The 142234-nt window shown below is 44.3% G+C and overlaps 9 protein-coding genes, 1 long non-coding RNA gene and 2 pseudogenes across 13 annotated transcripts; 5 read left to right on the top strand and 7 right to left on the bottom strand.

Moving 5' to 3' along the window:
- Window positions 1-938: 938 nt before the first annotated feature.
- On the bottom strand, window positions 939-3108 carry LOC133893048 (ABSCISIC ACID-INSENSITIVE 5-like protein 5). Its single transcript, XM_062334020.1, has 4 exons — window positions 2877-3108; window positions 2003-2655; window positions 1839-1910; window positions 939-1381 (listed from the first exon to the last, which is right to left on the bottom strand). The coding sequence occupies exons 2-4, from the start codon at window positions 2606-2608 to the stop codon at window positions 1280-1282; spliced, it is 780 nt and encodes a 259-aa protein (XP_062190004.1). The 5' UTR covers window positions 2609-2655; window positions 2877-3108; the 3' UTR covers window positions 939-1279.
- Window positions 3109-16762: 13654 nt separating this feature from the next.
- LOC133893271 (transcription factor bHLH148-like) lies at window positions 16763-17919 on the bottom strand. The gene has a single exon (XM_062334259.1). It carries the CDS (start codon window positions 17753-17755, stop codon window positions 17246-17248), a length of 510 nt encoding a protein of 169 aa, XP_062190243.1. The 5' UTR covers window positions 17756-17919; the 3' UTR covers window positions 16763-17245.
- An 8385-nt stretch (window positions 17920-26304) lies between these two features.
- Window positions 26305-30659, bottom strand: LOC133892938 (aldehyde dehydrogenase 22A1-like; annotated as a pseudogene).
- A 9421-nt stretch (window positions 30660-40080) lies between these two features.
- LOC133891951 (nicotianamine synthase 3-like) lies at window positions 40081-41531 on the bottom strand. Its single transcript, XM_062332672.1, has one exon. It carries the CDS (start codon window positions 41447-41449, stop codon window positions 40490-40492), a length of 960 nt encoding a protein of 319 aa, XP_062188656.1. The 5' UTR covers window positions 41450-41531; the 3' UTR covers window positions 40081-40489.
- Window positions 41532-53197: 11666 nt separating this feature from the next.
- On the bottom strand, window positions 53198-59180 carry LOC133892336 (probable glutamyl endopeptidase, chloroplastic; annotated as a pseudogene).
- An 891-nt stretch (window positions 59181-60071) lies between these two features.
- On the top strand, window positions 60072-69506 carry LOC133892648 (lon protease homolog, mitochondrial). 2 transcript variants are annotated; one of them, XM_062333542.1, is made up of 21 exons: window positions 60347-60486; window positions 61084-61127; window positions 61354-61419; window positions 61537-61728; window positions 61825-61890; window positions 61972-62013; window positions 62566-62688; window positions 63182-63280; window positions 63748-63813; window positions 63894-63980; window positions 64278-64317; window positions 64413-64584; window positions 64662-64786; window positions 65042-65172; window positions 65270-65374; window positions 65519-65632; window positions 66187-66354; window positions 66626-66727; window positions 67231-67497; window positions 68026-68544; window positions 68751-69506. In XM_062333542.1, exons 3-21 carry the CDS (start codon window positions 61402-61404, stop codon window positions 68943-68945), a joined length of 2631 nt encoding a protein of 876 aa, XP_062189526.1. In that variant the 5' UTR covers window positions 60347-60486; window positions 61084-61127; window positions 61354-61401; the 3' UTR covers window positions 68946-69506. The 2 variants fall into 2 exon arrangements, with proteins under 2 accessions (XP_062189525.1, XP_062189526.1); XM_062333541.1 differs by lacking the exon at window positions 61084-61127 and having other exon boundaries at window positions 60072-60486.
- A 3197-nt stretch (window positions 69507-72703) lies between these two features.
- LOC133893344 (serine/threonine-protein kinase TIO-like) lies at window positions 72704-74270 on the bottom strand. Of its 2 annotated transcripts, none has more exons than XR_009904473.1 (4): window positions 74036-74267; window positions 73713-73854; window positions 73486-73560; window positions 72704-73077 (listed from the first exon to the last, which is right to left on the bottom strand). XR_009904473.1 is itself a non-coding variant. In XM_062334344.1 (4 exons), the coding sequence occupies exons 2-4, from the start codon at window positions 73777-73779 to the stop codon at window positions 73006-73008; spliced, it is 237 nt and encodes a 78-aa protein (XP_062190328.1). In that variant the 5' UTR covers window positions 73780-73854; window positions 74036-74270; the 3' UTR covers window positions 72704-73005. The 2 variants fall into 2 exon arrangements, 1 of the variants encoding a protein (XP_062190328.1); XM_062334344.1 differs by having other exon boundaries at window positions 73690-73854; window positions 74036-74270.
- A 3929-nt stretch (window positions 74271-78199) lies between these two features.
- Window positions 78200-81008, top strand: LOC133891949 (uncharacterized). Its single transcript, XM_062332670.1, has 7 exons — window positions 78200-78445; window positions 78598-78662; window positions 79931-79987; window positions 80180-80227; window positions 80332-80391; window positions 80515-80582; window positions 80696-81008. The coding sequence occupies exons 2-6, from the start codon at window positions 78612-78614 to the stop codon at window positions 80566-80568; spliced, it is 270 nt and encodes an 89-aa protein (XP_062188654.1). The 5' UTR covers window positions 78200-78445; window positions 78598-78611; the 3' UTR covers window positions 80569-80582; window positions 80696-81008.
- A 20552-nt stretch (window positions 81009-101560) lies between these two features.
- On the top strand, window positions 101561-104850 carry LOC133892042 (uncharacterized). The gene is made up of 3 exons (XM_062332782.1): window positions 101561-102047; window positions 102478-102941; window positions 103044-104850. The coding sequence occupies exons 1-3, from the start codon at window positions 101982-101984 to the stop codon at window positions 104374-104376; spliced, it is 1863 nt and encodes a 620-aa protein (XP_062188766.1). The 5' UTR covers window positions 101561-101981; the 3' UTR covers window positions 104377-104850.
- Window positions 104851-107919: 3069 nt separating this feature from the next.
- LOC133893053 (BRCT domain-containing protein At4g02110-like) lies at window positions 107920-118397 on the bottom strand. Of its 2 annotated transcripts, XM_062334024.1 has the most exons (10): window positions 118184-118397; window positions 118008-118100; window positions 117798-117902; window positions 117477-117578; window positions 112962-113046; window positions 112493-112559; window positions 112353-112397; window positions 109334-112192; window positions 108861-109077; window positions 107920-108704 (listed from the first exon to the last, which is right to left on the bottom strand). In XM_062334024.1, exons 1-10 carry the CDS (start codon window positions 118289-118291, stop codon window positions 108141-108143), a joined length of 4245 nt encoding a protein of 1414 aa, XP_062190008.1. In that variant the 5' UTR covers window positions 118292-118397; the 3' UTR covers window positions 107920-108140. The 2 variants fall into 2 exon arrangements, with proteins under 2 accessions (XP_062190008.1, XP_062190009.1); XM_062334025.1 differs by lacking the exons at window positions 117477-117578; window positions 117798-117902; window positions 118008-118100; window positions 118184-118397 and adding an exon at window positions 113147-113855.
- Window positions 118398-128391: 9994 nt separating this feature from the next.
- LOC133893447 (uncharacterized) lies at window positions 128392-129186 on the top strand. Its single transcript, XR_009904509.1, has 3 exons — window positions 128392-128592; window positions 128681-128779; window positions 128935-129186. It is a non-coding gene; the product is annotated as an uncharacterized LOC133893447 (long non-coding RNA).
- Window positions 129187-137864: 8678 nt separating this feature from the next.
- On the top strand, window positions 137865-141766 carry LOC133892663 (probable protein phosphatase 2C 33). The gene is made up of 7 exons (XM_062333558.1): window positions 137865-138273; window positions 138370-138541; window positions 138639-138856; window positions 138969-139076; window positions 139180-139305; window positions 139402-139634; window positions 141135-141766. The coding sequence occupies exons 1-7, from the start codon at window positions 138064-138066 to the stop codon at window positions 141355-141357; spliced, it is 1290 nt and encodes a 429-aa protein (XP_062189542.1). The 5' UTR covers window positions 137865-138063; the 3' UTR covers window positions 141358-141766.
- Window positions 141767-142234: the final 468 nt, after the last annotated feature.

Raw genomic sequence — 142234 nt, 5'->3', positions numbered from 1 at the left:
AAAAACAAGAACAAAGCTAAAACAAAAGAGAATATGTTTTGAATGAGTCGATTGTGGTGGCGGAGCATTAATGCGAAGATTAGAGCGTCACCCAAATCGGGTAAAAAGCGCCTTGGCCCATCACTCTAAGTGTGCACATCCAGATGTAATGAACCAACAATGTTCCTGTCGTTGCATCACCGTCCACGTACGGAGCAAATGCGTATAGGTAAAAATAACTTGCAAAGGAGAAGCATGTTTTCTTTTGATAAAGATAATATTGTTCTTGCATAACTATAGTAACCAACCAAAAAAGCCGCCCCCGTCAGAATAGTAACTTTCAATTTTTTACTAAGACCATATAACCAATTTCCAAACATGTTTGGTGCATTTTAATAGTTGGTAAAAAATTGTTGCCACCTGGACTATAAACTATACGGAATGAGTGAAACGATAGTCAAAGAAGAGATGCTTAATTATCTACACTTTGTGACAAAAATAACACTTTTGATTGATATTTTATTTTCTTTTAATTAGGTTATCCTTGTTAGTAATACACCTTTGCATAAGTACCCAAAGAAGATCCTAATGCTTAATGAAAATCTTAGTTTTCACATCTATTTGTACTGGATTGGTTGATCACTATGAACGAGAGCTCTACCGATAGAGTTGACAGAGAATCTTCCCGATTAGGTTATGCTCTATCGAAACTCATCTTGATCTTCGGTCAAGTTAATGTTTGTAAAGCGAGAAAGGAGATCATTCCACAAAATTTGTTTTAGGCCAATCATATCCTTATGAAGATGATTCTTGGCAAGAAAGCCTGTAAAACCGTAGCCACCGTATCTTGTTTGTTTCAAATTATACTATATAGCTATGGGTATTGAACTCTTAACTGTACTATATAGCTATGGGTATTGGTCTCTTAACTGTAGCCATCGTGTCTTGCACAATACACATAATGTGACAAGAATAAGGACCTTCCAACCTTTAGATAGAAGGTTTCAACCTGGCCCACCAGAACATTCTGTTCTACTCCGGGAAAGAAGGAGCTTAAGCTCCAGTGTGCAGCTGGGACCACACCACACCACAGCATGGAAGGCAAGTACTCCTATCCTGTTGCTGTGTTGCAGCACCAAACCACAGCACGATGCACTGCCTCGGCAACAACAATCACCAATAATAATATGCATGCAGATGCAGTGCAGATAGAGAGTTGCATTGGTTCCTTCACAGCATTCAAGTACAAGCCCAACCCTAGAGACAAGAGTTCCACTACCAACATGTGGCAGGTAGGTCATCAGAAACTGGCTGAATTAGTTCGCCGGAGCTGCTTCTTCGGCTCCGGCTGGGGCACTGGTCTGCGCTCATGCTCCGGCGGCGGCTCTAGTGGTTCCAACATCTGCATCAAACGCAAGGACGCATTAGCTCTACACTGACTTTTTACATATACCCTTCCATCCAAACAAGCATCACAGCCAAATGTTAACAACAATCACCATGCTAAAAGGAACTCAAATCAGGGGATACATGGTGGCAAACAGCTTCTTGAAGATGGAATTTTAGGTAAACCTATCCAAATCAATACAGTTGATTCATTGGGTGCCTTTCTTTTAAACGAAATTCATCAGGATTTAAATTGGAATGCTGTTGCAGCTTAACCGTCTTCGGTCTTCCCATTGACAGAGCGCATTAGACAGAGCAGCACGTTGCAGATGTTTACTAGTCTATCTCTATGTGATCGAAATAAGATGGGATATAGAAACTGTAGCTCAAAAGGAACTGAAAGCAAAGGGACCAGCGAAACAAAACAAGCATTTTTCTTTCTTTCTTTCTCTCTTTTGTTGCTTTGATTTTACCTGGAGCTTCCTGAGACGCTCGTTCTCCTCCTCCAGCCGCGCGATCTTGTTCTCCAGCTCGTTCGTGTACGCCTACGATGCCAACAAGACCTTAAAAATCCATGTAACTTGCACAATATTTCGATCATTCGATGCAAACATTGGGAAATATGGCGGAAGCCCACCTGCTTCCTGGCCCGGGACCTTGCCGCGGACTCGCGGTTCTTGATCATGCGCTTCTGCCGCCGCTCCACCGTCCTCTCCACCACGCCATCCTCAGCCCCCGCCGCCGCTGCCGCCGGCGCGCCGCGCTTCCGGCCGGCCATCTGCGAGAGGAAACCCCCAACCCCGTCGCGGTACACGGCGTCTAGCACCGGCGCAGCGCCCACCGCGTGCGGCCGCGCCCCCACGTACTGCAGCTGCGGCTGGTACTGGTGCAGCCAATGCAGGCCGGCGCAGCCCGCACCGCCGTCGAAGGCAACGCCAGCGCGGGAGAGGAAGTCCTCCAGCGTCATCTCGCCCATGGTCGGCTGCCGGCCGCTGCTGGAGCTCTGGATGTCGCGCCACACCTCGTCTACCGTCTTCTTGCTGGCCATCGCCGCGGCGCTCGGCTCGGCGGCGGGGGCGGCCGGGAGCACCGTGCGCAGGAGGTCGTCCAGGTTCATGCTCCGCAGCGGCTCGCCGAGCTGGCTCTCCACCTCGGTCAGCGTGAGGCTGCAGACCGACCCTTGCCACGAGAGCGCCCCGCCGCCGCCGCCGTTGCCGTGGGACGACATTGTCTGAACTCCCATCGACGCGCAACCACCGGAGTCAGCCACCCCTACGTGCGATCGATCAGCTGCAAAGAAACAAGAGAAATCAGTGCACACGAACACTACGTGTAGAAAATACGCGCGCACAATCAGATGTACAAAGATTGGAAATGGCAAGTACTGGCTCAACCGAACCAACGACAGTGGAAACAAAATCTTTGGGGCATGCCAAGAAAAGGAGAGAATCTTGAGAGCAAGAGCAGGGGGGAGAAGAGAGGGGTGGGGGTGCAGGTCTTGCTTCTTTTACCTCAGCAAGGGAAGGGACCAGAGCAGAGCAGAGCAGATCAGATCAGAGAGGCAGCTCAGGCAGGGGGGGGGGGGGGGGCGGGTGGGTGCATTAATTTTAGGATTGCCACAAGGGTGTTTGGCCACTGAAGACTAGAGCTGTGGGGGAAGGGAAGGGAAGGGAAGGGAAGGGGGTCCTGAAAGGGAAGGAGGCAGAGGCCAGAGGAGGGAGGAGAACCAAAAGAGGGGCTGCCTTTTTGCAAGGCCAATGCTCCAGCCTCCAGCCTCCAGGCATTGCTGCATTTTACTATATTTTTGTTTCACGGGTGAGATGAACAGTAGGAGGTGGGAGAGGAGAGAGTAGAGTACACACACTTGAGTGGCCCACCCAAGGGAGCTCATTAACTACAAAAAGAGGTTATTTGGGGCTTTCTGTCTCGCATTTTATTTCTGAGTTTTTGCAAAGCCGAAATACTTACATGGCAACGCAATGCATAAATAAATTCATTTTCATCGTCCAAGTGCAGCTCTTTTTACTCCTCCATCACTAAGTTGACCGGAAATACAACTTTGTAAGGTGTTACATAAGTAATCTCTATCTCGATCATCCATTCATTGATTCTCTCATACTCTATATATTTTTTAATCTAACTCTCTAATACGAATTTTAATATAAATATATGGCCAAGATAGACTGTTCGTGTGCATCTTGTTATGAAATTTTTCTTCCATAAGTTGTCTAGCACAGTGAATAGAAACTCAACATCAACAAGTTCTGAGTTCAGGAACTAGTTGACACAGACTTCACCTATTTGGGTCAGTCGAAGAAAAAATCTGAACAAGACATGGTATAATGTTAAACACAGCGACATGGTCACAGACCTAACATTGTGAAAGATATAGACTCTACGTCCACATATAATGGAAAAGGTGAGGCTTGCAGCGGGTCAGTGGTTGCCAATGGGCTAGGGAACCTATCTATGAGACTCAGCAATCACATGCAATTCATAGACACAAGCCTTGTGAAACAAAGTGATCGACTTTGCATGTTAGATTCGTTAGTCAACAGAAAAAAAAATGAAATGCTTAGTGTTAACCATTGTAGATCTAGCAACTGAAGCAAAACATGCACCATAGAAATATTTGCTTTTGCTGTTGGATAAGAGAAGACGCTCGGGTCGATCAATACAGACGTCCGGTAGCTCCTGGTTGGTCAAGGATATTACGGAGTTGACGCCCTATGCTGCTATGCATGCTCCTCCTGCCAGCAGGAGGAGCAGTTGAAGAACAGCAAAACGATCCACATATGCAGTCACTAACTGTTGTGAATAAGGTGATCTGACACAATCATGAGAAACTTCACAGTAAACTTTTTTGTGCAGAGACTGACCGGTTCAAGGGTAGATTTGTTTTGATGGGCACTCAAGCAAGGATCAATGGGTGCACTGTTGAATGGACATTGTCAAATTTCCCATGATAAAACTGGAATAATATTACTTGTTCTTTTTCCCAAAGGAGTTGCTCGTTTATCGAATCTTTTTATCTTTATCTTTTTACACAGTCCTCGTGCGATTCTTACTGAAATGCTGGGAATGGAATCATTATGATCAAAAAATGAAACTGGATTCCCTTAAAGAAAAGGAAAAAGAAATAGGATCGGAAGGGGAGCATTTCGTGATGATGGCTACGTCTTCCATTTCTATGAACAATGAAAATGAGACAAGGAATTTGTACCATATACATGAACAATTCCTTATGTTTCCATTAGCAAATTAAGCACCTGGCTACAGAGATATGCTAAATTGCTAGTGGATAATATTCATTATTGAGCTACTTTATTTAGTTTCAAAAAGAAATACTCAGCTACTAGCCCCTCAACATGCAATGATGAAGAGCATCACAGTTTCATGGGTGTAATTACACATCACCAAAAATCCATATCCATATTCATTATATTTATGTTTTCTTAGTTTATTCACCGGTTCCCGTTGTATGAAACATCACCACCTTTGCCTTGAAGAATCGATCACACATCTCAATCATCTGCTGGCCCAATCAGAGGCCAGCCAGGTGCACCAAAAAGATTAAGCATCACTTGTAAGCAAAATTCAGCGCAAGCTTATCTGCTAATGATGGTAATTATTACATATTTGCACCGAAGTGATCCCCAGTTGGACATCATCAAAATAACAAATGTTTTTTAAGGTGAATTTCCAATAGAATGGATGCATGAAGAGTTGAAGGCTAATGTTGCAAGCAAGTTGTGCCCTCATAACTGATGAAGTCCTGTTGGTACCTGATAGTTTTTTTTTCTCTCGAAAAAAGTACATGTTAGTTTTGTCATGGCTCCAAACCTTCAAGGACATCATCGTTGCTACGTAGTGTGAAATTCAGAGAGGAAAATTCTTTGGTTGGTCCATTCAAAAGGGCGCCTATTGCAGAGGTTGTAGCGATTATTGGTGCCTGCTGTGCTACAATCTTTTGTTTCTTCACGAGGAGTAACTCCTATTATTGACCTGTCGCTTTGGTCAGATTCTGATGGAACATCAGATTTACGAGCTGTTGTAGTAGTACAAGTTTACAGTGCCAATGAGCAGCTACCAGCAGCGCAAGTTGAAGGAACTCAATACAGTCTGCAAAAACTTGTTCACTTCAGGTTGCTTCTTCTGAAGACGATTATTCAGATTTCTTGTTTCTCAAACTATTCAGACTATGATGATGTTAAATATGTGAAACTGAAGATGAAGTTAAATCAAACCACCAGCATTGTAATTCACGATGCCCATTGAGCACAGCAACTCTGCAAGGCTGCAGCTCTGCAGCCATAAGCTTTTGCAGCAAGAAGACGTGTGAATCTGAAACGAGTGGCACATCGCTTGGCTGGAGCCCGAGGCAGTGTTGCCTTTGCTCGCAGTACGCCACGAGGCGCGTCCTCTTCCTCGCAGTCGCAGGAGGGCTCGGCTCGGCTCGGCTGTCGCGAAAGCAGAGCTGCACTGCACACTCCTCCTAGTACTCGGGACTGATTAAATAAGAGTACGCCAGCGACGATGCTTCACTAGCCGTGCCACTTGGCAGTTCCGCATTTGAGTCCATTTTCCTTTTCGGGAACTCCACCCGGGCAGATGCTCAACACTTTGGCAAAAAAGACAAGGAACCCATCTTTGGTGGAGTATTAGTAGTACACTTCATTAAGCACTAAGCAGGGGGACAGGGAAATCTGCTCAATCCCTAGAAAAATGGGAAGTCTCCATCTTCCCTGTCCGTCTCACTTTCATTCTGCATTTTTTCGTTGATTCTCAGTAGCACCATACTTTATTGAGAGTGTGAAGCATGCTTCTCACATCTCAGCAGACTAACTACTGGTGCTAATATTCGTAGAGGACTTTTACAGTACACCTAAATGAGTGTATGTCGTCTATTTTTTTCATCCGATGATTTAGATTAGTCCAATGATACTCTATCGCCCATCAGTATCATGGGTATCATCAAAGAGTATCATGGGTATCATAAGGGTAGGATTGGAAAAAAATTATGATAAACTTGTAAATTATATATTTAATTAGGGAAGGTCAAAATGTTAGTTTATTTTCAGATAAGCTTTCACTTATTCTGTTCATTTTATTTATTAGGATTTTCACCCTCCGTCAGTCGGTCGATGATGGGTGGCGAAGGTCCAAAGTCCGGTAGTCAATGACGTAATTACCCCTAAGGGTATCAAGATAATTACAATAATACCTACTAAAATGGACAGTTGGATTACAATAATGATACTCTTCACCATTTAGTATCATGGCGTACTGTAAAGGTTCTCTATTCGTAATAGCAGGCCAAGGGACATGGACTTTATTCATGTGGGAACCCTGTCTTTGCAAGGGCAAAGTCAGAGAAGAACATAGATCTGTATATGTGTGACCATGTAGCAAATTTGTATTGTGCGTGTGTTCCGTAGCAAAAACACTGTAGAGGTTGTACTGTGGTGATTTAGAGATGTTGCGTTTGATCTGGACCTCCTGTTTCAGATCGCACGGTTGAAAATTGCTCGAAGTTATGGTATTATTGCCCTCTGACGTTCTTTCTTGAAGTCAGAGGATCTCGTTCATTCACATGATAGCATGACCTCAAGTGCGAGAGTGTGAAGCATCAGCTTTGTAAGCACTCTAGTTTGCAGCTAGCTTTAGCTGCTGACAGTGGGCAAGATATGGATTTCAGCCATCCTCATGCGTTGTCGCAGGTCCAAGGGGAGGACATATCCAGTGTTACAACACATTTAGGTGTTACCGTGTTATCAACACACGGTTGCATGTGCAGGCCGAGTTTTGATTCCAAATTTTGCGGAGAGGTAGAAGCACATCACACCAATGTTGTGAAATTTTTGTGGTAACAACTAACACGGTAACACTAGAGATGCACTCGGTCCAAGGGGCATATGGATCGGATACTGTTCGTACGATGGCATGACAAAGAATAAAGTCTACATTCTTTCCCCAGCTTTCCTCAAAATCCTATTCTTTCAGTCTATGGCTCTAGGTTACGTTTTCTATTATTGAGATACAATGTAAGACAGCAAGAGTAGCATGCTCCTGTGCTGTTTTTTTGCAAACTTCAAATGTATATTCTCCTATATATATGGGAGTGCAATTTATTTGCAGCACATAGGAACCCGTTCTATCACAAAAGAATTTCGTTTTGGACATGAACAGAAGATACATATTTAAACTAATATTCTCTCGGACCGAGCAAATTTAGTCGACGTAGCAATCAACATGACTAAAAATCTTCCAAAATCCGTTGAGGGGTTAAATGCCCTGTTTTAATTTATTAGGAATGTAAATCAGATACTGCTAGAAATTAGGGTAAAAATTAAACCTAGCCAATAGTTTAGTGATGAAAATTAGACCATTTCCTATTACGAAGTTTTTTTAGGTGATATCTACTCCATCGTCTTCTAATACCAACTCTAAAAATTAAAAAAGATATTAATCGCCAAATATTAGATAGTTTGATTGCATATATGCTATAGGACTTAGGAGGGAGTAAGATTAGTATCTATAGTGTTTGGAAATCATGTTATTGGCCTAACCCAAAGGAAAGGAATATACCCTATTGCTGTCTCTGAGCACAGCTGCACATGCCCTTGGGGCTTTTCTCTATCTTGTTTCCATCAAAAGAATAGCAAGCTGAGTAAAGAAACGCTGGAGCAAAAGGCTCGCTGGCAGATACGCCCTCTGCCAATGACAACTTCAGCCACCACCTCGATGGGAGAGCAAAACTCCTTTCTAATTAAAACACCGGTACGAAACGAAAAATTTCAGTTTCTTTTTCACTCCGTACAGTGGCATTTACATTTCAAACTGCAAGATAGTACGAGTACAAAATTTCAGTTTCTTCAGCAACTTGAGTGACCCAGTTCATCTTGGAATTTCAGTAGCCTTTCTGCATGCCAACGACCGTACTCATTGCTGCCTCTCATTCCACAAAGGGTAAAACCCATGATGAATGGAGCGAGCCTGATTAAGTGTTCTGATTTCCCTTAACAGTACTAACAACTTGGCATAAAGGTCTCGTTGTCTGAGAGATTGTGTACTATTGAGAGGCTGATAGGCCAGTCAAAAATTCAAGTTCCAATGCATGCTGATCCCTCTGCCTGCCTGCCTGCCTAGGTAAGGTAGAAACAAATAGCTAACTTTTTTCCTTTTCTATTCTCAAATGGGCGTGCTGATTTTTTTAGAGGATCAAATGGCCTCATTGAGCAAGTGTTTATTCATTCATCAGATAATTCCTCATCAGTACAATCTCCACAAGCATTGTGCCTCCTTGCTGCAAAGTTCAGGCATGTCCATCTCGTGCTTGCTTACTCATCACAGATTCAGGTTAGTCGCTCTGCATATGTTGTATTAAGAACACTATACTCTAAGTTCTGAAAACACAACCGAACTGACATTTTCGAAGTAGTTAACAACTATCATCAAGTGAGATTGCTGGAGCATTAGCTATGTATAAGATGGTGGGTCCATGGACACATTTGGTAGAGTTTTTTTATCCACTTTCCAGGCTCTTGTTCGACAATTGCCAGACACTGTCGAGGGCTACGAGGAGGACGCGAATAGATTCAATCGCGGCTCATCAGGGAGCAGCTAGCACGCCCGGATTTGAGAGATCTAGTTATCATCATGATCGCACACCGCTGTATCATTAGCATATGCATGGCGATGCGAGGCGTACTAGGTACACCTAGCACATCCACGTATAAGTAGCAACCAATTTGTCACTTGAGCCCAGTTACACAGACTTAGCTTGATCACATATCAGCTTTAGCTGATAATTAACATTTGTTAAGAGTGATAAATCAATATTTTTTTCTCAAATGGTGTACCGGTAGGATATTTAAAACTGATATCGTTATTGATTCTTAGAATGTGTAGTGATATAATTTGAGGCTATCAAACGCTATTTCGTAATTGGATAATCATAAAGATAGTTTTTAGATTTGTCATGAAACATGTCATGAGGTGTGAGCGATCAAGATAAAATTTGTTCTTTCTTGATAACAGGAGAGATATCTCTGACCCCTCGAGATAGGTGAATTGAGAAAGTGTATAGTCATACCAATATGATTAAAGAGTTAATTATGATGAATTCACTATACGATCGAGTGAATGATCGAGCTATCACAAGAGTGACACGTATCTCGCCTTGAGTTTGACTGATATCGTGAGGCAAAGGGATCGGTGCATGTGTACTTCAAGGTTTGACCGATATAATTTTTTGTGTATACTCAGGAGTGAACATGTTCTGCTAGGGACTGTTATTGATTTCGGTTTGAAAAGAGTTCCGAGTCATAGCCACATGTACATGAATCTAACGGGTCACACACTTAATATGTTAGAATAAAATATTCGAATTAGATTTGTATATAGGTTTTATTGGATTATGATCCATGAAGTGTTATAGTACTAAAGGGTTTCCAACGTGGGAGCATATTAGCGAGCTCTATATAAGTAGAGGCGTGGGGTGGAGCGTGCAGAGGTTAAGACATTCAGAAACTCTAGCCGTAGTCTTTCACATAATCTCCCAAAACCTTAGCCGCATATGAGGTCCTAGCACATTGGCGCTCGGCGTTTCTACCCAGTATATGTGGATACCGTAGATACGCTGCTGCTATTGCGGCGCTAATCTTCTCAACGAGTTGATCGTGACGTGCTCGGATTTGGTCGGAGTGCACAACACAACCGCTCGGATCTAGTCGGATAGCATGACACGACCACTCAGAATTGGTCGAGGTCGCGACATACCTGATCAGGAGCTGGTCGAGGAACTAGTCGAGGAGCACGACCACCTACTCGGAGTTGGTCGAGGAGCACGACCACCTACTCGGAGTTGGTCGAGGAGCATGACCATCTGCGTGGAGCTGGTCGTGGTTCTGATCAAGAAGTTGTTCAAGGAGTTTGACGTGCATGACGTTGGATCGGTCTACTCCAACTCTTCTTCTGCTGTACTGCGTGTCGAGTGATAACGATCTATGATCTCTTACTGGCATGATTTCCTAGATGAATACAGTAATTTTTTTTTGTTTTAGGCTAGCGTAGCCTATCCGTTTACTAACATAACATGCAAAGGAGAAGAAATATATCTCTTATCAAACACCATATCATTCTTGCATAACTAAAACAATCAGCAAGTAGTAGCCGCCCTCAGCAATACTTTCAGTTTCAAGTCTTTCCTAATACCCCATAGCTAAGTATCAAACATACGTGATACACTATGAGATCAGAAAAACCCAAAAACCACTTGAACTATAGACCACATGACACGCAAGACGACAATCAAAGAACATTTGTTTAATTATCCCTTCTTGTTGATAGGAACAACATTTTGCACTCATTTGACAATTACATTTAGCCAAATTATCCTTTATCAGAACTACACCTTGACACAAATACCAAGAAAAATCTCAATTTTGAGTGGCACCTTCAATTCGTGCAAATACATATTTACATACGAATACCTCAGTTTTCAACTATCACTTGAATTCATGCAAGTTGCCACTGTCTTTTACTGATTTGTTTACTGAACCTACACATCGCTAGCTATCTATTCTAAGCACCACTGAAGATGGAGCTTGATGCAGCATCGTGGGTGGTTAGTGACAACACAACGGGCTTCTACATGGTACGGGCGTGACGTGGAAACGCATGCAGACAAGTATTGAAAACGTAGTGGAACCACACCACTTGCACGCTCGTCCGAATAATCCATCATCGTTGATGTTGCCATGGAAGTTTTCGCATTGTGATCGATCTCCTTTCACTGTTCGAGACTCTTGTTTACACCCTGAAAGTACACTCTAAAGCCAGATAAATAGTACGTAGAGTGAATGAAAAGAGAAAGCTGCTTTGTGCTTAGCAACGAACAGTAAAACCTGCGTACTGAAGCTGACATTGTTTATTGCTTAACGTGAGCGACATGAGCTCTTGCCTACAGCATCTTCCTGTAGCTAATTAGCAGTTAGCAGCAGGTGACTGGCTCATGCTGTTAAGACCCATCCATCAGTGAAGAAGCTCTTCAGCCACAAAGTATTAAGTGGACATGCTGCATCTCGGAAATGATTGTTACGAAGGTTTTGTCAAATATGGGTGGATGTTTACTACTCCATTCAACAATATAAGGTGTATTTTGTTGGAAAAAGATAATCAAAATTAACTTTAACCGTTAATTTCTCTTGTAATATGTTATCAATTGACATAATATCAACATCATATTAAAAATACTTTGAAATATAAATCTATTGAACCAAAGTTTGTATACTAAACATGTATATAATTTAACTAATTATCGATTAAAATTTATAAAGTTTAACTTTTTCAAAATAAAATAGCCTTATATTGTTGAACAGAGGGAGTAATAGTCTTTGTGTTTGAATTTCTTTCCATCATGTTTGTTTCAATAACTTTGAGCCATTTATTGGTACTTTGTTTACATCCTAAGGCTGAACTGTGTTAACGGATGGCTGAGCCTGAGTGCATATCTTATGCAGATGCCAGGATAAAGAAATGCCTTTATCTAAAAAAATAGAAAAGGTTGAAACAGAAATGCTGCTAGACAGGGCCGGTCTTGGAGGGGGGCAAGCATATATATGAGTCAACAAAGTACAATGAACAAAGTACCTTGGTTGTGTATGGGTTTTGGTCTTTGGCCGACCTAAAAGAAATTGATGAAACCAATTACAATGAAGAAAGTCTACAAACTAGTAAGCCTTTTGAAGTTAATTACTTTTTGGTTATGTTTGATATGGTAAACACTTTATTGAAAAATAGATTTGAAAAACTTTAAGCATTCAAAATTATATTTTGGTTTTTACTGAGCTCGACAATCTTAAAGTCATTCGATAATATTGAACTGAAAAATTGTACACTAAGTTTGCAAATACTTTCTCTCTAGATGGTTCATATGATGTTGAGTTAAATGATATAATGTTTGATTCAAGAGTTATACAATTGACTTTGCGAGATAAGCTAATGTCACCTATAAAGATTTTTTATATGTCAAAGAAGCATATTGTTATCAAAATATTTTTATTGCTTATCGAATCTTATTTATTGTGCTTGGGCCTGTGATGTCTATTGAAAGAAGCTTTCTAAAATTAAATTATTCAATAACTATTTAAGAACCACAATGTCTATGTCTCAAGAAAGATTAAAGGGTTTGATAACTTTATGCATTGCAAGGAAACTATTGGATGAGATCGATGTTGATATCATCATCAATGACTTTGCATCTAAAAATGTTAGAAGAAATAATTTAAGATGACTCTAGAAAGTGTTTGAAGTGAGCGTTCTTTTATTTTGATATGCTTTAAGTGTTTATCGGAAATAAATTTTTTAATGTTTCAATTCAATAGACTCTGTTTTTAGTTTTAATTCGAGCCACCAAAATTTCATGGGCCGAAGGGAGAAAGAATCCAAACCCGCCGTTAGGCCTTCTGAATTTTTTGAGCGGATTAGGCCTTCTGAAATTTTTTTGAGCTGATTAGGCCTTCCGATTTTTTTATTAGGCCTTCTGAAAGATGTACAGGTCCGTGAAGCTTCGATAAAAATGGAGCCCATTTTAGTTTGAAGAAGAAAATCGAGCCCATTTGATCCCCCGTCTCAAAGAAAAAGGCCCATGCAAGCAGCAACTCGTTATGGTACGCGACGACAGGGTTCGGCATGCAGCATGCTCCCCTGACCACCCAGCTCAGCCTCCACATTCCTCATCATCGTCGATCTGGTCGTTCAGCTGCAGGAACAGCCAGTTTCAGGCTTTCAGCGAGGTATTTCTTTCTGCTCCAGCTGTATGTAACTCCTCTTTCTCCCGGGTAGCTTCAGATGGTTATTCTATGGTACTTACACAGGAGCGCAGAAAATTGCGGGAAAAATATCATGGAGACAGGTAATACAACGCCTAACCATGACACAAAATTTCAGACTCTAAGACGACCTGTAAGAGGAGTAATGAAAAAGAGAAATTTCAGATGCCGAGCAGCGTAAATTTCAGGTGATTTTGCGGTGATTCAGACGCGCATAGATTCTGGGGAAATTCATGGAGAATGGAGATGATATAGCACCGCGTTGTCCTGCAAAATTTTAGAGCCTAACTAATAAGAGCTTGCTGGCGTTACCAGTTGGATGCATCCAGAGAGTGGAGTGGTGGTACAGTTTAGCACCGGCCGGACGATGGCGTCCTATCCTATGGCTGCGTCGCGGTCACCGACGCCGAGACTGAGTCTGCTTTGAGCAGGTAACATGCATGCACCCCGGGCACTACCATGCATCTCCGGCCGGCCGGCTGATTCGGCAGCGCACATGCATGCGCTCCCGCTATGGTACAGGAGCGCTGGGATCTCGACCCGCTCTTGCCTGCGCACCACACAATGAAACAAGCATACCCGGTCCCTCCGCAAATGCAAATCATGTACTGTACCTCTCATGCGGTGCTGCTGCGACAATGATACTCGCCCGACAAGATCGTATAACGCGGCCGCACGGCGCTCCATGACACTAACAAAATATTGCATCTTTTAATTTTTGTCATAAATATGTCCTGGAACTTCCAGCTCCAAAATTTTCTTTTTCTAAAAACTCATGACATCACAAACAAAATTATCAACTAGTTGTTATGTACCATCTCTCGAAATAACTAGGGCCCCATATCCAAAACTTACAACCTAGGTTAATCGTTACATATGTAAACTAATGCCGTTTGCTAGGTACACCTACGAAGATTATGAACATGTTCAAGGGGTTGCAAGCATTCCAATGCACTTTTGTCTAAAAATTATGGACGGGATGATCATTACTGGATTTTTTTTAGGGAAAGATTACTGGATTTTTAATGTATTATTGTGTAAATTAGAGAACCTATATTGCATTTTGTCGTAATGTGGCTTTGTTTGACATACAATGTGTTTGTTGGTTCAATCGAGGCTGCATGTTTTGAATTATAAGATTATTTTAGATGTTTCGAAATTGGTATATTTTTTGTGTTCGTAGACTGTAGGTGGTGTTAGTCTCTACTATAATCTGGTTAAGTTTGGATGGAAGGTATATGCATGGAATATAGAAACGAGATGAGAACTCTTCAATGTTTATGTTCGCTTGGCTTGGAGCGCTTTAGCCGTGGACATGCATGGTGGCTCATGCGTGTGTAGTCGTGCTTGAGCCAATAGTAAATGAGCTGAGATGGAGCAGGCTTACCCAACACTGAAGGATTGAGAGGAGAGCACTGGCCAAGTTACAAGTAATCACATCATATCTATTACGTACGTCTACTAACTGCACATGCCCCTGTGCTGGGTCAGCCCCCGGATGACGATGACCGGGAGCATATTAACTGATTGGCCGTGACGAGTCAGAAGCACTCACAATTGCTGGTACCTCGCACGTACAACAATATAATCCAAGTGCCCGGTGCATGCATGCTTGTGCAATTTGTGCGGCATCATAAGATTAAAAGGACACGTTGAAACACAGGCACTGGACTGGAGTCCGTGCATGCATCTGAGTCTGAGACCCAGATGGCCAGTGAGAGAGATCGATCAGCTGCAAAGTGAAGTTGACGGGGGCATCGGAGTCAGTGTCACGCACACATGCTGTTTCACTGTTTGCACGCACGAGTCTGCCCACTGCTAGTACAGTAGCAGTTTCTTCAGTGCATGCACCTGCAGGCTTGCTCGCGAGGGACTGGGACTGGCGTCTAAAGACTAGCTAACGCCTTTTTGATGCGACCCGAGTGCATGCATGCAATTATCGTAATCACACAGAGAAAAACATCATGATGGCGGTCGTGATCGAGTGTCGCGCGCGCTCATCCCTCGCAAGCATGCATACAACTACGTACGAGCAAGACACACGCATGAAACACGAGTCTTCATTTACTTAGATCCAACAATAGTGTGCATGCTGCAGCTGTACACGTCTTCATCACCGATAAACATCATAATTACACTACTAGCTTGTACTAGTGCTACTGTCCATGCTAAATTTGTGCCCTCACTGATACATGCATGCATGGTGGTGATAGCTACCTATAGGACTCTTGATATTTTCAAGTTTACTTGATAGCAGTACATATATAGTTGTATATATCATCCATCAAATCAAACATGTGCTAGTAATGGAGTACAGTATGGAGTATAATACTTGCATTGACCACATGTACCCGGCAAGTCGATCTCAAGTGTCATCTATGGTGATCGAGCAGGCTAAATGAAGATCGAGTACGGAGGAAAACTATGTGTAATTTCGTTGCTTCCTGGTAATGAAATTCGAGGAGGTCCTGTTCTGGAAAAATGAAGATGGAGTACGGAGGATGACAGGGGCGAACATCGATCGTTGGGATCGGCTCCATTATATTACATGACAGCACGAACTTTGCCTACGAATAGTGTTTTAGTAAAGGATTTACAAATTTCGTCGGTGTCGTATGACCGCGATAATATAAACAGGGCTGGCTCCGCCGCTGGTTATTCGATCTGACGGATGAATCGTGCATTCATGTGTGAGGAGCTGAGGCGGCTATTTCAACAACAAAAATGGCCCAAAGCACCAAGCATTTCAAATGGCTCCGGCCGGAAGTGGTGAGCTTTTACGGTTTCTGACTCTCCCTCTGTCTCTGTGTGTGTTCTTTTCTTTCTCGCGGTTGTTTGGCAGACTAGAACACCTCTAGCCCCACTTGCAGTGAGCACAAGAACACCAACGAAGAAAAAACAAAGCGCAGAGAGAGAGAGAGAGAGAGAGAGAGAGAGAGAGCATAACTTGGGGCCCATGTGCATGGGCATCTTCTTCTAACATGAAATAGACGACTTTTGTGGGGCCTGTTTTGACGATAATGGTGGGCAGAGAAATGGCTGAGATGCATCATCATGCATGGCCAAGTACGTCGGTACAAAAGGTAGGTCAGCCTCAGGCGCTTAGCTAGCGCAAGAGAAGAGTTATATTAGGTAGCCGGTGATTAACACAGCACACTTGATTAGCATTTGGTAATGACACTATTCTTCAGCACTACTAAGGTCCTGTTTGTTTCAACTTCGGATTCTGGCTTTCAGCTTTTATAATCCGAAGCTGAAACAAACAGTTAGCTTTTGGTTATAGCTTTTTAAAATCTGCTGGTTGGATTGTGAGAATCTGTGAAGCTGGTTTTCCTCAGCTTTTGATAGGCTGTGAAAGTCCATTTTACTAAACTGTCCATTAAATTTTTTTAGAATCTACAGTTTAAAAGCTTTTCACAATCCAGCTTTTTACAATCCAACTTTTATAAACTGTTTTTCAGAATCTCTAGCTGAAACAGGCCTAAATAAATCGCCTGTACCTAGCCACAGAAGATGCGAAACTCGATCTGTAGCCCCGGGGCCCAGTCCTGCCTGCCACGTCCGTACGTAATGCATGTGGACGGCAAGGCGCCAATGGCACCGCGACACCGTCCATCCCCTGCCTGCCACCCCACCAGTCATTACGCGCTCAGACGTGTTATTCAATCCTCTGCCGCGGAGGAACAGTGGCCGTGGCGCCGCCGAAGGAGATTGCCGGAGGAGGGGAAGCGAGTCAGCGTCGGGCTGGCAGAGGTTGAAGAAAGGCTCACAAGCACCAATATAATATAATGCACCCTTTGATTGCTGCAAGAACTCACTCTAAAAACCTATCAAGTTCTCATGCATTTACCTTCACCAACGCGGCAATGGCGAAACAAGAGGACAAAATCCCGAGGGAGTAACAGGCAACGAACAAGTGTTATGTCATGATCCTAGCGCGCGCGGGTTAAAGACCATCACCCACTTCACCACTCTAACAGGCAGCCCAACTAACACAAACACATGTACATGCACAGCAGATTTGATTGCAGGAATCATCACTCAGGCTAGCTGGATCGCGATGTCGACGGAGAGGAGCCGCCGGGGGCGGAGACGGACGAGAGGGCCTGCGCGATGTCGTTCATGGCGCGCACCTGCATCTCCAGCGCGGCAATGTAGTCGGACACCTCGGCGAGGAGCGCCGGGAACGCCAGCTTCCGGCACCCTGGCACCAGCCGGCCTAGCACTCTCGCTTTCCTCGCCAGCGCCGGCTGCGCGGACCTGGAGCTCGCGGCCGGGGGCGGAGGCGGGGGCGCGGCAGACGCGCGAGGGAGGCGCACGCGGCGGCGGGCGAGGATGGCGCGGCTCCACCGCGAGCTGCCGCGCGCCGGGGCGAGGCTGGTCCCGGTGCGCACGAGGCGCAGCGCGTCGTAGAGCTTGGACGAGTAGGTCTCGCGCGCGCGGCGCGTCCGCCACTTGGACGGAGGCTGAGACGACGGCCCCTGCTCGCCATCGGTGGCGGAGTCTCTCTTGCGCTTGCGGCCGCTCTCGTCCGCCGAGCTGGACGACGACGCCATCGTGGCGTGGGCGATGGGGTGCTCCCGCTCCCCTGTTTAGGTGGCGCGGCGCGGCGCAGGGACTGGATGCTTTCGGTGTAGACGTCGGAGAGTGTGGGAGGGTGGCAAATATATAAAGGAGAAGGTATTGCCTGATTAGTCTCGTAATTTCGGTGGATTCAATCAGAGTTGTAGTTCTTCACATCCTGTGTCTCAACTGAAAAATAAATATACTACTAATCCTTTAGATAGAGCCTAAATGACTGTAGACTAGCAAAGTGACCAGATACACTTGTTGGATCTACTAACACAGTGACAATGGGCACTTTTTAGGGTGAGGGCGTGAATGATCCAGCGCAACAATGGTCATCATTAGGCAGGCACTCGCTGCAACAGAGCTATGTGGAAATTGGAATTCGCTACAGAGCACAGACCATGTTGGTCGAGGGCGCTAGCTAGCTAGTAACATGCAGCCAGCCAGGCCGAGAAGCTCACATGGATTGTTGTAGCCATGCCAGGTTTCGCACCAGAAATCGCATTTGTTCCCGGTAATTCGTGTTCCCGGTATTTGGACCATCGGTGCTGCTATGGGATGACAGAAGTGGTTGGCAGTGCGGCTGTATAAACAGCGTATATGATTTTTTGGATGTTTACTGTTGATGTCAGATACTTTGCTTTGCGTGCGGTGCAAAGGATTCGCTGGTCGATTGGACAAGTCGACTAGCCTTGTTGGTCGTGCGCCTAACTGGTAGTACAGGACAGGTGGCAATGGAGTCCCACGGTTTCAGTTGGCACCCAGGGTTTGTGCTGACACGTGGTATTGTAGCACGTTCTACCTGTGTGACTCGCATGGTCCTTGATGAGGTTGGGTGGTGTACAACAGGTACATGACGAAGGGCCCAGAGCTGGGTGCATGTGTTCCAAGATTACCCCCAAGTGTTGTAACATGTATCAATGAATTATGCGTAGTACCTAACATAAAACTATTATAATATTTTACTTCACCACCAGCGTCCAGACAAAATATTCTCTCTTACTCTTAGCACAACCCTCCCACTGTAGCTCCTATGTCCTACAAAAATAGTGGAGAAACGACCAGATGATTGGATTCCGATTTTTCCTACTGATCCTCAGAGGCCAGCCTATGCAAGTTCCTCGGATCCTCTTGCTCGCGGTATAAGGGCGTCGTCATATACAAATTTCAATTGTTGCCACTAAACAAGAAGTTATTTACGCAGGTGACCATTCTAACCTGTTCGATGCATCATGATACAAGAACAGATGAAATAGGATCGGTGTTGTAACATGATGCTGACCACAAGGCATCGAGCTGTATATGAAAAATATTTTAAAATCTTCTCAGTACCACTCATGGAAAACCATTACAAAGCTAGCACCTTGAAGAGCAACAAGAAGGATCGTGAAGGTGTACCTCGATAAACCATCAGATGCATAAAGTACATCATGACTCAAGCTAGACTCCGTACACTCTGTTCTAGATCTGATGCAGCTGTCACCATCATTGACATGGAGAAAAATGGTTCTCAAACAATTGCATTAACAATGAACCGGAAAACCGCAGAACCTTACCAAAGAAACAAATTAGCATCATACTGACCTTCGCTCGACGAAAGTCTGGCCCTGCAAGCTTGTTCCGACATTTATACGAGGTCTGGGTGACCAAGCTTTGAAACTCATGCACTTTGTAGTTGCCGAACAAGAAGCAAGATGAAGAGGTACAACGCAGTCAGACGCCGTCGGAGAAGTACCAGTGATGTCTAGCTTCCGCAGAGCACACAAAGACTGTCCAATCCACTCGCTCCAGGATTCAGAGTCAATGAAGACTGTAGCAGATGGACGATGAGGCTTCACCGGAGTCCACCAAAGCCCAACCGGATCGAAGCCGAGTAGCCTCTCCGCGTCTTCATGGGTTGGAGCACGACCACCCATCCTCTACCTCCGGACTGTTTCTGGATTTTAAATTTCGAATTTGGTGTCCAGGATGAAGACGATTTGGGCAAGTTTTGTCGGATCAGAGCTATACTAAAGGCACGGGGATCGAGGCCACGATGACTCAGATGCACTTCCGGCTATCAAACCATATGTTATATGAGGTATTGTTCACTTGTACATGATAGGACATTATTTTTTAGCACCTAACCATGCTTTTGGAACCTATCTCGATGCAGCCCTGGACGATCAGGATAGGGGCATTTGCAAATATCTCCCTGCTTTTTTATTTTTCACAAGGATGTCACTCGAATGAAAGTTTTAATAATATTTTTACAATTTTTTAGTGATAAACTTGTATTAATACCAAAAATAATAGTTTCTTTGCAATTGTCTCATCAGAATAATGACAACCACCATAGCCAGAACTATATAATCCTTATTAAGGTTTGGCACCAACTTCCAAGTACCGCCCGATCTCCGTTTCCCCAACGAATCCTCCCGTCGCATCAGCATCATCTTTGAAATGCTGCTTATTTTTTTAAATCTTTTCTGTCGCGTTTGAGTTGAGAGTCTAATTTAACCAGCTGGTTTGCTTGGTTAGACCTACCAGGAGACTGACTGAAGGATAGGAGGCATCAGCGCCCGCCGACGCAGGAGCAACAGCATGTTGATCGATATCGCCATTGATTGTTGAAGAGCAGCGCTCACTAGTGTTCACCAGTTACTCAAGGGGACTCCTCAAACATGTGCACGGCAGTGCAGTGCAGTGCGCCATCTGAAAACGACATCACTCAATGTGAAATATTGAATTCAGGGGGTTTCTGCGAAGCTCATTCTTTTTTATTTCTTTTTTAATTTGAAAAAACGCATGAGTTGAGAATTGAGATGCTGAATAGGCAAGACAATGTGACATGACATGGCATGGCTATCTTTAGCTAAGAGAAAGCCTATTCTAACCAAGATAACGCTGCCCTGATCTCAATCATAGAGGCAGAGCGATAGGTAATGGCGATGCAGGAACTTTGTGGTGTACGTACGCATGAACGATTCATTCAAATGCAGGTAAAAGTCCTATAGATAGATGCAGGCAGGTTCAGGTCGTCGTTCAGGCAGGCAGGCGATGATGCACAGGAGCTGATGCGCCTTCTCTTGGTGGATGCCAGCGGTGCCACGCCAGGTGAACCCTGTACGGGCATTAACAAACGCTCCAGAGTTCTTCAGGCTTCTCACTATTCAGGTTTCAGTAGCAGCCTGCTTTGCTTAGCCTGCCGCCTGCTGGCTGCTGCTGCGATCCCCAGAATTTATAAACTGCTTTGAAATCTTCAGATTTTTACAGTCTCATGTCTCATCCAAACGAACAATCACACTGACCATTTCAACCGTGATTGATTAGCTTTGTCCATGCTATCCACATGCCAAGCGAGGGTGAGCAGCAGTAGTTGCAGTCAAGTTAATCTTACCGTGCGACTGAGATCGATCCCGGACGCTAACCATCGGCATCCACTGACGGTGGAGACAGCCTCACGACGCGCCTTGTCCCAGCTGCCGCCCTCACCTCACGCAGATATATGACAGAAGGCCTGAGCTAGCCTGACCTGAAACACTGGGCATTTTGCAAACAGGACAGGAGCTTTGTTATTGAGGCACATGGCCGATCCAGGCCTAATCCAGCCAGCGTAAACATGTGGATCCGGAACGATATCAGGATCTTGCAGTTGATTATGACATGTGACCCACAAAACATAACACAGCATTTGTATCCGTCGATCTGTCCACAAATGGAGGGAAAAGAACAGTAGTGGCTGTTGTAAAATAAGAGACCATGGTACCTAACCTTGGTCGCCTGGCTACCTTAACTGCATATGTCTGAAGAATTCAGCCTACAATATATTTATTCAGATTTTGATTGACATCTAACACCAGTCAATTATGAAATTAAGATGCAGAATGTCCCATGCATGTCCAGGGTTTACCTTTAAAAAACTAGTGACCAGATCTGAATGAGTGCAAACTGGATGCTAGTAATCAAACATTAATTGCTCAGTTACCTTCGAGGAGCAGGAAGAGCTCCTCTCACTCTGAAGGTGCATAAGGACAAGGCAGTCACTAACAGGCTAGCCAGCTTCCACTAAAACTCGATTGGACTTATGATATTTGTGATCATTTCTGTCATTTTCTCATAAAAAATGTACTAAAAGTCCAGCATAAATCATCCATAACCTTTTCATAACTAACCTACTTACCTTGGATTTGTACATGATATAGTGTTGTGGTTGATTTGATAAGCAAATAACTAATGGCAAACAAACATTAACCATGTCACGTCTGATTTTTCAAAAGAATAACCATGTGAATTCTACATGTATACTAAGATCAGTTTCATCATACATACGGTGACATAATAAATGATATCGAAAAGAGCAAGTGTAAGTACATAATGTACTTCGTAAGTATGAAAAAGCATGATATGAGACTTAAGTCAAGAAAAGATTAGACACTGTTTTACTGCACTTAAGCAATCTTAACTTATAACTCCAAGAATCAGGCATACTATTTACTAAGTATGAAGACACAACTAAAACAAGATAAACAGCTCATCGAGTTCCATCCGACTATCAAACTCACTAGATATTTCATATCCCGCTACCATAACTCACCAGGTAATCCCATTACGTAGCTACCCGACCATCCATACCAGAACCTTGATCTCAACTAATCAAGAAGAGGTCCAAGCCACTCTTGACCGTGAGCACGGCTGATCGATCAATTTTATATTCTGCAGAGTTTGCACACTTTATACACGAGTCGTGATTTCATCATCCGCATTACCATATGACAGTCTTCATGTTGTCGTGCCGGCCAAGCACTTACACACTTCCGAGGTATACGTCAGGAGATCACTACAATGCCTTTACAAAGCTCCCGCTGACATTCAAGCACCCACTGAGGTTTCACCGCTAACAGTGATTCCATCACTGCAGAAGCCCTTTCTTGTGTCACTCAACCGTCCAATGGTGCTCACAGAACTGAAGGGATGGCTAATTAATTGGCTAGACCGTACCCATATAGCCATCGTAGTTGCATTGTTTAACCGGGTTACATGCTTTAAGAACCAGTCCTTAGAACCCCACATAGGAACAAACATGTTCCCACCGTGCGGCATAACACATGCGCCTTCATGCACCATCCACATACCAACCATACTGTTAGAATCCCTATTCCATGTTGCTACGAAAAATTATCATACCCAATTCATATTGCACAAACATTAATCAAATTTAACATCTATCCCAACCAAGATAGTGACTAGCATATCTACCATTTATTTCCTATGACTCAATCAACGACGACAAGGATATTTAAACAATTGCTAGTAAACTCTAATCATGGGATTCCAATTTAGACAAGTATGTATGAATGATAAACAACTAGCATATAAATCCTAAAATATGTGCAAGATGTTCGAGGACACTTGCCTGACTGCTGCTCAGTTATCTTCGTAAACTCGGTTCTGGTTTATCTCGAAGTCTTGACCTTGTAGCTCATCGAATCTCTAGAAACGTTATACTCTGCTCACAAGATCTACCGACAAAAGAGAAAGCACAAAACAACTAAGACACAATACACCAAACAGAGGAAACACATCATAAAAACACTATGGTTGGATAGGATATGATTTTAGAAGAATTTGGGCACAAGAACCGCTCAAATCAGAGTTCCGATGGATGAGAACATGTTCTTAGAAGATTAAATTAGGGTTGAAGAAAAAAAGAGCCAGAATATTCCTTAAAAATATTCTCGACCAATTATTTATCGAAGGAAAACCCTAACTATGGTGATAGCATGATATTGGCAGGAAAAGAATGAAGGGCTCAGCGCATGCGACGATGATATGGTGATGGCATGTCGAAATTTTAGGGTCTTGCCGGATAGGACACAAAAAGGATATCCTATCAAAATGGTATGTGAGATCTTATTAAACCCTAACTCACAATTGGAACAAAGTGGAACAAGGCAATGGCTGGCGGTGGGCCCTCGGCGTCGCCGACGATAGAGGACATGGTGACGACGACAGTTGGTCCAGAACAGGTGGCCACATTGCCATGGACTTAGGAGGTGCTCTCCTTGGCTGCGACATGCGGAGGTGCACGCATGGCAGAGGGGATCGGGTTTCATCGGAGCCGACGATCAGGCGCGTGGCCACTGACATCGACGTTGGGCTTCGGTGGTGTTTCAGCGAAACAAGGAAAGCACGGCATATAACGCGAGAAGGAAAGCTCTGTGGTATGGTTGGTAAAGGCAAGGGTGTTTTGAGGTAGCGGCAAAACAACGACGAACACTGCTAGGTTTGGTGGTGATCGCGAACAGATGTAGCAACAAAGATAGTCGCGTTCCCAGAGACAGATTATGAATTCAATGAAAGTACTTGAACACAGAGCTTCATATATATCAGGATTCAATGAAAGTACTTGAACACAGAGCTTCATATATATCAGGAACACAATGCTAGGGTATAGGTTTGGATAGAACTTTACCTGAGAAGGAGATCGATTGGTTGGAACTTTGGTGAGATTGTGCAATGACATAGGAAGTTGGGATCATGTTCCTGGTGGCGTCTCTGTAGATCCTACCAAGATCTCCTGTGAACATGTTGGCTTGATGGAACACACCGTGACATAGTCGGTGTATCCATCCTACGTCTGGATCGATGGGGAACACGAACTAAACATGCGGTGCATGCGCATAGCTCATCCAGACAGGGGCAGCGGCAACGTCGACGTGGATTCTGATGGTGTCGGGACTCTAACAGCCGATCTCGTTGGTGAGGACATGGGGAACATCTAGAGGCATGTTCTGGTCAAAGGGCATGGCGATCCAACCTCCGATCGGCAGGGGAATGCTGATGCCATCCGCGACGACGCAGGTGTCCATGACGGCAACGACCATGGCAGCGTAGATCGGGCTTTGGTTGGGCTAGGGGTTCGGTTAAGGATCACAAATGGTGTCCATACAGGGGGAAGAGGAGGGGAAGGAACTGGTCTGAGTCCTCACCTTGCTGCGACGATCGGTGAAGAAGAATTCGCGGAGATTCTGGAATTCGGGCTCACGTTCCCATAGAGCCAATGAAGATATGATTGAGCCCTTCAGAGATCCTGATGTTCCCTCGACTTTCTGCATGGTGACATGGGTGGCTTGGACGGATCTTCGGAACACCGATGGATTCTTCGATGGCCAGACACAGAGCAGCGCGGACGTCGACGTAGATCCCGACGTCATCTGCCCTCTAACCAAACGGTTTTGGGACTTGGTGGGGGACGATCTGGGGCACATCTTGGTGAAAGATCAAGGTTTTTTTTTCTAGACGGATCATTGGGAACACGGATGGAAACCGGTGGCGACGTTGCTATTCAGAACGGCGAACAGCGCCTGGCAGGTCAGGGGCGACGGCTAGGGTTTGGTGGACGTGGGAAAGGGGTAGGGGAGGGTGTGTTGGTCCCTTTTTATTGGGCTAGGGACGTCTGGCCATAAGGTGGGGAGAGGAAACGGCCGGGGATGGAAGATGAAACGGTCGGGTGGAAGATGAAATAGAGAGCTTATGTTCGATGACGATACTCCACCGTTCATACTCCAAATTGGACGCTTCTAGACTCTATATTATAGTACTCGAAAAGATCTACAACTTTGGTATTCATTGAAATTTCTAGAAACGCCATCTTGATTTCCAAAAATACGTCACAAGATAAACTGTTTGAATTCAGCCTTATCTGCGTAGCACTGATCTCGGGGGCAATAACTTCTAGTTACGTTATCAATTCAAGCACTCGACGAGATTTACAACTTTGGTATTGTCAAGATTTGCATTTGAGACCGTCTTATATTCCGAAACTGAGTGAGAAGACGAGGCTGGCGACGATGAGTAACTGGCAGCCGGCTTCAATTGCCATTAGGGCCATTAGAGACATTTAGAGCAGCAGTTTTTGATCTTGAATTGAGGGGAATAAAGATTGGATTGATGTAGGGGATTGAATGAAGAAATGATAGGGGAGAGAGGGGAGGGCAAGTGCCATGGAGATGAGCAGTTGGGCGACCATGGCTGCCGGACGAATAGACGACATCGTTTGGAGGTGGATGGAAACGATCATGTACATGCATATGCAAGCGAGCTAATTTGGACCGGCTTTAGCATACATGTGGACCATACTGCTAGTAATATAACGTGATATAAGATTGATGGCATATTTCTGGTCTAGAGCCACATGCTAGAGAGAGAAATATTGAGGAAAGGCAGTGCGTATTAGGTTATATCAAAAAGGACGTAAGATAAGATCGTCCACGGAGAATTTTTAGATGATATGAAAAAAATAGAACAAGAATTTATCCAACTTTGAAATTCCTTAACCTATTCTAATATTTTATAAATACATTTTTCATCACACAAAATAAATTCTTTTTAAACTCTAAAATTTATTTGAAAAGCTTTCAAATTTTAGAAAAAATATTATTTTATTGTTTTAAATTACTCACAATCTAAAATCGGAATTTTGAGGTGTGACAAACCACCGGTTCTCTAGAACTATTCAAGCCTAGGTAGCTGGATAAGAATTTCAAGTGACATGTTAGCCCCGGTAATTGTAGAACTGATCAACCTTTTTTATTTTAATGAGCAGACCAAATGATCGGTCCAGTTCAGATTCTTGGTACATGCATGTGCAAGAATAATCTAGATTAGCTGTTGATATGACCCAATTTTTTAGTCCGGGAATGACATCTGGTGCAGCAAAGTCAAGAATGGATTGCAGAGCAGCTCTTACAGCAACTTGAGCAACCTTCAAATGGGAAAAGACAACATTTTAGTTTCAGTACACTGCTCGGACTAAATAGTGCATTGTTGAAGAAAATATGATGTTCGTGACATAGGCACCATAAACTACCCTTACATTGGGTAAATCTACATCTTCGCACACAATAAATGAATCTTTGCCACCAAGCTCAAGAGTTACAGGTATTAGAGTCTCTGATGCTCTTTGCATGATCTGTGATAAGCATAAAAGTGAAGACTTTAGAACAGAGGAAATGATATAGGGCAGGAACAACTTAAACAACAGATACAGAGGACTCCATTTTAATACCGGTCCCTAAAATCATAGAAAGGTATATGCTAATAGGTCCTGGCTACATGATTCCTATACAAAATAGATGCGCACTGACATTGCCCTGAAGACAAAATATTTAGCATACTTGTAGCCCTTACACCTGCCACTTTGTGGCGATTGGGTCAAAGTCTATCTGGGCACGGAACCCAAGAGAGTAACTGTTACGAGTTTGGTCCATGGTCTGGCTAGAGCACTAGCCCAGGATGGTGCCCCTGCCCCATAGGTGTGTCCATGGTCCATGGTAGGAATTTTCTTGTGTGCAAAGTTAGGATCTATTCAGATTAGATAAGTTAACTCCAAGAGTTAGGAAGGTCTAGATTGATCTATTAGGGAGCCTGGCTATAAATATAAGGCCCAGGACTCATTATTGATTAAGCAAAAGTAAAGAGAGGTTTAACCTCTAAGCCCTCCAGCTCCCAAGATCTCCTTGCTTAAAGAGAGGTTCAACCAAAGCCCTCCAGCTCCCAAGCTCTCCTTCTCCTCCCCTGCACCGAGCAGCAAGCCACCGGCTGCCCTAGCTGTGGCCAGCCCTTCCAGGGTGTTGTGCTCAAGTTCCCAAACCCAAAGCCCATAACAGTAACTATAAATAATCAATTGATTTAGCAAGCACAAAAGGTGTATTTAGAAAGAATTTATCATGCCATCTACTGGAATAAAGAATATTAGTTGAATGAGATTAAGAATAGACTACTTCAGATGTGAGTTATACCATCCTTCCAACACCAGGTGATCCCACAAATATTATTTTATCAACTGAAGATACAAGAGCTTGACCTGTCTCCGCAAAACTAAAAGCAAACAAAAAAAATAGAGGCCAGGTAAGTGATGTGTGCAATAAGCATGTAACCTAAGGAAATGTAAAGCTGCATTCATACCCAGTTATTATATGCACCAGATTATCGGGTGCACCAACAGCTGAAAGAGCTGCTTGTATGATACGAAAATAAAAGCAGCCTGACCAACTTGCATGTTCTGAAACCTACAAAAGACCATTTTACCAATCAGAATAATCTTGAATAATGTTTAGCGTGTATCAGAAATCAGATGAAAAGATATGTTTCATAGGTCACAATAAATCTTTACAAGCAGCATATATAACAGTCTACAAATATTTGACTCAGCAGAACACAAAAGAAAAAACTTAATGACAAAATCGTAGCACAGTGTTGCCATGCTAACATTCTATCAGCACTCAGCAGAAAAGAAAAGATGCATCAAAGAAAAGCCCAGAAGAGAATTGTTCAACATTTATTTGAGAATTATGGTGCTTTCTATGAGCCAACACATGTTTACTATGCAATTTACAATTCTCTACAAAAAATTACTAGGTTCACCTAAAAAGACAATAAAAGATACAGCATACAACTAATAGCCATCAGATTCTATGGTGATACATAGTACACGTGAGGTAGGGTACATTGGTACGATATGACAGCAGAAACGATAGGGGCAGATCGCCCTCTAATCGTTGGGCTTTTCCTGTTATAAAGAGGCTCTGATAGAAGCCCAGTTTGGTGGGCAAAGCCCTTTACTTTATTGAATTAATACTTGATTGACTCCTCAATAGGGCTTGATGGCTACCCTTTATCGAACCAGACTTAGAGACATGGTACTACCAAAGCGACTCTACTCTAATACTACTATCCAACTCTAATGTCTTTAGTACTTGCTAACTCTGTTACGAATAGATAACTAGGACTCTTTAACTAACACAGTAGCTAGGACTCTTTACTAACACTGACTCTTACTTAACCAGGCTTGCAGGCTCCCATACAATCTGAGTCTATGGCATGTCCACGACAATGATGTGTTAGAGAACAGATTAGTCAAGGTGGATTGGGGAATTTCAACCTTTTAGAGGAAATACTATAGGTTTCCTAGCTAGGGTCAAGCGCCACTTGTCAAGGCAGGGTAAAGATTATTAACAAATGAAAAATGTGCAAAAAAGGCTCGTTTTTGTGTTAGATCATGATGTTTACCTTTATAACTGCTGCATTACCAAAGAATACTGTGGCCAGCATTGGATTGAAAACACTACGGAGTGGGTAATTCCAAGATACAATCGCACCAATCACTCCAAGAGGGTAATATTCAACTTTTGCTCTCTTATGCAGCATTGATCTCCCTGCAGACCTGGACATCATAAAAAGCAAGTAGCCAAACATTTTATTAAGTCAGATACAGATAATAAGAAGAAATCAAATCACTGGTTCACCATAGTAAAAACATCTTTTAATGAATCCCCACTCTAGTCACGAAAGCATGACGTTTTGGACATGCTTCCGGTCAAACTTTTTAAAATTTTACTATCTATACTTTTAAAAAGATTTAGACTGGAAACATGAAAATTGTGTAGATTTGCCTTGAAAAGTAATTCCATAATATCAATATCATTATTTTATTGGATATAATAAATGTATTCCAATAGACAATAGTGTGCAAAGCTGTGTTTTGGAGACCATGTCTTTGTCTAAAACATCAAGTATTTGTGACCGGAGGTACTACTTCAGGTATTAAGAAAGGAACAAAAAGTTCCATTTTCTACGTAAGAATGAATAGAAGTTGCAGTGCACTAACTGTTCTCAGGTTGTTATGTGTTGGCCCATTAAGAATCCTAGACTTCATTTAGCTTTAAACTTCTTAATTCCAGTGTCCACATTCCACGCTTATCGACCTAATAAATAATGGTACAGCACCTGTCCCATTGCACACTTTACTGAGAATTAAAGTGTAATCCAACAAATATTGCACATTCTACACTTAGCTAAAGTGTTCCTATGTCTTAAATCTTAATAAAAGGTAATCATGATTTTATTACTTGAACATAAGCGGTGCAAACAAAAACAAATCTGACTAAAACAGTTAGTATTTAGTAACGATAATCCATACGGGCAGTTATTTATCTCCACAGGCAAGGCATATAAGGTCCTATGTTACTTTTCAATCAGGTTGGAATATCTTTGAGGATTCTAACCTGTATTCAGGTTTTAACCACTTTTCACCCTCATCCAAAAGCCATGTGATCTTCTCACATGTGGTCATTATCTCGCCTAATGAAGCATCAACCATAGTCTTTCCAGTGTCACGGGATGATACCCTGCACAAAATAAACAGAACTGAGCTCAGGTCATCCAGACGTCAGAACATGTGAGCAAGTGAAACAAAAAGTGGGGCCATTGAGCCCTTCATAAGATCTCAAGACCCTCCAAAAAGGCAAAACTAATTGGCATCTGGTATAAATATAAGGTACTTTTTTTAATTGTAACTGTGTCCTTACTCGCATATCAGATCCTGATGTTCAGTATATACTTCAGAAGGATATGAAGAAACTGACGCCTTGGCTTGACGCTGCTTTTTGCCCATACCTTTTGTGCTTTTCTGGCTTGTGCAACATGCTCCTTGACCTAATTAGTCGAACAATTGGCCACAACCAAACCCAGATGTAAAGCCACGTTAATGAAGTTCAAAATACTGCAAAACAATACACTATAGGCTTTACATGTTCCTCAACTATTTGCTGGTGAAAAATACTTCAGAAAACATCAAAATCGGTAAGGGGCACACCAAATTCTCTAGTTAACAGTGCAAAAGGGGATGACTGACTAAACCTATAGGGATCAATGTTGTACTTAAGAGACCCAAACTGTAGCAAACTAACAAGATACATCATCAGGAGTCAACGCAGGGAAGTAACCCAAGTATTTCATGGTTGCTGGCTCATAGCATCGGACCTTGTCAGTCTGAGCTGTTTTCCCCTTTCTCGGTGTGCAGCAGTGCATAAAATTAGAATGCACGACAACAGGAAATTTCAAACTTTTCGTTCGTTAGCACCCACTCAGATGTAAGCAAATCAGCATTAGTAAAAAAACACACTGCATAGTGCTATTCTGAAAGTTATATCAGCGCAACTAAGGGCATGCTTGGATCCTCAGCTTGCCTCACCTCGCCTCACTCGGCATGCCTTGCCAGGTAAGGAGAGGCGAAGCAAGGAAAAACAAGCCGTTTGGTCCCTTACCCTGCCATCTCCTTTCTTTCCCCTTCCTCTTCTCAGCCGAGCAGAGCGATACGCACACAACTACCAAGGTCCAAGGATATTTTTGGCAGTACTTGCGTTCGATTTTGCTTCGTGTGAGCTCAACTTGAGCAGCTGTGTGTTTGATTCATCCCGTGTGAGATCTATTTCAGTAGAGAGGGTTCGATTTTGCCAAAAAAAAAATGAGCTGAATTTTCAGAAGAATAAGAACATTGACACATCAAAACCACATGAAATCTGCTGATCTGAGGGGAAATCCAAGTATCCAACATGTTAGAGTTGGATTCATGCTGAATCCTCTCCATTTTGGCATTTTGCTAAAGTCTTGGCTCATTAGCTGAAGGGAACGGGGAGATCCAGGGAGAGCATCGATTTCTACCGCCAGGCCGGGCACCGATTTCTGCCGTTGGGTGTCGATTTCCACCGCCGGGTGTTGGTCTCAGCCGCCAACCTTTGATTTCCGCCGACGCCTGCTTCCAAAGTCTGCTGGGCTTCGCTTTCCGCGTGCGATACCGAGGTTGTCTTCTCCCCAAGGGAGTGAGCAACGAGAGCCAGCGCCACGCGACCTTGCTGGCGCAGGCTAGATTGCCTGGCAAAGCAAGGATTTTTGGAGGTACCAAACAGCTAGCCTTGCGGAGCGAGAGGCGAGGCGAGGGGGAGCAAGGGATCCAAGCACCCCCTAAGACTCAAGCTTACAAAAGCACCATCCTTTTACTGCATGGAACTACTTTGAGCCTGACATCCAAACCATATTACCGATGGATTATGGAACTGCATCGGATCATTGCTTTGACTCAAGAGCGACCACAAGTCGTAATACAAGTGTAGGGCCGTCGATTGGACTTGCACAGATGAAGCTGTCCTGCTTGGTCTTGGGCAAAGACGTTCAAATGATTTGAACGTGTCTACTAGGTCGGCTCGAGGCATGACACTGTAGGTACGGTCTAGGCACGGCACGGTCCAATTACCGACGGGCCGGGCCGGCACGGCACGAGGCCACAGGCCGTGCCTGGGCCGAGCGCGCGGCACGACGGGCCAGCAAGGCACGGCCCGGCCGAGTTATTTTTTATTTTTTTTTTATATTTTTAATTTTGTAGCTATTTTTATCTTTTTTATATATATTTTATTATATTTTATATTTTTATCTATTTTCTATATATTATATATATTTATTTATTTATTATATATATATATTTTATCTATTTCGGCCCGTCGGGCTGACGGGCTAAAATCGTGCCCGGGCCGACCCGGCACGGTACGATCACCGACGGGCCATGCCGTGGGCCGAGGGGAGGCACGCGGGCCGGCACGGCACGGCCCGCTACAGTATATGGGCCGTTCGGGCCGTGCCATAGCCGGGTCGTGCTAAGCCGGGCCCGTGCCGGGCCGGCCCGAATGGCCCATTTAGCCATGTCAGGTCTTGGGTCCTCCAACACTGCATCCAAACTCAACACACAATAAAATAAACCCTCATAAAACCTTAAAATCGGAGATAAGAAGAGAATCAAAATGTCAGAAAATGAGAGCTACCATCGGAGACATACAAGTATTATTTATAACAATAAATAGGAGAGAGTGACAGTAAAGGTTGCTTGAGGAGGAGAGGGATGAAGTGTGACGAGAAGGGAAAGGTGCCGTTGGCCTCGACCGCGATGACCAAGAGAGGCTCGCTGTCGGTGTGGGCTCATGATGCGAGGGGGGGGGGGCTCAGGTGAGCGGCCCCAATAGGGGGCCCTCCCTTCCCCCCGCCATCGCCGCCAGATCACTATCCCTTACTCTGTATGTATATGCGGTCGATCTGTGCCCGATCTGCTGCCCTTATGATGAGGACGGCGAGATCCTAGTTGGGATGGCGGGAGGCATGGAGATGGCAAGGATGACCACTGCTAGGCACCCTGTGCTGGTGCCCGAGGCTCGAATGGCCGCAGGATCGACAGGCCAAGGACCTCTTTTGCCCCATCGTTCGACATCGTCGTTCAAAGTGACGAGCGCGTCTCTGCAGCGTCCCTACTCTACTTGCCCGATCCAAGAAGATATTCTTTGGCGGTTGAGGGAGGGGTCTCTGGAGACTCCGGTGAAACCACGGTGGCTGACAGAGGAGGAGCGTGTGCATCTTGCTAAGGTAATTAAACATCATCTTTTTCATTCGCCGTCGCCCTCTAGGGAAAACATTGATTTGGGTTGTGTGCCGTGTGATTTAGATTTGGCGGAGGCGGAGGGGCAAGGGAGGCTCAGCCATTAACTATGGCCAGCGATCTCGCCGGCGGTCTCCGTGGCACCACTGCCATTAACTATGGTCGTCATCATTAACTAGATCCATATCCTTAACGCCACTTTTGAAGACGATGATGATCAACTTGTCGAAGATGTCTGGGATCATGGTGCGCCTGTCGCTAAACCTTCTAATGAAATCTCGAAGAGATTCATCTGTGCCTTGCTTCAGCTGATGGAGGTCGTCTTCCATTCCGGGGCGCTTGAATGTGACCTGGAGGTTGGCGATGAACTATGCCTTTAGCTCAGCCCACGATCTGATCAAGTTGGATGGTAGGTTCAATAACCAGGATCTCGTTGGTCCATTGAGCGCGGTCAATAGATAATTGGCCATTACCTTGTTATCACCGCTAGTTGCTCGAATAACGGTGGTATAAATCTGCAACCACTCGTTGGGATTGACCTTCCCGTCGTACTTCTAGATCGAACCTGTCCTCACGTCAGCTATTGATTACCCCTCGTAAGTCACGTCTGTTACGAGGGATGAGATTCCTCATGTCTTCCTGGTCTCTACGCCCGTGAAGGGGGCAGTTGCAGTTCGACCTGCAGGGTTGTACTCGGGGTCGATCTACCGAGCTTCCTGCTTGCAATCTCTCAACTCGAGAGTGCCCACGTCCTTGGCTCATCGAGTTAGCACTTTGCCGATTGGGGTGCCTAGAGTCACTAAGATTATTCACTCGAGTAGCTTGGATCTAGGCCCAATCGAGTAGAGTTTTGACTTGGTTACCACTGGAGTTAAGGGATTCGTCCGATCTAACTCAGTGAAGGATCTTAGGATCAGATGAGCCCCTTGGATGTTATCCTCCAGAGTACTAAAGACATCATTGCTGAGGCTTGGCTGCGATCAAGCCGATGTAGCCCCGTGATTACTGTCCTAAGGAGGTTTATTCCTCGATCTTGGGACCGGTGATGGTGGAGGTGTGTCCACCGGAAGTCACTGTTGAAGACCAAGAGGCACCTGACCTCCTACGGTCCGTCGATGATCGATGGTATTGGGAGCAGGCAAGGCTCCCGCTGTAGATGTCCTTGGCGGTATATTTCCAGCGACACCAGTACCGTGAGTGGTGGCTGCCACTACCGAGTCCTTGAGAATTTATGTGCCATTGTTCTCCATGGTGTTTTGATCTACTGCTATCGGGTCATCGAGTGGGGCCTCGACTCTTCTGGCCATGAACATGAATCGATCTGTTCGGCCGCTCTGGCTGTTAATGGAGTTTTCATCGCCACTCTCCTGATATTCACCGTCGTTGTTGGTGTCTATGTACTGGAGAACATTAGGCTCCTTGGGATCCCACTCGAGATGTCCCAGCTCACGGTATGCGTCCAATGGTTTGAACTCGAGAGTACCGGTGTGGATCAGTCCACCTTGATTATCCCAGTGGAAAACCATAATTCTGAAAGTGATCTCCGATCTGACGGGAGGCGATGAGCAGATGACTTCCGTCGACTCGAAGTGGTCGTAGAAACCGGCGTAAGAGAATCTGACACGAATGTGTCCTTGAGACATGATTTGTTTCCTAATCATAAGGTTGTAGGTTCGACCCCTACCTAACGTGCTAACTGTCAAAGATTCGAGCCTGACAATATATCCATAACCAAACAGGGGCACGTTCATGATCAGGAGTAGAGAATAAAATAAGACACACGATGTATACAGGTTCGGACCCCCGATTAGAGTAATACCCTACGTCTTGTGTGGATGATGATGTATATGTATTGTCTTAAGTACAAGCAATGTGCCTAGACCTATTACAGGGAATGGATCGGATCTAAACTAAACTAGAGATGAAGTCATCAAGTATCTCCTGATCTTGGTGCTTGCATCGAGTTGTGGATGTGTTGAGTTAAATTGTCTTCTAAGAGAGTTGTCTCCGTTGATTTGGGTCCCCGTCTTATATAGATTTGATGTACTACCTCCTATCTAGTCATAGTCAATAGGGAGTTATTTACCTTGTCGACTAAGGTAAAACAGATAAATTCAATCTAATACTAATCGTACTCAAGTTGGGTAACTAATTAAGACCTTCCTAGTATATGTTTTCTAGATTCCCTGGTATATTATGCTCCATAGATTCTGTTTCGTAATATTTGAAGTTTTTAAGTATGAGCACGATATATCATATCTATATATAGCATATTTCTTATGCGTATATACTTCATAGTTAGATATTTGACAGAGGTCTACATGATATCTCCTCATCTTGTAAACATCTTACAGACCCATGTTAGTATTATCCAACAAGTTGCTATCTGCACTTAATTTGAAGCTGCACTCAACAACAATTCTTGAGATTGGTAAAGTTCACTCAACAGTCTCTCTATTTTAACAACCCAAGTTTGATATATTGAAATTGCATAGATGTTGTCACAATTGAGAAGAAAACAACTGGCAGCATATGCAAATTTTTACAAGCAATTTATCTATAGCGATCTAACAAACATAATTAAAAAAATTATACTAAAATTTCATTTTGGATTTCTCTTGACAAGGGCTATGGTTTCTTACCAACAAAAGGACAAGAGTGCGTGTGGGAATCAGTTGCTAATGCATGAAGCATAGACAGAGGTGGCGAGCGCGACGGTCAGGAGAGACGGCGGTGGCGAGCGTGACAGTTAGGGCGCTTGGAGTGGAAAGATGGCGGCGAGAGCACGCCGAGTGGAGCTGGTGGTAGCGGCGGTGGTAGTGAGACGTGGAGAACGGACGCGGTGGTTATGGCGGTGGCAGGGCAGACACAAGATTGATGGAGTGGAGGCGGCGATGGTGGCCCAAGACAACACCGGTCAAACAGGAGATTGCTACCTGGCTTGAAAAGACACCGCTGGAAAATGAGGCCAGTCGAATCCTCATAAGCCAGCTAAGTTTGTACGGCTCTTATTTCCCTCGAAGCCAATCGAATGGTAGCTAACTAAAGTGCCGACGTGGACGTCTTCATTGGCTCCGAACACCTAGGACGGCGTTGATATGGAAGAGATGGGTATTAAACTATATATAAAAGAACAAAGAAAAGGCGACGTCCGGGACATGCCACAAAGGAAATGGCTTGCAAATACTATAGCATTGTACAGCCCAATTCAAAAGCAAATTTTATAGGATCAGATCTTACGAAAGATCTCTTTTCCCTACGATAATATGTGTCTTCTAACTCTCTCTCCTCCTCAGCCCAGCCGTTGGATAAGGAATGTGCTTCCGCCCAGCCCGGTCCAAAGTGCGATAAGGACATTCCTATTATATTCTATATTGACTGACTACTCCTCTCCGATCCAGATCGACCCTCCCATCCACGACGGAGCAGCGGCCATGATTGAGAACCCTTGCCCATCCTGGTGCACTTTCAAAAGCGCTACCCCATCATGGTCATGGGGATCGAGGAAGATCTCGTGTGTGGCGATGCCGCCGCCAAGGTCAGCGCCATGAAGCACGCCATCAAAATCCCCGTTAATGGCGACACCTACCACTTTTGGGACCTCTCCGTCACCAGCCTCCCCTGCGAGGACCACACACTCCAGAAGCTCCTCCTCCTCTACCTCGATATTGTCAGCAAGGACCACGACATCTTCGGCTGTGTCCCACCGGAGAGGACCCTTGTCCGTAGCTACCTCCGGAACAACCTCGAGCACCCCAACGAGTACATTCGCAGCATCACACTGTGCTTCCTGTGCCGCGTCAGAGACCAAGATCTGGTTGAGCGGCTCGTGCCTTCAGTCGTCGCCAATCTCGACCACCGACACCACTTCGTCCGCTGCCACGTGCTCTCCGCTGTCTTCACCATCTACCTACTGCCCAATCCCTACGGCAACCCGCTCCTCCCCTTCGAGCTCAACAAGATCGACCTCGTGGAGCGTGCGCTCGCCACAGAATAGGACACGGTCGCAAGGAGGAACACGATCCGCATGCTCTCCATCTTCACGTAGAAGCGGGTGGCCGCCTACCTGCTCGCCAACGCCGACCGCGTCGTCGCCAAGTGGCCCGACCTCCAAAAGATGATCGCCATCAACCTTATCCGCCAGATCTGTAGCTTGCCCAACCGTGACCAAGGCAGGTATATCAAGATCATGTTGTCCCTTCTCTCCACTCCCAGCAATTCCAATTCCGTCGTTTGCGAGTGTGCGGACGCCCTCTTGTTGTTTTCCCCTACGCCAACGGCGGTGTGCGCCATCGCTAAGGCCTACTGCGAGGTGCTCTCTTCGCAGAGTGACAACACAGTGAAGCTCATTGTCCTGGACCGCCTGCATGAGCTGTGCGTCTCGCATAGTGATGTCATGGTGGATCTGCTTGCCAGCCCCTACCCCAGCCTCGCTTCATCGGATGGTCTGGTGCTGAACACTAAAAAGCCAAAGAATGAAATAAAAACTTGTGTTTTTTTGGTAAAAAGCTCACGGGATGATTCGGTGCTATGAAGATGTAAACATCGGACTATTTCTTACAGAGAAGAAATTTTTTGAAGGAAAATAGAGCTTTGAACACCGGATAGTTCGTTGTTTGGGTTGTGAACACCAGAGGCTTTTATCAGACCTTATTTTTAGAGAAGTAAAAACTATTGATTTTTGATAAAATACTCACCGAATAGTCCGGTGTTAAGGAAATAAGAACACTGGAGCATTTTCCAGTGAAAATAAAAAATTGTTGACTTTTGGTAAAATGAGCTTGAACTTGGTAAAAAAGTGTTCTCGATTTTTCTAGATAAGCTTTGAACTATGCATTTAGATTTTGACTAATCTATAATGAATTTGGAGATGGTTTAGAGAAACATGTTTGTTTATCTCATAGTGTGCAGGTGATGAATGCAACTTAACGGTCGACAGGGTGATCGGGGTCAAGAGGGGTGCTTGGTGCCGGATGATCAAGGAGGTCGGGTGGAATCAAGGGTGATCCTAACGGTACACGTGGAGGTCAAACAATGCATGAGATGAAGTTTGATGAAGACGATGACGTGTTGACAAATTTAAGTGAAGGGGTGGCCGGTGCAAGTGACAAGACGGTCTGAGAGATCGGGAGCGGGAAAGACTTGTTGGCGGTCAAGATTGCAAGACGAAAGACAAACGTTAACATCGGAAGACTTGCTTGAGGCGAAGCAAGTGGTGACTAGTCACGCTTTGAGAAGCGTGCCAGGGTTTTGCGGTTTGGCCTCAAAACCGTGGGAGAACTGGAGGTCCACATGGTATCATCGTGAAGCCTGCATCAAGGCGAAGCTAAGTCATGAGAACGCCGCGGCCGTCCGATGAATAGAGAAGAAAATAGAGCAAAATATCATCGGTGGTAGGTAGGAGTATACTACAAGAGAGAGATATTTTTGAAAAAAAAAGCTAAGAAACTTAGGGATCAAGATTTTTAGGCCTATAAATAGAGGGGTGGGGACTATAGGAGGACTTGAACCAGCCATTTAAGCTTCTTATGTCACTTATATGAGAGTATTGTGCTAGGATTTTAGAGTAGAGCAGGATGAGTGCTTATCCTATATAATAGGTGAGAGTTTTGAGATAAAAATCTTTGTAATCCGTTTAAAATAGAGCTGACCTCATGAGTAATGAAATTTATTTTGTTACATATGCTTGAATTCCCCTCCTTCTAGTTTCCCTCTCTTGATTTGATCTTGTATGCAAGTTTTTTCTCTTCGGTTTTGATTTTTGTTTTTCTTTTTAAGCTAAAATTTTAACACTTTGGGAGGTTGTTCTTTTTATGCTAAAGGCATAAATTCACATACACATACATATGTTATAGAGTCTTAAATTCCTTTGCTTTTAGACCATCATTCTGGAGATCTTCTTCACCTGATGTTTATCTCTTGATCCTTGAGTGATCTTTTCTCAGGATTTAATCTTTGTGTGGGGATGAGACATGGATTGGTTTGCCGTGGAATCTAGTGTTCAATTCTAACCATGAGATCTACTTTTTGTTGAATCTTCAAGTTTGATTTTTAATCTTTCTCTGGAGTCTCCAGACTTTCTGAATAGGTGTAGTTTTTCCACTGCGTATTTGTATTATGTTCTATTGTGATTCTCTTATAGAGATGTGTTAGGTGATCGAATAGGAGAAGATCATCAATTTCATAAGAAATTTGTTAAGATGTCTAATTATCTCTCCTCTAATCGTCACTCTCGATCCTACATTGTTAGAGACTAATCCAAAGTTATGTGGCCTCTTCTGTGATGGAGAGTCTGAATATTGATGATTTTACTTAATTAGTTTCTTTCAGTGTATCTCTACTTGTCAGATCTAAGAAATGTGGTTGGAATATTGCATTCCTTAGTGGTGTTTGGATGATGAGTTTCCTTTGTATTAGGGTTTTACACCAAGAGCAAATCTTTTTCATTACTCATTAGGGCCTGAAAATAGATGGCTCGAGGGTCATATGATGTTCTGGGGTTGTTTGGTTCTCGCTCCTATGAAGGCATGCTAAAATTTTATCATATTAAGTAGTGTTTGGTTTGAGATAACTAAAATTTTAGTCGGCCAAAAATTGAGATGACTATTTTAGTGTCAAAATCTAGTATAATTTTGCTAAAAAAAATTTGCCGGCCAAATTTTTCAGAGTACGATCAAATTTTGGTCTTAAATTAAACGGAAGCCAAATTTTATAAGTGTCTAAATTTGCAAGAACCAAACATACTCTTAGTCCTAATCGGCGTGGACTTTTTTTAAGACTGTTTGATATTCATAAATATCCATGGCAAGAGTATCCCTTTAAAATGTCTGGCACACATTTCTAGCAGTCCAATCATTCTGGCAAGAGTATCCTGATTCCTGCATACTGCAGTCCAATCATTCATTCAGGAAATTATACTTTGTGGACACCACCTACAGTTTAACTGATGGCTGATAGAAATGGCAAGGCAAATGTCCTGATAACTCACCAGAGTGAACTGAGGAAAAAGAAAGCAAGCATGGAGAAGGCCAAGCTAGCCTTTGCCGGACAAAACAGCAATGCCATGGCATCAAAACAAACAATGGAGTAGCAAGGTTGTATTTATCCATCCATGACCATGATGCATGCATGCTTAGTTACTCTCAAATGCAGCAGCAGCAACAAGAAAACGATTACACTTGAGTGATCACTTATTACAACTGGACTCGACACACATTATATATTGCTCCTCTTCTTTGTTAAACCAAACCCGGAGACTGTCAGACATATTCAACTAGTAGTAGAAAGAAAATTAACCACTGACACGGAGACAATGAGTAATTAATTATGGTAATACACCAGTAATTCAATAGCGACGATATGCATGGATGCAGTCAACCAAATTATTACCATGCACGTAGATTTAGTACTAGTAAGAAGATTCCTCCAATCCTCCTCCCCTCCCTCGGCAACACAGAGCGCGTTCGAGCATGGTCGGTGCCTACGATGGCAGCTCCTCCATGGCCATCTCCTCCATCTTCTGGTGCGCCCTGGCCTCCATCTCGCAGCGCAGGCACGGCCGGCTCACCACTGCGCAGTGCGCATGCGCGTGCCCCTGCCCGTCCATCGGGACGGGCTTGCGCGCGATGATGACGGAGTTGATCACCTCGCCCTCGGGGTGGTGCACGGCCAGCACGTCGAACCCGCCGCGCCGGATCTCCTCGGGGTCCACCACCGGGTACAGGAACCCGCGCGCGCCGTGCGCACTCCGCACCACCAGCGCCGCGCCGGGTGCCATGTGCCGCCCGAGGTGCTCCACCACGCGGGCCTTCTCCTCGGCCGCCATGCCTACCAGCGCCGCCAGGAACACCACATCGTAGGTTGACATCTCCTGCGTCACGTCGGCCACGTCCGAGGTGCGGAACGCCATGCGCGCGCCCAGGTCCTCGTCGGCGCGCACCAGGCGCCGCGCCCGGTCGTTGGCCTCGCCGCAGATGTCGTAGTTGTCGAAGGACGCAGCCGGCAGGTGGCGAGCGGCGAGCACGAGCGAGCTGAGCGGGAGCGGGCCGGAGCCGACGAACGCCACGCGCGCCGGCGCCGGACCGGGAACGTGGCGCGCCAGGAGGCCGTACTCGAGCTGGCTGAGCATGATGTAGTTGTTGAAGTAGGGGAAGAGCTTGAGGTGGTCGAGCGGGTTGTCGAAGGCGGCGAGGAGGTCGGAGTAGTGCGCCTCGAGCAGGCCCTCGGCGTCGGCGCAGAGGCGGATGAGCCGCGCGCGCATGTCCTGCGCCTCCGGGCCGAGGTGCTCGACGTCGATGGTGCTCGGCGGGATGCAGGCCGTCACGAGCTCCGTGAACAGCGCGTTCACCTCCGGCGACGGGCTCAGCGACGGCAGCTTGCCGATGGCCGCGGCCAGCCCGGCGATCTTCTGCACGAGCGCCTCCTCCTCCTCCATGACCATGGCGTCAGTGACAGGTCACAGCGCTTGTAGCTAGCCCAAACCCAACCCAAGGGTGATCGTCGAGCCCGAGACCTCCTCTGTTTGTTGTGATTGGCTGCGTCGCCTTCGAGGCGGTTTTTATAGGTAGCAGGCGAGCCGTTTCAGTAGCTGGGGCCCAAGTGGCAGTGAGCATGGGATACCCCAGCTAAGAAGCATGGGGCCCACCAGGCGGACGGTGAGGATGCGGAGATTGGACGCCTGCTTCAATTCGTCGTGGACCGTTGGTTCTGTAGTCTGATGCTTTTCGCTTTTGGTTTCACACGCCTAATTTTCCGGTATGCATCCATCTCAATATAAATGAATAATCATGATAAATTTTAATAAGCCTTGTGTGGGCAATATCATATGAAAACTTCCTCTTGATTTAGATGAGCAATACAAAACCGTATGAATTTGTGTACATATGACTTATCTTAACTGTAAATCTCTCACATCTGATACTTATCTATTTTTTTATTTTTCTTATTTACCACATAATTTTTTTTCACTTACTTCTTTGGTAGGAATCTCAATGCAAATTAATGTATTTAATAAGTATTGTGTGTGGAAGGCCATGTAAAAATCTCCAGACCTGCATTGCATGCGATTGACTCTCCCTCCCAAGGCCGCCGGCGTTTTCTCTCGGTCTGCCCCCGACTGACCGACCATGCCTTTCCAAGTCAATCGATCATAGCTCATTAGCTTGCACACGAGCAACCGGATGGTGAACGAAGTTGTGTGTCTCATGGAGCTGATAGATGCACTGATCGATTCTTCATATTTGTGCCAATTATATATAGAGAGAGAGACTTATAATAATGTTGTACAATTCGAGGTCAAAGAGTTTACAGTGTTTAATTGATAGATGGTCCTAGCTTGCATGCTGGCCGGCTAGCTTTGTTCGATATACGATTCTGACTAGGTTTGTGGTCATAGATGCTATATCTAAGTGTGAGAATATATCAGATGAGATCGATGGCTAACTGACAAAAACCCAAAGGCACATACATACATCGGCAACAAGAAGAATATGTAAGTCAGGCCGTCGGTACGTACGTAAACGACGTATCGACACATCGCTGGAAATTTACTGCTAAGTACATTATTGTGCAATTCGATGTAAAAAAATGCTTATAGTTAATTTATAGTTTTTGGTCCTTGTACCTACCTATCTCTTGTTCAATCCTATCTGAATCACACAGGGTGAATTGACTTGTATTTTATCCGTTCACAGAAAAACACGTACTTAGTCATATATATTCCGTTACTGCCGATGACAATGATACATACAAATATAATACATCAAATTATCCCAACTTACTTTGCTGTACTTTATTCAAATAATTTCCAATAAGTAAATATCATCCTTTTTCTATATGGATAATCAAGGTAAATTCATGGTTGAAGGCAGTTCTCCAATTATCCCAAGTGGGTATTACTTCGTAGCGACTTATCGAAAATCATTTTGTTTCTTGTCATCCAAGGTGCTCTAACAGGCCAACATGTCACCAAGCATAAACACTATCTTGTGTTATAGGTTTATTAGGCTTACACATACACTATAATAGAAATGGTAATGGAAGATGCATATCAACTGCAAAATGTGTTGTTTAACTTATAACATGAGACTGGAGCTAGTATATATACGTATTCCAAATAATACTACCAGCAGGGCATGCATGTTGATGCGAGCTAACATGCATGGTTGGTTGGACTATTTTGTCCATATATATTTCATTTAACTTGTAAACAAAATATAGTAGTCTTCAAACTAAATCTAATTGATATGGCGGCTCATTTCATGCCATTTTTAAGGCATAGAAGCATATTTCGTGTTCACACGGAAATGTGTGTTGTGGAGAACTATCCAAATTGTATTCTAATTAATCATTAAGTTGATTATTTATATAATCACGATTGCGATGATTAACTAGAATATAATCTTGGTAGTCCTGTCATGTATTTTATGCTTAAGATCGAAACACATGTCTTTATAATAAGCACATCATCACAGGACATAATAAAGAATGGGTAATTGAAATAAGTTACAAGTCTTAGATAATATTACAAGTCTATGATTTTAAAGCTACAAACTAAAGTCAAAGGTTGAGAGCTAACATTACAATTTTCAGCTCTTAAAGGACATCAAAGCATGCTAGAGAGGATATTATAAGATAAGTTCATCCTCTAGCAACTAACGTGTGGAAAATAACTGAAATAGAAAAAGGTGATGGTGTCATTGCCTTTTGTTGTTTCAATTGTGCCATTGCCCTAAGGCACCACTGGTTAGCATCAAGTAAAGCACTGCTACTCCTGCCCTTCGCCGGCATCGATGGGCGTAAAGGAGCCGAACATTAGCTCTTCCTCACTTGAAAAATAAAGCAATATGAGTATGAAGGTACTTGCAAGATTGAATCCATAATGAGTACATATAAATAGCCCGACTTTAAGAAGAATACATTTGAGGATGCGTAGCAAGGAATCAGCCTCAAGGTTAAATGAATTTAATTGCAAAGGCAGAATTTGACTCTAGAGTGCGAGCATCTACACTTAATCAAATGTACACATAGGTCGACACAAGGGGTAGTCATGTCAACCTTTCCCAAATAAGCTCTAACTATTTGAACAGTGCCTTAGCGTGCGGAGGTCATTTAGGACTACTTCTCGAGCAAACTAGATACCACTTACAAGCCTATTATACCGACAACACCCGATACTAGCACGTCAAAAGAACACAGCTACATAAGGTATTCGACTCATCCATCCCATATACGGATATGTGGTAAGTACGGACAAATGCTAAAGTCAACTGCAACAACGGTCAATGCTTAATCGGTTCAAGCGGGCCTATAGAATCCGAGACTCCCTTATCGAGCCATCCCTATTGCCCGCCCGAACTTCGCCTCATCCTCACTAACTTACAGATCCCTCTATCATCATTATCCTTGAAAGTAATTAGCTCTATAGCTCGCGAACGATGGAACATTCCACCGCTTGACTTCTACCGAAGACCTAAGCTTGCTAAGCGCATCGTGTTCATTTTACGTTTAACAAACACATAACGATAACCTGAGTTACAATATATCAAGAGATAAACAACATCAAGGTAATGAACTACAACAATTAGGATCTACCCATCAAACCCGACAATGACTAACTACATGCATAACATAATAAAGCATAAATTATCAAATTAGACATCATATGATCCAAAATAATAGCTAGAGTATGCTTAGATACTTACCTTGCTGCTCAGCTTCACAATTAATAGCCACAAAATTCAGATCGTCCTCGATCATGCACGCGTCACACTCCGATCCTTCGTTCAATAAAAAAGAATACGTGTAATGTGATGAGCATGAATGAGCTGCAAAGATGCATGCTACAAGATTCATAACAAAAGATGATGTAGCACAACAACAAGTTAAAAGTATAAGACACACGAACGGATTAACGAATTCTAAGATCTAAACAACTTTGGAACCTCTGAATAGAAGTCGAAAGTTCTGGATTAAACTCGGAACTTCTAGGTTAACCTCCGGATAGGGGTCCTCAGGTTGCAACCTTTGATTAACTCAGAGGTTCCGGGTTGAGGTCGAAACTTTCAGGTTGGATAGGAACATCCGGGTGTTGCTGCGGGCAGGGGCTCTTGGTTTGGCTTTGCTTGGTTTAGTCCGGATCTTTCGGGCTATATCTGGGACTTCCAGGAGGAGGTTCTCGGTTAAAATTGCTTGGGTTAATCCAAAACTTCCGGGGTATACCCGGAACTTCCGAGTGGTAGTAGAACACAAGTTTTTTTGATGATTCTTCGGCCGATTCAACTTGCATATTAAAATTCAACCACCTAAACATGAATAGGCACTAAAGCATTGTTTCTAAACTTAAGTTACTCACTCCACAAGCTCAAATCACTAGCTCAAACTTATCTAAACCTTTCCTACTAGCTCCACTTCATCAAGAACGAACATGGTGCTTCGCCACTTCAAGAACACAACTCCTAGAAATGAATCCAACCAAACCAAATGTGCATTCCCTCCAAGGAAAAAGGACTTACCCAAGGTCTTGTGGAGGTTGGTGGCCGTTGGTTGAAGGAGAAAATCAATGGAAAAGAGTTCAGAAGAGAGGCCAAAGTGCTGCTAAAAATCAGTGAAGGAGAGGTGACGAATCTGATTTGCAAAACCTCCAAATCTTCATGCATGCACAAAAATCTTAGATCGATAGAGAACTAGAGAGGTGGGGAACTCAATGGGATAACATGCATATCTTGATTTTGCTTCTAGAAGGCAGATTTTATGTGGAGAGTGGAGAGTTTGAGGGAGGGAGAGGAGAGAGCAGCAGCAGCCCTTGGTGCTGCTCGGTTTGGGGAGGGGGAGAGGGCACGTGAATAAGAGTGAGGGAGTGAGGGTGGGGCTGCTAGGGTGGCAGTTGAGTGGGAGAAAAGGGAGAGGTGGTGAGGCCATCTAGTGGATCCCACGTGTTAGTGAAACAAGTCATTCAGCTCCAAAACCATTTCTTCCTCTCCCGATTTTAATATCCAAAAATGAGGTGCTCTAATGCTCCAAAAATTTCTAGGAATTTTTATGCCGTGATTACAAAATGAGATGAACCCATTTTAAATGGATTCACCCACAACGCAAGTGGAGGTTAAACTAAAAGAAAACTCGACAATAAGGTATTTTCATAACTCTAAACAAAAGTTAAAGCATAATTTAGAATAAAAAACACTCATCATATGCTTAACAAATAAACATGATGCTCATGATGCATGCATGAACATGCTTAATGGCATGCTTACAGAATTGGGATGCGACATGTGTATGGGCTGCCCCACCTTCTGACCTTAGCTAAGAAAGAAGATGTAAGAGCATATCCAAGAGAAGCCCTATCCAACTCCCAATAGCTATATTTTGAGAATTTGACTTAAAAAATCACTCCAACGGCTTTCCAATATGCCACCCTATCTTTACCAAGCCCTAAAATCACCCTCCAACCTTGCTACTTCTAGCGAACAACTCTTGCTCCCTATCCATCCCCATCCCCACCCACCTGCCTTGGCCCAGACTTGCGCTTGGATGGACTCCATCATGGCGTGGAGCTCCTCAACCGTGATGCGACTGTAGCCATTGGCATTGAACAACCTGAACGCTTCCATCAGCTCGTCCTCACCGCCAGGGGCTGGCGGCTACGTGGCCATGGCAGAAACGACGTCGAGCTCGTCATCAGAGGGCTCCCTGTGGCCGGGTCTCTAGCTCCCGTCGCAGGATCTCCATGGGGACCAGCACAGACAATGGCGTAGAGGACCGTGCCAGCGTGTCATCCGAGGAGGACAAAGACGCCGACGCCTCATTGCATGAGAGGGACCGCTTGTCGTTGCCGTCCTTCTTGCCGCCCCACGTCCGCTTCAGGGACAGGATGGAGAGCTTCTTGGCAAACGATTGGATGGAGAGCTTTATCTTTGCGGCCTGGTAGCTCAAAGATGGGGATGGAATCCGAGAGGCTGGAGCTTGGAGGAGAGGGTCTGGGAGGTGGTGGGAATAGAGAGGATGAGGCAGTAAGGGAGCTCTTTGTCGGTGATATATAAGAGAAAATATAGAGAATATGGTATTGAGAGTCTATTAGAGAGGAAGGAGATTTAAGGAGAAAATATTATTAGGAAAGCTCCCTATACGAGGATATAGGGGATGAATTTTAGAGATGCTCTAAGGCTTTCATTATAAAAGCTTCAACATCAATTTAGTTAGTTTATAGCAAATTACCAATCTATCAAAATTTGTTCAATTAGTTAGGCTTTTAAAATGGTATAAATAGTTTTGCAAACTCTTTGTGCAATTGAGGCTCGGCAAGTTCAGTTGATTAGTTTGTTGTCAAAGGATGAGCACGAGGAGTTAAATTGCTGGTGATTGTTTCCCTTTTCTGACAATATCTTTCTTGAAAAATCCTAATCTTTTAGAATTGTGTGAAGAATTTTACAGTATTATTATTTTTGTCTTTTTGCAAAATAATACTATTAATTATGTTCAACCATCCATATGTATTGCCAACAATCATCAATGGTATATACAAAAGCTTGAATCATCCTCATGTATATATACTAGAATTACGGAACTCCAAAAAAGTCAAAACATACAAAAAGTCAACCAATAATACAAAATATAAATAAGAAAACATACAAAAAGTCAATCAATAATACAAAATATAAATAAGAATTCAAACCTTATCGAAATAATATGTTACTACATATATTAGGTAATTTAACTTGTTCACTGGTTCCAATTACGTATATGCAATACAAGTTGTGTAGTGCATGACATAACATAGATGTATATGTGCATATTGGATAACTCTAAAAGAGGCCAATGGATGCAGCCATTGGGCTCACATGTTCATACAAATTTATTAATCTCTTGCTACTTTTCCCATCAGTTACTTTCCGTACCAGGTGTGTCTTGCATCACGTAGCACAGCTGTAAGCGCATATTAAACAACTTGAAAATAAGGGGCAATGAACTCAATCTTTCGGTTACCTATATATATACACCAATTATGTCTTGCATCACGTAACACAGTTGTAAGCGCATGTTAGACAACTCTAAAATAAAAGGGCGATGAACACTATCGTTCAATACATTGTTTTATAGTAAAATAAAACGAGATATAGATCTAGGAATCTTATACGGCTTATTTAATTACTCATAATATTATTTGTCAGTACCCATTTTCAACCACTAATAGGTGGGCCTCATGAATATAGGTCCACATTGTCAGTGGTTATCAGCACCCCTACATAGATATGTTTAGTAGTAAAAAAGGTCATGAGCATGTGTACCTAAAGAGTGAATCAGGAGGCCATAGCAACTTTGTTGTGCACAAACCATGGTGCGAGGGAGCCCCCCAGCTTCATCACCTTATGAGTTCATAGTGTCGTCATTTCAACCATCGAGGACAGATCTGCCTATACCCTAGCTAGCCAACTAGGGTTTGTGGTACCATATGCATACATGTTACATGAACACTTTTTTAATTATATAATGCTCCGTACTGTACATTTCCAAAGATTCGATTGGAGGGCAGTGGAGGTGTTGTTGGTATTGCTCGTGAGCAGTTTCTTATCGTCTCTTTTCTACCGACTTCTTTTTTTCTGAAAATATCTAACTCTAGGACATATTACTCCATACCATATTTATGAACACAGGCCATGCGGTAGTGGTCATATAGAAAAATGCTAGCGTTGTTGATATTGTTGCTCGAAAAAGTTATCTCAAATTTATTTTATTTTACAAAGGAAAAGAACAGCACTTAGCAATTAATCGATCAGTATATGCACGACACATTGTTCTGTTCAGCATATCAAACGGCACCTGTACTCCGGTGGAGAGATTACACACAATGGCAATATGATGACATTGGAATCTCTTGTTACCGACAAGACTAGTAAAGTGGTCCAGATTCCTCAATATGATATCTAATCAATAGCCTAACCACAACCCCATACTTGGAGAAGAGTTATCACCAATATGCATTAATGCATCACAGATGTTTTAGTTCGGCCATGTGCATCGTATAATGCAGACGCTATGATAAATTTTATTCTATCATCTAAAAATCACAAATGTTTTAGTTACTGCACAGATGTCCTTACTTTATCATGAAGAACATGCAAATGGAAATACTACATCATTTTGCAGTAAAAATTCTAGTAGATGATTGACTCGTCTGAAGATTTTTTTTGCTCCCTTTTTCTACAGGGAATATATGCATCTCTGCAACTTTATGGTTGCATGAACGGCTGAATGGTGACACACTTGCCACCTGAAAGGACTGCAATGTGGTCATGCTAGAAAGGATTGGGTGGTCTACATCCACAGTGATCAGAGTTGGACTTTAGTGAAAGGTAAACAACCTATTTGATTGACTGATTGACATTACATTTACATGTAGACCCAATGCAAATCAGCACTGACAAATTCTTTTCTTCTCATTCTCATAAGGTCAAACTTGTCTTACATACGTCCATGCAGAGAAACTTACCACAATTAGCAATAATTGTTCAGTGTTACCACAAAAAGGCAACTAAAGGACCTTCCAGAAGCACATAGTTGCTTGCAGAAATTTTATTCTCACTCTGATCAGAATTTCTTTTAGTCCTATATTCCGTTCAGCTCTAAAACCCCGTCTCGAATGTGGCAACTTTCACAAATTGCTGCAAAAAACAAACTTTTCCTGTGAAAATCGTGCCATTAAAACAGGCCCCTAAATCTCTGAAGCACACGAGCTCAACACTTTCTGCTTTAAGTTCAAGTTGAGTTTGATGCATGATGTACTGAAATATTCAGCCTCTGTCAGTACAAAATTCACAAGGAATCACGCAATTTCGGATTGCATTAGCTCTTCACTTTCTAAACTGTGAGCCCTTCCATATCAACAGGTCCGAATATCCAAATTTCATCAAACGCCGAAAGACTACGGACAGCGCAGACCAAAAGAAGATAGAGCGACAGAAACATGTCGAAACGTTTCAATTTCAGGCAACAGTCAATAATACAGTGGCTCTCTTTCTTTGTATAGTGCTCTCTTCTTCCTTGTCTCTTCAGTTTAGTTTAATTTTTTGCTTCTTCCTTGAGTTTCCGGCGTGCCGGGGTTTGTACAGTGCTACGGTTCCTGTCTTTTGCAGTTTTTTTAATAAAATTACAACAGTGGGGGCTTCCTCCACTGTAGTCCTTCAAAAAAATACAGTGCCAGTGAAGGCAACTACTACTATGGATATATAACCCAAAACGATCCCATGACAAATAGGAAATCAAGCCAAATCAATTACTTTTTCCTGGCAGTGATTGGTCTCGCCAAAGGGGAGCCTACAAATCGACACAAAATGCGACGACTCGACGCAAAATCGGTTCTGCCTTGGCGCTTTCTGAATTTCTAGCATATATCATCAGTTGCTGTTGCTTTCTCTCTTTGCTTGCAGCTGCGTTTCCGCTCTTCTCACAACCTCCTCCTCTCTTTTTGCTTGTCACTGTAAGGCAGTGAGAGCCATCAAACCTGCAAGTGCAAGAGGGTCATTACCTTCTTGGCCTTTGGAAATCATCGGAAGCCACCAAAAGAGGCAATTATTATTTTCTGTCTGAATGAGCTGCAGCGTAAAAGGTGTACATGAGAGCCTTTTCAGCTTCTCGACTTCCTGTACAACGAAGAAAAAAGATGAGATGCAAAAATGGAGAACCAACCAACCATTCTGATTGTCAGACTTGACGCAGCCGTTCGCTCGCATCGCTGACCGACAGCGTCGGGAATGGAACTTTTCGATAAAAAGGATCGAAACGCGGATAAATATTCTGAGTTGAGCTTGGCCAATTGATGCAGCTTTCGGTGTTCAATGGGGCGCATTGACAGCTAAAGCTCTTATGGAGCATGATTATTCTTGGTGTGTAAATTTTAATAATAAAGATAAAGATAAGGCAGCATGGAACCTGAATTATGGAGCTATGGTAGCTACTGTTCAGCTATATCCTGATAAAAATCTCCACTCGCCAAGTTGCAATACGTGTTGCGAGAATGACATGCATGTTGCGTGTGTGAGCAACGCAGAGGCTTGTGGCCTGCACGAGTCTTCTAAGATTTCAGGATAGAGATGCGATCCTTCAGACTGACGTAATGGATTTTAATTTACACCATTTGGCTTCTCAATTCTCGTTGACAAGAAGAATTGTACAAGGTCTAAAAATGCGTGCTTGAATTGATTTCTTGAAAACGACTCCATCTGTACTGCGTGATACTGCTGCTAGCCTGTAAAAGTACTGCAGTTTTGCAATTCTGTACTAACAGAGACGAATTCCTATCCAGCTGCGAGCATGAAGTGGTAAATCACTCATATGTCCCTGCGGATTATTCTGAGTTCCACTAAGATGATATCAAACGATATAATGCTGCCAAATAATAAGTTTTTTGAGACAAAAAAAATGAAATCCCCTTTCCTTGACCTGAACATTGATATCAGGCCATTCTCATGATTGAGTAGCAGTTTGTCCTAGTCTTCAGAATGAGTCCATGCTCAAAGTAGATAGATAAAATTATTTTTATATCCTTATTCTATTTTTTATTGAATTTCCAATTCCAGCTACATTTCTTGAATGCAAAGACGAGGGTTTTCTTGAATGAAGCAACACAATAAATCACCGATAGTGTTGGATTAGGATCGATGCTAGATCTGCTTTGGCAAGATGATCTATGCTGTGGACCACATCATATTCACAAAGCCAAACAAGAAACACCATATATTTGGTGTGTATGGGTAAGGTGTGGTGTGCGTTTGAACGTGCGTTTGGATACTACAGTTTGTATCCTAATACTAAGGCTAAAAAAACGCCATATATTCAGTAGACATCATCCAAAGTTCCAAACAAAGGCACATGGTACAACAGTTGATAACTATTTGCAGATGATAGGGACCATATAACTAGCCTTCTCATTGCTTTGTTTTGTTACACAACAGTGGCACACACACAAACGGTATCATGAAAAGTCCAAGGAAATATAAAATATGGCTTGAGGAAAACAAAGTCCTGGCATCCACTAGGCATTACCGCATTGGCCATAGGTCGAGGATTTTCAAATAAGAAAGAAGTATACAGCATTTCCAAGTTTCTCTGAGCTCAACAAATAAGATACCACTGACGTGAATCAAAGCCTGCACAGTAGCTGAAAGCCTTTGCTGGTGAAGGCAGTCAAAAGAACATATCAATAATTCTAAGAATTATTCGGTTCTAATTTTTTTAAAAGAATTATTCACATCTTGACAAGTCTATTTCCTTGAGTACTTTATGTGATCTGAAGAGAATACTTTGCAAACAGCCGATCAAAGCGTTTAATCTGCACGGGATCGGCAACAGAGCATCATCTTGTCTTCATGACCAAAGCTTACATGAAACGGATAGGTAGGCATCTAATACTCCATGTAGAAGAAGCAAAGAAGATGAAGCGGTGGTCATTATTCTACCGGCGTCATCAGATAAACCTAAAATATTTACCAAAGCAAATTCTCTACTTTCCCTTTTGCAATTTTGCCACGGTTCTGCTTAGTCTGGCAAACTCACCTTACACAACTTTTGACCGCTGAATGTTTAGCATTTGTAATTTTGTACCAAGAGCACATGTCAGAGTGAGATTCGGAAACTTTTGGTCATGCTGCTTATGCGAGGATTCATCAAGACGTCGGTAAAGCAAACCTTGTTAAAATATTCCTTGGCCATATCATATTTAACGGTTTTAAAATTATGGTGTGCCTTCTGGTCTTACATTTGTACATCCCTAGCCTAATGGTATAACAGTTTGTAAATAAGATCACATTAACATTAAATAGATGAGACTCCCAAGCTATACAGATATATCAATGATGTGTAACAGCATGTACAAGCACAACTACTGAATACTGACCCAGATCAGAGTTCCTTATTTTTTTGAGGGGAACCCAGAGTTACTTGTTACAAGAATGAAATGAAAAACCAAGAGCCATGAATGAAGCAGTACTCTTCTGGTGGAGTTACGCACCGATCTTGACTCTGAAGAAATCTTTACATGGAGCCAGAGGATGATTTTGTTATTTGCATGGAAATCCATCAATATCATTTCATAGAATTTTTTAACATCCCCAGGTAAATTTGGGCAAATGCCAGCTGCATCAACTTGATCTGCAAAAGGACATGTCACGGATTTCATTATTTAACCACAAATGTCTGAATGGCACATTAGAATTCATAACTTAACCATAAGTGGAAAATAACATGATATATCTGTATGACTGAATGGCACTCATTATGGCGTATTTCAGCCTAAAATTCAATAGCTCAGAATGGCCACATAAGGAATAACATGTCGCAAAAGACAAAGATGATTTTACAAAACATGCCATGTCCCAGTCGCAAATTTTTAATTTTACAATGTTACCAAAATGTATTCTATGCATATTAATCCAAACACAAATAAAAAAAAGTTTAAGGCCAGATGTGGAGAGGTCTTCGGCATGGTGGAGATGGGCAGCTATGTCTTCTGGTATTTCTGAGCTCCTGGTGGATCCCAAGTCTCCGGTATGGCTGCTTGTTCTTTCCAGGGGTGCAGTCCACCCTCCGGGACTTGTAGGTCGAAGTCTGATGGTGGTGCTTTTCCATTCGATTTCTTGTCTTGGTGGCTTACCTTAGCTTCTTGTTGTATGTGTTGGGTGTGTTTTCCTTTCTTTCTCTCTCCTTTTTGTGTTGTTTGTTTTGGACCAATTGTTTTGTTCCTTCTTAATATAATGACGGGCAGCTCTCCTGCCGGTTCGAGAAAAAAAGATGTGGACAGGTCACACAAAGAACCAGTAAAGGTTATGTTAATGGAAAAGGCGACTCTATGACACGAAAAGGCTTACCAAGGTAGATATCTTGGTGAAGTTTAAGGCCAAATCTTGACAAGCTAGAACACCATTAGTAGGTGATTGTGGTGTCTCAGTATTGGTCTCCGTAACCTGGATATTCCCAGAATTATTTGCACAATACTTCTGCAGCCACCTTTCTGTCTCCCAAATTATATGCATAATGCTCTCCCTTGCAGCATACTGGTGCCCCTGACATGGGAGAATCACAAGACGGCATGGCACTCCATGACCTTTCAAGGCATCATAAAATTGACTTGACTGCAAAAATATCCAAAGATTTTTAGTTTTGAATAACAAACTAAAGCCACAGGGTAAACAAAACGCTCAGAACTCAGATACACCATAAGCTACAGCTGCTTCCTGCATTGCTGTTGTTACTTTGCTGTCATCTTCTCCATGAATCAGTAGAACTGGTTTCCTGATTTTGTTTGCTGACATAAAAGGACTCATCTTAATATAGGTATCAGTGGCCTCCCAGAGCATCCTCACCTCTTTCTTCAATCGAAAAGGGAGACGAGTCAGAAGGCAACAAAACATGTTCAACTTAGAGGAAGGATATGTATTATACAGTCAGGCTGAACCTGAAAGCCGAATGGAGTCAGTGTCCTGTTGTAAGCTCCAGAGCGAGCAATTCCACAAAAGATGAGGAGCATGTGCTAAGAGGTTAGCAGCCATAAGTGCACCATATGAATGACCACCCACAGCGATTTTGTCAGGGTGAGCAACCTGAAGAAGAACACCATTTGCATGATTGGAGGCCCCCTGAGCAGTATGGTGCATATTATTTTAAATTCCTAATGGATCACATCATCGTTTTTCTGTGCTTAGTGCTTCCAAATGATCCAAGACCTTTATGAATGCAAGTTTTCTATTTATATTTCATACCTAACCCCTAAACAGGATAATATAGAAAGAGAGCACTGAAAGCACTCTAAGAAGGCAAATGGACCCATATATGGATATGCGAATCAGAAACTAGCTGCATAAAAATAAAGAAAGAGAAAATCTTACCCCTCTTCTTACAATTTCATTTACCGCTGCTTCCACACTAGCAATTAGCTGCTCTATGTACCTTGAGAAAAGCAAAAAATATTTCCACAACTCCATCTAAGTAGGAAGTAATAGCATTATATCTAGTACCTTCATGTTTTTCTAGAAAAAAGAGAGGATGCAAGTTCAACAAGACGGGTATGTGACTAATGGGTATTTGACAATTAATGTATTTTACAAAATTGAAGGTCCGGCTTCAAAGTACAGAGCAGTAGAAACACATTTTCTTTTATCATAACAAATATAACACTACCTATCGTTTGCCTCTTGGTTCCTTCACCAATTATAGGGATTGTTGGGTCAGCAAGAATAGCAAACCTGTAATATGCTTCAATATAAGGTAAATATATAATACAAAAAGAACATACCAATAAATCAATAAGATCAAGCAAGGCACACTGTACCCTTTAGCTAACCAAAGAAGAGGAGACTTGTTGCTAATGCGCGCAAATTTATTAGGTGAGCAACAGACTTGACCAGCAGCCTCTGTGCTTTTAAATTCTCCAGGATAAGACCAAATGAGGCATGGGAGAGGACCATCTTTTGATGGCTTATAGCCTGGAGGCAGATACAGTGTAGCAGTAAGTTTAACACCATCATTCCGCTGGTATCTGATTATTCCTTTCTGCAATAGTGCCAGTTGAGGATATGGATGGGGGTAGTTTGTAATCTGGACTTGCTTCTTGTTTGGCCGAATCTTAAGAAAGTATTGGGTGGGTTCTCTTCTTGACTCTTTAGATACAAGTAATTTTAGTTGATCAAGCTGCAGTTCACAACCAGGATGGTAAGACATAAGTGCAAGAACAGATTCATAGTACTTTTCTTTGCCACTTTCCCGTATCCGCTCTTTTTCTCCTGTATTTCTGCAACAAAATAGGTGGTGCTCCATGTTATGTTAATCGATTAAAAATAATATAACAAAGAGGACATCAGGGATGCAGCATAAATACTTGATAAAGGCATACATACACATTGAAAAGATCAAGGAATGGGACGTTTCCTTTTGGTGTGGCACCCCGACCCTTCAGTAAGATGTAAGTTCCTTCACAGTTTTTCTTAATTTTTGCAATAACTAGGGTGCCTGCAGGAGTTCTGCACATCATTGGAGAACCTGGATTTGAGTGGGCATCTTCTGAAGATCTATCAAATGATACCCGTGGTCTAAAATTTTTGCATTCAGGGGATATAGCCCATGTTCTTGTTCTCCGTGTCTTGTACCAATATTCATAGACCAGAGCATACAATCCGTAGCACCAAGAGATCTTTCTGTAGAGTTGACCACCAAAATAACAATTGTAGCATGCTAGGGCATGCATGAGCATCCCAAGAAAGTATATTCATGTGTTTCAAGTTCGAGGACACAAACAATTATCCTAAGACGTTCATAGTTCTCAACATACATATATCAAGTCAAATTTTAAATTTTCTGCAAAAGATATAAGCCAAGATAAACCAATGTTGCCATCATGACATCATGAAACGGAAGGGCTAGCCTGGCAGTAGATTGATACCTATAGTGAAGGTCAAGTTTAAGTAAGGCTTGACTGCTTGAGGCTTCTCGTCATTTAAAGGTTCAGCAGGTTCCATGTAAACTATATCACGTGGTGATACTTCAACGTTTGCATCTGCTCCATCTTGTGCCTCCGCCCTTTGACAATACGATATATGACTTTGAGAAAATAACACTGGTTCTCAGTAAGAGTTAGTATGTAATATATTAGGGATTATTAGTAGTATGATGACTGCTTCTGACATACAAAAGAAATGGCTAGGTTAGAATGTGTCAAGGCTATGGATGAAGTACTCAAGGAAAGGCCACTCATGAATGTATTCGTCCCTCAGGAAAGGCTCCTCATGGATGTATTTTTCCTCTTATTTCAAACTAATTTTGATGGTTAATCTAACAAAGGCATCACGATTGCATGGCAAACAGGCAATAAACAATATGCCTTAATTCATAAGCAACTGATTCCATTATCTATCAAGAGAATACAACAGCACAGTTAACCTTAGAACACCATGAAAGCAAAAGGATTCAAAACATAGCCACGAAATGCAGCAAAAATGTCTAAGTGCATTAGTTCTATCAAGTTTGCCTAGTATTTGCTCATCAAGATTGAAAACAGTAATAATATTTTTTTTTCACAGGCAGAGCATCATAAAGTGAAAGGTTAAGCTTACCAATGTAATGTTGAAGGCATGTCAGGCCTCCACCTGATTAAATGCTTTCCCTTACGGACACTGTTCGCTGCAATGGGAATATCTTCAGCAAGAGGCAAATCACAAACTTTACGGACAAATCTACCATCAACTGTCAACAACTTGACCTTTTTCGGGAACCTTTTATATAAGACAACAGAAGAATATGGCCAGTGGACATACGTGAGCATCAAATACTTCTCATCTGGTGAAGGATCTAGGATCAAGAGAAGTATATACACCAGGGAGGGCAATTGGCTTCACTGTTCCATCCACTGAGACAATTACTAACTGAGAGGTTGCATAGTAATCAAACAATTCTTCTTCATGCAAATCTTTCAACATTTCTTTTGTGGCTCTCATTTGAATGATGTTTTTCTGCTCATTAGAACGAATCCTTGGACCAAAAGGAACCAATGGCTTCATAGGTGAATCTCCACGTGATGAAGGAATAGTGCAAACCAACAGAGTAGAATCATTCACCCATACAAATCTGCAAAACATCACAAGATGAATTGAAAAGTGAAAGATGATCCATCTGGGAAAAAGAACTGAAAGATGATCCATCTGGGAATTGCTGGCACTCACAGCTCGAAAACAGCATTTAATCTTATGTCTGCAGATTTGAAAAGTGGTCGAGCTTCTTCAGATTCTGCATCAGCAATCCACAATGCTAAATTGCTGCCACAGTCCACCTACTCAGATGCATCAAGCAGACAATAGAATCATCAACCAATTAACCACCCAAGAAGTGCTCCCTTTCATACTCTAAAGCAACAGTTTATCACCTCATTTTCATAACGCACAGTGAATGCGACGTGCTGACCATCTGGTGACCTGAAATCCAGAATGATAGAAGAGGGACATGGTTGGGAAGAAAAAACAGCAAACCACAAACGTTTATATATTAAAGAGGCAAGTTAAAGAATAATAGGAACTTTACCATCCTACAAATTTAATCTTTGCATTATCACTGTATTCATTGACCACTTTCTCTGGACCCAAAGTTCCATCATCCATCAGTAAGTGGATACTAATCCCAGTATAAAAGGACCTAAAAAACAGCAGCGAATTAACTGCAGGAAAGTTACAAACACGTATTCTCAAAAAAGAAAAAATGTCCATTAGTTACATTCGACTCCTTGTATTAGAACTTGGATCAATCCATATGCCAGCAAGTATTTTATCAGGTTTAGCAAGCTCTGATAATGGAGGCAGGTCTACGTTTTAAGAACATGATCCTATCTCGGCGAGGGGAAATATGGTAACTGGGATTAGGTGGCACATCAACAATCTCTTGGATTTCCTTTGGAGGAAGACGATACCCGCAACCTGCAGATAGGCATTGCATGTTCAGACTGGAATACAGTTCTGCTAATTATGCCATAGAATCAACATTTCTTTGTCTGAACTTCTTAATTCTCTCGGGAAAGAAGTTGCAAGTGGATAGACAAAACCAAAGCAACTTCAATTAGAACAAGCGAAACACAAACCAAAAACGTTGCCAGGTTAGCACAAATTTGCATCCCGCTAATTATGCCGATTGGCCAACATTATAGCCCACTCCGAACTAATCAAGGGAAATTTGACTGAACTGAATATTACCCAAACGAACAGGTTCGACGACCAAAATTGTGCCCTTTCCAGCATGCGAATAAACCTAATGTCGCATCTCTACCTGAACAACCAGATAATCCAAGCCAAAGATGCCAATTTTTACCAGCATGGCCATATCGATCAACGAAAGCTCGGATCTTTTTCGCAGGACAAACACACACCCACCTCCATCGTCTTCCTCCAGGACAGGGCCGGAGACAACCGGTGGCGCACTCCGTCGCGAGGCCGATGCGCTTGGCATGGCTCCGACGAGGCAAGAGGCGCAGAAGCCTATGGGGCGGAGCCGAGGAAGATGATGCGGCGATGGAACTTGCACGGGATAAGCACGAGCGCCGGTCTAATCTCCGAGGAAGCATGGGAGAACCGATGTTTGAAGGTTGAGACTGCAACTGTAGGGTGTTCAGTGTTCTTGCTCTTCGTTGTGGATATACACCTTTTAATGTAAAAAAAACTACAGCAATTATTGTCACTTTGGAAGCCTGGCGATATTCTTGCTCCAATAAATTTTAAAAAGCAATTTCATATGTCTCGGTCTTTATCAAATCTATCCAGGGTAAACTTAAAAAAAAAACTTTAAGTGCTTAGGCATATGTATAAAATAGCTACACATTTTAAGCCCCATGTTTTAGATGTGTAATTTTTCATATTCATACGAAAGAATATATAATTTTATAAAATTTACTCATTTATCTAATATAAAGGTGCAAGAATAAGATCAAGTGTTAAGGCTATTTATGTTACGTGTAAATGATGACAGAAATAATAGTCCATAAAGCAAAACATGCGCAAATTCTCGTAAGAAATAAGTAAAACATGGAGATAAATTAGATACACATAGGTGTACGAGTAGTAGTTATTTTGGAATGTTAAATCTTAGCAGGTCTAGATAAGTGCTTAAGGATTGTAATTTTTAAATCACTTAAAATTAGATATATATATATATATATATATATATATATAACAATTAGCAGGTATGATAATTCGACGAACAAAAATTAACATTGTCTGGTAATAATATGATATATCAAATACGTTTTAAAAATATTAATTTATGTTATTGAAATTTATTGACAATAAAAAGATGACTAAAACTATACGAGATATAAGTTTTTTACTAAGCTAGATTTATAAAATTATACGATCAATAAGAGTGAATCGTGTATAAAAAATGTAAGTTTTTTTCTTTGACCGTGTTGTATTTATAGTCTTGATATTATGTTTTCAAAGCCGTATAAATGAACTGGTTTTCACATGGTTCTTGGAATCGTCTTGGCTTCAAAGATAAAAATAGAGGGTTTTAGAAGGGTTTCGTGGTTTGGTGCTTTCTTTCATTAACCCTTTCTTCCTCCCCAACCAAACCGAGGGAAAAAAAAAATCCGTAACTTCGCTTTGCTCCTCGTCGAAAACCCTAGAATCACGCCGCGGAACTCACGTATCCGCCATGCTGCGCGCCGCCACGGCTGCCGCAGCACTCTTCCCGGCGCGGTTCGCCGCCGCGCCGCCGGCGGCGGCGGCGGAGGTGAGGCCCCCGCTGCTCAGGGTCCTCGGGGCTCTGAGAGGCGGCCGCGGCTTGATGCTAGGGACGAGGGCGCGGTTCTGCTCCAACTCCTCCGCGAGCGACTCCGAGGCTGCGGCGGCGGAGGCGGAGGCGAAGGCCGAGGATGCCACCGTTGCGGACGGTGAGGCGGACGGCAAGGCGTCCTCCGCCATCGTGTCCACCAACCCCCGGCCTGAGGACTGCTTAACGGTGCGCGCTCTATTCGTTTGGATCAGAATCGCTTGTTTAGTTGCTTGCAGCAGCCATTCGCTTGGATTGTGTGATAAGTAGCAGCAGACTGCATTTTGGTTTCATCTCCGGAGTAGCTCAGACGCAAATGAACCGGTAACTCATTAGTGTGCTAGCGGCTCATTGGATTCGAAACTAAGTTCCATGGCCCAATCCGAGCATGGAAGTACTCTGGATTATAAGTTTGTGCAAAAATTTACAAAAATAAAGGCACCAGGATAAGTACCAGAGTTCCTTTTGTCTAAATTGAATAGGTTTTGTTCCATATATTTTCTAGTTAGTTCGGTAGAGCTGTGCAGAGAGCTTATTATGGAGACACCCTGACCCTGTGTAGAGGGCTCTTTTTGATGTGCCCATATGATGGATTTTGAAAACACACATCTAGTGACAAATCCGAAATTCCGAATTGCTAAAATGACTTGCATTTAGTTAGGATGCAAGTGTTTTATTTTGGGGCTGATGTGATCGATTTGCTTTAGTTGTATATCGGAGGTCTATAATAACTTCTTAAAGTATCTAAAGCTAATGCCATCATTATATGAAAAATGGGCTTTGTAGGGGCATTCCTGAAGCATAGAAGGGCCTTGCTCTCTCCCACCAAGGTTCATGTTGTGATCCTTTCACCTTTTAGATCTTTATCTCTCTTGGAGACCGTTCTTGTTCTCTTTTGAAGCGAACATATATTCATGACTTCATCTTAGCTTGATATCGAACTTTAAAGTGGTAGTAGAAGAATTTGTAGTGAACAGTTGATGTGTACATTTTAGTGGTGTGATTCTGCTAGCCATAACCTTCTCTCACTTTGTCATGGTCACCTTGTTAAAATAGGTTGTAGCATTGCCTCTTCCACATCGACCGCTCTTTCCTGGATTTTACATGCCGATCTATGTAAAGGTATGTTGCTCAGCAATCTGCAGTTGGTGAAATCAATTTCACATCTTCTCTAATGTATAATCTCATCATTTCCCTTCAAAATCATGTGTTTTTCCCTCTTCTTTGAAAATCCCTCAGGACCAAAAGCTGTTGCAAGCCCTAATAGAAAATCGCAAAAGATCAGTTCCGTATGCTGGTGCCTTTCTACTGAAGGATGAAGAAGGTACTGACCCTAATATTGTGACTGGTTCAGATTCAGAGAAAAGCATTGATGATCTCAAAGGGAAAGATCTGCTGAAGCGCCTTCATGAAGTTGGGACGCTTGCTCAGGTGATTTGACTATTTTCAAAATACTATTGGTAATGAATTATGTTTCCCCAGTCCCTCAAAGACGTGCTCTGTAATTAATGTTTGTTGTTTCTGTAGATTACTAGCATTCAAGGGGATCAGGTAGTGCTACTTGGTCACCGGCGTTTACGGATAACTGAGATGGTGAGATACTTCAGATTGCGTGCCATTTAATGCCTGCGGGTTTAAGTTGGTTTGTTTTCACTAAGATACCAAAAAATGCAGGTTGAAGAGGATCCACTCACAGTAAAAGTTGACCATCTAAAGGTAACTCCACTCACCAATTCTCGTGGTTTCTTCTGTATCTCCTACTTGCTATCATGGGCATCTAATTCCTACTTCCACCCACTGTCCCCCAACATGGAAAGGACGTGCTCACATTAAATAGAATCTGCAAGCTATAATTGTGTGTTTATAAAGCTGAAGGAAAGTGTTGTGTAATTCCGATTTCTGCTATAGCTGCACATTCCAGCTGCATCTAGAGTATAAGCATATCACATACCAAAGTTCAGAATATCTGTATTTTCTGTCTATCAATGGCATGACCTGGTTTTCTAAGGGCACTGTTTTTTTAAAAATCTCCTTTGTTTTGCATATCTTATCTTGTGTTTGCTGTTGCACCATTGTAGGTTTTTTAGTGATGTAAAAGTTGTCTTTCCTGCTATGTATTGTTTATTTTAGGAGGCATAAATGAGATTAATTGCATTTGTGGTGAAGTATTTTTTTAGTTAAACGTGATGTCACCATGAACCAATGTAAGATTTTTACGTTTTCTTTGGAATATGCTTTGCAACTTCTTATTTAACTTGCCCTTTGCAGGAAAAGCCCTACAACAAGGAGGATGATGTTATAAAAGCTACCACATTTGAAGTTATATCAACTTTAAGGGAAGTTCTAAAGACAAGTTCCCTTTGGAAAGATCATGTGCAAACCTATACACAGGTCTGACCTGCATAACCTTTTTTCCTTAATATGCATCTGATTTTTTTATAATTTACTTGAGGTTAGGAATTGATTTGACATGACAGCATTTTTTGAACTTGTGATGAAATCAGTGTTTTGGTTGTTGGTATACTGTTTAATCATCCAACATAGGCAGAGTGAGCATAATATAACTTTCTGATAAATCATTCCATCCTATTTAGTTGCTGAGAATGGATTAAAGACAGGGAACTCAGTACCAGGCTGAGTACTGGGATATGACTAGTATAGGTATACCCTTTGTTGCCTGCCTTTTACCTATACCTACCAGTAATGGCGGGCGGTAACCTTGATAGAATAGAGTCAACAACATGTGTCCATGTAAGTGTTGCCGTAGAAATCCCCGATCGTACAACCAATATGTTAATTTTAATTGCTTTGATGATATAAGTTTTTGTTTTTCTGGATGCCATTGGATTTACTCTTAACAATTGAGTGGCTTCTCTTGGTTCAGCACATGGGTGATTTTAACTACCCGAGGTTAGCAGACTTTGGTGCTGCTATCTCTGGTGCCAACAAGTTGCTTTGCCAGGAGGTGCTTGAGGAATTAGATGTAAGAAGCTTTCTTAAACTCCTCTTTATAACTGTTTCATCATGTGTGCTTTGTCCGCTGAGCCATTGCCCTTTTACAATTTGAATTGCAACATAGTTGAGCAGAATCATCAATTTATCAGTGTAATAAAATTTAGCAGAAGATTATTGTATTTTGTGTCTTGTTCACTCATTGCCTTCTTTAAATTAAACATCCAGAGGACAGTAATAGTTATTGGTTGCTTGACTAGAAAATTCTTGTTTCAAACCCACCAAAAAAAAAACATGAGTACTATTGTGGAAAATTGATTTTGGAATACATCAGTACAGCTTCTTTTCACCAGCATTACATTTTCTTGAAGGTCATATTTCATTTTGATTGCATCCTAGCTTTCTTATTCTAAGTTTGTACACACAGAAATGTGGAATTACTGATCTATCATTGGAATTTGGTTCTTCTTACACTCATATTTTACGTTTCTGGAACAGGTATATAAGCGTTTGAAGTTAACTCTTGAGTTAGTAAAGAAGGAGATGGAGATTAGTAAGTTGCAGGTACGTCATTGTCTTATCTTCCAGTATTAGATATCATGTTTTGTCCAACCTTCTTAATATTTAATATACTTCTGTTTCAGCAATCCATAGCAAAAGCTATCGAAGAAAAAATTAGTGGAGATCAGCGACGCTATTTATTGAATGAGCAACTTAAGGCGATCAAGAAGGTACTTCATTATTTGCTGCTTCTCCTATCAGGCTACCTATGTTCCGTGTGTTATGATAGTCGTATTATTACTATTGTAGAATCTGCCACGAAAGTTTCATGCCACTGTTTTTATTGAAAAGCCTGATGGTCAATGATCCCTTCCCATGCTAGATATACAATCGACAAATGCTAACATCTGGTTTCTGCTTCTTGAACCAGATGAGCATACGAAATGCAAAATTTAATCATTCGTGCTTCTAGGTTGATCTGATTTTGTTTGCTCTTCATAATTACTCTGCATATGTCGTGTATGCAGGAGCTTGGTTTGGAGACTGATGACAAAACAGCATTGTCTGGTTTGTTCTTGAACTATAACACTTCTTATTATCTTTGGGTATGCTTTATCACCCATGGGATTGCACAGAAATGACTTATTAGTTATGTGTTGCAGCAAAGTTTAAGGAACGGATTGAATCAAAGAAGGACAAGTGTCCTACTCATGTTTTACAAGTCATTGAAGAAGAGCTTACCAAGCTTCAGCTGTTAGAAGCCAGTTCTAGTGAGTTCAATGTAACTCGCAATTATTTGGACTGGCTGACAGTATTGCCGTGGGGAAATTATAGGTTTGTATATCCACCTTTCTTTGAGATAAGTCCATCATATGTCTGTGCCTTATTTAGTGTTTACTTTTCTATTGCAGTGATGAAAACTTTGATGTCCACCACGCTCAACAAATCCTTGATGAAGACCATTATGGTTTGAGTGATGTTAAAGAGAGAATATTGGAGTTCATAGCAGTTGGGAAGTTAAGAGGGACTTCACAAGGTTTGATTAACCGTCGTCATTTCCTGGTTTATCGATTGGGTTCAGCCTGTAGACAAGTTTAAGTGTTGTTCTGTTTGCATTAATGCATCCTCAGCTGTGTCATATACATGAAAAGAAATGACATTGAGTATTCACAATTCCATTTCTCTTAGCATAGCTACAATGCTCACTACATTTTATTGCTTGCTTCGTTCCTCACTGTCCGTCCATAGTTATTCTACCAATGACTTCGTTCATCATCATCATCTACAACAGGAAAAATCATATGTCTTTCTGGGCCGCCAGGAGTTGGTAAAACCAGTATTGGTCGCTCAATTGCACGTGCATTGAACCGCAAGTTCTACAGATTCTCTGTCGGAGGTTTGGCTGATGTGGCTGAAATCAAGGTACTAAACAAATATTCATGATGTCTTGTACAGTTGCAGTGGTTCATATCTTTCTACAGACACGTTGGTTGTATAAATAACATTTCAACAACCTTAGGGGCATCGGCGCACGTATGTTGGTGCAATGCCAGGGAAGATGGTGCAATGTCTTAAATCTGTTGGGACAGCAAATCCTCTAGTATTGATAGATGAGATTGACAAGGTACTCTAACAACTGGTATTCATTTGAGATGCTAATGTGCCCTGCACTTTACTTGCATAATGGCCTGTGATGCACTCGGACACTAAATACACTTTCAACAGCAATTATTTTGTTGGCCAACTGGTTACCTTTTCTGGCTGGCAGCTTGGGAGGGGGCATTCTGGTGATCCTGCTAGTGCATTGTTGGAACTTCTCGACCCGGAGCAGAATGTTAATTTCCTAGATCACTACCTTGATGTTCCTATTGACCTATCCAAGGTTAGTCCCTTGCTCCCTTGAGAGTTCTGCCTGTTTGACTGTATACATGTGTTTGACTCAGCAATTTAACCTGTTGCCACGTTAAAATCTTTTCTTCCAAATTACTGAATTGAATTTGTCTTTTTCAACAACCTTATCAATAGATTAATAATTGTAATCACCATCTCATAATTTTGCGTTCTCTTGGCACATTGATGCATCTGGCTCGTATCATTAGGTGTGTACATTTGCTGGTTATTGTGCTATCACATGCAATGGTTATGCTACTGTAAGTTGTAATTCATAGGTTGTGTATTTTGGTTTATTTTATGCGATGAGAATATGAGATTACATAATAGTATGATGGTCTTTGGTACAGTTTGAGTGCATGGCTTGCTCATTATGCTCTTCCTTTCCATCTTCTTGTAATGCTGTTGTTTGGACCATTTGTGTTTGGTTCTGCTTCACTACCTCTGTCATGCTACTTTCTGTTTATGATATTCTTATTCTAATGATTAGGCTATTCAACTTAATTATTGTAAGTCATCCTCTGACACTCTGTTTATGAAAATTAGGTTCTGTTTGTTTGCACAGCAAATGTTATTGAGATGATACCAAATCCATTACTGGATAGGATGGAGAACATTGCAATAGCTGGTTATATAACTGATGAGAAGATGCATATTGCTCAGGACTATCTAGAGAAGAATACTAGAGAGGCTTGTGGCATTAAACCGGAACAGGTATCTTGGACAGCCTTCTTATAATCTTCCTATCATTTAATATTATATGCATGAGAAAGGATCATAAAAAATTCTTAGTCTGTTTGTTTCTATAAATGACCTGGAAATCGCTTTCATAATAATAGACTAATAATATCCATATACCTGCACCACCTGACTTATACAGGAACTGAGTTTCAGCAATATGTGAAATATCCCAATAAACTTGCTTCTTCTTTGTAATTTCATTTTATTGTTAATTTCGACTTAACTGTCAGCCACAAATGTACAGGTTGAAGTTACAGATGCTGCTCTTCTTGCCCTTATCGAAAATTACTGCCGTGAAGCAGGAGTGCGGAACCTTCAAAAGCAGATTGAGAAAATTTACCGTAAGGTGCGCAAATAACTTCAGCATAATGATTTATCGATAAATTTTAGCTTGTATCAAAAAGAAAAGGAGCAGTTAACTACTCTATAAAGAAAGGAGAGCTACAATCCTGTCTTGTTTGGATTATCCGATAGCAATTCTTGTATTTTGCTACTAGTGCGTTTAACATTAGTATTTGCTAGCAATACTAAATTTGAAACAGACTTAACTTTTTTATTTTGGTCATCATTCCTTGGCACCCTGGAATGGTGTAGCCGTGGTAATGGGAAAAAAACAAATATATGCATAGTCCTCAAAAAGAAGAAAAAAAAGACATGTATATGTTGGCTGATTGTTGGTAATGTGCAAGCAATCTCAAGTCATTTGAATGAAAGGCTACTGTTAGGTTGAAGAGTCAATACCTCCATTCATATCCTTCACTCTTCAATATGATCTTCTTTTTTTGCCGGGTTCAATATGATCATAACTCAGTCCTTCAAGATACTTTACTACCTTTTTACCCTTTGTAGATAGCTCTACAGCTAGTTCGCCAAGGGGTATCAAATGAGCCAGTTCAAGAGGCTCTCAGTGTCACAGCAAGCGAGGAACCTACTGTTGCTGATAGTGCTGCAGAGAAGGTTGAGAATTTGAAGGATCCTGCTGTAGAAGACGCTTCCTTGGCCAACAATATTACTAAACCTGCCTCTGAGGAAGCTAATGAAGTGGATTTAAGGAAAGAAGCAGTAGTTCATGATGTGCATCCAACTGAAACTTCCAAAGAAGCCAGTTTATCTGAGGTAGTGTAATATTCATTGATTTTATCATGTTTCTTTTAAACAAAAGTATTGATTCTTAGCTTAGTGCTCCCCTGTTAATGTGCAAACCGAATGAAATATGTGGTATCTGTTCTTCTGTCTGGCACAACGCTTACACTTGGCCTAGGGGAGCTATTAAATTAGCAGGCAGCTGGGTCAATAGACTTGAATTTATTGATGGTTAAGTCAAATATATAGCTATCTCGCTGTATCCTTGTTGACCTATCAATGATGGCCAAGAGTTAACTAAATCAACTACATTGAAACAGACTTTAATCTATTGATGGTTAAGTCAATTATAACTTTGTAGAGTACTGGACTGGACTTTACTGTTGTTCCCTGTGCCCTTGCCATTATGTTGGCTTCTAAAAACCATGGATGTGACTATTAGCTGACTTAGTGAATTATAAAGATAAGTCTGTTTCTCAGGACTCATGAGTTGGGAACAATAATGTATCACAAGGTTATAAGTCACATTGTTCGAAAGTTACTGATTGCTGTATTCTGTAGGGTAACAAGGGTACAGAGGGAGCTAAAGAAGAGGCAGTAGGCAAGGCAATTGAGAAGGTAGTGGTTGATTCATCAAACCTTGATGATTTTGTTGGGAAACCTGTGTTCCAGGCTGAGCGTATATATGAGCAGACTCCTGTTGGAGTGGTCATGGGTTTAGCTTGGACTGCTATGGGTGGTTCTACTTTATACATTGAAACAGCAAAAGTGGAGGAAGGCGAAGCGAAAGGTGCACTTGTGCTGACGGGACAGCTTGGAGATGTCATGAAAGAGAGTGCTCAGATTGCGCACACAGTTGGCAGAGCTATATTACTAGAGAAAGAGCCAGATAATCTATTTTTTGCGAACTCAAAGCTGCACTTGCATGTTCCTGCAGGGGCCACCCCTAAGGATGGCCCTAGTGCTGGATGTACCATGATCACATCAATGCTGTCCTTAGCTATGGGAAAGCCTGTCAAGAAGGACCTCGCAATGACTGGTGAAGTAACGTTAACTGGCAGAATCCTCCCAATTGGAGGGGTATGTTTTCTATGTGTTCCCTACTCAAGCTTGTGTTTACATTTTCCTGTATTGTTTACGCAAATGCAACCAACTATATATAGTACTATACTGAAATGATCAGTCATGCCATGATGATATTGATATGATTAGGAACTTTCTGTAGTATTTCATGCATACGAACACTGGACATTCACCCTTGCGCAATATGTTTGCTTCTGTAACAGGTCAAAGAGAAGACCATTGCTGCAAGAAGAAGTGCAATCAAGACACTCATATTTCCGTCAGCGAATAAAAGGGATTACGATGAGCTTGCTCCTAATGTGAAGGAAGGCCTCGAAGTTCATTTTGTTGACACATACAGTGAAATATATGATTTAGCTTTTCAGAGCGATGCGGGACAGAAACAAGCTAGCAGCTGAAGCTCAAGTGTCCAGATTGTTTGAGGACTTGGGACAAGGCTGAATACCAAAGAAGTTTGCAGCCAGACCATTGTTAGCAAGATCAAGAGTTAGCTTAATTGACATCATGACAATTTTTCTTTTTTGTCTCAGAAGACATTGAATTTAAGAAAATTTTGCCGAGGTTGTAGCGAGATAGCTCAGGTGGTATTACGAATAAGAAAAGGAGAGCATGTAAGTGCTGAACTAACATACCACACATGCGCAATCCAGGAGCTCGCACCCTGGTGTAATGGGTTGTGGACACCATCGTCGTCTCCCCACGGTCCCCACTCGACTGTGTCACCCAGCTCCAGCGAAGGCCAAGTAGCGTCTTTTTTCGTGGAATGTGCTGTGATCCGATCGGATCTGCTTTTCGTGTGGAATGTGATATGCTATTTGGTGCGAACTCTGGCTTTACTTCTTTAATCTTTTCTACTCGAGAATTCGTATGCATCTGATGATCCTGTAATGGGGATTTGTGGTCACCTTTTTAAAGATCCGTTTGCTTCTGAGAGAGAATAAAATATGATGAATGCTGTCTATTGTGAGTAATGTTTATTCAAAATCAATGCTTCGAAAATTTGTTTTCACAACAATTTCGCCGTGCGGTATCCCTCGAAAGATTCTGCTGTATCGCTTGAGTTGAACCAGAGGGAGAAACTAGTCCTGATATCGTTGCCTGCTTTGCTCAAACCAAACAGATCGTGCTTTCACTCGTTCCTTTTCCATTACCAGTGTATTTGATCGCGGCTTCACTCTTTCCTTTTCCATTACCAGTGTAATTGGATGCAATGCTTTTCCACTCGCAGAGCCTTACGATTTGGGGTGGTTACTCGCATTGTAATTGTATACTTGTATAAAGTGACTTAGAGCATCTCCAACTAAGCCCTTATATTTGACCCCCTATTCCTCTTATTTAGGAGCTTCTCATCCAGATTTTATCTCCTATTTCTCAACGTATTTCAACCGACCCCTCATATTTGACCACATATATTCGAATCACCTCTATTTTATTAATATCCGGTAACTCTCTCTCCTCTCTCTCCCCTCTCTTCCTCTCTCTCTCCCCTCCCTCCCAAATGAGGGGTTGGATGAGGAGCCCCTAAATGTAGGGGGTGAGGGAGAAGATTTGAGGGTTCCTCAAATAAAGGGGTCGGTTGGAGATCAATTTTCATCATTTTTCCTCAAATATAGGATAGGGGTGAGAAGAGGGTTTGGTTGGAGATGCTCTTATATCTTCGCATCACGCAGGTTACTAAGGATATTGATTGTATCGAGTACATATTTGATTCGAATTTGTATATGTATTCATTCTAAGTATATTTAATTTGAAAATGTTATCCTTTTAAAAACATGGAACCTTGTGGTTCATTTGGAGATCTGACAATTTTCTGCATGAACTCGATAGTTGGACATGAATCTTTGGACATGGATTTGGAACACATTAGAATTTTGGTCACATCTCAACGTCAGAACACCTAGATATAAGCATTTTTTACTTCAGCCTCCCGACGTCACGGCGTGATCCTCCCGATCCCTCGGGCTCGGGGCTGCGACGGCGGGGTGAGCTCGGGAGCGTGGCGCCAGTGGTTTAGGTTTAGGAATCAGGATATATTGTGGGATAGAAAGAAACGGGCAGGGGCAACTGAGGCATTTTAGAATCAATTCTCTCCCTAAAACTCCTTTGCGTTTGTATTTGATAGAAAAAGTAACGGCAATGGTATTCCTCAACTCAAATTGCTTTGAGATGGTATTTTGTAACTCAAGTTCTTTGCAATGGTAGTTAACAAATTTTCTCTTTCATATATTCATTGGACCCATTGCCAGTCGCCACAGCCTGCTTACGCTCGGTTGTCCGTGAGTTTGGATCCACACGATCGGCCGTCAACTAATTAGGTAGAGCATTTGAAAATTTCACTAGCCATTGCGACCGTATGGACTATTAGGATCATTCATTTGTGTTGAGATTCGTGTTAGAATGGTAGGTAAAAAAAATTATAAATACGTAAGAGAATCAACGAATAGATGGATATCAAGTAAGAGTGATAGATGGACGAGATAAACTAGCGTTCACACCCTATACAAAGTTGCCTTTCTCGCGGTTGGCACCATAAAAGGAGGAGAAAATTCTTTATTTGTCATCAGAAGATAAGTTAATTCTCTATTTGCTATCTCATGGAATGAACTTTCTTATTTGTCATTGCTTTTAATTTTTATTCCTTTCTCACCATTGTCGTCCATTTGACTCGTTGAACAAACACATTTGCCCTTGGGAGAATGACGATGGCCTCGGACACACACGTTAAATGCATTGTTTCCCAAACACACATATATACAGAAAACCGTATTTAATATACCATAGTTTCTAGTTAGATAGTATTGTGAATATTAAACTAAATTGCACTATAAAAACAGCCACAACACTAATACATCTACTACAGTCCAGTCACTATGTTATATTTATATCTATTTTCTTTGGACTGTGCTACAGCCCAGCCATGCATGCTTTAAGCATTAAGGATGAATTTCTATATTGGGCAACCCACCCCAACACGAATTTTCATCTTTCCTTTTTGGGTGTTTCCCAAATCTCCCACACTTACAACGGCCGTAGCGTGGCCGTCCAATGCATGAGAAGCTTGAGCTTGGCCCTACCTTTTCTATTGCGAGGTTGTCAACATCCTGTTACGATTGTTGCTGAGGTCAAGGTCTTGCAGCGAGGATAACCCCACAGCGATGCCACCTACGCCATTCCCCACCCCCTCCATCTTCAGTATCATTGCCACTTCGGTCCACAGTGCCCTATGAGTATGGGCGAGGAGGGGGAGCGGTGGAGGTGACGCCTCCTCCTCCATCTCCCCTATCTCTTCTACTCCATGATCCAGGATGACTCGTAGAATCCATTTGCAGAGAGAGAGAGCACTGATCTTTTCTATCGATCAGAGAGAGATATGGATGGAGAAGGAGCATTGTTATTCCCAAACGAAGAGGAGATATCTGGATGGGGGAGGACTGCTCCTAATCGAAGAGAGAGAGATCTAGATGGGGGAGGAAATGTGGAGTGGGGCTTGCTCATATGGTGTGGCTGTGGTGGTTCACGAGAGAAATATCTAGATGGGGAGGATATGTGGAGTGGGACCTGCTCACGTGTGTGGTTTGTGGTGGTTTATATGCATGTTGTGCTTGCAAAATTAAAGCAATAAAGAGCATAGCACGATGGATGTGTATTGGATGGTCGTGCGTGCGTGAGTACATGGAGACAAATGCATGAATGCTCGAAATTTAGATTTTACTATTTTTCTACAATGGGAAACACAACAAATAAGCACACTAAAAATATCTACACAAAATTTTCTACAACTTTGGTTTTCACCATAAAAAATAATTATAGCCTTTTCTAAGTCTAATCATAGTCACAATGTAACCATTTGGTTCCCCTAATAATCTGCAAACAACACTACTTCAGAAATTCATATTTCATGATCTATTTATCCAAATTTAGCATTCGAAAAACCTATTAAAACATAAAGAAATTATCTATAAATCTCTAGTACATCACATTCTAAGATTCAACCTCTAAAGAGTCCTAAAATTCAATTAGCTACCGGTGGCCACGCTCGAGGCAGCCGTCCTCCTCCCTAAAAGTAAAAGTGTTTTTTCTATGAATCAAATGGATGATAGTGGTGAGAAAGAAATTAAAATTAGCAGTGACAAATAAGAAAATTCATTTCATAGGATAACAAATAAAAAATTACATTATCATATGATGACAAACAAAGAATTTTTCTCAATATATTTTGTATCTATAAAATAATATAATAAATAAAAATAAGAAAAAGAAAGGGGTGCAGAGAGAGAAGAGGCGGATGTGGGAGGGAGGTCGCGATAGAGAGAAAAGAGGCGGTGCAGGGTGGAAGAGCTGCTCGGATCTGGTGGTGTCATCTCCGATTCACTGGCACGGAAGGTACCATACACAGATTTTTGTGATTGCAAATCGGTTTCGGAGTCTGACTCATCCCCTCTCCTTAGAATCTGACTGTTACACATTAAATGCGACAGGGCACGATAGATTTATAAATCCAAGGCTCTCTCTGCATCGGCGGATTGATCCCTGAACACGAAGGAGGATTTATTATTATTTGGTCCTACAACCAAAGTAGCAACTAATGTAAAACTTCATGAGTATGAATATCAATTCTTCCAAACAAAAGAACTCATCCAGTGTACCTTTCACTACGAAATATCAAATTTGTTGTTTGCCTTTGTTGGGTTTCAGTAAAAACTTGGGAAACTGTGTCCCTCACACTGCACCCATGCCCACACACACAACAAATTGGTCAAGTGATACTTCCCTCAACATTTCACACTACCAGTGGCCTTCCTCGCATACACTTGCAAGCACATACGAAATCGCTACAGCTACCGTGCTTGAATCCTATAGCTTTTCTTAAGCAGTCCCAATTTTTCTACAACAAGCAGGCCCAATTTGAAGTATAGATAGACAAAAGGCAGTAGTTACCTCAATCTCCTGCCTAAGGTTGTGTATATCCTTATCGGTCTTCCCCGGCTTAAGAATGAACTTCATGGCGACAGTCTGAATCAAAACGAAGCAGAAGAAAACAAACTCTATTAGATACCAAGGCACACAAATCGATTCATCTAATCATCGGACGCCCCAAATCCAGTAGGCTCTGGACTAAGGAGGGGTCTAAATGAGGTGAACCTGGCGAGTGTACTTGCGCCTACCCTTGTAGACCTTCCCAAAGGAGCCCTCCCCGACGAGCTCGGTCACATGGTAATCTTCTATCCCCATCACGCTCCTTCCTCGCAAAACCCTAGTTGCAATTGGGGGCGGATTGACCCTTCCTGCGCGCTGACCAGCAGGAACCTGATCGAACCATGGGGACGGATTAGATGAAGGTAGACTAAATCAGCAGGGTACCACGCAGCAAACGAATCCGCCACCAACTGAATGTAGAGAAAGGGGAATTCGGATCCCATTTGGAAACAAACAAGACCAGGTGTCAGAACAAGCAGTCCGCCCAAGCAAGCGAGCTAGGGTTGCTTACCACCAAATACGAGGTCGATCCAAGTCCAGACGGATCAATCTGCACTGCACGCCAGTCCAGTACCAAGAGAGAGCGAGGAAGACGAGGAGGAGGGCGAGGCCTGGCTTGCTGTGTCCCGCCGCCGACGATGGAGGAGGAGATGGAGCTCACTGGCGGGATTTCGAATCCCCGGGGTCGGGGAAGGAAGGAAGGAAGGAATTGTTGGGCTGATTTGTTTTGTTTGGGCCCTAACGGCTAGCAGTCCCAAAGTACAGTATTTCCCTTTCTTTTGCCCAAGCTCAAGTACATACATACATTGCTAAGAGGGAAAGGAATAAGTGTAGCCTCAGTTTGATTTTTCCTCCCGCAACTGCAAAACCAGATACAGGAAGGGGGGGGGGGGGGGCGAGAGGACAAGGCGAGCCTCGACTGTGTCTGTGCTCGCCTTACATTGATGGATCTGGCAAGCGGCAGCCAGATCTCGCTTCGTCTTGCCACTGGTGAACGAGCCATAAGCTTCATCGGGAAACAACAGAGAGATAGGGGGAGAAGAGTATATGGGCTGATGAGTGCACCCGTTACAATTTTTTCCAATTTGCTGACTAGGGCTACCAACTTATGTAAAAAACTAGCTTGATATGTGGGGGCCGCTACCACTTAAGACCATGTAGGACAAAATCGGGGTCAAAACCGTGCGAGGGGGAAAAACATTCTCGGTTTAGATAGTTGAGAGAGCAATAATATCTGTTTTGCGGTTGAGAAAGAGAAACAAACTAGAGTAAGAGTTGAGGGAAGCAAAATAGACTTTTTCTGAAGAAAAATACCATTAGAAGGTGTATGTAGATCATTTCGTTCACATCTTGTGAGGTACTAGAGACCCACACTAAGTAGGAGATGAGAATCAAATCCGGATGGCTAGGTAACAACCACCCACAATAACCAGGGAGATCCTCGCAACTGTGAGGTCTCACGAATATTTCGGCGTGCATGCATGTATTCCCATTTCACTTTTGTCGGTCGGTCTATGATATGAAACAATTAATGGAAGTACTCTACGCGATTGATATATCTGACCGAGGATGCAATGTTATGATGGCCCATCCAGACCAGCTGACAAGAACAGCTGACACCAGCGTGCTTGCACCAACCACCACTGAAATGTGCTTGTGCGTGTTTGATCGATCAGGCCTACATTTCTTCTGTGTACCAACAAAATACTAGGAGTATATTGCAAGAGGAAGTAACAGGCAACAGGGAGATTAGACCGACAAGAACCTTGCTGCAATCCTAGGTAAAGAGCGAAACAAAAAGTGGAAGCTTGTTTAATTTTTTATTGCAGCACGTACGTACGTAGCAGGTAGCTACAGGTCGTACTCCTCCAGTAGATACACGAGCGGGGGACAGTCTAAGCGATGCGACGCAATACAGTTCCCGTGGAGTAAAATCTACCCAACTCTACCACATGTAGCAGCAGCAGGTGACTGGTGCAATCATATGCAACCGTGAGTCAGTGGTGATCTTAGCCGGCCTCACTCACGGTGACCATCTTCCTCCACATGTAATAAACACTAGCAACCATCTGATCGGCCAGATGCACGCAAGTTAAGTACACTATGATCGATCGAGGGTACACTAGTGTAGCTTCAATTGGACCAGTCATTCACGAGTTAATAACTCTGCAAAAAGCTTCACATGAAAAGCCACAGGCAAAAAGAAATCTGCATCAACCTGTAGTATTATTTTTCAGCAACATGCTGTTACTGCTGCAATAATATATAATTAATGTCAAATGTAATCTCTCTTTTGTTAATCACTAGTTCAATCTATTGATCAATACTTCCGAGCAGCTCACCCCTAGTGTTTTCTACTATTCAGAACACCCCGTCAATTATTCAGTTGGCTTTTCCTGATCAGAAACGGCTAATCCATTCCATTGATTAATTTATCTACCACAAATATATCTCCTTCGTCCTCCAACAATTATAAGCATGTATGTATCTCCTTGGCATGCATATGGGACACATGTTTTAGTTTCAGCTATATATATATATAGGAAGACAAGACCAAAACTGCAGAACGAGAGAAGAGACAAAGCCGATGAGCCATGGTCATCAGCAGTAGAGTAACACGGACGGCGACGGCATGAAATCTGTCTGCTACCTCGTCGTTCACGGTCTAATCCTGAATGCATGACTATTTTTTAAATAATCCACGTTATTATAGACAAGTGGTATGCATATCCTATGTTGCGCCTGCATGCAGATCTTCGTATCATTCGAGAGAAAATATGGGATATTTATGCGTGCCGCTCACGATATTATTTCTTACTAAACATAGATTAACACCATGCTATTTAGCTGCCGATCGATCGAGCCCATGTAAGATGAAGCCACAAGCTAAGTTGCATGCACCGCACGGGAGAAGATAATGGAAGTAGACTGAATTAGTCCCAACCAAAACCAAACATTGTTGCTTGTTCCATCGGCATGCCATTGCTATGCCGACAAGCAATCATGCTTGCAGCATGCTTATGTGTCCTGCTCCTTCTTGCAACAGAGGACTTCATCACACGAAAGGAATTTTGTAGTGCAAGTCTGTTGGTAACTTGGTATACGGTATGTGGTCTGTTGGCATATAGCAAGTGTTAATAAGTTGCAACCGTGTGCAGACGAAGAATATAATTCAGGTGACGAGTGTTTTATTCAGATTAGATTTATTAAGTCTTGCTACTTGTGAACGAGTGCTATCCAATCCAACCACCTCTGATCTGATATATACATGCCCCTGGTTGCCTTTGCGCCGTTCACCATCCAGCCGGGTTGCTTGCCGTTTAGTTGGAACAAATAAAGTCACTCTTGCTAATTTAGCACCTGATTCAATTCAGATGACTGAGTTTTGGTTTGGACTCTGATATATTTATATCCATCAGAGATTCCATTCCCAAAAAAAAAAAAAATACACGTCAATCAGAGATTTTTGGGAATGGTAAAGTATATAACTTTGTACATCCATGAGTGCGCATGTACACACACAGACGCCTGAAGTTTGCGGTATCTCAAGGGAAAGGATAATCCAGCAGAGTGAGCTAGGTACACCACTCACCAAGCAACAGCATCAATTAAGTCCTTGTTGCATGGTACACAGCCCAAGCAATCTCCAACCATGTAGAAAATTCACAAGTGCACAAAAGAAGCATGGAATGGATAGGAATAGAAGAAAATTAAAGCTTCCACGCAACAAGGAGATGTGGAAGAACATCTGAAAGCATCGGCAGCCAAGGAAAAGAAAAGGGGAACGCAGGCCGAGTCAGGAGCAGGAGGATTTGGGCAGAGGGAAGACAGGGATCAAACGCAGCCATTAGTGTCCAAGGCAAGAATACACCACATGATCCAAGATGTTGTCGCGATTCAAGGCAGGAATAAAAGGACAGAAAAGAGGAGCAGGCTTCAGACTGTCGGCCGCTGCTTCCTGCATGTGCATCGCGTGCAACCGTGCTAAAATTCGCAGTACCAGCACAATTATGTGGTCTTGTCCGCTAATTACTTACTCCCTCCAGACATAGATACTCAATGTTTTAGATAAGATCTGGTCAAACTTTTAAAACCGTGACTCATAACTTTTATAATGTTTAGTTTGGAATAATGAAATTCACATGCGTTGATTTGTGTTTAGAAAATCTTATACATGTATTGAATTTTATAAACATATTCTAACAAAAATAGTGATCAAAGTTATATATTGGAGACCATGTCATGTTCAAAATATCAAATATTTTTTTACTGGAGGGAGTATATCAAAAACTAGTCATTGCATTTTGCACGCCATTAGCAGTTAATTAATTCCATAGTTTACAAAATAATCCTAGATGTGTTCCAAGGCGTCAACTTTTCGTTAGTTAGGCAATTCTTGTCATGCATTCCCTACTTGCACCACCTGATTCAGATATACTGTTCCACGTACAGTAGCGCTTGCAATCAAATTTTGGTTGATGGATGATTGGATTCTCACGTGCATCTCGCCCAATCATGTTCCAACTACGAAGAACTAATCAATAATTGCCACGATATATAATTTATCAGAAATGACGAATAACAGGAATGCACAGGTGGAAAGTGAGTAAATAAATACTACTAAATAGGCTCCCCTCTTGTTCATCCACTCCAAGCTCTCATTTAGTATACTTGAGTACAATAAACAATACTTGGCAAATTCATTGTACACTGGGTGTACAAATCCGTTAATCCAGTATAAACCGGGTGTATCCAGCGAATTCACATCTATGCCTTTCTTGCCTCTCTATCACAAAGCCACAAAGCGTGGGCTCGCCTCTCTATAAATACCAACTCACACGCTTCTCTTCCCAAATCAAAGTTCGCGTCTGTTTGTCTCCCGTCTCTGGTTCCCTCCTCCATCTTTCCATACAGTGCCAAGGTTCTCCCTCACCTACCTAAATCTTTGCATACTTCACACGATTTCGCTTTGCGCATGTTTCACACTTGATAGCCTCCTCCCAGTTCTTGTTGTTTGTCTGTTCTTGGCCTCCTGGCTGATTCAAACTGGTATTGCTCTTTGTTGTGGAGCAGGAAGAGGACAAGAGATGGCAGACTGCAACGGCAATTCATCGGCCTCGTCGACTATTGGAGAAGAGGTACTTACTTTGCCATGTTTTCTTTTCCTGATCAGTTGTTACATTTCTCTGATCCAAAGAAGGATGATCATATGAATACGTGTGTTTTCTTTCTTAGTTTTTTATTTATTTATTTTTTTCTGCCAGAATTTTCTGAATTTTAGTTTCTTGATGGTTGAAGATGTTAGCTGTGAGTTCAGTGTTTCTGAAAATGTTTCAAGTGACGCACACAATAAAATTTTGAAGGAAAAAAAGAAGTTTTGGGGGGCAAGTTACTAGGAAGCCTGTTCACATATTTCCACATATGATGATCCACGGATTAATGCGTACAAATTACTTCCTGTATTAGGCAAATGCATGATTTCTGGCAGTTCAAGAACCAGAAGAAAAACTATTCCTTTTTGTAGTTGTTGTTGTGTTCCTTTTTTCCTGTGGTGGAAAACTATGCAATGTAGACTGTCAAAGACCGATATCTGAAGATCTCAAACACTATTCTCTGCTATCTAATTTAGTATTTCTTCAGTAAAAATGAAAATGGAATTGAGAGTTGTTCCACTGCTCTAGCATCTCATAGACTTCAGATATGTCCAAATCCAATGCTTGATGTTGTCCGAAACAGCGCCGGACAAACACAGTATAATGTTATCGGCTAGATAACAAAACAGTCTGTTCCAACAAGAGACTTTTTTTTTCTAATGCTGACTACAAACCAAAAGTAGAAAATGATAGAAGAATCTCTTGACCAGATTTTCTGAGGCCAAGAAAAGCCATATACCTGCATTTTGTTCATGGTAGACCAGAATAGTACCAGCCTTTTACTTGCCTTTCTTTTCACTAACGAGACAGTCTTAGAATCTTTCTCCTTTGGAGCCCCATCTGCATGGACCATGCACAAGCAGTGAACTGCATTGCCCTGCGACCCTCAATCATCAGCAGATTTACCTGAACCGTTCCAGAAATTATGTCCTTGTCAAGGACAACTTTTGTTAAGGGATCACCGTCAGTGTAGTAGTATGCTTTGCATGCTTGTAGTGACCTCCAAAGTAACCAGGAAATCTTAGTATCCTGCAATAATGAATGGCATTTGGGAAAATGTGTGTTTTGAGTGCAGATTTCATGAAACTGCCTGCGTTAGTAACATAAATCTTCCAGTCATGATTAATCTTTGATCAAGGATTAAAGTAGTGATATATGCCAGGTTTCATCTGATGTTCTTGCAGCTCGTGTTCGATATTAATTTATTGCACATACCGGTAGGAACTCTCATCCTGAATTTTATTGAGTTGCAGGCTTTCATTGAGAAGAAGTATGGAGGAATTGCACCTAAGAAGCATTTGATTTCAAAGGTATATAATCCCAAAAAGGATGTTTCTTTACTGTTTGTCCATCATAGTTGTTGGATTGACCTGGACCAGCAAGCTACTACTTTCTGAAAAAAAGGAGCAAGAAATATGCAAATGAACAATCATCAGCATGAAATTTCTTTACAATAAATCTGATCAATTTCTGCTTCCTCTATTTGGTCGTTTCTTCTGCAGGATCATGAGCGCGCCTATTTCGACTCTGCTGACTGGGTCCTTGGGAAGGTATCCAATCTTTTTCATCAAAAAATGATCATCTCTGCCTTGGCAAGTTTTTGTATGTACATAGGCTGTTCTCTGAAACCTTGCTTTCTGATGCTTTGCTTCAGCAAGCTTCAAACAGCAGCAGTGCACGGGCTGGTATCGAATCCTTGAAGCCAAAGCTAAAGGTCAGTAAAAAGAGGCCAGCCCAGTGGCTTTCAGAACAGCCGCACTGCATTGCACGTATTTATCATTCAGTGTGTTGCATTGTGATTGAAGCAAGAGAGCTGCATTGTTCTTTTTGCGTGCAGAGGACTCCTCATCACCAGCTTCCCCCTCGCAAGCCGACCTGCGCGTCCAGCTGAGCCGGTACAGTAAGGTAGTAAAGCTTCTCATGCCTGAAACTGCAATCTCTGAAACTTGCATGTCCTGATCTCTATACTCCAGTTAGCACCATGAGATGTGAACAACAATTATTGTGTAATCATGCAGGCCTCACAGGGAGATGCTGAAGTGATCAGAAGAGATGGAGATTGTTGGGATTAGTTATTTAGTTTGTTGCATTTGATAGAGAAAAAAAATCAGGATTAAGCCCTGCATTGGGCTTCTTGGTAGTTGCCGTATAAGCTTGTCAGAATAGGCTAGGCATTGCCATATGATCATCGCTTTGAAATTAAGTTAGATGTCATCCGGTTGAAGTATTTTTCGTTGGGTAGATCAATGTATCCGATCCACTTGGGTTCTCTATATATTAACCAAAAGATTGAAAGTTTGGGATGAAAATGTCAAACTCTTTTGGAGGAAATGTACAACGTATATGTCATTCTAGATCCAAGAAGGACTAGCGAGCCCAGGAGCATATTGGGCTTGTCTGTATCAGCACTAAAGTGCTGGTGGCGGGCTACTTTGCATCCTCCCCCTTGGTTGGGCCATGGGCCAGCATGGTAACTTTGGGAATTTTTATTTTCGAAATTTGCAAATATATGCGCTTGTTTTTCAAAATTTACAAATCTATACTCTGCCACTCTTCGAGTAGAGGATAGGTTTAAAAATCCAAAAAAATGTTGTGTTCTAATGCTCTCGAATTAGCAAATGAAGCCATAAACCTGGACCGTACAAACACTCACTGCGATATAAACCTGGACCGTACAAAGTACGAACTCGACAGTCGATGAAAACTTGATCATTTTCACAGGCTTTGTCGGATCAAGTGGCATTTCAATGTTGCAGCCGTACAATACTGGAGCACAGTATATCTTTGTGTAGGCTTGCTGACTTGTATAATTCTGAGTGTGACTGGGATACTAATTTGTGTTGGTATCTGTGAATTTTCCTTCAATAAAAAACTAATCTGTACTGAGAATTTTAGTGGTCCTGTGACATCACATAACTGATTTCTTTCCTGCCTCCTTTTTCTCATGTCCAGCTGTAGTGGAGAGGTGGGGCGCCTCTCTACGCACCTGGCGCGACTCTTTCGCTGCACCAGGTGTGTCTCGCTAAAGCTGCAGTGTTAGCATGTTAGGTTTGTTCGGATAAGATTTTGGTTTGATCATTCCCATCCTTGGTGAATTGGTTGGTAACCCTGCATGAAAAAGTTACTGTTTGATCAAAGGTGAGATCAGAGAACTCGATTAAAGCAACAATGAGAAGTATCTAACACTGTGGAGGAGGAAACTTTCCAGTTGAAAGCTAGAGCAGAGGAAAAGAGACAAGATAGTATACATAGCTTTAATTTCTCTTTTTTTCTGAAACCTTACCTGACGAATTGAAGCTAGCTCGAACATGATGTAGCAGCAGCTAGCTGAGCTCCTTAATCATCGTTTCCCCGTTGAACTTTCAAGGATCTCCAATAATCCACATGCATGCTTGTTCAGATCGAGAAGCACCTAAACACACAGTAGACGAATTAACAGCTATATATTTGCCCAAGGCTTGAAATACTCATGCAGGTCGATGTTATGCTAAGAGAGGAATTTTGATCAGAGAGATGCAGTTGTGGCCTGGCTGGTTAATAAGAAATAACCCTGGTATGGTTTCCAAGGTCTCAATCTGCACGAACACACCATGCATGCGCAGAGGTAGGAACAAAAAAACTCCAGCCAGTTTGTGCCGAGCAGTTTGCGCTTTGCAGGCGATGCACGATCCATCCAATGATACACCGGCCGGGCTTGTGCAAGATCTGCGCAAACCGAAACAAACCGGTCCCGACGCATGATTGATCCCGTACGTTGGAACTCATCGATCAGTTGCATAGCATGCATGATTCGAACTCGGCCACTTACTGTCAGAAGAGAGATGGGCCTTCTCCTTCGATGTTATTGCCTTGCATCGTAGGGCCTACTCGATCCCTCTGCTTCGCTGCCTGCCTGCCTCCAGGGACCCGAGTCTTGATAAAAGTTTGAAATCGATGCATTGTGCTTGTCAAATGTTTTGGCCACATTCTTGTATCTGCTCTTTTTTCGGTGACTCTGGAACATTACATGCTGAATGAATGGCTGCATGAACGTACTGTACCATCCGTGAACGGATGATTGTCAGTGATGTGTGAGTAAATATGGCATCAGACGAGATCCATCCATTCACAGATACTGGATGGATTCAATCATAGCAGCGAGACATAGATACTACATGAGATTGCACTGCACGGTGAATGGATTCGTCCTGTGCTGCGCGCGTACGACTCGAAACGAAATACGATGCCCTCTAGCTCCCTTGAGGGCGCGGCAGTTTGGCAGAGGACCTGAAATCTGAATCCTCGCCCTACTTACCCTCCAGCACTGCAGATCCCGGCCGGAATCCTATGCCTGCCTGCGGCATTGGAAACTGTGACATCCATGGGGCCGGGGAGATGAGAGAGCATCATGCCATTGCCCCAGCTCACATGGAAGAAAGGGGCTGCCTCTGCCTGTGATAAAGGCAAGGCATGACACCCCTACTTAGCTGCCTGACACAAGATATATTGCAACCTTGCACATTACAGTCACTGGTATCATCTACTAGCTAGAGGCATCCTGGTGCCCTGTTACACATGATACATCGAGGGATAACTGCCACCCATGCATCCAGTTATTTGCCCTCCCCTGCTCATGATCGGAATAATATCATCTCGTCAGATGCATGCTTCAGTAGCATCCAATGCAATGAACTACCTGCTGCATATATATGTGCTGTGCCTCCTTTAAAAAAAAAGAGGAGGAGGGAAAGGTAACAAAAGAAATGAAATGAAAGGGACTTGAAATTTGCATGTATTACTTTGGTTATGTTCTTTTTTTTTTTCTTTCCTTTGACGTTAGTATGGTGACAATAGCGATGCAAAGATACAATTATTCTAAGTTCCTGCGTGGAAATGATAATCAAGATAAAACACTGTAGAAACAAGAATGGCGATCAGATGTGGGAGAATAGACGACTAGATGGGGGAGAATAGACGTCTCAATAATTTTCTTTCAAAATTGATGGCTTTTTTCTATTTCTCACCTAACGCACCTCAAAACGCTCAAGCGGAAGTAAAAGAATCAGAGAGACAAAACAAAAAAAATAGTTTCGTGGCAACATGACTCCACGGATGGATATGAATCGTAGGTTCCATTCAAGAATATTTCATGTGTTTTTGTGCTCAAAAACTCGCAACTTTCAAAAAAATTAGAGAAGATGGAAAGCGGACAATGTTATTCTCCAAAATGATAATCTAGTTGATAATCTAGTGGCAAGGGGACTCAAGACCCACTCAAATACATGAGTACGTGAGTATTTAAGCTACTAGCATCAAGAAAAACAACCCTAAAAAGTTGAAAAACTACAGTTTAAAGAAAATATCACCGAGTAAAGAATTTCTCAAAGTTGATGATCTAGAGGCAAGGGTACTCTAGACCCATGAGCATACACTCGTATGTGAGTTTTTATGCCTCTAGAAACAAGAAGAATGACCTCATAAGATGCTGAAATTTCAATCCAAAAACTAAAATAGAAATCAAAACGAAAAACCGAAAAACTTGTAAACTTGTAAAAGAACCAATAGAGGGAAACTAGAATGAGAGAAATTCAAGCATATGCAAAAAACATAAACTTCATTACTTAAAGAAGTCAGCCCTATTTTAAACAGATTATAAAGATTTATATCTCAAAACTCTCACATATTACATAGGCTAATCACTCATTCTTCTCTCCTCTAAAACCCTAGTCCTAAAACTCTCAAATGGGTGGCATAAGGGGACTCAAATGGCTGGTTTAAACTCTCTTATAGCCATACCCCTCTATTTATAGGCTTATGAAACTTGACTCCTAAGTTTTCTAGTTTTTTTTTTCCAAAATATCCCTCTCTTGTAGTACACTCCTATCTACCACTGAGCGTATTTTAGTCCATTTTTTCTTCATTCATTGAACGGCTGCGGCGCCTTCACAACTTAGCTTCGTCTCGACACAAGCTTCGCAATAGTGCCACGTACTTCTCTAGTCCTCATACAGTTTTGAAACCAAACCGCGAAACCGCCTGCACGCTTCTCAAAGCGTGACTCACCGCCCTGCTTACACTTTAAGCAAACGCTTCGATGTCGACGCGTGTACTCCGTCATACGATCCTGACCGCTGATAAGTTTCTCCCGCTCTCGATCCCTTGGACCGTCTTGTCATTTGCACCGGACCGGCATCCCCTTCACTTGACTTTGTCAACACGTCATCTCCATCTGCACTCAATGTTTTGTTCCAGTCCTCCACGTGTTCAGTTAGGATCACCTTTGACTCCATCCGACCTACTTTATCGTCTGGCACCAAGCACTCCGCTTAACCCCGATTATCCCACCGTCGATCGCTAAGTTGCATCCATCAACTGTACATTATGAGACAAGTAAACATATATCTCTAACTCTAATTTCAATTAGTTCATAATCAATATGCTCAAATAAAATATCAAATCAATTTAAATCACATCAAAAACTCATACAAAACCGAAAATCATCAAACAAATAAATAAAAATATCGATCACTGGTCATAAATAAATCAAGATATATTTCGATTTAGTTTCTCAAATGCAGTATATCGATGGTTAGGAGAATAAAATTGCGGCAGTGATGGATGACAACGCATGCAGCCGAATGAAGCAGCAACAATGAGCTGGAGGCCGAGCGAGCAGAAAGGAAGGCGACGACGAGGAACAACAAGCTGACGGGATAGTCGCGCAGCGCAGCGCAGCACCTATGCAAGCATGAAATTCTCCTCCTATCCCGTGCACGGAGACCACTGACTTCACTGCTCGTCGATAGCGATATGACAAGCAAAAACAATACCTACCGTACCTTACCTGCTACTGCTAGAGAAGAGAATCAAATCTCTGCACTGAGTTGCTGTGCATGCATGCCTCGTCTGTCTGCCTGTCTTTACAGATCAAGCTCATGCATGCAAGTGGTAATGATAAACCACAACAGAAACTGCTGCGATCGTGCAAGTGATCATTAATCATTGGCTAGCTATGCTATGTCAGATTACTGGATAAGTACATCGATCGATCGCATGCATGCATGAAGGATCGAGCAGGACTTGTCATGTCATCTCATGCTATCTGAATCCTGACATCATTATATATATGTTCACTGTGCATATATACATCCGTTTGACGATCCTCTTTTTGGCCTTGTTCTTGTTCCTCCGCTGCCGGGGGTTGTTGTTGGCTAGCCCTTGTTCTCGCATCGCATGCATGGGCGCTTCTGTTCGAGCTTGATTGCATTCTTGGATGGCTTTGCTTGTTTTATTTACATGGAGCTAGCACTACCAGTGTACTTGGAACAGTAAACCATGTCTGGTGATCTGGGATATATTGCTAGGTAGGTCAGTTTCAGATGAATTTCGGCTGCCGGCAGGGAAGCAAATGCAGCGCATGCAAAAAGGCAGGCGAAATGGAGTTGAGCTGGAAAGGAACTAGCTAGTGGTAATCAAATCAAATGGGGTGTGTGTGTGTGTGTATGCTGAGTTCATACTTTAGTTAATTTACAGGGGTATCCATCGATGGAGCATCTGAATTCTCAACTTTCTTGTGAAACGTACAATAGAACGTAGCACTGGATCGAGTAGGATCAGCTGCTTTTATCGAAAGGTCAGGCCAGGTTGCCTAGCTAGCTGCTGAATCGAACAGTCATAGCTGCTGCTACAGATCATCAACGGTACTCCTAAGTAGGGTCTGTAAAGCTAGCCAGTTTTCAGAAAAGGGACGCACGATTTGATTGCTTTGTTGAATAAACTCAGTCGCTCTTGGGTCGTTAGGATAGTTAGGAGTTCATTTTTCCTGTTTTGATTCAGTCTGGAGTCGCTGCGCAGTGAGCGGGTTGTGCGCTCGTGCAGCAAGATGATCGTCACAATCTGAGGCCGTGGGATGGCGCGGTGATTTCGGATCGTGGCGCATGTATTTCGTTACCTCTTTCACTTATAAGTAGGAATGGAAAAACCGCGAAAAGCTGTGAAGATTCAGGCAGCGCAAATCGTCTGTTCTTCAGTCTACTGTTCACCATTTCTCAATTGCCGGATTTTGTTTAGTTTCCACAACCGAGCGTCTGAGCGATTGAGAGCATCAGGGAACGATCGAGAGTTTGAGTCAAACAATTGGCATTAGGGCTTACACTCACCTGGGCGTTGAGAGATGTCGCAGGGAGAACCAAGCAGTGGCAGTGGCACCAAGCGTCACGTGATCGCGTCGCCTGCCCCGGCTACTACACCCTGCTCTGCAAGAGAGGCAGGGCTGGCGACCTCGTTCCCAATGCTCACCCTTACTAATTACAGGGACTAGGCACTCCTGAGGCGAGTAATTCTGTAAGCATGAGGCTTGTGGAACGCGGTGGAGACGTGCATCACGGAGTATTAGGATGATCGAATGGCGCTGAAGGCTATTCTCCGGACTGTGCTGTCTGATATGCTCATCTGAAATGTCGCCTAGAGGGGGGTGAATAGGCGAAATCTAAAAATTCTGCAAACTTTAAAATAGCGGATTAAAAAGTTCGAACCTTCTGGACTTTTGTCCGGAACCTCCGCACTTGTCCGGAGGTTCTGGAGAAAAGTGCGGATACTCCGAACTTTTGTGAGACTATGAACTGAAGCTAAATCTGAGATGATGAGTGATAAGTTTATGGTTTACCAAGCATCAGTAGGTGTATAACAACTTATAAGACCAAATACATGTAGCTCAAACTTTGCAATAAGAGAGATCGGGTATAAACCTAGAGTTCTATTCAAACAAAAGATGCTAGAAATTGAACAAACCTGACACAAGAATTTATTTACCGGGGTTCGGCCACTCCACAAGGAGTGCCTACGTCTCCGTTGAGGTGCTCACAAAGAGCCAGGTCTTTTCAACCCTATCCTCACCAAAGCGACTACAAAGATCGAGCTTCGGGTTTCTTACTCAACTTGTCGGGGTGATACAAACTTTCCGAGGCTCACCACAACCTTGGGAGCTCAACGGGCAACGCCTTGCCGTCTAGGTGGACAAACCAACAAGAGTAAAGAACTTGAAATCACCGACTTTGACAAAGAAACAAGTGCTCAAAGATGGCTTTGTACTTCACTAGCACTCTTGCTTAAAATCACTCAACCCTAGCAAAGATCTCAACTAGAATCACAAAAGGCGAGTGGAAAGGAGTTTTTAATGTGCTAGAAGCCTTTTGTCTCAAAGCTGGTCGGAATGAAAAGGTCAGGTGTTGTTGCATTGAAGAGTGTGAGGTATTTATACTCCACACTTAAAAAACTAGCTGTTATGCTCTAAAAAAGTGCGGACCCTCCGCACAAGTCTGGAACCTCCGCACTTGTGCGGACCCTCCGCAGAAAAGTGCGGATACTCCGCAGTTAGCCGAGAACTTACTAAAGTGCGGATCCTCCGCACAAAAGTGTGGACCTTCCAGACTTTTCTGAAATAAAAGTTTTAGGGCTAACTCGCTATGACTCTCATGGGTTTGTTTGGAATATTGAGCACTGTTTCTGTACAACCAAGTAGATTTCATGTCCCCCTTTATAGTACGGTATCCTAAATTCAAATATAAAGTATAAAAAAACTTAAAAAGCATAGGAGCCAAGTCGCTTTCCTTTATCCATTTTTGGGGAGTTCACAATGCGTCACATTTCTTACTTGATGGAATTAACACCTGTCCATGACTCATAAAACTCATTAGTTCTTTAATTGCTTTGTCATTATCACCAAAACCCACTTGGGGGTCTAGATGCACTTTCAATCTCCCCTTTTTTGTGATTGATGACAACCCAATTAAAACTTACAAAAGATATATGTGTTTAAAGATTTTAAATGCATATGATATAGATAGCTCCCCTAAAGATGTGCATTGAATTGACTTCAAAACTATTGGCCTAAAATGCCAATTTGCACAAACTTTTGGAACATGGGCTCACCCTATATCATAGCATTCGTGGGGTGCGACAACCATATGTGTGAATAGGCATAAGTAAATGTGATGCATATGATAGGATATATCACAAATTTTAAGTTCAACAAAGTATCAAAGCATCAAACTAACATGAATAAGGTCTTACAATATTAAAGTTCAACTAAGCAAATTACAAACAAGCAATAGGTTCTCATGTCCACCATCACACAAATTATTACAAGATGACACGATAGATAAGATGACCAAAGATAAATAGGTCTTTCACTCCCCCTTTGGCATCAAGCGCCAAAAAGGAGAAAGGAAAGACACGAGAAGCAGCTAGTCATCATCTTCTTCTTCCTCAGTAGCATCTTCTTCTTCCTCATCGTTGTCACCTTCTTCTTTATAATTCTCTTCTTCTTCTTCTTCTTCTTCTTCTTCTTCTTCAATCTCACCACGAGAGTAGGAAGTACGGCGAGGGCGGGAGGCTCGAGGTGCTTCTTCTTCCTCTTCTTCTTGTTCATTTGCGGCATCCCACTTGGCAAATGGATCTTCAAAGTCGGGCAACTCTCAATAAAGAGAAGTGGGAAGTTGAAGGTGCTCCTTGACTTCCTTCACTTCTCGCCTCAACTCATTCACCTCCGTAGCATTGTATTTGCAAATATTGAAAATGGCACGGAGAACGGATTTTACTCTTGAGCCACGAGTACGAGAGCTACCACCACCACCACCATGAGAGAGAGAGAGAGAGAGGATGGTGCACGAGGTGGGGTGGCACGAGACGAACTTGCTCCTCCACTAGATGAGGCCTTGATCTTCTTTGGGCGATATGGTTCATGAATGCAATCTTTTGGAAAAGAAATCTTGGTGACCTTTTCAATGATGTACATAATATAAGGAGCATATGGGAGGTTCTTTCTTGCATCTTTCATGGCATCAATCAACTCTACCCATATGAAATCACCAACACTGAATGGTCGACCACCGGTTCCCATCCTTAGAAGAATATTCCTTGTGATGCCATGGATTTTTGTCACATCCCCCTTCTTCGGATATATGGTCTGACGAAAGAGAAGGTTGAGGATGTGATAGAATGGCTTCAAACCATGAGTGGTACCATCAGCCATCATGTTTCTTTCATATAAATCACCCAAAAGATACTCCTTGATTTTCTTTTCAACATGGATAGAACCATGCTTATCATCTTTAGTTCCAAGTGCAAGGAGACGAGAAAAAGTCATGTAGTCTATGCAGTAATGGATTCCAAGAGTGGTCCAATGTATTTCATTCTTGCTTGCCTTGAAGAAGAAAGAGGCATGAAATTGTCCAATGATTTCTTGATTCCAATCAAACTTGAAACCCATGATTTCTTTCAAACCTTTTTCCATGCAAGCTTCAATCACTTGGTCAAATATGGGATCTTCGGCATCCTCCATGTATTTCCAATCAATGTATTGCATTGGCACGATTGGTCTGTTCTTTGGTTGATAGAAAACGGATCCATAGAAATCAAAACGAAACTGATTCCAGAATCTTGAATCAAGAGACTCGTCTTTTGGCCAAATAAAGGGATCATTCTTCCTTTCTTTTGTGACTAGATCCTTCTTATTTTTGTAGTTTTTGGGTAGACGAGGATCATGTGGCATATAGACTCTAGGTGGGCAGGGTTTTGGATAGTCATCGTATTGGACTTAATCTCTCACAAAGATTAGCTCTATCCGAGGAGGAGTGTTGGGACACGTCCTCGGATCAATTTTCTTTCCAAGTCTCTCCTCATCTCTTTCAGGTTGTGTTTTGTCACCTTGATTTCTTCGAGCGGCAGCTGCAGCACCACTATCAGTTGATTCATTGATTCAAATTCCTTGTGCACCGGATCTACTACCACGCCTAACTGGGGCCTTTCTTGTAGCCACCTTGACATAAGCACCACGTGGCCTAGACGAGCTGGACCCACCGGTGTCATCTCCTCCAAATTGAGCTTGATGATCAAGACGCCATTTGGTGCGACGTTCTCTTTGTTGCAAATCCCTTGGGTCGGGGTGCTCCATCACAACTGAAAAGGATTGATGACACATAAGCGACGGAGGAAGACGGAGCAATGAAAAAGTAGAGGTTATTCTACGAAAGTCCGGAGGTTCCGCACATGTCCGGACTATCCGCACTTCACAGAATAAACCCTAGATCGAGATTCCGAAGATTTTTGCCAAGGGAACCAAATGCCACTAGAGGTATATGATCTAAGACATCTAAGGAAGATATCCATCAAAGGAAACAAGCTCTAAGGTATCCAAAAAGGAGATCGGGCAAGAACTTGATTTTATACCTTGAGAGAGAGATATGAGATGAACTTGAGGTTGATCTTCGTGAGCTTTGTGGAGAATCCACACCAAGAAGAGATGGGCTTGATTTTGGAGCGGAGCCTCCGAAGCAATGTCCTTGAGAACCTTGAGGAGAAGATTTGTGGAGAGAGACTAGGGCTTGAGAGAGAGAGAGAGAGCACGGTGGAAACAAAATAACTGAGGTGGGGAAAAGTTTTAACCCGAAGGGAGGGTTAAAAAGGGTAAAAGGAATTTCTGCCAAAGTCCGGATCCTCCGAACTTTTGTGCGGACCTTCCGTATATGTGCGGACCCTCTGCATATATGTGGACACTCCGCACTCTGAAGAACAACAGAGATAGATTTCAAAAGGATTTAGATGAATTGAGCTTAGATGGACATGAGATTTCATACCACTTGTGATTAGCCATCAATCAATCAATCAAAATAATAATCACAAGTGATATGACTTGATCAACGATCAAAGATCCAAATTTTGCAAATCACACAATTCTATGCCTATTTCTTTTGAAAAACTTCTATCTAAAAACTAGAAATCTACAACAACAAATTGTATGCAACAGTTCAAACCACGTTGCGAGAATCTAGGATATTTAGCTTACTTCTCAACTCGTAAAACCTTTGCTCATCTAGTGGCTTTGTGAGGATATCAGCTAGTTATCTTTCGGTTCTCACATGGTGAATATCGATATCCTCTTTGGTTGAGTGATCTCTCAAGAAGTGATATCTTATGTCTATATGTTTGATTTTTGAGTGTTGCACGGGATTGTTGGCTATTTTTATGGCACTTTCATTGTCACACAAGAGTGGAATATTGATCATAGTATAGCCATAATCTTTCAAGGTTTGCCTCATCCATAAGAGTTGGGCACAACATGCTCCCGCAGCAACATACTCAGCTTCGGCGGTGGATAGAGTTACGGAATTTTGTTTTTTTGAAGACCAAGCAACCAAGGACCTACCCAAGAATTGGCAAGTCCCCGATGTGCTCTTTCTATCCACTTTACAACCGGCATAATCCGAATCCGAATAGCCGATTAGGTCGAAGGATGACCCTTTAGGATACCACAAGCCAAGGTAAGGGTTATGAATCAAATATCTAAGAATTCTCTAAACAGTTATTAAATGGCACTCTTTAGGAGCGGCTTGAAATCTTGCACACATGCACACACTAAGCATAATATCAGGCCTAGATGCACAAATGTAAAGTAAAGAACCGATCATGGAACGATATACCTTTTGATCAACGGCCTTACCCTCCTTATTTAGGTCGAGATGCCCATTTGCTTGCCTAGGGGTCTTGATGGGTTTGGCATTCTCCATATCGAACCTTTTTAACATGTCCTTTATGTATTTGGTTTGACATATGAAGGTTCCTTCTTTGAGTTGTTTGATTTGAAATCCGAGGAAGAACTTCAATTCACCTATCATAGACATCTCGAACCTTTTGGTCATGATCCTGCTAAAATCTTCACAAAAGAGTTGATTAGTAGGACTAAATATAATGTCATCGATATATATTTGGCAAATGAATAAATCATTATCAATATTTTTTTGTAAAGAGAGTAGAATCGGCTTTGCCTATTTCAAAGCCCTTTTTAATGAGAAAATCTCTAAGGTATTCATACCATGCCCTTGGTACTTTCTTAAGCCCATAGAGCACCTTATAGGCAATATCCACAGCCGTATTCATCTTGAATCGGTCACTCACAAGAATCGTTAATGGCAAGGCCCCCTATGAGGCCTGGTACGACCGAAAACCCAATGTTGGCTTCTTCAGGGTGTTCGGCTGCGTCATGCACATGAAGATGGTGAAGTCGAGGCTCAAAAAGCTTGATGATTGCAGCAGGCCAATGGTTTTCATTGGCTATGAACCAGGCGCAAAAGCATACAAGATGTATCATCCGAACACGAGGCACGTCCATATCACTCAGGACACTATGTTCGACGAAAAGGCAACTTGGAATTAGGGCACAAATGAAGATCAAGATGCACCGAAGATGTTCACCGTCAAGCATCCAGTGTGGTCAGCAAGCTTCTCCCAGACAGCTGCAACACATCATCAAGGTGGAGTTGGTGTTTCTACTCCAACAACAAACACTGCACCAGAGGCAAACACGCTAGGTGAAGAGCCATCGACGCCTACACAACACCCGATAGCAAATGTGGAGTTCGTGTCCCTGCTGGGAAATGCATCTCCATTGATGGCCGACGATGATGATCCACAACAGTATAGAACCATTGAAAATATATGCACTCAATCGGAAAATTGCTAACTCCATCTAGCAGCAGGGGAAGAGCCGATGATGTTATCTGAAGCTGAACCACATGAGAGCTGGTGTGCTACCATGGTGGAGGATATGAAGTCAATATAGGAATATGGGACTTGGTCCCTCACTGTATTGCCAGATGGACAGCGGGCAATCGGGCTCAAGTGGGTGTACAAACTAAAGAAAGACGCACTTAGCAACACCATTAGGCACAAGGCACGACTCGTGGCAAAAGGATATGCACAACGCGCCAACGTCGACTTTGATGAGGTCTTCACTCCAATGGCTCGTTTGGATTATGTGCGTGTTCTTCTTGCCATAGCAACTCAAAAGGGATGGGAAGTTCACCATCTCAACGTCAAGTCTGCTTTCCTCAATGGATATCTCCAATAAGAAGTATATGTGGTGCAGCCCCCTAGTTTTGTGCACACATGTGAAGAACACAAGGTGTATCTCTTGCATAAAGCATTGTATGGTCTCTGGTAAGCCCCGAGGGCCTGGAATGCCAAGCTTGACATTACTTTGTTGTCACTTGGTTTCCAGAGGAATACATCTGAGCTCACAGTCTACACACACGGTGAAGGTAGAGGAAGACTGCTGCTAGGGATCTATGCTAATGACTTGACTGTCACTAGGGTAGACATGTAGGAGATCGGCAAGTTCAAGCAGCAAATGCAAGAATGCTTCAGCATGAGTGACTTGGGATTACTCAACTACTATCTTGGCATTGAAGTTGAGTAGCCGGCAAGATAACTCTTTGTCAGTTAGCCTACGCCAAGAAATTGTTGGAGAGGGTAGGAATGCAAAATTTCAAGTCAGTGCAAGCACCCATGGAACCACGACTGAAATTGAGCAAGGTCAGTAAGAGTCCTTCTATAGATGTTACATTCTGTAGAAGTGTAGTGGGGAAGCCTTCAATCTGGTACACATGGAACCACAACTGAAATTACTGGAGAGGGCAAAAATGCAAAATTGCAAGCCAGTGCAAGCACCCATGGAACCACGACTGAAATTGAGCAAGGTTAGTAAGAGTCCTTCTGTAGATGTTACATTATATAGAAGTGTAGTGGGGAGCCTTCGATATCTGGCACACACTCGGCCAGATATTGCATATGCAATTGGGTATGTCAGTGGATACATGAAAGCTCCCACAACTGAACATCTAAGTGTTGTGAAGCATCTCTTGTGCTACATTGTTGGTACAATATCACATGGATGCATCTATCTTAAGCACAACACTGATAACAAGCTGATTGGATATAGTGTTTCGTATTTCGCTGGGATGTAGATGACAGGAAGAGCACATCTGGTGTGATGTTCTTTGTTGGATAAAGTCCTGTCACTTGGCATCACAGAAGCAAGGTATGGTGGTATTATCATCCTGCGAAGCCAAGTATGTAGCAGCAACCACAGCAGCACCAAGGACTTTGGCTCGGACAATTGATTGATGGACTCAAAGGAAGTGAGCCTGAAGTCGCCACAGTTCATGTGGACAACAGGTCAACAGTCCAATTATGCAAGAATCCGATTTCCTATGATCGGAGTGAGCATATAGAGACACAATTTCATTTCATCTGTGAATGTGTCATGACCAAGAATATTAGTGTTGAAGACATTGGCACTGAAGATCAGCTCGCGGACATACAAAGCCCCTCGGGAGGATCAAGTTTCAGAGCCTACGAACTAGAATCGGTCCTGTAGATGTTAGGAACAACTGATTTTAAGGGGAGTACGTTGAATAAACTTAGTCTTTCCTAGGTCATTAGGATGGTTAGGAGTCCATTTTTCCCATTTTGATTCAGTCTGGAGTCGCTGCGCAGTGCACGGGTTGTGCGCTCGTGCAACAGGATGATCGCTTAGATCCGAGGCTGTGGGATGGCACGATGATTTGAGATCGTGGCGTATGTATTTCGTTACCTCTTTCACTTATAAGTAGCAAAATAAGTAGAAATGGAAAAACCCCGAAAAGCTGCAAGGATTCAACAGCGCAAATCGTCTGTTCTTCAGTATACTGTTTATCATTTCGCAATTGCCTAATTTGTTCAGTTTCCGCAGACGAGCTCTGAGCGATTGAGAGCATCAGGGAGTGATCGAGTGCTTGATTCTAACATGCTTCCGTTTCACGGGAGATGGAGCAGCCGGTTTACGAGGTAGGAATAGGATAGGAGCAACCGGATTGTTGTGACGCCCGTTTAAAATCGCCTCGGCCTAGCCCAGCTTTCGCCCGACTCTCGGCCCAGCCCGCACCCGCGCTCGCACGCTGACCGGAGGGTCCCGCCTGTCGGCACCTTCCTCTCCCCCGCCGCGCCGCTGCCAGAGGGGCCCGCCCATCAGCTCCATCGTCCCCGCCGCGCCCGCACCGCCCGCTCTGAATCCGCCGCGCCACCCGCCCTTCACGCCCGCACGTGCGCAACCAACGCGCCTGCCTCGCCTATATAACCCCTGCAGCGCCGCCTTTATCCCCCCCCCCCTTCACCGCACCGAGAAAGCCCGAGTAGCCGCCGCCGTCACCGAGCAATTCCGCCGCGCCGAGCCTCCCCCTCCGCGTCCGAGCTCGCCACCATCTTCGCTGAAGCTCGAGGAACCCGTTTCACGGCTCACCGAAGCTCCTCCGCCGTCGGACCGAGCTCTCTCCGCTCGCTGGTAAGCGCCGCCACCCTTCACCGTCGCTAGCAGCGCCCGAAGATCCCCGCGGCCAACTAACCACTCCTCCGGCACCATATGTCCCCCAGGAAGCTTCCGCGCCCGCCGATTTCGCCTCTCCGCCATCGCAGCCGGGTCCCCGTCGAGTTCCGAGCGCCGCCGCCCGCCATTGCCGTCGCCGACCGCCATCAGAAGCTCCCCGGCCGTCAACAAGCTTCCGGTGAGTTTCCCCGTGCCCTCCCTGTTCGTTTGCACCTTTCCCCGTAGAGTTTGGCAGCCGGTAGCGCAAGATCGCGTGTCTCCGGCGAACCTCCGGCGAAATCCGAGGCGGTGCCGCTGTTTTCCGACCGCCGCCGGCCTGTTTTTCCCCCAATCAACCTCGGCCGTCGGATCTATTTTGAACGCCCCCGATTAGATCACAAAATACCCCTTCGCTAGCCGTCCAGATTGCGCCACGTGTCCCCTTTAATCCAGTCAGCAGCCGAGCCACGTCAGCGTGCCACATGGGCGTTCCTGTCCTACGTGGCAGAGCCATGTCAGCCCTGGAGCCCAGTCAGCTGCCCCGTCAGCCAGTGACGTCAGCCTTGCGCATTAAATAGGATTTTCAGTATAAAAATAAATCAATCTATTATCTGAAATTAGGGAAATTTACAGATAGACCCCTAGGCTTCACTGTTTTCACATAAAGGCCCTTAGTTAGTTCTGGATAATTGCAATTAGGCCCCTAGACTTTAGGATAATTGCAATTAGGCCCTTGGACTTTAGGATAATTGCATTTAGACCCCTAAACTTTAGGATAATTATGGCTAGGTCCCTGAACTTTACACATAAGCCCCTAGAACTTTCTATTTTACAATTTAGTCCATGCAATCTTTCAGAAAAGCCCCTGTAGAGTAGAATTAGTGTAACTTTTCCATACGAACTCCGATTTAGGTGATTTTCGCGCTCCCAAGATCGTAGCAGCGTGTACTTTCCTTTAATAGGCTTTTAAGAGTTAATTTCTCCTATTTAGTGTGATGTGTTTAGCTATTTTGTTATTTCTTTCCGGTGTGTGCTTCGACTTTAGGAGGAGAGCAGAGTGTCAGCATTCAGGACCAAGTTTTTGAAGATTCCGAGCAGCCAACTTACGAAGGCAAGTATCCTTGATCACCTTGATTTCACCATAGATCATTATAGTTTTACTTTTCCTTAGTTGCATGCTTGTCTAATTTTGAAATCCCATGAATAGGGTTTACTAGAATTTGTGTGGCCATTCCTTGTAGCCTCTTTTGGGGTCTTGGGTCATGTAAAGGGTAGTCATGCTAGTGCAGTCAGGGTTTAGAATTATTATGAATTATGACTAATGACTATGAAACAAATACTTGGGGAGATGATAATCTTGTAGTAACTTGAATTTAGGGATCTCAACTTGATGGCTAGTATGTGGTGGAGCTACACAGCAGGGTTTGTGTACGTTCTTGTGTGAGATCCTAAGGACCGGTTCTTAGAGCCTGTAACCTGGCAAAACAGCACAACCATGAGGCCTATATGGGTACGGCCTGGCTAAGTAATTAGTGTTCTTCACATTCTGTACGCACCAATGGTTGGTTCAGTGGCACAAGAGGGGGCCTCTGCAGTGGATGGAATCCCTGTTAGCGGTGAAACCTCAGTGGGTGCTTATAGATGTGGAGGCACTTTGTAACGGCCTTGTAGTGAGACCCCGACCATACAACCCGGAAGTGTAAGGCAAAACGGGAATCACGACTCGTGGGTAAAGTGTGCAAACTCTGCAGAGTAAATAAACTGATCGATCAGCCGTGCTCACGGTCAAGAGCGGCTTGGACTTCTTCAGGATTAGATGGGAACCTTAAGGGTTGGTTTTGGGTAGTCGGGTGGTGGTACTCCCGATGAGTCGGTAGCCGGATATGGGATATCTGGTGAGTCTGGTAGTCGGATGGTATCCGATGAGCTATGTTCTTTAATTACTGGAATATAAACCTAGTAAATAGGTTGCTAGGTCGTTTGAGTCTGGTTTAGCTGAGCATAGTCGCAGTAATCCCCAAGTTAACTTTTCCTTGTCAATAGCTTGCATGTCATATTTTTCCCCACTTGCTGAGTACTCTATGTACTCACGCTTGCCTTTTTTTCCCTTCCCTCGGATGCTGCTCAGAAGGTGAAGTTTTCGAGGAAGTCCCGGATGAGGGTGCTGAGTTCTAGAAGGAAGGAGGCGTCGATTGAAGACCATGTCCTAGGCTGGTGTTTCCTCCGGACAACGCCTGTGGATGGATGGGTGCTTCGCTGCCGTTTGAAGATTTTTTAGTATTTTTTTTCAGACCTTCGGGTCCTTTTGTATGGAATGTTTACGTTATTTAAGACATAGTTTATGTTATCATTAATGATATCGCTGCATGTATGTAAAATTTGATCCTAACATACATGTGAAATACATCTGGTTGTTTTCTTTAAAATTGGGTGTGACAATTGTTTTGCTAGTAGGGTAGGGAGTACTACTTGTTACGCATCAATTTTGTCTTCGATCGAGTTGGTAGACAAAATCGACCTCATGCAGATGAACCGAGTCACTGGATCGGCGGGAGTAGGAGTTACTTGTCTTGTGTTTTCAAGGTACAGGGAATTTGGCTTCTCTCAATTGAGTACTCTACTCCATATAAATGTTATTCTGAATATTAGGAGGCCAGGCCAAACCATAGGCGAGGATGAATCAGGGGATCGAGGCCAGGAGAGAGGACACTGAAAATCACGGCATTTGAAAGCGCAAAATGACGGAACGCTGCTACTCGATCCCAAACAAGTTTTGGCAACTGCATGCATGCCTTTCCGGTCTCTCCTTGAGTTCGGGGCCGGAGGATCCAACCCAGAATGCGGCTGGGATTAATCTGGTCTGGTGGCTGCTGCGAGCTGTGCTCCCATGGCTTTGGACGTACTGTACGATTCATTCGTCTCTCTCTATCTGCTTTCCCAACTGATCAGTAGCTGACCCTCACCGATGATGCCCCATGTGACGAAACACGTAGTACTGTACTACAGCTTCGACCGTATCGATGAACAAACGGATGCATGCACGGTAGATTTGGAGACGGCTGCTTACTACTCCCTCCTAATCATCATCCCCTGATCCACAAACTTAAAATCAATACCCACCATACACAAATCAAGGCGACACAAATTAATATGGTACTCTATGGTTAGTATGGACTTTAAGTTTGTTACATAATGATCTGTGAACTACATAGGAGCTGGCCATCTCCGTTCTTTTTTATTTATCTTTATTGACTTCTCATGATCTTTGAAACGTAATTTTGACTGTAACTTTTTATTACTCCATATCAACATACACTAATAAATTTGTATTTTTATTAAAACATCTGCAAGGAGAAATCTAGTGATATCTTTTTTATATACTCTATCTTAACAACTTTCTACATATTAGTGATCAAATATTTTGAAGTTTAACCGTGCAGATCCTAAAAGGATAAATAAAAAAGAACATAGTACTGTACAATCGAAGTTTGACCGTTCGCTGATCATATATGTAACCAACTCGACTCGAAGATGCATGGCACTGACGTAAAACACTTGCCCGATCGAGTATATTAATAGTACGCACCAAGACCTGATTCTTCCCTATCATTTGCTGCTCAATATATACTAATACTACTACTTAATCACCAACAATGAATGGGCATCATATGATGAAGCAACGGTTCCAGCTCATCATGCCAAAAAAGAAACCAAACAGTGTGGTGTATTGTGACTGCGCTCTAACTTGCGAAGAGCTGCCAAAGAAAGTGATCGTTCAAACAATAAAAACAATAATATAGTTGAACTGAGCTTAAGAGCTTAAAAAAATCTTGTCCTTACAATTCCATAAAAAACACTAAGATCATTCCTAACTGATTCTCGTCATAACTTCAGCACTCTAACGGTTTCTCTTCACGATTCCCGTCACGAAGAGATTTCAAGATCATTCATATCAAAACAAGATTCTCTCTACTTTAACTTCACGAATCCTTTAAAAATAAGCCGTTGAAGATGAAAGAAAATAAAAAAAAATAGAAGGAAAATGGAATGTAACCTCGCTCTATATATCCCTAGAGGCCACGGGTGCATCTCATGGGGCCCATGACAGCAAGTACACCTAGATCAAGGGCTTTATTGTGAATAAAATTTTAAAAATGGCCCCTAAATCCAAAAAACCAGCAGGGCTGTAGCCTGTAGGCCACTGTTTGCTGCATGGAACTGGAGGGAACCTCAACCTGTTTAGTTTAACAATGACCTAGCTATGTATGGAGATTAGAGGTCCTTAATCAAGAGCTAACAACAGTATTTGGCCACTGAATCCAAGAGTAGAAAATTTGGTTTTAGTCAAAATTTACCTACATGGCTACATAGGAGGACAGGACAGTACAGGAGCACTGTATAGACAGACTACAAAATATTCGGTTCTGCTAAAATATTCAGAAGATGTGACAGGAGGGAGGGAATCATGGTTGCAATTCAGTGGACGTGCTCCGCAGATGTGTGCAGAATGGTTGACCTAACTATCCCTAGTAGTACCGTAGTAGTACATATCTCTAATATGCAGAGGCAGAGCTAACGTTAGCTAGTAGTAGATGATATAATAGTACTGTAGTTCTCAAAATTTACGCCGTATCTCACTATTTATAATTCTTATGTATGAGAAATTGTAAACGGTAACACCTATATAAATTTTAAAAAATATACTTATAATCGAAAAGTTAATGCTAAATTTAATTATTAGAGATACCTTTACAATATGAATATAAATACAATCTTCAGTTGATCAGCAAGTTATGTATGCAAGCTGATGACTTGGAAAGGGGACAGATATAAGCTGGAGTCTGACCCTGTGCCAAGAGAGCATCCGACGGTCGCCACCATGCCGTTCGCTGCGGCGACACGCCCGCCCCGCCAGCAGCCACCGCGACTCCATTCAATTCCTACCCAGTCACCCTACTCTTCTAATCAAATCAGGGGTAGTTAAAAAGAGTACTGAGATTCATGTTTAAAAATCGAACCATACACCTTGGAGCCTGTTTCTGTTTGAAACACACGATTCTCAATGATACTTCGTAGAAATCTTCCCTGAAACAATTCAATTCCCATAGGACACCAGAAAGACTTCCGTATTCCATACGGGCCTGGGAGATGAACAGAGAGGCAATGTGAGTGTTGAAAACAGTGTCACCAAATACTAGAGTAGAGTGAAGTTTTCACCAGCTAGTATTTGGTTCCAGTACATTGGTTGGTTTAATCATTTTTCTCTTCCCAATTTCCTTCAGTTTCAGTTGGCTTATGATGGAAGCAGGAGTGGCGTATTCCTTAATCAAAGGAGGGAGTTGAGCTACTAACCGGAACACATGGCTTAGGCTGGATAATGCTGCTGTGCTGTGCTGGAAAGAGCACGCTGACACTGCCTCGACATGTGACCATGTATGTCACCAGCAACAGCATTGTTTAACTGTCATTTCCCAATGTTGCTAAAGCCCGGTAACACTGCTACTAGGGTGTGGTAAAAAGGGGCTCACTCCACTTTGATTTCTTGTGCTTTTGAACAGTCAAAACTGCCACTTTGTTGCTAATCCTGTTCGGCAGCACTTCAATTACCGTCTGAAAACGAATGTAAAAGAAAAAAATCAATCCTTGTTGGCTGGTAGAGGGGTGGAGAAGGGCAGCATTATTCTCTCCTCTCTTTTCTATCTCCTCCTCCTTTAAAAAGGAGGAAGCTCGGTGCTCGGCACCAGAGGCATAGGCCATGGCGTAGATAGCCACTAGGCCTTTATATTTTGCTGCTAGGCCTGCGTGGAGGTGCCGCGCCACAGCCACAGGCATCTTGTCCAGCTAGGAACTTGAAGGATCGATGCTTTCTTTCTCTCAAAGGGTAGCCAGTCAGCACAAGCTAGCAAAGCTAGTGAGAAGAAAGAAACTGGGGCGCCACTACTTAGAGAGAGAGGCACAGAGTGTGTGTAGAGAGACGAAGCGGCAGACGCGGTCGAAGCTGGCATTTCGGCTCCCCGATTCGTCGGAAACAATTCGGGAGGCACAAGAAGGAAACTAGGATCCCTTCCATCTATTTCGGATCTTTCCCTTCCTGCCGTTGCTGCCAACTGTTTCTTTGGGCCGGCTGATGCGTGAGACGCAATCTGGCAATGGCGGTGTCATCGCCTTCCTCCGCTCCGGCAAAGAAGAGCAAGTGGCTACGCGGCAACAAGAAGGTTGGTGCCTGCATCTGCATTGCTCTCGATTCATCTTCTGGTCTCTTCCTTGATGCCCGAATGCTACCACCAGTAGAGCGGTCCATGAGCCGATTTGGCCTCTGCCGCCGCAATCCCGAGAATCCAAGGTGGTTTGTTCGGTCCATTCAGCGCCCCGCAAGTGCTCGCGTTGGGTGTCCAGATGGCGAGATGCATGGCATGCGTGATCGAATGTACCGTCGTCTTGCTCCCCCCTTCGCGATGTTTCCGTTGCGTTTTGTTTGCGTTTTCGAGAACTGCTTAATTGTCTTTTCTCCGGATCGTTTGCGCCTGAAAATTTTCCAAACTTTCCTCACATGATTTGACTGTGAGGGGTGGGGGCGGGGGGCAAAGATCCGATCTTGCAGCTGAAATCTGATGGCGATGTGTTGATTGCAATGTGCAACAACAGGTGATTGGCAGGTACCTCGGCGAGGCGCGGGCAGCTCTCGCTGCGGCGGCGCAGGACGACGAGGGAGGGGATGACGCGGCGACGGCGGCGCTCGGGCTAGTCGCCGCGGTGCTGGACATGTCGCCGCGGGTGGAGGCGGCGCTGGAGCTCCGGGCGCGCGCGCTCCTCGCGCTTCGGCGCTACCGCGACGTCGCGGACATGCTCAGTGATTACATCCCCAGCTGTGGCAAGTCCTGCTCCGGCGACGAAGCGACCTCCTCCTCCTTCTTCTCGTCGTCCTCCTGCTCATCCGGCTCCGGCGACCTCGCCGCCGCCTCCCGGAACGAGCTCCTGTCCCGGGGGCGCGACCGCTCCGACGCGGGCGCCGGCGCCTCCCGCTTCCTGTGCTGCTTCGACGTCTCCGAGCTGAAGCGCCGCCTCGTCGCCGGCTTCTCCAAGAACTCCAGCGGCGACGCCCAGTGGAGGTAACCGCTCACCGATGATCGAGCACAAGATTTTTGTCACAAAGATTACTCGTTTTGCGCAGCAACTTGATGTGCTAATTCCCAACGCCAATGCTCGTGCAGGTACTTGGTCTTGGGCCAAGCTTGCTTCCACCTCGGCTTAATGGAGGACGCGGTGGTGCTACTCCAAACCGGCCGCCGCCTCGCCTCGGCGGCGTTCCGCCGCGAGAGCGTGTGCTGGTCGGAAGACAACTTTTCCCCATCGAACTTGACGGCGAACGCTGTCTCCGTGCCCGCCAGCAGAAGAGCGTCCAAGTCCGGCTCGGCGCCAGTGGCGCCGGTAAGCGAGGCGGAGTCCGTGTCGCAGCTGCTAGCTCACGTGAAGCTCCTTCTCCGCCGTCGCGCCGCCGCCGTGGCGGCGCTCGATGCCGGCATCCCTGGCGAGGCCGTGCGCCATTTCAACAAGGTGCTCGACGCGCGCCGCGGCGTGCTGCCGCACCCCTTCGCCACCGCCTGCCTCGTCGGCCGGGCCGCCGCGTTCCGCTCATCCGGCCGGCCGGCCGACGCCATCGCGGATTGCAACCGCGCACTGGCGCTTGACCCGGCGTTCATCCCGGCGCTGCGTGCGCGCGCCGACCTGCTCGAGTCGGTTGGGGCGCTCCCTGATTGCCTCCGGGACCTTGACCACCTCAAGCTTCTCTACGACGCCGCGCTCCGAGACAGCAAGCTGCCGGGGCCGAGTTGGCGGCCACAGGGCGGCATTCGCTTCAGTGAGATAGCCGGCGCGCACCGCACGCTCACCGCCCGCATGCAGCAGCTCCGCGGCCGCGTTACCGCAGGCGAGGGGTGCAGTGTGGATTACCACTCCCTTCTTGGGGTGCAGCGTGGTTGCACGCGCCCGGAGCTGGAGCGCGCGCACCTCCTGCTCACGCTGAAGCTCAAGCCCGACCGTTCGGCGTCGTTCGCGGAGCGGCTCGAGCTCGTGGACGAGCACCGTGACCTTGAGGCCGTGCGAGATCAGGCACGCATGTCGGCGCTGTTCCTGTACCGGATGCTGCAAAAAGGCTATTCGTTCATCATGTCAGCCGTGCTGAAGGAGGAGGCTGCGGAGAGGCAGAGGGCCAAGGACGCCGCCGCGACTGCTGCCTTGGCCGCCGTGGCAGCTTCAGGACCCAAGCAGCAACAAGAAGAAGAAGAAGTAACAGTGCCGAAGAAGCCCATGTCGGAGAATGTTCCCAGTGCGAACGGCGGCATTGTTCAGGTTGCCATGCCGGAAGCGATGGCACCAGTAATTCCAATGCCCAGGACCGTGGTGACCGCGGCAACTGCAGCGACAACAATCAGCCCGCCGTTCCAAGGCGTGTTCTGCCGCGACATGGCAGTGGTCGGGACCCTGCTGACCCGAGGCGGCTTCGACCGCCCGATTCCGGTGAAGTGCGAGGCAATTAGCTGCTGATCGTCGAGTGGTTGAAACAGTAGCAGACTCTGGAATTGGCGGGAAAAATGCAGAGGAAGTTTGAAGCGTTTTCATCCATAAACCTGCTGTAGTTGCAGCACTAGCATTGTACAGTTTGGGAAGGCGCTTTCTAGGGGGGCTCGGGGGATAACGAGCGAAGATAGGATCCAAGCAGCGCCAGGGAAATTTTGATTTCGTCTTGTTTATCGTGTCAGGTCCTTTGCGAGTTTGTTATAGTTTCTCTTCTGAAATCTGGTCGTGTAGATGCTGCTACTACTCCTTGGAACTGCAAATTTGTACAGTTTTCCATTTCCTTTTTCTTTATTCATGATTCTGCTCTCTACTTGTAACATGCAGACCTCCAGGTCTCTACTATCTTATGCATGGCCTGCAGATTTCCTCTTTGCTTCGATCTGTTCGCGTCTGGAAGCTGATGAACAGTGTGATGGAAGAGACGGCATCATCAGTTCATCACACACATGGTAGTATTCAGATCTCAGGCTCGTTAAGATTCAGAGTGGCAAGGCTGTAAAGGTAAAGCAGACGGACACAGATAAGCCCGAGCTCTCTCTGAACTGTGAAGGCGACTGATGGCATAGTGACGGCCCATGCTTGTGTGATAGAAGATGACGTGAGCCAGGCAGGCGCCACCAGATGAGATCACGCAGCTCGTCGTCGTCCTCTTCCATGGTGCAAGGGAAAGTGACCCCTGGCCCCTGCAACTGAATTCTGCGTCACGCATGGTGATGCCCATGTCCATCCATACGTGCTTTGCAGCCGCAGAGTCGCAGTGGTGGAGCATGCTGAAACTGGTGACTCTGCAACTGTGCAGCATTGCATTTGCGCCTGCATGCAGCTACAGGGCACAATCAAAACCCAGTAATCTTGGCGCTGTCTGCCTGATCTCTGACTCATGGTCCCGGGAACGGAACAGTAGCATTCTTGTCTTTCTTTTTGCCCTGATAATATTGTCAAACCAACTTTTTCAGAGATACAGAAAATCGACTCTCCGATTACTAACACTGAAATAATCCTTGTGGCTTACCACATTGGCCCTTAACAATATCTATGACTGATTCTTGAGCGGATGACATGCTCTGACTGCTAGTCTCCATCACCATGTGATGTGAGCTCACCTGGTGTAGTACCAGCTGACCTGGTGGTTTTCAGCGGCCTGATGCGGCCGTGACGGCATCACAGAAGCGGCCTAATTGAAACGACGAGGCTTTCTTGTAATTTAGCAGCCCCGGCTCACTTTACAGTTTACAGAGAGAGAAAGAATGCAACACAAACTCATGTGCAGAAAGGACGTTCGGCTTTTGAGACTAGTACACTAGAGTGCTTTTGATAATTTTGAGACAACTAATCGAACGAGATATCAATTTGCATGATGAGAATTTACTATATGATATGATGACAGCTTTTGTGCAGAGGCAGGAATGCAGGATGATGGGTTTCACGTGGTCTGGTGCCGCATCTCCATCCTCCATCTACCATCTTTTTGGTTCCTGCAGCGAGGCTCAACAAATGAAAACTCTGAACTGAAACAGGCAGCAGGGCGTGATCATTCATCCTCCATCATTTGTTGATGTTGAGTTGGCCATGTTCTTAATTATTTTACTGAAGAGCTTACGCATGATTCAATCGTCTGATTAAGAACAAGGGTATAATTTAAGAACAGGGAATTAGCGGCTGTTGTTTAGCAAGACGTCATGAAGGAAACTGTCATCTGTTATTGAAAAATGGGTACTAAACTGTGGTGGATTAGTTGTTGGTAGATCGTGCATCTATTCTATATATGCCCACCCTGATTAGTCTGTTGGTTTGCTGAAAAACGAGATACTGTAGCAAGTTGCAAGCACTCACATGTGGCATCCGTCGCATCGATGCCTGGTGAACATGTGATCGAGATGTGTACAGTGCTAGCTTCATGTATATGAACGAGGGCTCTCCTGGGCCCTTGTGTCAGTCGAAAACACAGGGCAACGTCAACGTACATCGCCTGATTACGCTTTACAAACGTTGACGTGGCAAAGAATACTTCAATCCGGGTTTACTTAGGCCCACTCTACACTGCAGTTGCTGATCGCCATCATCTTAGGTAGTGTTTGGTTTATGGGACGTGGATCTATCCTATTTTTAACTGTTTGAATGGAGAGTAGTGAGATAGAATGGTTCGAACTCAGGAAATATTTTTCAAAGATTCGGGATAGAGTTGTTAAAAAAAATAGTGAAACGCAGCCGTCCCACTTCGAACATGGCACTGACGGTGAGCACAAGATACTAAAATAGACTTGTTCCATCCCAACCATCAAACAAACATCTATATATGAATAGAATCATCTCATCCTTAAATATATAAATGTAATCATCACATCTCATCTCGCTCTCCAACCAAATACTACCTTAGAGTCCGTTTGGTAGAGCTCCTGATCCAAATTCTTCGGGAGAAGTGATTTTCTGATGAAAGTGATTTATAGCTGAAAGTGATTCTCTAATGTAAACTCTATTAAAGAAGTGATTATATGTGAAAGTGAATCAGACGAAAGCTGTCTTTTTCAACTCCTAATATATAGTTTATTTTAGATAATCACTTTTAAAAAATCACTGAAAACTGTCGTTTAATAGAGGTCTCACTTATTCTACTCTAGAGCATATTCGAAGCTTTGCTAAACAGACTCGTGAGGATTTAACTTTTTGCCGTACCACACGTTCATTTGCCTGCATGTGATTTGAACCAGTAAAGCTTATTAGCAAACTCACATGGATGCTGGCTCCAACGTTGTGAATCAATGGATCGGATGTATTGTATATATAAAAGAGGTCCACCATGCATGCATCAGTAAGAATTTTTTTTCTTCTGTCAGATGCTCAGTAGCGGCGTTCTTTATTCGGTCCATCAGAATATATGTTCATCCAGCTTCGGTTTCTTTAATCACCCTTAATTTTTTTTTTCCCTACTTTAAACGTGGGGATATATGTAGGACAGATTCGATCGTGTTTCGTGTAGAGCGGAGATGCACAAGTAATACGTACATATGAAGGAAATTAAGGATCCTGGATGTGCATTCAACAGCACATGGATTACTGAGAGCTTTATCCGGACAATAATCATCCATCTCAGGACGAATCCGATCGAAATTACAGGATCTAGATCGCATTTCAGATCCGTGCATTACCGTAAAGTTCATTTGTGGCCTAATTGCCCCGGCCATTTGCACCTCCAAAGAAGACACGAAAGACGGCAGCGTTGCTAACTTTTCGCTTTGAGCTTTGTTAATCACATGCATGCATGCTTTTCAAGAGCTGGAAAAGCTAGCTTTGCCACGACCCCTTCCTTACCTATATGACAATTTTATTGCTACTAAGTTAATGATAATGGTTCGAATTAATGCATTCGATCCACTCAAGTAAATAAACAGGCAAATTAGCATCTCCAAGTTCGTCATATGTCCACACGAGTGAAAAGAAAAGAAACAGCACTTAGTTAATTCCAACAGAAGCTTGTATATGCTTGTTTAAGAGAGCAGCATTAGCGCCCTATAATGGAAACGCAAAGAACCTTAAGCATTGCTTTGTATACTCAGCATGGTACACTCTACTGTATATTGAAACAAAACACTGATCAAGAGGAAATATGGACCTGGAAAGAAGAAAACGTCGAAATTCTGAGCAGGCATTTCGGAGAGCTGGAAAGTTCTTTACAGTGGTACAAAGCTCAATTATTCTTTGATGATTAACACAATAACAACGGAGGCACAGAATCATCTGCATTTCAACACTCTTGACCTGGCAGATTTCTTAGCCTTCTTTGTAGATTTTTGTTCGTCACACCTGGGGCACAGCCACTTACTATCTGGGGCAGCTCCAAGGGGAAGGTTGCAACAATTGACATGCACCCGAACCCCACAGCCGGCCTGATTTCCATCGCCTCCGCATACCAGCATGAGCCCTTCACGGTTGTTTGATCCGCAGGCAGAACAACTTGTATCGCCCTCGCCTCCCTCCGCTGTTTCTACGGTGTCAGCATTGATCCCATCTTGTTGGTTCTTCAGTAGCTTCTGAAGGGACTTCTCTGCCTGATCGTGCATGTTGAAGAGAACGTGCTTGGTCAGAGGGTGTCCCGGTTTGCAGACATACTCGACGAGGTAATCGGCGCTGATGCACGGGATGTTGTGCCTCATGAATTCCTGTACCCATGCATCTAAGATTGGCATGCCCGCTGATACAACAGCGAAATCCACTCCGGAGTTCAGGAACCGGGTGTAAGGTGGGGAGGTTGCTAAGATGGTTCCATCACCAGATCTAATTGTGCGCTTTAGTGTGTCCTGTGGGCAAAGGAAACGAGGAAACGTGAATGAAGCGGGCAATGAAACACATTTCCATTTCCAATCACGCAATTAACAAAAGGATGAATAGTACTGTAGCATCAGAATGGTACCACTGTTATCAGATAAAAAGATCGGTTGCCTGATTAGTCTTACCAGTGTTGGAGCAATGCATTCTCCATATATAATGATCTGCATCCCAAAGAAAGCGCCATGGCCAGTACGCTGCCTCAGTTGGCGCCATTTCCTTGGAGCATCCAAGCTGATTGTATCACCGCTGTTAAGGCCGTCACCGTGCCACTCAAATGGTTCTTCCTCTAACAACTTGCCAGCCTCATTGCAAGCAGTCAAGTAATCAGGCTTGAGTATCCACCTTTTAAGAAAAAAATATTCAGGCTTCATCGAAACATGAAAAGGATGAATGATTATACACACATTATTGCAATACAATATCAAGACAACATAAACAAGTTATCAATAACTTGAACTAAACCTAAGAAAGAGTGGAACTTGATTCAACACAACCTTACTACAGCATAACTATTTATGAGAAGAAAACCATAGCAGTGCAGGGCTGCACACTCATAAGGTAAAAGATTAGCAAGGATGCATAAGACAAAAAGTTTTACCTGCCAGCCGCAGCAGCTGCAAAGAATTTTTCAGTTCTGCGGAGCTCAGTGGCGATAAAATGTGTTGCTTGGAAAGACCAATGATGTGAATCCCTGCAAACTCTGCCTTTCAGGCGTCTAAGTATTGACTTGTACTCCTTTCTCAGCAGGCGATGTCCACTTAAAATAAACCATGCTGGTTCCAACATGTTCAAGGTTCCACAATCATTTCCTTCTATCATACTGCGCTCATCAAGCAAAACTTTGCCATTTTGCGATGCTTTTGTGATGGATTTGGAACTCATGCTGTTGTTTCCATTTTTTGTTTTGGAAATGAAATCACTACCGGCTGGTATGTTCTCCTTGTCATGGTCCGTAGAACCATCAACTAAATATGTAGTTTTTTGTCTTTTGATGCTTCTCGATTTAGAACTCTGCATTTTCTTTGATCTGTTTTCCACGGCACCTTTGCAAAACAATCCACATACATCGTTCCTCTTATCCTCACTGGCATTCTGCAGATCCTGATCCTCTGTTACCTTGCCAGCATTTCTAGACCTCTGTGCACCGCTCTTTGATGAGACATCTTTATCCTCAGATACAAAGACACTTGCACTATTGCAAGTCTCAGCAGATTTGTGTTTTTGGACAGCAGACACTTTCCTCTTGGCGACTACCTTGCGAACTCTGTTGCTTGGTACTTTATTTGCTGTACACGTTTCAGGGTCATCTGCACTTGCACTGCTTGAAAGCTTTTTAGGGCAGGCCTCTCCGTTCTCTGGAGGACCCACTTCATTAAAACTTGAGTTCAAAGACATTGTCTCAGCTTTATCAACAGTTGCTGCATCAGCCGTCTTGACACCAGCAGTCCGAGACCCCTTTGCAACTGAATTCCTTGCTATGGAATTTGGTACCTTCTGAGATGAACGTCCTTGATATTCATCAGCAATTGCACTGCTTGAAAGGTTTTTGTGGTTCTCCTTCATATTTTTCTGCGGAATCACATTAACAAACTCTGCCTTGGAAACCGCTAGTGCATCATTCATTTTACTGTTGTGACCCAGAGAGCTCCTCACAACTTCATTCCTCGATTTACTATTCATTTTTCCTTCAGGAAATAAGGGACATTCAGCAACATTTGGACTACTAATTTTTCCCTCCTGTTTCATCTCTACATTTTCAGAAGAAACTTTATCATGCATGGTCTTAGAAGCTGCAACCTCACTTTTACTATTTACCAATTCAGTAGCTGCTTTGCTGCCAGCAGTTCGAGACCTCTTGGCACCAGCATTCTTCACTCTAGAAGTTGATACCTTTGGGGGAAATGTTCCATATTCATCAGTGATTGTGTTATCTGGGATTTCTTTAGGACCTGCTTCCAAGCTTTGATGAGAAACTACCTTGTCACGTTCTGAGTTAGGATCTGCAACTTCAAATTTGTTAAGCTGATGCGCATCACTCATCTCAGTGTCCCCATGCTGCAGAGATACACCTGAACTTTCTTTTCTAACTTCAGAATTGACAGAAGGGCATATAGCACAACCCTTCTCAGTCGTTGCCTCTTGCAGTGTTGGAGCCTTTACTTTACCCACTGCCCCCATAATCTTATCATCAGAATAATTTTCAGGAATCTTTTCTACTTCAGCAGAGCTTACAAGCTTCAACGACGTCCTCCTATAGCTCAACAGGTTGCTTTTAAATGAGCCATGCATTTGCTTCTCTGTAAAATTCGAAGTTGGATCGCTGTTTAGACGACCATCAACTTTGGTAGATTCAGTGGAGCTTCTACCAAGATTCGAAACAGTTGCTGCTTCAGATGCACTTTCCCTGCTTGAAAAAGGACTAATTACTGTTCCAGTCCCTGCGCCTGGGGCTCCATTTCGTGGCTTTGAACTGACTGAAGAAAGGATGCTCTTCCTCTTCTGAGAGAGGGCACCGCTTGATCTATCCTCGTGCTTTATTACTTCATTTTCTCGCAGCCTTTGGGCACCAGCAGTCTCACTAAAATCCAGATCATTCTTCCTTGGTGCAACCCTTGGCGTATTTCCCTCGAAACACTGAGCTGATGCTGTTTGGTGAACTGATCTTAAATTAGTCTCAGGTGACACTGACTTCGAAGAGCGCCTTCTGGAATAGCCTAAGATTTGGTTATTTCTTGATGCTGAGTTGCCTTCTGATCTTAGATTAGATTCACACAAGTTTACCTTTTCTTCAACATATGACTGACTAATGGTGGGTTTGAGATCAGGGATATGTCCATCATCCTTCTGATCTACCTTTCTGCCCATTTCTGATGAGTGTGATATTTTCTTGGAGCAATTTTTTTCAGAAGAGTTTGACCAAAGAACATTGTTGACACTGATCTGATTGGAGTTATGCAAAATTCCATCAATGTTCTCTATGTTGTCCGCTGGAATAGCAGGTGCAATGCTTTTATGTACACTGGGAGTGCAAAGGGCAATAGCCCTGGTGTCAGGTGCCCTTTTATGATCATCTTTAGCTTCATCACTGCTGACCTGATCTGCAGGAGCCTCGTCATTCTTACTGGGGTAAATACAAGGGTGGGTAGATTCATGGGAACCATGATCAGCAGAAGTTATAACACCATTTTTGTTAGGGGCACTTCCTGAGTCAGCTCTGATGTCAAGTGACTTTTCGCTTGCATTTTCTGTTTTCCTTATCTGTTCTGGAGTGCCAAATTGCCCTCCTGCAGCACCCTCTGCTTTGCTAGGAGAGATAGTAGGACCTCGAATGGGTGCATCGACATGAGAATCAACATGAGATCTCATTCTAATCTCTGTAATAGGGGTGCTTCTACTAATACGTCGACCACCTGATGAGTCTCTGCCTTGTGCCTCCATTATCTCAATTTCCCAACCACTGAATGAAATAAATTACCATATTTAGAATAAAACAAGTGCATCGCATATACTGTTACTGGCATATATACACGCTGACCCACAGGTTATTGGGTGATGAGAAATTATTCTAGAGGTAAAATAGAAAGCATCAAAGGAAAAAAGCATGATGGTCCACTTACCTTTTCGTATAATCATCAATTGGGAGAATTTCCCATGCCTTTAAGCTGCAGTAACAATATATACAATACTTCAGCTCAAATAATCGTGACATGCTGTGATATCTACTCTGATTTTGGGTAGGCTGGTTAATTGCGCATACCATTCTTCCAGCCACTGGTGATTAACAAGATTGATGTTCACCTTTTTAGCAACGTCGTACTTCTCGCCTAGCACAATTTGGAATAAAAGTGGTCAATAAAGAGCAACTGATTCAATGTAGATAGAATTTTGAGGTTCATACTTTTCAAGAGTCTGTTCAGAGGCCTGCATTGGTTAAATATTGCATTCTTGTTGAAATTAAACGAAACTAAAGACAAAAAAGCAAGATCGAAATCTCATATTGCCGATGCAAGCAACTACCAATAGCCCACATAAATCAACATGTTAGCACCTTATAAGAAAAAGGAGGAGAAATGAACCTCAAATTTGTTAAGTCAATGCATTGAATACAAGGTCATACAACTCTAAAAGAACAAGCATGGTAACAAAAAGGGACTGGGAGATTAAAGTATGCAAGTTGCAACACAAGTTCAGTGTAGAGTATGCAAAACTATGAAGAAACAGCATACCTTCAAATTTGTAGCAAATGAGATGGGTGACTTTATTTGCTATCAAAGGCTTGGAGAAGTGTGCTCCCATCAAAGAAACCATTTTCTACATTTAACATTAAAATGTACCACCAAAAACAAGTGTAATGAGGGCAACAAACAATGTGGTATTCAGACTTTGACTGTGACAATAAACTAACTAGTACCTAGTAGGAAATGAGTGAAAATGTATTAAGCGTCTGCTGCATGCAGATCTACTCCTATAGCATAGTGAGTGAGTGGCATTCAGTGGAAAGATTTTGGTGCTAGTAATTGAATAGCCATAGACCTAGACTATCTTGCAAGATTGGTTGAGTAGTTTCTAGTGTTGTCTGCGTTTTTTTGTTTTTTGGGCTTGTTTTTCTCTCAATACATAGGAGAGCTGCGCATCATTGAATTAAGGGGAAAAACAAAAGTTCGAACTACACCGCGACCGAGAACGATCGGAAGAAGATAGAAAGAAAGAAGAAGAAGAAGAAAAAGAGAAAGGAAACAGGAAAACAACAAAACAACAATCCGTGGCGCCCGGAACAAAAGGAGGCGATGAAGGCTGAGAAGCCGATGCTAGATCACTGAGCCGAATGTGCGCAGGCAGACGTAGAGGGCAGCCAAGTTCGAAGCTCCGGCCGCGCACCAAACATCGGCGTCCTCCCGGATTGTAGCTACAAGGGCGTCGGGGGAGGCACGGCGTCCGTTGAAGATGACATCATTTCGCGACAGCCAAATGCGCCACGCCTTGAGGAGGATAAGGGAATCAAGACCTCCCCGCAGGCTACTGTCGACACGAGCACGCAAACCGAGCCACCAATCGAAGAAGACCAACTCATCGGCAGAGGAAGAGGTCCCCAGCACCCGCCACCAAAGGTCTCGGGCAAGCACACAATGAAGGAGAAGATGGTCCACTGTCTCAAATCCTTGTGAGCAATGAGAGCAAAGGTCATCCGACTGTAGGCCAAAACGTTTCCGGCGAGCGGCCGTCCACAACCGGTCATGCATCCCAAGCCAACCGAAAAACTTCACTTTTGCTGGCGCCCAAATCTTCTAGAGAAGCGAACCGACGGCAAACCGCGTGGAGCCAAGGAAGAGGACTTTGTACGCCGATTGAGCGCTGTATGTACCAGCAGAGTTCCATTTCCAAATGGCGCGGTCTTCCTCCCCGGAGAGAATAACCAGCTGCAGCCGAGCACTGAGAGCAAGGAATTGTGACGCGCAGGAAGGGATAAGGCGCCAGTGATGTCCTGAATCCACCGACGATCAAACAAGGCCTCGTAGACGGTCCTATGGCGTCTGCAGGCGGTGAAGACGCAGAGAACAAGGTCCGGAGCTAAGGAATGGATTGAGCGGCCGTCAAGCCAAGCGTCATTCCAGAACAACGTCGAGGTCCCGTTGCTGACAACGAAGGTGACTGAAGCGTCGAAGAGGGCTTGGACAGCACGCTCATGGCGCAGAGGGAGGGTGGCCCAAGGTCTAGACGGGTCCCCCCTTTGCCACCAAAGCCAACGAAGGGGAAGCGCAATGCCAGCCAAGCGGAGGTCTGCAATGCCCAAGCCGCCGTAGCAAGTCGGCCTGCAGACCCGCGGCCATGAAACGGCACAGCGTCCCCCGGCCAGAGCTCGCTCACCGGTCCAAAGGAAAGCCCTGCGGATCTTATCGATCTCCTTGACAACCCATGAAGGTAAGGCGATGGACATCAGGGTGTGAAGAGGAGAAGCGGATAGGATCACCCGCACGAGGATGACCCACCCTGGCCTGGAAATTAGCTTAGCCTACCAAGCCGGAAGCTTTCAAGCGACTGTTGATTATTGGCTGAAGATGACAACGACGCAAACGCCCAGGGGTGAGCGGCACTCCGAGGTAAGATATTGGGAAGGAGGCCAAGTCGCAAGGCAAGAGATCCCTGATGTTGTTGATCACGGCGTCAGAGCAGGAAATCAGCACCGCTGCGCACTTGCTCAGGTTTGTTAGCAAGCCGAAGCACAAACCGAAAAAGCGCAGAATGTCCAAATGGGCGGCGATGTCCGGGGGGGTGGGGGAGAGGAAGATTACAGCGTCGACGGCGTACAAGGAATACCGGTGTAGGAGAGAACGATGTCCCGTGAGGGCAATCATGCCTGCCTCCCCCGCCTTAGCCAGAATCCAAGCGAGGACATCCATAACCATGACAAAGAGGAAGGGAAGAGGGAGTTCCCTGTCTCAGCCCCCTAGCGTGGACAATCTTGGGGCAGGGGAAGGAATTCAACAACACCTGCGACGACGAGGAGCCCAAAATGCCTTCTAGCCAACCACGCCAACGGTGGCTGAAGCCCCAAGCGCTGAGGACCTCCAGGAGGAAGGACCAATTCACCGAATCGAAGGCCTTGGATATGTCCACCTTGAAAAGGATCTTCGGGATCTTTGAACGCTTGAGGAGACGAGTGACCGAATGGACCATCATGAAGTTATCATGAATCGACCTCCCTGCGATGAAGGCGCTCTGACTATTTGAAATCAGGTCTTTCAGCTTTGGAGAGGAGGATCACCATTATCTTAGTGACTATCTTGCCTAAACTGTGAATGAGACTGATGGGCCGAAAATCGAATGGCAAGGCAGCCCCGTCTCTCTTAGGCAGCAGAGTCACGAAGGCACTATTTAGCCCCTCGAGGACGCAGCGATCGCCCTGACAGAAAGCGTCAATGGCAAAGGTGATGTCGCCTTTAATGACCGGCCAAGCCACCTGGTAGAATTCCGCCGTGAAGCCATCGGGCCCAGGCGCCTTATTGGGCGGAAGCTGCTTAATGGCCTGGAAGATCTCCGACTCACAGAATGGGGAATCCAAGGACTGAAGATCCAAGGGGAAGAAGCCAAGCTCTGTCAACACCATGGAGTGAGGCCTTGGGGTGGTCTAGCCGAGCGCTGAGACAAAGTGCTTGTACAGCAGAGCTTCCATGTCCGCATGCGAGGAGACAGACCCGGCGGAGGAAGAAAGCGAAAGGATAGTATTCTTCCGCGATCTAAAGCTTGCAAAGGAATGGAAAAGTCTCGTATTCGCATCGCCGTCCTTGATCCAGGCCAGCCGAGAGCGGCAACGCACGATGGAACGCTCAAGGGAGGCGAGGCCAAGGGAAATGCGCTTGAGATGCTTGCGGAGAAAGGCTTATGTGGCAGACAGCGCCCTGAGTTCCTGCGCAGAGTCCAGCCGGAGGATCACTTCCCTAGCGATGAGCAACTGCTCCCGGATATACCAATCCTTCTACTACTCCAACTTTGAAAGGTCTTTGCCGTGCACCGGAGCAAGATCCCGAGGCGTATGAGAGGAGGCAAGTGAAGCTCAGCTTGCCGCAAGGACCAGCCGTCCCGGACGACCTCAAGGAAGCTCAGCTACTTGGTCCAGAAGGACTCAAAGTGAAAACGACGTCTGCGCCGGGTAGTGACGGAGGAGGAAAGGAGAAGCGGGCGGTGATCAAAAGAATCAGACGACAGTGCTTGCAGCATGCAGTCCGGAAATAAGGCGTCCCATTCCGAAGAAGCAAGCACCCTATCCAGTCTGACGAGAGTTGGGGAGGCCAGCTTGTTGGACCATGTGAAGCTCCGCCCGAAAAGGTGAAGATCTTTGAGTTCTTGGTCCGAAATGAAGCGCCTAAACGACGCTAAGGATCTCATGTTAATGTTGGCATTGTTTTTGTTCGTCGTGGAGGAAATGAGGTTGAAGTCACCGATTAGAAGCCACGGTCCAGGCAGGAGGGCCCTAGCACTGACCAACTCGGCTAAGAAGGGTTCCCTGAAGCGAACGTCTGGAGGCCCATAGACAGCAGACAGGTGGAAGGGTTGTATCGTTGGCGCGGCGACTGTGACATTGATGGAGAATTGCAACACCTGGACCATGGTGGCCGTAAAGGGCGAGCGACAAGCCACGATCACACCCCCTCTGGTACCACAGGCGGGCAAAAACGAGTAGGAGGTGAAAGCAGTGCCGCAAATCTCGCTAATTAAGTAAGGGGAAACAGTGGAGAGCTTCGTTTCTTGCAAGCACATGACCGAAGCGTTGGCGTCAGAGACTAAGGAACGAACTACATCACGACGGACTTTAGAGTTTAGCCCTCGGACATTCCAGATCGGGATGTTAAAACTGTACATGAAACCCACTGCAACCCGATTGCAGACACAAGGCCAGTTAGATCGGCAGGCCGTCAGCTTGGAGATCGGCCGCCACCGGCTTGTTGCCTTTGTATTTTGTTTGTACATCACTGTTTTTAATGGAAAAAGATCAGTACGGGCCTCTTGTCCTATTTATGTCAAAAAAAAAAAAAAAACTAATGCATGCTCAATACTATAAACAAGGGGACCACAACTTAAGTTCCTAATCTATCAGTACCTCTCAATCAACCAAAGGCAATCATAAGAGACTCGGTCAACAACAAAATGACTTGAGCACATACTCTTTATGTACAACTTCATGAAACACTGATTAGAGGTCTACAGTAGGAGAGTGAAGAAAAAAGCAACATAATTTACCATACCATTATGTCTTCCCGGCCATTCTTCTGGTACCCCGTCAAGCAAATGTGAAGTGAATCACTACCTGGTATGCCATTGAAATCTCTCACGGGCGCATATAGTACCTATCAGGTTCAAAACAAGCAGCTTGACACCCTCAAACTAATCACAAGAAAATTAATGGTTCGATGTCATGGAGCTAAATACGGGGTCCCCAACAAACACTAATTCGCATAAGTTGTTCAAAATGCAAGAGACTTGTATACTACTAGTGCTAGCACTGAAAATTACAGGTTTAGGCTAAGGGCAGGCATCATGGATGCAGACAGTTAAACGAGACTGACCCGATCTGCATCAGGCAACTCTCCAAGATCGAAGCTGTCGTCCACCCATAGCTCAGTGACGACTTTCTTCCCATCCTTCCGTGCCGCCACGCACACCTGGTCATCCTGTATTTGAAAAAAAACGCGTACCATGTGAATCAAAATAAAATCACCAAACTAGCAATCCGAGAATAAGTAAAACAATCGCAGGTAGGTAGAAGTAGAACTGACGTATACGAGGCCGAATACGATGACATGAGTGCATTCCGCGGCGTCCGGCGATCCGGCGTCGGCGCCGCCGCAGCGCACCATCTCCAGCCGATACTGCAAACGCCGAACAAGGCGCGTCAAATTGGCGCGAAATCAGAACGCGTCAGCACCGAATCGCACCGAGGAGAGGGACGCACCTGGGACTCAGAGACCGCGTCGAAGCCGACGAGCGCGAAGCGGACGCCGGCGAAGAGGTGCGCGGCGGCCTGGCTGGCGCCGCCGTCTTCGTCGCCGTGCGGAGGCATTAGGATTCGGGGTTAGGGTTTGAGTTGGGCGCGCGCGTGATCTCCTTTGGGAGGTTTGGAGAGAGTGAGGAATGGGGATTTGTTTTGGTTTCGTTTGCAAATTCGTGGAAGCACCGCGGCGGGAGAAAATTTGGTTTTCGCGGCGCTGAGGTTTGGGCTGTTGGATGGGAGTCTGTGGGCCATTGGGCGGCGCGCGGTGAGCTGGTGTTTTCTAGTATCATCTTTTCTCTTACTCTTTTTTAATCTAATAAAAATCTCTAAAATTTAAATAATTAACTTTTTTTATCCATTCTTCTCGCCTCGTTACCAGCTACGAATATAGGACTCACTTTATTAATTAAAATAAATAAAGAAATTAGAAAGAAAATTAGCATAGAATCTCCTCCTGTTTTTTCAGATCCAATTTGAAATCAAACTACGACATCATTTTCGACGTATTCATTCGGCGGTGCTCTCATAACATATCCATATCTAGATATATTGAGTTTGTATTTAGTGTTACCGCGTCTAATATTTATGTTTTCGTTACACATAATTAGTAATATCATAGTTGTCACTTTAGTTTGTAGGATAAATGTTTCTTTTGACAAATCTTTTTCCTATATATTTGTTGGAATTATATATGTTACAAACCATATACATAATTAGTTGTAAAAATATTTTCATCATTTTACTTAAAAGTATTTTTGTCAAAATTATTAACATTCGAAATATTATTATTGATGATTTATTAGCAAAACTGACTGGAATAGTGCCTTATTTTCACTAGGTTTTTAGCCTCTAGCCATCTCAGACATATGAAGTTTACACTATCATAGAATTATTGAAAGCAGACAGCTTGTCACAGACGATTTCTTATGACTTGTCACTGACAAATAAGAAATACGTATCTATAACAGGATAGTCATCTAGGTGTGACTGAACTCACAAATAATTTTTACAAATCTATCTGTTTGTATCATATAGATGCGGACGATGTTTAGAAAAATCCGTCTATGATATTGTCACATATGGTTTATTGTAAGATCCATCGTTGTCTGTACGATAAACATAGATGAATTTTATGAAAACACATCTGTATCTAAAGACCCACAAATGTTTTCAAATTTGACCACTCGTTTCCCTAGATTCTTTTGGTTTCCCACATACACAACTCGCTCGTCTCCCCGGGTTCTTTTGGCTTCCCCCACACACACCGCTTGTATCCCCTCAATATAAAGCGACGAGAAGTGTTCTTCTTCCTCACTTGGCATCCTAGTGTTCATATGTTCTACTGCACTGAGAAACTCATCCTCACTCGCCATCCTAATGTCAAAGAAGCGCGATCTTAGGGCTGAATCTCTTTCACTGCACTAAGGTGGGTACATATGGTTTCCATCGCGGTTTAGTCAGGTTTTAATTACTTCGATTTGTGTAACTGATGGCAATACCTTGTTTCCATCGTAGATATGCAATAGCACAGTTCATGACAATCATGCGATGGCAGGATGGGGATTGTCCACAAGATAGGTTTGAACATGCATTTTTTGTTGAACCATGGCTAACGGTTTAGTAGCAACGTAGTCTGGTTCTGGCTCACGTGTGAGCTAGTTAAGATGGAGTCTGACCCGAATGACTGCGAGCTGCTTATCGAAGATGATGATTGAATTGATCTTATGTTGAAACATAGGAGGCTGAGATGATATCTATCATCTTGTCTTTTTTAGACGGTGTCAATCGACTTAAGTTTGTCAATCACTTTTCGTCTTTCTGAAAAATGGTGTCGCCATTATATATATCATCTCGTCCTTGTGGAAGATAGCATCGCCAATGATGTATAGCTAGTGATCATGTTTAGCTAGTTATGTTTATGTGTTCTGAACAGTGAGTGATGTGTATCTGTGTGATGTTTATAACCCTTGTGATATGTAAATACATGTGTTTTGTGTTCTGAACAATATGTGATGGATGCTATGAATAATATTTGATAGATATTCTAAATAATGTGTCAATGTGTTGTTTAATTTATAAATAATGAAGTGTGTATACTACTACATCACAAGTGCAGCTAGGAAGCAATTTTACTTATGGAGGGAAATGGTCATGTATACAGTTTTAAAAAAATATTCCTCCTATAACAATTAACATAGACAAGTTTGAACAAAAACCGTATGTGACTTTAACTATTCACATACGGGTTTCAACAAAATTTGTCTGTAATCCTTATTACGCACAGACGGTTTTACAAGAAAAACGTTAGTGTGTAACTCTATTGCAGATAATTATGAAACTGTTTGTAACAATGTTGATATTATAGACACTTTTGTATAGATTGAACCTATAACCTTTTATGATAAAATTTAAAACCTGTATATAATAACTCGTTCTAAGTAATATTATGAACCGACTAAGGATAAGAGCACCTATGTCGGTTTTTCTAGGATCACCATTTTAGAATTGATTGGGATTATGTTTTTTTTTATAGTAGCGAATATTCATCTATCGGTTCATCTTTTAATTAATTCTGCAAATATATATCCTTTGGTTGTCCTCTGTTCTTGTTGATCCTTAATTATGTGGCAGAACAAGTTCATCTCATTTGAGGGACGAGCACAAGACAAAACTATATATATTAATTGTTCCACGCTAAGCATTGCTATACGTTAATGTGTACGTATTCGAATACACATTAAATGCACACACATGCCTGATCTGTACGTAGACCTACCAAATCTGGGTGTCTGGTTGCTGCCTTTCTGTACGTACGTCTACGTAGGCCCAGCCCAACGTCAACGTGCCACAGGGGACTGACGACGTGGCAGCGCAGGGCGAGCTGGAGAGGTGGCTCAAGTCGGATCGATCGTACTAGCAGCTTCAGCTTGGATCGAGTTTCTTAACCTGGAGTAGTTTGGTGTCTTTGTAAGAACGGCTTGTGTTTGTTTGTTCACTAAAGCAGTAGGGAACTATGGGCTTCGTTGCAGAAGCTGCCGATGTCCCTTGTGGTGTGGGCAACTTTTGCCATACTTGGTTGCAGATGAGTGATTAGACAACAGATTGATTACACATGGTCACTGGAGCAGATAGATTACGCATTCCCAAAGCAAGCAATAGATATAGATATTTACATATATTATTGGCCATGCAAAGCAGAGTGAATCGCGTGTAATGCAAAGATTCTCCCAACTTCCATTGCACGAAACATGCATTCTCGAGTACAACAGCGGCAGGCAAGCAAGCAAAGCATCCAGCCTGATTCGGCAAGATCCCAAATCAGAAGCGTCTGCAAGATCCCAAATCCCTGCAAGCATGGCAATGAGACGCCTCAGATGGAGATCCAACTGTCAGATCAACAAAGAAAAACAACAACACGCCTCAGATCGAGAAGCACGAAACAGGAGACTGTGCTTGCAAGAAACACAAGAGTGTGTACCAAGAGGCATGCAGCTAGTGAGGGATGATGTGGGTGCACTTGGCCTTGATCCAGCGGAGGCCCCTGCGGATGGACGCCTTCACCTTCCCCTCCACCGTGTACGCCTTGTACCCGGCCACCCGCCTCCGCCGCTTCATCTCCGCCGGGTCGCCGCCCAGTCCGCACCACGCCGACGACGCGCCCAGCCCCGCCACCCACCGACCAGGCTTCCGCTCCACGCCGTCCCCGCTCCCGTGCTCGGCGGCATAGGGCCGATACGACGGCGCCATTTGGTGCTAACTAGCCCCGGTCCGGTGGCTGGAGGAATATGAGCGTCCCGAGCGGTGCTTTGGAGACGCAGAGCAGGAAAACAATGAAGGCTGCAGAGCAGAGGGACGTTGCTGCTGTCAACAATAAATGAATTGCAGCATGCATCGCCAGGAAGCGGCATCCTATGCCAAAACCGCCCTGGCGCTCAAACGGCATCTCATGTATTTTTTATCTCTTCATATTTTAACCTTGTTTAAAAACTAATTCTAAAAATGGACCCATGCCAAAATCATTTCTACTTTTGACCCACGAGACCCGCGCCAGCCTCAGTGACCCTGAGGTTCAAGATCTCGGCGCCAAGCCTCGTGGTGCTTACACGGTGTGACGTGAAATCTGCATTGCCAACACTAGCGCCAATAGCAGAATTTAAATAATAATTAATTAAAAAGAACAATTGCGAGAATAAAACTAGGTTCCATACAATCGAGGTGTAATCTACAAAGATAAATGTAGAAATTAGATGCATCTGTACAAGATACAAATTCTTAACACTTGGGTAACACCCTTACGTTTAATATTCTTTGAGCTTCTTATGTGTCCCTTTTTAGACAAAGTAATTCTGATTCAATCAAACATAGTCTTGCGCCTCTATTAAGGGATTTCTCCTAGATCAATGTCTTAAGTGCACATAATCTTATATATGCGCTTGACTGTGGCTGCGAGGCACAGGGAGAGGACGGGGCTGATGAGCTCGCAAGTGTTGCGGAGATCTTTGTCGGTGCCGTCCATGTGGGTGGTGCAAAAAGGAGGGTTGGTGGAGAAGTTGTGCAGTGGGGGAGAGGACTTGCGATTCGACTACGAAAAGGTTTCAAAGTCCGACTCCGACTGGCACACAATATTTCTCTCTGTTGCAGTCCGCTCAGCAATTTATACCTTGCACGTTTTCTCAGGGACGCCACCGAGATTGATCGCCTCGAGTCGAGCAGAGCAGGAGCCACAGGTAGCGCAGCTGTTGCGAGTAGGCTTGAAAACGAGTGGATAATTTCCGCTCGTTTCTGGAAATTCAAATATGGAAGGTCTTATCCGGATACGGATGCGAATACGAATATTTCTTATCCAGATAAGGATACGGAAACGGAAAAGCTATTTGGGTCGGATAAAGATATGGATACGGATATCTGGTCATTTTAAAAACGGATAATATCTGTGTTTACCCGGCTCATCACCAACAACCCTAACGTTATCTCATACAGTATACAGGCTATCAGTTGCCTCGTCCATGTCCATCACTCGCCCATGGCACCGCCGCCACCTCCCCGTCCACTGTCGCCACCTTGTCCGTCGCCCACATTCCCTTCCGCCGCTAGTCACCCACCACACCACCCCGTCCGCGCGCCACCGCCACCTCGTCGGTCACCCACCATGCCGCCATCTCGTCCGTCGCCCACCACCCTGCCCGCCGTCAAGCTCCCACCGTGCCGCCACCTCATCCGCTGCCGGGCATCCACCGCACTGCCTCATCCGCACGTTGCTGCCAACCCGTCTGCCGCCAAGCGCCCATCGCGCCGCCCCGTCCGCTCATCGCCGCCACCAGGTCTGAATCACTATAAGTCCGCGCGCCTCTCTGTCCACTAGATTGTTAGTTATTTATCGCTAATCTAAACTACCTTTGATTGTTTCACCAAGGCCATGGAAGCTAGTAGCAGCATTGCAAGCACAACAGTGACATCCCCGACTTTACCTATGATTGTTTCACCACAATAGCCCTCGGACGCTCCTCCTCCTACTGCATAACTTGAAAGTACATCTAGGCCTCTAATGTGGGTTTTGGCTAATTGATGATAAACGATAAAGTGACTAATGGGTTTGCTGAAGTTATAAACATGTTTTAAGTCTCATTAGATAAGTTAAGAGATGTTGACGTCCCTCAAAAAGAAAAGAGAAACGTCATGTAGTTACTCAATAGGCTTTAATTCATTTTATTTTGAATTTAAGTTTAGGATAGCCGTACTATAAGAAGGATGCGTGTTGATAGTCTTGAAGGTGTCTCATTGCTAAAAGTATCCTTTTTAGACCCAAAAGTTGAGAGACACAAATCACCCATGGACACCGAGACAAAGGCTTTTGTTGTCTAAGCCCGGAGCCCGGAGACTCCGGATTCTGATCAGTTGGTCAAAGTCTCTGGATGAGACTCCAACAGAGAGTCTCAGTTTTACCTTGAGAGCTCAACCCGAAGTCTCCGGGTTAGCCCGGATACTCCAGTGTCTGGTATGTGGTCGGAGTCTCCGAGTGAGACTCCGGTAAAGAGTCTTAGTTTGAGTTTAAAAGCTCAACCGGGAGTCTCCGGGTTTGCCCGGATACTCCAAAGTCCAGTTTGTGGCCGGAGTCTCCGTGTGAGACTCCGGCCAGAGTCTCGAGTAGGCTTTAAGTGCTTAACCCGGAGTCTCCGGGTTGACCCGGATACTCCGGGTTCTGATGTTTCTGGACCCTCTGGGGAGGCTTCGGATAGTGTTTCTGACTACATATCCATGTGTTACTCGGAGTCTCCGGGTGAACCTGGACACTCCGGGTCAGTACAAAATACACAGTAACAGCTAGTTTTTTGAAGTGGGCTATAAATACCCCACATCCCCTTCTTCAATAGCTGTTGAACCAACTCATGGACAAACTCATTCAAAGCCATTCAATAACCCTCCTAACTCCTCTAGAGCTTTAATTCTTGAAAGATTTGAAGATTAGGGTTTGGGAAGTGAGATTGAGTGCTAAAGAGCTATAATACATTCTTGAGCACTTGAGGTCATCGCCAATCTTTTGATTCACGTTTTTTTACTTTGTAGTTTTGAGTTCCTAGACGGCAAGGCGTCACCCTGAGAGCACCCAAGCTTGTGGAGTACCCCGGGAAGTTTGTATTTCCCATTGATTTGAGTAAGAACCCTAGCTTGATCTTTGTGGTCGCTTGGGTGAGGAAAGGGTTGAAAGAGATCCGGCTCTTTGTGAGCTCCTCAATGAAGACGTAGGCACTTCTTTGTGAGGTGGCCAAACTTCGAGAATAAATCCTTATCTCCCTTACTTTATTGCACATTTACTTGTTCTAGTTGATTTTTGGGGATTTTTTTTGATCCACTTGTTTGTGTGTGTGTGTGTGTGACTGCAGGTTGTTGGTGATAAGGTATTTAGGAATCTCTTAGAATCTGTCGTAACTTATAGACTCATTTAGATTTGCTCAAAAACTCATTAGTTTCAATTTCCTGTATCATCCGGATTATCCAGATAAGCCTGGGTTATCTGAGTTCTGTATAACCCGGAGTCTTCGGATTCAGTAATCCGTCGTGAAGTTTTAAATTTCAGGAAACACCTATTCACCCCCCTCTAGGCGACATCTCGTACATTTCAGAACCTCAAGCTGCAGGTGCCACTGATGGTGGGGAGGCAAGTATGGAGTTGACGAGAGCTGCTGAGAACAAGGCACCTCCTTGTAAGAGAAGCAAGAAATGCACATCTGATGTCTGGAGCCACTTCATATAGTTTGATAAAAAGAAGACAACAGAAGATGGCACTGAGGTTGTGGAAAAATGGGCCAAATGCAAACAGTACACTTACCAGTCTCAGCGTGAGAGCCACAGAGGCACATCCATTTTCAAATCTCACTTGAATAGTCAACATCGAATGTTGACTGGCCAGCACAAACTCAATTTGAAGAAGGAAGAGGTTAATAGTTCCATTGCTTCGGTTGAGACTTATAGGTATGACGAGGCTTGTAGTTTGAAGAAATTTAATCTTGTATTTATTATGAATGAGTATCCCTTTAATATAGTTGAACATGAGTACTTTGTGGATTTTATCAAGTCTTTGTGCCCTACTTTTCCGATTGAAAGTCACATCACTGTGAGGAAAGATATATTAAACATCTTTGTAGAGGAAAAGAAAAAATTATATGGTACTTTAAAACCATCAATTGTCGGTTTAGTGTAACCATGGATATGTGGACATCCAACCAAAATAAAGGCTACATGTGTATCATAGTGCATTGGATAGATGACAATTGGTGCATGCAAAAGAAAATTGTTAAATTCATGCATGTAGGAGGTCATCATGATGGAAAGTTGTGCTCAAAGTCTTATGATAGCATGATTGACTGGAATCTTGATAGGAGATTGTTTGCACTTACTTTGGACAATGCCTCAGCAAAAGATAAATGTGTTTGTCGGTGTAAAGAATTGTGGGGTCCCCTCACAAGTGGACATATGCACGTTTGTTCGGAACCGTGGTCACCCCACGCGACCAGTCAACGACCGCACGACCAGCTAGCGACCACGCAACCAGGCTCTCTGACCAAACTTCGCGACCAGTCACCAGGTCGCAGGAGCAAACCCCGCGACCGGTCTATTCTGGTCATGGGGCAGATATGTGTCTAAATAGTATAATCACAATAAATGCTTTTTCACTCGAGTATTTTCCTTCCCAATGTCCTCTTTCTGGTCGACCAAGGTGTGATCGGCGCAGAGCTGCCATGTCCCGTCCCGTAGCATTAAGCGCTACGGGATGGCCTGACAGGCATGTCAGGAGGTTTTTTGCAGGTGCGCAGGCAGCGTGTGGGGATGGGACAGGGCAGTCCAAGCGACCGGGATGAAGCAGGCGGTGGAGTGATGGGACAGACTCTGTAGCGCCGTAGAGCAAGTGGGGTACGTTTGCTCTTAGTAATGATGGGCCTAGGTGGGAAACTCTAGCTAGGGCTGGATCTATATCTTGACTCACGTGTAAATCTTCTCTCCCTATAATATATAAAGGGAGGAGTACCAGGTTTGTAAAGGGGCAGAGAAGAAGGCCGGGCAAGAACATAATCTGTAACCAACTTAGACCACAAGAAAAGAATATACAGGATGTAGAGCTATTACCCTAAGGGGGGCCTATACCTGATAATTCTCAGTGTTCTTGAGTTACACATAGACAAACAGATTCGTTAGGCACTCCCCGAACAAAGATCACGCACCCGTCGCCTGATACACCCTAGAATCATTATCAGGGATTTTTTACCCTCGACAATATTCATGGAAGATATTCAACCTCAATCCCAAGTGTCACATCCAAGAGTTCATCAAAGTATCCAAAGAAATGACCCGGTGAATAATATCTTTGGTGAAATATAAAAGGGGGTAACTACTCGTTCTAGAATTACAAATTTTTGTGAATATTACTCTTTTGTTTCTTCTTTGAAACCATTGAGGGTATAAGAAACACTTGGTGATCTGGATTGGGTACTGGCTATGCAAGAAGAGCTCAACAACTTCAAGAGAAATAAAGTATGATCATTAGTGAAAAGACCCAATTAAAATATCATCAGCACCAAATGGGTCATTCGCAATAAGCAAGATGAGAATGAGATCGTGCCAAGAAACAAATCAATGTTGGTTGCTCAAAGCTTCATACAAATCGAATGTGTTTTCTTTAAGACATATGAGTCTTTTTTAATGAACCTTATCATTATATAATGATATTATTATGTTATCACTTATGAAATTACTGTATATATAGAAACTTGATCCTGATATACATGTAGAATACATCTGATTTATTCTCTTAAAAAATCAGATGAGACATAATAACTGCTTGAGTACAATATCTGCCTGATGGAGCCTCTGCAGGCTGTGGGGCACTTTGTTTGTCTATATCAGCACCTAGAAGTCTTACGAAAGGAGAGTCGAAGCGACTATCGGTTCATCATCGAGCCTCTTACGGCTCGCCACCCATCCTGGAAGATATACTTGAAGGAAACAAGAGCAAAAACTGTCGATCTAAATTTTTACGTGAAGGAAATCTTTGAACATAATGACAAGACATGGGAGAAACCGGAATTCGAAGATGATGCAAGAGGAGCCCTGAGGCTATGTCTGAATGTTATGAAGCACGCCCTCTCTAAATCTGTTGTCTTCGAACGTGACAGACAAGGCCGGCGGAACCCAGTTCGCAAGTTCACGGACAGGCATGTACTAGTCATTGTCATTTCTGTTTTCGGTGGGCTCCTGGTGGACTTTCAAGAGCTTGTGTTTAGGGCTGGATACCTTGAGCGGTTCCGGTTGGAGGAGCATTGAACAATCGTCGGATGTAGACACTTGTTTGATTGGCTGGTGAAAGGAGCTGTGTAGACTCTTTGAGTTTGACGGTTCTGGTCATGACTTGACATGATATTGTGACTTGTTTGAAGGATGTGATGATTGTGTTATTGTTGTTTTGGATGATGGGAGGTAGCCTTGTTGTGGTCCTCCCGATTAGCAGAGTACGGAGCAGCAAACTGACCGCATCTGCGTTTTTGTTGCATGTGCAACAAACCGGTGCCTGCCTGGGTTGGGCTGGTGTCTCTACTCCAACGGTGCCGGTGCCACCGCCAGTAACCAGAGCAAGCGTTGTCTTTCCACTGTGCGGCCGGTGTGGTAGCCAGGGAGCTTCTGCGACGAGCTTGGCAATTGAGCAGACGATTCTGTGCAAGAGTTAGTTCAATTTGAGGCTGGCCGCCTTCATCGTGTCGCCTCGCCAAGGGTGGAAGAGGTGTTGAACCCAACTGCGACGAGCTCTGGATGGGCAGTATTATGTTGCTTTGCTGCAAGCAAATGAATCGCAGCGCAGGCTGTTGTTTCTTCTTAATTAGGTGCCAGTACTACACACGATAATGATGTTGCTACTTGCAACTGCCAACTGGATCAGGGAATCTCATTTGGTTTCCAATTTGTATGCAGGAATTTAGAGGCAACCGATAAAGAATTGGTTTTGGGCTTAAAGTTGATTTGTCAGCTCTTTTCTCTTGATTCACATATTCTCTCCTGCTGTCATCCAAGGTTGTTTCATCCTACAAGTGCCTTTCATCTTTTTGCCTTGGTTCTTCTATATTCAGGGAGTGCCAAATTTGATAAACAAACTTTTTAAGGGTTGTGTTAGGATCACAGATTTCACATTTGCTGTTATTAGTAGTAGTTTGTTACTTACATTGCAGGTCAGATGGCTGCCACTCTTCACTAGCAGGCCACCTATATTGTTGATATTTGAAGTGGTATGTTTGGGTTGCAGAATTTTCACTAGCTTATAAAATCAAATGTACCACTTTGATTACAAGCTGGTGTTGGTCATCACTCCGGCGAGCTGTACTTTAGCTATGCACACTTTGATAGGCAAAACCTTGTGTATTACTATTACCTATCCTAATGCACATACTGTAAAACGTTGGTTTACTCTGGGCGATGTTTAATACGCACTAGTTTGGCCCTTCTACTCATTAGCCTTTTATGTAGTAACTATCAACCACTTGTTAGCAATTAACAGTGTAAATGACAGGTAATAAATATGTTTTTGTTACATTTATCTGCATACTAAGACCTACAATCAGACAATGTATCAAGAAAACTAGAGTTCCCTTTCAGCGTCATACGACTCCTGTAGTTTCTATGCCAGCTAGTTCGAGTCGGTCTTCGTTTTGTTTCCTTAGTCGCTCTGCTATGGGCCTATATATATACGTGGTCATGGTTCCCGATTTGTAGACAGCAAGTTCAGTACAATGTACTCGAACCAATCGGAAACATTCCTCAGCTTCAAACGGGAAATCCAGGACGCATCGGAATCCGAGTGATACTCCGAACCGTGTCTTCTGGACTGTTGTTCCCTTTTCCGATTCGAATTCAGAGTCCGTTCGTAGCTGGATAACTTCTCTACGTGCATATGCATAAATGAAGACCAAGGCACGGTAAGGCCATCCAAGGAAGAAGCCGAAGCCAGTCCAGTAGCTTTGAGGACACAGCGGAAGAGTTGGCCGGCCGGAGATGTCCAAGCGGCGAGCGCCGTCGGATCACGAGTGCCGTTGCACGGCCAAGAGGGCGCGGCGGCCAAAGCATCTCTACGTGGTTCTGGACGATCAGGACAAGGCGTTCAGCGTGCACAAGGTGGACGTCGACACCTTGGCCGACGCCGAACCTGCAGCAACGTCCGGCGAGCGCCTCCCCGAGCCATCTTTCCTCCGCCTAGAGGTTCTGAGACGCCGGGAGAGTTGCCACTTCGCGTCCCTTGGTGGCAAAATCGTCGCCTTCCACGCCAACCGGCCCCTCACCCTCGTCCACGACACCGAGACGGGGGCACTGGCCATCGGTTCTCCTCCCCCGCCCGCGCTGTCCACTCATGGCTTCCTCGCCGTAGCTGCCGCCGGCCGACTCTACACGCTGCCGGGCGTGTCCGCGAGCACCGCCGGAGACATGTACTGCCTAGAGGAGTACGGCAGCGGCGAGGAGGAGGAGATGCGACGCTCTTGGCGCGAGAAGCAGGACAAGTGGGTCTGGAGCACCGTGGCGTCGCCGATGCCATTCGACCCCCGGGACGTGACCTGCCATGCACTTCACCCAGACGGGCGCACCTTGTTCGTGTCCGTGAAGCGCCAGCGCCACACCTTGACGGAGCACGGCACCTTCTCGCTCGACGCCGACCGCTTCGTGTGGACTCGCCACGGCGACTGGCTCCTGCCCTTCGCGGGCCAGGCCTTCTACGACGCGGACCTCGACGCGTGGGTCGGGCTTGACGAGCGCGGGTACCTCTGCTCCAGCAACGGCCTGTCCCGCCACGCGACCCGGCGCACGCCGCCGGCTTGGAAACGCGGGATGGAGACGATGCTCCGCGAGGCCGACCCGGACAGGCGGTTGGGCGCCGTGCTCGTGTACATGGGCGACGGTGGGAGGTTCTGCCTCGTGGAGCGCGCGGTGCGCGAGGGAGTCAAGGCGAGACACTCGTCGTTGGGCGACGGCGACAGGTGCGTGCTCCACATCACAACCTTCTGCGTCAGGTACGGCAAGGGTGGGGAGCTGACAACCACGGCTCGCCGCGGCGTCCGCTCCTACGCGGCGTCCAGGCACTGTCAGCATTTCCGCGTGCGTGCATTCTACATGTAATGTTTCCTGGAGAAGTTGTGCAACAGTGACCAAGAATGACAGGTTTCTTATGTACACATGCGACGTGAAATGAAATGAAAAAAATACAAGTTGTCTGTCTGTCGTGTGATCTACGAAGGAAGTAAGGACTAGTAGTATCCGTTCCGTTACGCATGCATGTATTGTCGTGAGTTGTCAGTCATAGCGAGGAATGTTTTTTGAAGTACAAGTCTAACGCCACTCAGTGTGTATATATCATTTCTTTTGAATTTAATTTCAAAAAAATATGAGCACGTATGCTGACTCTAGTACTCCGGATGAATAGGTTTTACTACAAGACAATACCCGACTGAACTAGGAATGTTTGTGAGATGACAGAATTGCTGGCACAGAGATTTGTCTCTGCGGCCGGCAGGAAGGAACTTTCCTGCATTCATTCCCATGCACCCAATCATACTCAGTCCATCTCACTCGCGTCATATAATTATAAACAACAACCACCTTGTATATTTTTTTTTAGGAGAACAACGGTGGGGATTTTCCCACCTGAAAAATTTCTCATTGCAAAAAAGAGAAAGCAACGTGCACAATTACATCGACAGTTTCAAAGGAGACCGAGAGAATAGAGACGTGGGGAGAGCAAGAGAAGAAGAAAAAAAGTCTAGTTGATTACATCCATAAGGTTTGAGCACCAGTCTATAGTTGTTTCAGTATTCGCCGATGAAGGGGCCCGGGAAACTGTTTCAGTATTCGCCGATGAAGGGGCCCGGGAAACCCAAAGCAAAAGGTGGTCGGCAAGGAGACACACAGTGTACAAAGGGCTCGTGTTGATGCCATCGAAGATCCTACGATTGCGCCGCTTCTAGGCAATTCACAGAAACAGGAGGATAAAGGTGTTACGAACGAGCACCTGCAAGTGATCAAAGGTTGCAAACACCAATGAGCAGAAGGCGTCCACGGTTTCTAGCTGCCCAGTCCCTGGGAGGATACGACTCCAGATGCTGGTAATCCCGCTGCAGGTCATAAAGAGGTGATCGATAGTTTCTGATGTGGAGGGACAGAAAGGGCAGCCGGGATTCGGAATGGCATCGACCGAGTAGAGGAAGGCTCTGGTCTTGGTGTTTCCATGCCGAAGAATCCATGAGAAGATTTGTACTTTCTTTGGGGTGAAATTTTCCCAATTATGTTCCTGAAGCCGCACATCCTATCCGGGGGGCAAATCATTCTGTAGGCCAAGGCAGTCTGAATTCCCGGAGAAGAGGCATTTTTCATCCACCGAATGTCCGGGGAGTCTCTTATGGAAAAAGAAGAAAGGTTGTCGGACAACATGTCCATTTCTGCGCGGGCGGCGGTTGTGAGGCGAGTCTGGAGCTTGAAGTTGAGGGAGCCATGTGCCAAAGTATTAGAAACCAAGACATCCTTGTGGGTACAGTGTGAAAAGGCATCGGGAAGTGCTTCGTTGAGGGGGCCCAAGGAAGTCCAATCATCATACCAGAAGGAAGTGGTTTTCCCGTCGTCAACCTCCACCGAGGTTATAGCCATGTAGAGCGGCATGAGACGGGCGATGGTGTTCTAGGCCGAAGTGTAAGCAGGCAACGTTCGGAATCTAGTTTGGAAAAGGTGATATGTTCGGATGATCCGGTAGATTCAGGGGGTGTCCTGTCTGGAGCAAAGCTTGTGCAGGAGCTTAAGGAGGAGGCTGATGTTCTGCAAGTGGAGGTCTTTGAGCACCAGGCCACTGTCTTGCTTGGGGCAACAGGCTGTGGTCCAGGCAACCTGGCAATCTCCTCCATCACATTCGGTGGCACCTTTCTAGAACATAGTCCTTCTCGGTTGGTTGATCTTCTCGATAGTGGAATTGGCGAGCTCAAAAACCAGCATAGCATATGTCGGTAGGACTGAGAGGACAACGTTGGTAAAGGTTAGATGCCCAGTGGGAGTTAGGAACTGCGTGCTCTAACCAGGGATCCATCGTCGCACTTTGAGTGCTAAGTAATCCAGAGCGGAAGCAGAGAGTTTCTTATTAGAAAGAGGCAGACCCAGATATGTCTGGGGGAAGGTTGAAATGCTGCAACCAAGAATAGAAGCAAGGCACGTTGCTTCCTCGGAGGGAACATGGATAGGAACAAAAGTGCTCTTGTGGTAGTTAATCTGGAGCTCGGTTGCTAAAGCGAAACGGCCAAGAAGAGCCTTCAAAGTCAGCAACGGGGAGCAGGATGAGGGTGTCATCCGCATATTGGATGATGGGACAGGGCAGGTCTTGTTGTAGTGGGTGATGGATGGACCCATCCTTTGTTATCAATTGCTAGAGCACGTCAGCCACATTAAGGAAGAGGTACCGTGTGAGCGGATCGCCTTGGCGCAGACCCCTCTTGCAAGATTGCTATTATCTTATTAAAGAAGAAAAACTAAAAAAAAAAGCGATGGCACATTCTTTTGAAGGTGAAAAACTACGCTTCATTGAATATAGCATCTAGGCACACCATTCAGGAGGATAGCCGTCCGCCCCGATTGAAGCATGTGATGCATCCACCAATGCCACTTGTCACTAAAGCCACAGGAGCACAGAATCAGATCAAGAGTGGACCATTCAACTGAGTCAAAGGCTTTTCGAAAGTCGAGCTTGAGAACTATAGTGGTAACTTCCCGCTTGTGGCAGCATTGGAGAAGCTCAGCGGCCATGATGAAACTCTCAAAGATGTTGCGCCCTTTGATGAACCCGGTTTGGCTGTCTCGCAGCAGGGAGGTGATCACAGCCCGTAAGCGGGTTGTTAGCACTTTACTCAGAAGCTTTGGGGGGAAATTCTGGAGCGAGATCGTACGAAAACCATCAACAGAGGTGACACCATCCTTTTTTGGGAGGAGGACAATATAGGATTGGTTGACACAAGCCAAGTTCGGGGTCCCGTCATGAAATTCATAGAACAATTGTCTGATGTCATCTTTGACCATGGCCCAAAAGGTCTTAAAGAAGCCAGGGCTAAAACCATCCGGGCCGGGTCTGCTGTCAACTCTCATGTACCATAAGGCATGCGATATCTCATCATCCGAGAATGGGGCATCCAATTGTTCCAGAGAGGCCATTTTCGGGTAAAGGTCTGGGAGCTCAAAATCCCAACTAGTCAGCGTGGAGCTTCCCAGGAGATAGGCAAAGAAACCCCCCAGGATCTTCTCTTTCTTCAAGTGGTTGTACACTGGCACACCTTGGTCATGCAGAACTTTAATCTGGTTCTTCCGAAGCCTGGCTGAGGCACTGGCATGGAAGAAAGAAGTGCTGTCGTCTCCAAACTTACATACCTTGAAGTGGTACCGTTGGCGCCAATATATCACTAGGGCTTTATGTTGTTCCGAGAGCTGACCTTTCACAAGATCTCTCAGGAGTGATTTGGCCTGGCTCAGGGTCCGAAGATCCTCCATGATGTCCACAAGAGTGATGATTTGTTTGCAGGCACTGACTATTGCGCCTGGGTGCTTCCATTTCCTGATCCACTTTTTGGATTGAGCCAGCACCCATTTCAATTTCTTGGCCAAGCGAGAGGGCGCACTCTGAACTTAGTTAACGGCAGCGCCCCAGACATCTTGGACTAAACCTTGTAGTCTTCATTCATGCCCCAAGTGCGTTCATAGCAAAAACACATGAGGGGCCGGAGCAGTAGAGGTAGCTGTGACCAGGAGGGGGACATGATCCGATGTTGTTCTCACCATATAACTGAGAGTGGAGTTTAACAGCAGTTGCTCCCAGTCACTTCTGTCTAGATGCACCAGAGTGGGTGCCCCCTATTTTTGGACCAAGTGAACTTGCAATCTAATAAGGGCAGATCATGAAGGAGAAAATCATCGATGACATTAGAGAAGGCATCCACAGTGATGGCCGATAGGTTGTTTTTGTTCTTGTCCTATGGAAATCTTGCAATGTTGAAATCGCCAAAAAGAAGCCATAGGGTGAAATCAAGCTCAAGGTGACTTCAAGCACAAACGGAATGTTTTGGCCAAGCTGTTAGAAGTCCACCCGATGTACCAGAAGAGCACTTATGGCTGTAGGAAGTGAAACTAGGAGGGAGGAAGGTGGCCGCTTTGGCCGCAGGGATGTCCTCAAGCTTAGTCTCCTCGAGGAAGATGATGTGCAGGAAATGGTGATCCATCAGGTTGGCCTTCACATCTCTCATTTATTAGCATCACCCAGACCTCGAACATTCCAGCTGCGGATGTTAAGCTTTTTTAGACTAACAGGTTCCATCAAAAGATCCTAGTACACCTTGGGGATCAAAGCTGGAGCACAAGCTAGGAGATGGAAAAGGCCTAGATGGAAACAAGGTAGTGTGGATGCAAGGGTAGCAAGGGGTGGTGCACATGATGCGGCTATCTACATTTGTACAACCAAAAGGGGGGTGCTGCGTACATAGAGAACAAAGCAGCACCACCGAGCGACGTGCACCGAAGGTTGTTGCCCTTGTTGGAAGTGACAGTGCAAGCGTTCCTCATGGGTCCCCCACCGACGCCGAGGTAGGAGCATTGGCAAGGAGCCGAAGGTCTTTCTTGGCCAGGTTGCAGCCGCCCCCGAGGACTTAGAGCAGATGCGCCGTGAAGAGAGGAGGAGGGGCTGCTGGAACATCGCCTAGCTTCTTAGCCTTGAGCTCATAGGCTAAGTCCACCATTGATTTAAATTCACGAGTAGCTTTCTCTTCGATCCTCTTGCTGGAGCGGCTAGCAGGGGGAAGGCGCGGCGCTTGCGATGAGCCAGGGCAGGACCCGACCCGTTGAGTAGCCCAGTCGCATAGCCACCCACACGGTTTGCCTCGCCAGGAGTTATCGGAGAGTTGAAGGCCTCACTAGAACCGAAGCTCAGATCGCGGACGGCCTCCATGTGCACCCCTGGAGGGATGAACCTTGATGGGCTAATGGTGAAGAAGGGGCTGATTGAAGCCAAGACGAAGAAGGACACCGCATGAAGCACCGACTCAGGCGGCCGCTCATCCGGGGACACCAACAGCAGACATGAGATCTCTTGAGGAAGCCCTAGCAACAGGCCGACATGACGATGATGCTAATCGAGCCCGAGTGGAGGTTAATCATGGGAAGTCCCATTGGGCTGGGTAGGTCCTCCAGCTGAGCCACATAGGGGATGCAGAAGAAAGCCACCTCCCCGTTAGGCCCAAGCAACAGGACGTGAATGTTCCTAGCCGTCACGTGCATTTGAATTGCAAAAGGACATGGGAACGTGCACTAAGAAACCACGGCGACGACCGGTTCCTGCTTGGAGGCATAGAGGGGTAGGGTACGGTGGTCTTGCAAGAGGCGAGTTAACTTGATGGTGGCAGCTTCGTGGCACTCGGAAAGGAAGGCCGAGAGAGGCGCCGGGACGGGGCTGGACATCACTTCACCAGCCCCCCGACGGAAGCCGAGCCCGAAAGAGGAGCAGGCTATGGCCCGCCCAGAGAAGCAGCGCCAAAAGGAGAGTTGTTGTCCGGCAGCTCGCTAGAGGCCGGCGGAGCGTCGAGCGAGCCACCACCGCGTGCCTCAGCCAGGGGATCTTGAGGAGACGAAGGTGATGTGAATGGCGTGCCTCCACCCTCGCCCCAGCAATGGATGCAACAGATCGAAGCAATGGAGCCGAAGCTAGAGGAGTTCTTCACCTGAAGTTCTTTGGGGATGTTCGAGAAACACTCAAAACGAGCAGTGGCGAGCACCGCAGTGAAATCAACACCGGCTAGAGAGACATGAGACACGTCTAGGGGGTTGGCCATAACACCCAGGGCTAGATGAACATGACGGCTGTTCCAATGCTCGATTGGGAAATCTTCCAACGCGAGATCGACATAGCCGGTATGCTGGAAATGGAACCTGTTGTCTGTGTCTTCATGGCGTTTGAAGGTGATGGTGTGCTCCAAGATACGGGGAGCCACAACATCACAGACAAACTCGCGATCGGCGTGGGAGTCGAAGCAGACCACCGAGGAGCCGCGTCCGGAGGAAAGAACGCAGTGACGGTGCCCGCGCGCCGCGTCGACCACCGAGAGGGCTCGGTGGATAAGAACCGAGGGAGGGGCCACAAAGGAGTATGCATTGCGGTTGGAAGCGTTCATGTCAACCGGGGGCATGAACACCTCTTTGTGCTCCAGGCGGAAATACTCCAAGTCTTCAGCATCAAAAGGAGCGGGGGGTGAGGGCGGCTCGTCGGACAAGGTGTCGGAGGCATCTGTTTGGATGTTCCGGTTAGCAAGCAGAGAGAGGTTGGAGGGCCAGGATGAAGGTGCGGTCGGCGGTGTAGGTGAGGCAGGGGCGGCGGTGGAGAGGACGCCGAGGCCGTGATGGGGGGGGGGGGGAGCTGATGAAAGGGAAACCACCTTGTATAATAAGCCTGTATATTTGTTTGTTGGTGTCATCACAGATACTACAGTAGTAATTAGCTAGCTACATCAATTAGGCAGTTCCATAATGACAATCATCATCAACAGTTCATTCATTCATCGTCTCCCACCTAATTGACGTGTTCTCTCGCGATTAAACAAAAGCGGTCACTTTCCTACTATTTAACTACCGAACGCACTCACGTGTATATATACTATTCTTTTCGAGATTTAATCTTAAAAAATACGAGCACTCATGCCGAATTTAGCATTGAAACACATATAGATAAATTCCACCACAGCACCTTACTAGGATCCTGGCTTTCCTCTTACTTTCCAGTTCAGGTGTCCCTACCAAGCACCTTTGCACCTTGGCCTGCCACTTTTCTTTGCAATTTGCACAGGATGCATGGCCCTTCCCTTTTGGCTGTGGGCTCCCAATCCCAATCCCAATTCCATGGGGACACTCTTGTCTTACCATAATACTCCAGTAGTAATTATTAACCAGGAGAGGAGACATTAATTAAAGGTAATAATGGCTGCCCAGCAGGGCTGTAAAGTGCTAATCTAAACCACTACAGATTAACCTCACCTGCTGTGCTTGTTTGCTTTAGTGATAATTTTCAGTCTGAAATCCCACTTCAGCGCCAGCCCAGCTCGACCTCACCTGAGCTCTCCTGAAGTCCTGATTATAAGGGGAGGGAAGGAGGCAGTCCTCTCCCTCTCTTGTTCAGCTGCTCCTCCCTCTCTCACCAACCCCAAGACAAGAGCACCCAAATCCCAATTCGCGGACGATTTGCGCCCAATCTCGGATCCGAGCCCGACCAGCCTCGCCGTTGCCTCCACCCCGCCCGTCTTCGCGCGACGGTGATGGCGAGCGCCGCGAGGGAGAGGCGCCTGCCGCCGGCGCTTCCCCTGGCCACGCTCATCGGCCGCGAGCTCCGCGCCGGTGGCTCCGAGCGCCCGGCCCTGCGCTACGGCCACGCCGGCTTCGCCAAGCGCGGCGAGGACTACTTCCTCGTCAAGCCCGACTGCCTCCGCGTCCCCGGAGACCCTTCCTCGGCCTTCTCCGTCTTCGCCGTACGTAATTGGCTCTCCACTTATGATGACTTCTTGCTCTACTTCCTCTTCCTGTCTGCTGCTCATCTGATGCTTCTTGATTGCTCGGATCTGCAGGTGTTCGACGGCCACAACGGGGTGTCGGCGGCGGTGTACAGCAAGGAGCATTTGCTCGAGCACGTCATGAGCGCGCTGCCGCCGGACATCGGCCGCGACGACTGGCTCCAGGCGCTGCCGCGCGCGCTCGTCGCCGGCTTTGTCAAGGCCGACATCGATTTCCAGCGCAAGGGTGAGCCCGACTGCATATCATTTGCAACGGATGGAGATTTCAGAGCACACACGGCTATTGAGCTTGGAGCTGAACATGGCTGACTATGTTAATTCAGGGGAGGTGTCGGGGACGACGGCGACGCTGGTGGTCATTGATGGCTTCACAGTCACGGTGGCGTCGGTGGGAGACTCCCGGTGCATCCTGGACATGCAGGGCGGCGAGGTGCAGCTACTGACCGTGGATCACCGGCTGGAGGAGAATGCTGAGGAGCGGGAGCGCGTCACGGCGAGCGGTGGCGAGGTTGGCCGGCTGAATCTCTTTGGTGGCCAGGAGGTAGCAATACATCTTTTTTAGATTGAACTAGTGACCGCGCTTGGTAAAGAATTAGATTTAGAAGCCTTTCGCTTCGCTGATGCAGCGTGTTGTGTGAATGTATTTCCGTTAGGTCGGTCCTCTCCGGTGCTGGCCAGGTGGCTTGTGCCTTTCAAGATCCATTGGGGACATGGATGTTGGGGAGTTCATTGTGCCCATTCCACATGTCAAGCAAGTCAAGGTTGATACAAATTACATACTGCTGGGAATTTGTAGTTAAATTTGATGTGATGCATCTTAGGCTGAGTTGTGAAAGTTGCTTCTTCTTTTTTTTGTAATTTCAGCTATCAAATGTCGGAGGAAGGCTGATAATAGCATCAGATGGCATATGGGATGCACTATCCAATGAAGCAGCTGCAAAGGCATGCCGAGGATTGCCTGCAGAACTGGCTGCAAAGCTTGTGGTTAAGGTAATTCTGCATGTAGCTGTTGTATCTAGAAGCTCTGTAGGGCGTAGGCATGATTGACTCAATCGCCAATTTTAACGTCCATTATTATCTGTGTAGCAAGCTCTGAAAACGAGTGGGCTGAAGGATGACACCACCTGCGTAGTAGTTGACATCATCCCATCCGATCATTTGACATCACCACAATTGTCTCCAAAGAAAAATCAGAACAAGTTGAAGTCACTTTTTTCTAGAAGGTCGCATAGTTCAGTTGGAAAGCTTAGAGGCAACTCTGCCTCCTTTGGTTCTGTGGAGGAGTTATTTGAAGAAGGATCTGCAATGTTAGAAGAAAGGTATGTTCTGATTGATGTTGCAGTGCTCCACTGTATTCTTCTCGTGTCAATTTCTTTGTCATAGTTCAGTATCATTTTCCTTTGTGCTGTTCAGTGAGCTATTTTACATATTGGATTTTGATGGAACATATATAATGCATAAATGGTCACATATCTTTAGTGTGGCATGATAAGGTAGCATGGGAAGATAGCTGGCTACCTTTCTTAGAGCATCTGGAGAGTCCGTTGTATCTCTAGAGGCTTTGCCTTTATGTGGTTCCTTTATGCCATTTTCTGTCAAGTGCCTATTCTCATTGATGGCTTAGGTTATCTTTATAATTGATCAATGAAGCTTTTGTTGAAATGTTGGGTCAATTTTGTTTGAAATTCTAGAGCTATTTTAGTTTTTTTTAATGGAAAATGTGGACCAACCAAACAAAGCCAAAAATGTTCTTAAACTAGAGCACTGATTCCGTTTTACCTTTTTTCTTCTATAAATGATGATAATGCTTCGCTCAATTTGGTGTGCTGTATACCATGACCCTGGGCATCAATTTCACAATTTATGCCCCCTTGTTATTTTCTCCATGTATTTTAGTAATACAGATTAAAACAAGGAAAAAGTCCAAATTACCCCCTGAACTATTCGTAGTATCCGGATAACCCCCAAACTTGAAAACCGTTTATTTAACCCCTTGAACTTTAAATATCGGATCACATAACCCCCTGTAGTGGTTTGCAACGGTTTTGATGATATGGCTGTCACGTCACCTGTTTTTGCCACATGGCTACCACGGCATCTCTCTCTCTCTCTTTCTCTCACGGCGCTTTGGAACCGAGTTAGCTTGGGCATTGGTGGAGCTCATCGCATATGGCCTGAGTCGTCCGGCCCAAGAGAGAGAGAGGACGATGGGAGGGAGAGAAAGGTAGAGAGAGAGGCCGACCGGAAGGAGGAGAGGCAAAGAGAGGCCGGCAGGAGAGGGGTGAGCGAGAAAAGTATGACATGTGGGTCTGCTTGCCACGTGTGCACTGCCACGTTAGTGAAAATGACATCGTGAAACCGTCGTCACGTCAGCAAAACCACCGAGAAAAACCACTCCAGAGGGTTATGTGATTCGGTATTTAAAGTTTAGAGGGTTATCCGGACACTAGGATAGTTCAGGGGAGTAATTTGGACTTTTTCCTTAAAAACAATATTGGTTCTTTTTGATTTTTTGCATCAGTTTTACCAAACAATATTGCCTCCAGGTATATATCACATCATACCTACATTTTGACCTCTTATCTCTAGATGGCATAGAAAACGTTTCAGCTGGAAGCCTGGGATAAACAAAGCCTTGTCTAACTTGGTTAGGACTTAGGAATGCTTTGAACTTTGAGGCTCTTGCTGAAATTTTCATGGTTCTTAAAGAAGCAATATCAATGCCTACTTTGGATCGATGTTGCATTTTTGTGTTGAGAAAGGCTAATCTATTAACAACTCTGTGTTGTGCCATTGACAACCAAGCCTTACTGTTGCAGGTTGGGTAGGAATTTGTCCTTGAAAGCAGCATCACCACCGTTTCGTTGTGCAATCTGCCAAGTGGACCAAGAGCCGTTTGAAGGTTTGTTCACAGATAATGGAGGTGGTTATTGCTCTTCCCCATATGCGCCATGGGGTGGTCCATATCTTTGTTTGGACTGTCGGAAAAAGAAAGATGCAATGGAAGGTAAAAGATCTAGCCGCTCTACAGCATGCAGGTGAAACGAAACACGGCTCTGGTTAAGTCAAACCTGCTGCTCAGTGGAAAAACTGAAGAGAGGATAATAAGTCGCTGAATCCAATTATAATTGTTTGCTGAAACTAACTGTATTCTCGGCCTCATATAAAACATATTTGGCTCCTAAGCGCTAACCAGTTCGTTGTCTACGTGCAACCCCGATGGAAAAGTTTGATATTCTTGAGGAAATAACTCATAACTCGAAGCTTGTAGTTTCTGGTATACCCTCTAGTGTGTATTGTGTAGGGGGGAAAAAAAATCTTCCTGCCTAATGTTGTCTGTGTTTCTTTCTGAGGGTGCTCTTTGGATTGATCGTGGAACATATTTTTGCTGGAATGAAGTACTAAACACATACTTATGTGTAAAACAGTGTAATCACCTTTTCTTACTGAATTGTCTTCCAGATATACCTCTTTATCCATTAATTTTGAACTATTGATAGATAGAATTGATTGGTGTCTGTCTGGAGATTCTTGTGCTATGTAATGCATGGCCATTGCAAGGACGGATGTTAAGAGGTAGGCTTTAGATGAAAGGAATCCATTCGTCCTAGCACTCAAGTGAACTGATCACATATACTTGTTTGTCAGCAGAACTACTAGTCTAGAATTGCAATGGCTCAAGTCAGCTGATCATAGCATATAAATTTAATTTGTTTGCCTGGAGAGTGTAAGATATGATTTCCTGTCAGTTGGCGTGATAATTTCTAGCCCTTTGGGACGTAACATGGTGACTTCTTTTAAGCTTATCCTACGATATTAGATGGCATGCCAGCAAACACTGTTGAAAGAGTAGAAAAACTGTTGCAGAGTTCGACAAAACTAGACTCCAATTGACATTGCCAGAAATTGCACCTGTCGA

The sequence above is a fragment of the Phragmites australis genome, chromosome 15 (assembly GCF_958298935.1).
Source record: "Phragmites australis chromosome 15, lpPhrAust1.1, whole genome shotgun sequence".
Classification (NCBI taxonomy): domain Eukaryota; kingdom Viridiplantae; phylum Streptophyta; class Magnoliopsida; order Poales; family Poaceae; genus Phragmites; species Phragmites australis.
Note: the sequence above shows the minus strand (reverse complement) of the source record. Positions and strands in the feature narration are given on the sequence as shown.

Excerpts from the sequence above, each read along its gene's own strand:
- LOC133893048 (XM_062334020.1), bottom strand. The coding sequence starts at position 2,608 with ATGGGAGTTCAGACAATGTCGTCCCACGGCAACGGCGGCGGCGGCGGG. Across the intron at positions 1,911-2,002 it reads GGTCCCGGGCCAGGAAGCAG|GCGTACACGAACGAGCTGGA; the intron begins GTGGGCTTCCGC and ends TTGGCATCGTAG. Across the intron at positions 1,382-1,838 it reads AGCGTCTCAGGAAGCTCCAG|ATGTTGGAACCACTAGAGCC; the intron begins GTAAAATCAAAG and ends CGTTTGATGCAG.
- LOC133893271 (XM_062334259.1), bottom strand. The coding sequence starts at position 17,755 with ATGGCGTCGTCGTCCAGCTCGGCGGACGAGAGCGGCCGCAAGCGCAAG.
- LOC133891951 (XM_062332672.1), bottom strand. The coding sequence starts at position 41,449 with ATGGTCATGGAGGAGGAGGAGGCGCTCGTGCAGAAGATCGCCGGGCTG.
- LOC133892648 (XM_062333541.1), top strand. The coding sequence starts at position 60,181 with ATGCTGCGCGCCGCCACGGCTGCCGCAGCACTCTTCCCGGCGCGGTTC. Across the intron at positions 63,814-63,893 it reads TGGAGATTAGTAAGTTGCAG|CAATCCATAGCAAAAGCTAT; the intron begins GTACGTCATTGT and ends CTTCTGTTTCAG. Across the intron at positions 64,787-65,041 it reads GTTAAGAGGGACTTCACAAG|GAAAAATCATATGTCTTTCT; the intron begins GTTTGATTAACC and ends CATCTACAACAG.
- LOC133893344 (XM_062334344.1), bottom strand. The coding sequence starts at position 73,779 with ATGGGGATAGAAGATTACCATGTGACCGAGCTCGTCGGGGAGGGCTCC. Across the intron at positions 73,561-73,689 it reads GGCGCAAGTACACTCGCCAG|ACTGTCGCCATGAAGTTCAT; the intron begins GTTCACCTCATT and ends GTTTTGATTCAG. Across the intron at positions 73,078-73,485 it reads ACCTTAGGCAGGAGATTGAG|GGATCAATCCGCCGATGCAG; the intron begins GTAACTACTGCC and ends CTTCGTGTTCAG.
- LOC133891949 (XM_062332670.1), top strand. The coding sequence starts at position 78,612 with ATGGCAGACTGCAACGGCAATTCATCGGCCTCGTCGACTATTGGAGAA. Across the intron at positions 79,988-80,179 it reads AGAAGCATTTGATTTCAAAG|GATCATGAGCGCGCCTATTT; the intron begins GTATATAATCCC and ends TTTCTTCTGCAG. Across the intron at positions 80,392-80,514 it reads CCTTGAAGCCAAAGCTAAAG|AGGACTCCTCATCACCAGCT; the intron begins GTCAGTAAAAAG and ends TTTTGCGTGCAG.
- LOC133892042 (XM_062332782.1), top strand. The coding sequence starts at position 101,982 with ATGGCGGTGTCATCGCCTTCCTCCGCTCCGGCAAAGAAGAGCAAGTGG. Across the intron at positions 102,048-102,477 it reads GGCTACGCGGCAACAAGAAG|GTGATTGGCAGGTACCTCGG; the intron begins GTTGGTGCCTGC and ends GTGCAACAACAG. Across the intron at positions 102,942-103,043 it reads AGCGGCGACGCCCAGTGGAG|GTACTTGGTCTTGGGCCAAG; the intron begins GTAACCGCTCAC and ends ATGCTCGTGCAG.
- LOC133893053 (XM_062334024.1), bottom strand. The coding sequence starts at position 118,291 with ATGCCTCCGCACGGCGACGAAGACGGCGGCGCCAGCCAGGCCGCCGCG. Across the intron at positions 117,579-117,797 it reads AGTTGCCTGATGCAGATCGG|GTACTATATGCGCCCGTGAG; the intron begins GTCAGTCTCGTT and ends TGAACCTGATAG. Across the intron at positions 109,078-109,333 it reads GCAGCTGCTGCGGCTGGCAG|GTGGATACTCAAGCCTGATT; the intron begins GTAAAACTTTTT and ends TTTTCTTAAAAG.
- LOC133892663 (XM_062333558.1), top strand. The coding sequence starts at position 138,064 with ATGGCGAGCGCCGCGAGGGAGAGGCGCCTGCCGCCGGCGCTTCCCCTG. Across the intron at positions 139,306-139,401 it reads CTGCAAAGCTTGTGGTTAAG|CAAGCTCTGAAAACGAGTGG; the intron begins GTAATTCTGCAT and ends TTATCTGTGTAG. Across the intron at positions 139,635-141,134 it reads TCTGCAATGTTAGAAGAAAG|GTTGGGTAGGAATTTGTCCT; the intron begins GTATGTTCTGAT and ends TTACTGTTGCAG.